This window comes from Capra hircus, chromosome 11 (assembly GCF_001704415.2).
Source record: "Capra hircus breed San Clemente chromosome 11, ASM170441v1, whole genome shotgun sequence".
Lineage (NCBI taxonomy): Eukaryota > Metazoa > Chordata > Mammalia > Artiodactyla > Bovidae > Capra > Capra hircus.
The window spans coordinates 92822009-92959532 of NC_030818.1; the positions used below are offsets into that span (position 1 = coordinate 92822009).

The 137524-nt window shown below is 43.7% G+C and overlaps 7 protein-coding genes, 1 non-coding gene and 1 pseudogene across 8 annotated transcripts; 2 read left to right on the forward strand and 7 right to left on the reverse strand.

The window, feature by feature from the left end:
• Positions 3732-28319, forward strand: PTGS1 (prostaglandin-endoperoxide synthase 1). Its single transcript, XM_005687044.3, has 11 exons — positions 3732-3827; positions 3921-4010; positions 10356-10472; positions 10901-11041; positions 11398-11541; positions 14150-14331; positions 14443-14526; positions 16442-16688; positions 19028-19314; positions 25442-25589; positions 27194-28319. The coding sequence occupies exons 1-11, from the start codon at positions 3821-3823 to the stop codon at positions 27547-27549; spliced, it is 1803 nt and encodes a 600-aa protein (XP_005687101.2). The 5' UTR covers positions 3732-3820; the 3' UTR covers positions 27550-28319.
• TRNAS-GGA lies at positions 26196-26267 on the reverse strand. The gene has a single exon. It is a non-coding gene; the product is annotated as a tRNA-Ser (tRNA).
• Positions 41801-43134, forward strand: LOC102191344 (annotated as a pseudogene).
• On the reverse strand, positions 50285-51214 carry LOC102191625 (olfactory receptor 1L1-like). Its single transcript, XM_013967759.2, has one exon. It carries the CDS (start codon positions 51212-51214, stop codon positions 50285-50287), a length of 930 nt encoding a protein of 309 aa, XP_013823213.2.
• On the reverse strand, positions 76769-77716 carry LOC102168271 (olfactory receptor 1L8-like). Its single transcript, XM_018054729.1, has one exon. It carries the CDS (start codon positions 77714-77716, stop codon positions 76769-76771), a length of 948 nt encoding a protein of 315 aa, XP_017910218.1.
• Positions 90351-91295, reverse strand: LOC102168550 (olfactory receptor 1L8-like). Its single transcript, XM_005687101.2, has one exon. It carries the CDS (start codon positions 91293-91295, stop codon positions 90351-90353), a length of 945 nt encoding a protein of 314 aa, XP_005687158.2.
• On the reverse strand, positions 99237-100269 carry LOC102168836 (olfactory receptor 1L8-like). The gene has a single exon (XM_005687102.2). The coding sequence runs from the start codon at positions 100202-100204 to the stop codon at positions 99260-99262; it is 945 nt and encodes a 314-aa protein (XP_005687159.2). The 5' UTR covers positions 100205-100269; the 3' UTR covers positions 99237-99259.
• LOC102169111 (olfactory receptor 1L8-like) lies at positions 121127-122056 on the reverse strand. The gene has a single exon (XM_005687103.2). It carries the CDS (start codon positions 122054-122056, stop codon positions 121127-121129), a length of 930 nt encoding a protein of 309 aa, XP_005687160.2.
• LOC102169392 (olfactory receptor 1L8-like) lies at positions 130896-131869 on the reverse strand. The gene has a single exon (XM_018054730.1). It carries the CDS (start codon positions 131838-131840, stop codon positions 130896-130898), a length of 945 nt encoding a protein of 314 aa, XP_017910219.1. The 5' UTR covers positions 131841-131869.

A 137524-nucleotide genomic window follows, 5' to 3' on the forward strand; every position in this document is an offset into this window, starting at 1 on the left:
AATGTTAGGGAGAGCAGATCATGAATTCCTGCAGGTAACGAAGGTTCCTGCTGGAGGCTGGTCATGCCTATAATATTGCTCAGAATCACGCACGTCATCGTGTCTTGTCTTCACAGTAACTCTTTGTTGTTCAGTTACTGAATTGTGTCTGACTGTGACCTCATTGACTGCAGCACACCAGGCTTTCCTGTCCTCCTTTATAGGAATAAACTTTCTCCTACAGTTTACTCAAATTCATGTCCATTGAGTCGGCGATGCTATCTAACCATCTCATCCTCTGTCATCCCCTTCTCCTCCTGCCTTTGATCTTTCCCAGCATCAGGGTCTTTTCCAATGAGTTGGCTCTTTGCATCAGGTGGCCAAAGTATTGGAGCTTCAGCATCAGTCCTTCCAATGAATATTCAGGGTTGACTTCCTTTGGGACTGATTGGTTTGATCGCCTTGCAGTCCAAGGGGCTCTCAAGAGTCTTCCAGCACCACAATTCGAAAGCATCAATTCTTTGAGGGTCAGCCTTCTTTATGGTCCAACTCTCACATCCATACATGACTACTGGAAAAACCAAAGCTTTGACTATATGGACCTTTGTTGGCAAAGTGACATCTCTGCTTTTTAATGTGGCCAGGCTGTCTAGGTTTGTTTTTCCTTCCAAGGAGCAAGAGTCTTGTAAGGTACAATAACCCTTACAAGAATGGAATTATGAACTCCATTTTACAGATGGGGAAACTGACACCCAAGAAGGGCAGTTGTCTGCCTCAGGTCACCCTGAAATCTCGTGAGGAATGGGGACGGGGATCTGAAGAGATGTTGGGTTGATTCCAGAGCTTTCCCACCTGACTGAGGAGCTGACTCCGGAGGTGGGGCTGGGCGGGGCTGGGCCCCTGAGTGATTCAGGTAAGAGTCAGCTCTGGATTTCCAAATAGTGGGTGGGACTCATCTGGGGTGAGACCCCTCCAGGAGCTTTAAAATCCTGGTCGTCACTAGGGATTCTAGTAGAGTCTCCAGGAAGAGTGTGTGATCGGGGTGGAGCCTGGGGTGGGGCTAAGCAGAGGGAAACCCCACCCCATGTCCGAGGTGGGGAATAGGGAAAGAGGTTTTTGCCACCTGAGCTGGGAGGGTCTCAGGGCCTGGGGTGGAGCTGGGCCTGTGAGGCTGTTGAGGGTGCCCGCCGTGGGCTCAGCTGGGAGAGTCAGAGAAACTGAGGCAACAACACTTGCGGTCGTTGTCACAGTAGACAGATGGGGTGGCAGTCACCTCGATGAGGCTAGCCCTGGACCCTTACTCATTCACAGAAGGTCCATATTTTTTCACAGATTCAACCGCTCAGACGCTCATTCATAAACCTGCTTTGGTGGACGCCTTCTCTGCCCCAGGTCTTGTGTTTAGCCCTGGGGATATGAGCGTGATCAAGATGCCCGCAGCCTAATAAGGGGCAGAAAGGGCCCACACGAGCCAGCGTGCTGCCTGCTCTGACCAGAGGCTGCCCTGGAGAGTCCTCAGAGGACAGAAAGACGAGGAGGTGTGTCCGAAGACGCTTCCCTGGGGACACAGAGCCGGTCCTTGCACAGCGAACAGACGTTCACCATCATGAGGGTTAAGGAAACCCCCGAGATGTGGAGGTTACAGGCTGTGGAGTAAAAGAGCTATGGCCTTTCCAGGGCTGGGGTGAGGACTGTCTGGGACATCCCCTTCCCCCACCCCGTGTCTAGCTGCCTGCAGGCTCTGCTACAGACATGCATGAAACACAGCGAGTCCAGATTTGGATGTGAACGCCACCTATGAGAGCCGCTCCCCAGCCCTGGTTCCCTCCCTGGGTGTTATCACCAGCATCATGCCGGGAACCTAGGCATTCTCCTTCACATCTCTCTTTCCCTGAAGCTCCGGTGCCAATCAATCACCATGCTCTTGCCGCCTTCTCTCTCATCTTCCTCGCCTCCTCACCCCCTTTCAGTGTGGTCCTGTCCCTGGGGGGCTGCTTGGGCACCTATCTGCCATCCTGCCTATGGTGTCTCCTTCACTGCATCCTTCTCAAGACCTCCAGCTCTGGTCACACAGCCTGGCCACAGTGAGGGCAGAATCCTTCCACGCCTCTTCTCAGAAACCATCTACTTTACATCGTTCAAATGGGGAACCAGAGGCCCGGAGAGGTGCCGACACTTGTCTGAGGTCAAACCGGGGGAAGAGAACTTGAACTTGGATCTCTGACTCCCAGGTTCTTTCTCTCAGTGCTAGGGCCACACAAGTGCTGTTCCTCTGAGTTCCGGAGGGTGGCTTGGGAGTGAGGAGTCAACAGGAGGTACAGGCCGGGGAACTGGCTGTGCCCCTGGCCTGAAGGGAGGGAGGACCTGAGTGGAGATGGGGCTTCATCCAAGCTCTTCTTTCTTCATCACAGAAACCACCCCCCCCTTTTCTTTGGGCAACTGGACCCCCAAATCTCACCCTAATCCCATTCCTCTGGCTGATAGCCCAAGTTTCATGTCTCCTCGCCCCCTCTGGGTAGTTACTGGGGGCTCTGGATCTGGGTGGGGGACCCAGATGCCTCAGCACCCCAGGGCCCCAGGCCCTCTACTGGCTCCACTCCCTCTGGCATTTGCCCTGGCATTTGCTTGCTCTGTCTCTCTGGGGCAGCTGGCTTTTGTCCCACTGGAGCAAGGGAACAGCTCGGGTGGCCTCTGCAGCAGGCCTCACTTCTCCCATGCTTCTCTCTCCGCACCCAGAGATGTCTGGGAGCCTGCATACAGACCTTTGAGCCCTCCCTCCTGGCCTTCTGGGATCTGGGGCTCACAGGATGGCTGGGTATGGTGGGGAAACTGAGGGAGAAAACCTGTGGACATGGGGACCAGGAGACTCTGTGAGACCCAGGGTGCAGCCCCCTCTTCTAAGATTGGTTCCCCCAGCTACAAAAAAGAGGAGCTGGATGCTGGGACTCTGTAAAGTAGGCAGTGGGTGTGCTACTGGTGGAGTGTCCACCCTGGAGCCTGAGTCAGGAGATCTTTGAAAAGAATGCTTCCTGGTCACGGGTCACCTTCTCTGTGATATGCACTGCATCAGGAAGTTTGTGTCCATGACCTCATGGAAACTTAAAACCGTCCTCTGGGTTGAGTTTTATTGTAATAGCATCCTTGGCTTAGAAACGAGAATACTGGGGACCAGAGAGGTTAAGTACCCGGTCCAAGGTGGCTCAGTTAGTAAGCTGTAGCATCTCGATTCGAATTAGGTCTCCTGGACTTGCAACCTGTGCTCTTCCTTCTGGCGGTAGAGGTTCAGGCAGTGGCAGGTGGCCTTGGAGGGCAGGCTTTCAGCCCGTGGGGATCTGGGGGTAGTGCATTTCTCATCCAGGACGTTACCTGAAGACCAGCCGAGACTGCTCTTTTTCCAGCCTCCTTCCACTTGGGGTGGGGGTAGGTGAAGGGTATGTGGTTCTCAGCAGCATTTTCTAGTTTGAGATACCCCCAGCTCTGCCCTGAAGCCCCAGGTGGTCTCAGCACTGCACGTCACATCTGGACCTCAGTTTCCTATCTTACCAAATGGACACAATTCTGGGGCTACTGGGTTTTAAAAGCTCAAGTGTCTCAAAGATCGCGGGTGAAAAACCCACCTTAGTGGCCTGGCCTGTCACAGAATAATTAATAAAATGTCTTGGCTGGAGGCAGAGCCAAGGAAGTAAGTGGGAGGCGGCGGAGGTGACAGCTGGCTGGAGAGGTGGAGCCAGGGAATGGGTAGGGAGGGGGCGGGCCCGAGGGGCCGGAGCTCCCGGGCAGAGTTAGAGACGCACTCCAGGAGCCTGGGTCTGCCTCCAGCGCGCAACGGCCACCCTGCAGCATGAGCCGTAAGTCCGGCCCCGGTGCCACCGTTTTCCTCTGTGGCCTCCCCGTGGGGCTTTGAATGTCAGGCTCAGCCCTTCAACTCTCTCCCTTCGCAGGGCAGAGTATCTCGCTCCGATTCCCGCTGCTTCTCCTGCTGCTGTCGCCATCCCCCGTCTTCTCAGCGGACCCCGGGGCGCCCGCGCCAGGTAGGCAGCCTCTTTCCTGTCCCCGAAGAGCCCCGGTCCTGCGTCCCTGGCCCGGCACCCCACGTCCCCCTCTCCCCTCCCGCCCGCCCAGCTTCCCCTTTCAGCTCGCGGTGCCTGGGAGGGGGGAGGGGGCTGTCTGTCGGTGGGATGGGGGCTCTCTGCAGACCCCCGGGGATGTGGCCTGGGCTAGGTCCCCACGGGGTTCTTTTTGCGGGGGAAAGGGCAGACTGGGATCTTGGGCGGCGTTGGGAAAAGGGACCGCGTCTCTCCAGGCCCCCTCACCTGTTCTGGGACCCCAGCGGTCCTAGCCGACTCGGTCCCCAACAATCCTCGCTTTTTCCCCTGCGGGCCCCTTTCGGAGGAAGCCGCAGGCGCCAGGGGAAAGCAGGCTGGCGCGTTTTCTTTTAGCCTCTAACTTTCCAGGACCTGTCCAGATTCCCAGCCCCGGAGGAGATGATCTCCCTGGGTGAGGACCCCGGGTACACCCGCCATTCCGGAGAGAGCGGAGGGGGAAACACACGTACAGGGCTGAGCTGCTTCCTCTGGGGACCGAATCTTCACCGGGGAGGCCCCCACCGCCCGATGAGTTAAGGGAGGCTCAGGTTGGGGCCATAGCACCCTCAAGCTCACCCAGAACACGGTGGACTCAGGGCTGGAACTTTCTAGGCGTTTTGCAGCGTCTTTCTGCAGAGTCCTCCCTGCCCTCATCTCTCCCTGCCAATGGACCCGGTTTCTTCACCCCAAAGATGACCGGGAAAGTCTGATCCTGGAGAATCCCCTGCCTGACACCATGCATGTGCGAGGTTCCAGGTGGGGAATGCAGCTCTTCCTTCCCATAGCCTCCCTCCCCACGCAGTTTCTGTGTGTGTGTGTGCCCGCGCGCGCGCACACGCACATGCAAGGTCTGGACAGAGCTTCACCAAACTATGTGAAACCTCCCCAGGGTCTCCATTTCTCATCTGCAAAATAGGGGCAGGAGGGGATGGGGAGTGATCTGAGCCTTCTGTTGTGATGCTCAGAGGAGAAAGAATTCGGTACTCAGAGGAGAGGGGAAGAACATCTCTGTGGACTGGGAATCAGACCAGGCTTCCTGGAGGAGGGGGTTTGAGTGCGGGGCATCTGGGGAAGCCAAGGAAAGGGTGCTTTAGGCAAGAGTTTGGGCATGTGTAGAGGTCTAGTTTATCGGAAGACGAGGAAGAAGACTCCTGGGGCCAGCACTTTACAGTTTACAAAACCTAGCTGTGGGCATCTCTGTTGTTGTTGTTCATAGCAGCCCTGCCAGGGAGACGTTAGTCCCATTCTACAGAAGGGAACTCTGAGGCCCAGAGAGGGGTGAGCCATTTGAGTCTGCTGACATCAGAGGCAGAGCTGACCCGGTAGCAGAGGCAGGGCTGACCACGCCATCCTACTGGCCTGTTGCGTTAGCCCCTAGACCAGCCCGGCAGTTCCTCTGAGGCCCCATTCAGCCCCATCCAGGCCCCCAGGGCCCCAAGGCTCACCTTTCCTGTCCTCCTGTGTCTGTTCACCAGTGCTTAGTGAGCCATGGTTGTACCCTTTTGCTTTTAGCCTTTTCTGCTTATCTTTATATTGTAAGTGTTTAAACAGAATTGTGTTTTTCACGCCACAAACATTCCCAGGGGATTGCTTTCTGCCAGGCCTTGGCTGGAGCCTGGAGGCTGAGCTGGGAGGAGCTCGCAGGCCGATGGAGGAGACAGAAATGCCCACAGACTGCCATTAAGGGGGTCATGGCCATGACTGAGGGAAGCTCAGGGGTGTGTGGGGCTCAGGGGTGAGGAGTTGCAGGAGGCTTCTTGGAGGTGATGACATTTGACCTGGACCCTAGAGGAGGTGGCGAGTGGGAGGTAAAACGGTGAGGTTTTACCCTCAAACTCTGGAAGGGCTTTTCCAGGCAGAAGCCAGGGTGTGAGCAGAAGCCTAAAGGTCTGAGTGGTGGGAGCGGACAGGCGCAGGAAGCCATAGGACAGAGGCAGGTGTTGGCGGACATGGGCCTTTGGATGCAGAGTGAGAAGTGGGCCTTGGGTCTCAGGATATCCCCCTGGGAGCAGGGGAGTGAGACGGAGTGGATGACTTGGAGGTGAGACTGGATGCCATGAAGGAGGCTGCTGCAAGACAGGATGGAAGACAGGTTGTGGGTGGGCTGAAGGCTTCGCTGTCTTCCCATCGCCAAGTCTCTGGGTGAACTGAGGTCCAAAGTGCCCGGACACTTAGGAGAGGCATCTGCCCTGAAAAGCCAAACCCTGTGTCTAGTCCCCAGAGTGGCAGCAAAGGCTGATCCCCCAGGAGATGAGGGCTTACCTGGGGGCAGGTGGCGGGGAGGATGCTGCTTCTGCCTCTCTTGTGATGGGAGGTGGAGTCCGGCTCAGAGGACAGGGCTGTGCTGGGGTATCCTCGATGCTCAAGTTCATCCCTTCCAGCTCCTGGACTTGGCTGAGTGCCCCCTCCTTGGCTAGGGATGGGGCATGACCTAACCGGAGCTCTGTGCCAGGCAGAGCAGCCTGAGGCCAGCTAACCCTGACACATGGGGCAGGCTTCCTGCAGCCTGCCTCCTCCTATCTGCAGCACCAGCTGGGGCTGTGGGTTGGGAGGGGGCTTCCCTTCCAGCTGGGCTCTTCCGGCTGCCGGGGCCTGGTGCGGTGGTCCCTGGCCACTGGCTGCTGCCCTCGCTGCATGTAGGGGCTGGGGCCCATGTCTGGGCTGCTCAGGGCTCTTTCTTTCTCTTTGGCTGCCAACCCCCTGGAACTTCTCTAAATATTATTCTTATGGAATTTCAGTACAGCCTCTTTAATGGGCCCTCTTGCTGCCTGGTGCCTCTGCCTCCTGAGAACTTGGTGTTCCCTCAGTCTGCCTGGAATCCTGACTTCTGGGCTGGGGAACGCTTCCTTGCTGAATCCTCAGAAAGTTCTGAAACCAGGCGGCCCCAGACTGTCCTCATTGGTGGGAATGTGTGTGCTATGAGCTTGCTGATCAGCCCCACCTCTGGGGTGGCTTAAAGACTCAGAGCAAGCTGCCCAGTTCTCTGCTGATGGGGGGCGGGGATCACGTTGATGCAAGGAATCGAGATGTTTGGAGATAAGTTGGCTTTATCCAGAGTTGAGAAGAAGAGAGAAAGAGAGGGAGGTTTCCTTAGAGCCTGTCTGTCCCCTCTCCTTCCTGGAAAACACTGAAAAATGAGGCCCACAGGACACAAGGTATCTGCCCAAGGACACACTGTGAAGAGCAGGCACTCTCCCATGTATCTTCATCCAGCACCTGCTTGGTGCTCGGCCCTGTGCTGGGTGTGGGGACTCCAGACACTTTACACTCAGTGTCGGCATCTCCCCAGGTCTCTCTCTTGATGATTTATTGTACAGCATGTCCTTCACTGGACACATGAAAGCATGTGGGATTTAAGTTAGACTGAAGGAAAGCCTTCCTTTGTGACTAGTTCCCAGCGCTCTAGTGTGGCAGCGGATGGTGATTCCTCTGGAGTCCTGGTTTCATTCATTCAGGATTTTCAGGTCCACCTTGAAGGAAAGGTAACAGACCTGCCTCACCTGGGGTCATCCCCAGCCTGTGAAGCAAGGAGACTCGCCCTCCCTGTATCCCTTCCCCAAATCCTGGCCTGGGCACCTCCAGGAGGAGGAAAGGAGGGGAAGGGAAGCAAGTTCAAGTCTTGCCTCTTGCGACTTTGAAGCAGTGGGGCTTGGACAAGCCTCCTCATCTGTGGTGGTGGCGGGGGGTGGGGGTCGGGGGGTCACCCATCCCCAGGAGCAGATAAGTGAGGTGGATACACAAGGTTGGAGGGTCAGCAAGAGGCCTGACTTCCGGCCTGTCATGACAGTCCAGCTGTGGTCAGCTTGGAAGAGGGCGGAAAGTGACACCCATTCTCTTTGCCCACCCTGAAGCCCTGGGGCCCCCAGCGACAGCTGCAGTCCTTGTTGAGGGGGTTCTTTTCCTGCCCTGGGGCCACTGGTGTTTATGGAAAGATCTTGGAGGAGGAGGAGGGAGGGAAAGTTGGGCAGCCAGTCCAGGGGGGAGGGGCCTCTCCTGGCAGGAGAGGAATTCCCTGGGCAGGAGCTTCTGAGTCTGGGGGGCACGGCTCTGCTGCTGCTGGGCCCCTGGCAGGAAGCTCTCAGGCAAGACTTCAGAACCAGCTGTGTGTGTGTTTGGGGGTGGGAGTTGAAGAAGTGGATAGGGAGATGAGAGAGTCTCTTTGACCAAGCTTGGAGTAGCCGGTCTCCTCACTTCATTTTAAATTCCACAAACATTTGTTAAGCTCTGGCCACAGCATCTGGATTTCCTGGATGGCTGGATCTCTCCAGGACCTGGGGTTGAGTCCCAGCTGTGCGCACGGCCTCTGGGAGAGGGGAGAAAGCCCAGGAAAGCCCTTTCTCTTGGAGGCTTGTGGTGGAGCAGAGCAGGTTGGGTTGGGACCTGGGGCCAGGGAGAGTGGAGTATGAATGTTTGGGGAGGCTTTCTGGTGCATGCGCAGTGGGCTGGGTCGGGTAGATTAGAAGGGAATTTACTTGGGAGGAACCGCAGCCTGGGTCAGGGAGGAACAGAGCTTTTGGCTTTGGGGTTGCGAGATGGGCTGCCCCAGGAACAACTGGAAGGACTTCTTGAGTTGGGTTTGGGATCCCTACTGGCGGAAGGATGGGGAAACAGCCCAGAAAGGGCTGGGCCTCAGTTCCTGTACCAGCCAAGCGCTAGGATGATCTGCACACCAGGGTTGGGAGCTGGGCAGTGGGAGGCATGGCAGAACAGTAGGCTGTTTTGAATAGGAGGGAGAGATAAGTTCAGGATCTCTGAACCTGCTGCAGGGCTGACCCAGAGCTCCTTGGCGTTTCTGGGCCTGTGGCTATGGGAGGGGGAGGTGGGTCCTACCAGGCCCCTGCCTTGGGTTCCCCCTGAACCTGCCTGTTCGCCTGTGTTGGTCTGATAAGGTCTCTTTGTCCAGACTTCTTCCGATCGGTTCCTTCCTTTTACACTCTGCAGGGGCCACAGAGATGCTATTGTGGGGCCATGGGGAGTTTCCAGGGCTTAAGCAAAACTATTTGCATGATTCTGTGACGTGAGGAGACCTAAACCAGAGGGTTGTGCCCTCTGATCCCAGCATCCCGAGGTGACTTCTTGGGCTCCTCATGCCCGTTGCTGCCCTCTTGACCCCCTATAATCAGATGCACAAAGAATTGGAGTTCCCGGTCACGTTGGCTCTGAGCCCAGAGAAGGAAACACGTTTGCAGGAGGGACCTGGCATTTTCTGTGTAAGGCTAGGGAAGGAGCCGCTGCCAGGAGCTGGGTGCCCTGGGTCTGCAGGAGGCCTGACTCTGTTCCATGGTCTTGGCCAAGTCGCCACCTCTCCCTGAGCCTCTGTGTTTCTCGCTGAGCCCTGAATGAGCACCAAACGAGCTCCAAGAGGTCTCTGACCTGGCTATTGAACGGTCACTGAAGCTGTGGTCGGGGAGACCCGGATTAGACACAAGCAGGGACTTCCTGGAGGTCCATTCTCCAGGGGGTTGGGGGAGGGGTGATGCCAGAGCTCCACTCGCCCTCTGGGGAGAGTTTTCTGGCCCCATGTCTCCTGTTCCCATGGTCTCTGACCTCCCTCAAGGTCCTAGAGTCCAGACCCCACCCTGATGTGGGCCAGGGCTGGATGCATCAGGAACAGGAGCTGCGACTCTCCTCAAAGCCATTCCCTGTCCATGGAGTTTTGGGAAATGTCTTTCCTTGGACTTGACTGCTGAGTCCATGAGGGTGGGGGTGGAAGGGAAAGGATGGGCAAGTCGTCTGGTACTACTTGCTGGGTGACCCATCTGGGCTTCCCCTTGTCTGGCCTCAATTTCCCCATCTGTTGGGACACCTGCTCTTCCTTCCCTTCTGCAAAAATAGAGGGATGGTGGGCGACCTCACCTAGTATCCAGGTGCCCAGAGGCTAGGGGCTGACCTGAGAATCCCAATCCCTGTCCCTTTTCTGAACCCCATAAATTCTGCCCTTGGCTCTGACTTGGCAGAAAGTGAATGTTCTAGAAGCCTGTGGCCACAGCATTTATCAGCTGTGTGCCTAGCCTTCAGTGTCCCAGCCCAAGGCCTAGATGTGTCTGCACCACTTTGGTGGCAGCTGGGAGGGAAGGGGGACTTCCTTTGGTGGCCTGACGTGGGCAAGACTGAAAACCCAGAGCGAGGTCTGGAAACAGAAGGGCCAGGGGCTTTCTGTTCATAGCTGTGGGGACAGAGTGGGCCCTGAGGGGAACACAGACGCTGGGTAAGTTGGAACAGAGCTGTGACTGGACTCCATGCCTCTGGCCCCAACGAGAGGGGTCCCTGATCTCTGTTTCTGCCCCACAGTGAACCCCTGCTGTTACTATCCATGCCAGCACCAGGGGATCTGTGTTCGCTTCGGCCTTGACCGCTACCAATGTGACTGTACCCGCACGGGCTATTCCGGCCCCAACTGCACCATCCGTGAGCAGAGCCTCCAGCCCCTACTCCTTCTCCCCTGGGCTCGTCCTCCAAAGACCCCCACTTCCTACCCTTGTCTCTGGCCACGGCCCTCTTTCCTTGCCTACTTTTGACCTCTGACACTGCCCCTGACCTGGCTCCAGCGCAAGCCCTTACTCTTGACACATCTCACTCCCTGCTTATGGGCTCTGTAGTGAGTCTTCACTGCCCAGCTCTGGCCTTACTGGCCTCCAACCCTGGTCCTGTCTCCTGACCCCCGTCTGCTTCTGGCTCTGTCATGTGTCAACATTCCCAAGGTCCTATGGTTTATCCCTGACTCCTAAATTCCACCCTTGTCCATACTGGATCCTGTCTCCAGTTCCCACCTTCCCCTCTGGCTGCTTCCCGTCTTGCTAGGAGGCCCCGTCTGAGTGGCTCCCCTGCCCCCACAGCTGAGATATGGACCTGGCTCCGGACGACTTTGCGGCCCAGCCCCTCTTTCATCCACTTTCTGCTGACGCACGGGCGCTGGCTTTGGGATTTTGTCAATGCCACCTTCATCCGGGACACGCTCATGCGTCTGGTACTCACAGGTGGGTGGCGGGGGGTGGGGCAGGGTCCCTCTAATCTAGGGGAGCAAGAAATCCTGCCACTTGCTGCAATTCTTGGCATCTGACCAGGGCAGTGGTTGGGGGTAAAGGGAGGGGTTGGGTGCCAAGTTAAAAAAAAAAGAACCCAGGGAATTCCCTGACCGTCCAATGAGTAGGACCCTGTGCTTTGACTGTCGAGGGCGCTGGTTCAATCCCTGGTCAGAGAACTAAGATCCCACAAGCTGCTGTGCAGGGTAGCTAAAAACAAACAAATAAGAAAACAGCCCAAGGGAAGGTGGGGAAGAGGGGTGTAACTGGAGGCAGGAATCCCTTGTCACCATCATTTTCGCCCTCTGCAGTGCGTTCCAACCTTATCCCCAGCCCTCCCACCTACAACATAGCGCACGATTACATCAGCTGGGAGTCCTTCTCCAATGTGAGTTATTATACTCGCATTCTGCCCTCCGTGCCCCGAGACTGTCCCACGCCCATGGGCACCAAAGGTAATGGTGATGGGGTGAGGGGGCTGAGGCTGGGGTGGGTCACAGGAGATGCTCCGTTCCCTTTGGGAAAAAGCAAGCAGAAGAGTAATGGCTGACCCATTTCACAGGTGCACCAAGGCAAGACATGCATAACCAGAACCAGGGATGAGGACGGGGCTGGGGAAAGAGGACAGAAAGAGGTTGTGGGAGGGTCTTGTCTGAGGTCAGTGGCAGAGTCGAACTGATGCTCCCGTATTTCCAGGGTGCCTCTTCACCCAAACTTTGTCCACTAAGTGGGTGGGATCCTGCTGCGAAGAGGGTGACTTAAAAGTTGGAATGGAGAAAAGAAAGAGTAGTGAGCTTTTTACTGGGTGCCAACTCTGAGTTTGGTTCATTACTAATGTGAACAGTCTTACGTGATTCATCAGCGCAGTTTTACACATAAAATCAAAGTTTTTCTTCAGTTGTTCAAGAACCTACTTGGTCTCATCGGCAGGAGTCTTCCTCCCAAGACCTTCTTCCTTATCCACTCCTGATTGTCCCCAAACAGGACAGGGTTTACTCAATTTAGAGCCATCAGTTCAGGTTCAAGTACACAAAGGGCGAAAGAGATGTTAATCCACCGCTGCTGCTGCCTCAGTTCCCACCACATGGTGTCGCTGCTGAGCACTGGTCCCGTGCAGCCCCAGATGCTGTGTGCTTTTGCAGGTTTAGAACCTTGCATATGCATCAGTGTCCTTATTTGGGTCTCAAGGGCACTACTCCGATAGTTTTTACTATCCATATAGCTACTATTCCCAAAGCATGATCATTCTGGCAGGAGGGCTGGGTCTCTCAGAGCTTCTGGACTCTGCCAACACCACTGGCACCCGTCCTGTGTTGTGAGTTGCTCAGTCATGCCTGACTGTTTGTGGCCCCATGCACTGCAGCATGCCAGGCCTCCCTCTTCGTTACTATCTCCCAGAGTTTGCTCAAACTCATGTCCATTGAAGCGATGATGCTCAGCGGTAATCTGAGTGATAGATCCAGGTTACCGTGTGCAGACTATTCCCTCTAACTTCCCTCTGGGTGAGTTCCCTTTGAGGTACTTGATGACCTTTCCTGCTACAGGAAATCAGTCAGTCATTTCAATCTAAAGAGTTATTCTAGTGACATTGGGCCTCATAGACGTATTGTGAAAGATGATTGCCTTTTCTGCAAGGCAGTCTTGGGTACCAAGTCATCTGACATTGACTTACTTAAGAAAGGCTTCTTAATGCTTGTCCTCATGGTGAGAGACACATGCTTCAAGGTGACTTGTCTTTACCCCAGACATAGAATGTTCTGCTGCTGCTGCTGCTGCTAAGTTGCTTCAGTCGTGTCCGACTCTGTGCGACCCCATAGATGGCAGCCCACTTGGCTCCTCTCTCCCTGGGATTCTCCAGGCAGGAATACTGGAGTGGGTTGCCATTTCCTTCTCCAATGCATGAAAGTGAAAAGTGAAAGTGAAGTCAGTTGTGCCCGACTCTTAGCGACCCCATGGACTGCAGCCTACCAGGCTCCTCCATCCATGGGATTTTCCAGGCAAGAGTACTGGAGTTTTAAAACAGATTGGCAAACTCCAGCCCGAAGGCCAAATCCACCCCACCCCCTATTTTGCAAATAAAGCCTGGTTGAAACATAGTCATGTTCCTTAGGTATTATCTGCCTTCCTGCAGCACCAGCAAATCTGAGTAGATGTAACAGAGACCATACGTCAACAAAGCCTCAAATATTGACTATCTGGACTTGTACGGAAAAGTTTTCTGACTTTTGATTTAAGAGATTCCATCTCACTGGTTTTCTATTATGCTTACACGGGCACTCCTCAAATCCATTGCATAAGAGAGGTATCATTTGCCCTATTTTATAGATGAAGAAATTGAGGCTCAGAAAGATGGAATGACTTCTCTATGTTCACACACTTAATAAACGGCACAACCCATTTCGAACACAGCAACCTTGTTCCAGGGTTGGGGGAGTCCAAGTTTTTGTTGTTGTTGTTGTTTTCCCTTTTTCTTTTTGGAAGTGGGGAAGGGTGAGCTTGTACAAAGCAGCAAACATACACAAAAGTTGAGAGAAAAGGATAATGAAGTCCTATGCATCCATCTCCAGATTTCAAGATTTGTCCACAATTTGCCAATGTTACTTCATCTATCCCCTTCACCTTATTTTCTTCTTAATTGGAGAATAGTTTCTTTACAATGTTGCATTGGTTCTGCCATACAGCACCATAAATCAGCCATAAATATACATACGTCTCCTCCCTCTTGAACCTCCCTACTCCCCCACCCCATCCCACCCCTCTAGGATGTCACAGACTAGCGGGTTGAGCTCCCTGTGTTATATAGCAACTTCCCACTAGCTATCTGTTTTACATACAGTAATGTATATATTTCAGTTTTAAAAGCATATTCCAAACATCCTTCCATTTCCTAGGGTCTTTTGGTAGAGAAGGTGCAAGGGGCAGTCTGGTGGGAGGGAGGTGGTCCTTTGGGGTCCCCTCTGGGGTTCCTGTGTGAATCAGTTTGGTCTGGCGAGCCCAGAAAGCTCTGGGGCACAAAGACCCAGACAGGAAGCAGCTACTGCTCTTTCCTACCTCCCCAATCAGGGAAGAAGCAATTGCCAGATGCGGAGTTCCTGAGCCGTCGCTTCCTGCTCAGGAGGAAGTTCATCCCCGACCCTCAAGGCACCAACCTCATGTTTGCCTTCTTTGCCCAACACTTCACCCATCAGTTCTTTAAAACTTCCGGCAAGATGGGTCCTGGCTTCACCAAGGCGCTGGGCCACGGGGTGAGTACCTAGGAGGGGCTCTGGACGTCTCTGGGCCGCACAGGGCGCAGGTAGGCTGTTGCTGGTGGGGCAGGACCCAGGGATCTGAGTAGACTCTGTCTCTGTCTTTAGGTAGACCTCGGCCACATTTATGGAGACAATCTGGAACGTCAGTATCAGCTGCGGCTCTTTAAGGATGGGAAGCTCAAGTACCAGGTAGCACTGGGCCTGGGGCTAGGGTCTTGGGAAGGGCCTTCCACGGTCTCGTCTGGCAGAGGGTATTGGTGGGGGCCCTTGGTGGTGTCCTATGGCAGAAGCTGTAGGTGCCTGGGAGAAGAAGCGACAATAAACCCTGGGAGAAGGTGCCAGGCAAGAGAAGCAGACAAGGAGCAGACGTGGGCTCTCGTGTTCTCTTGGGAGCTGGATTTTGGGGCTCCATAGAAAATGGACAGTTCCAGTCTGCGTTTATTCATTTAATCATTCCCCAATATTAATTGGGCACCGTGGTGTGCCGGGCAGGTGAGCAGTGGCCGTGGTAGTCGTAAGCCCTGCCCTCAAGCCCACAGACACAAACCCTAGGGTACTAGTGCCATGAGGACTTTTTGTCTGAACTCGCACTGTCCAGGAATGTGAGGGCCACATAGGTGATTATCTCTTGCACGCCTCAGATCTACTGCATAAGCTAGGTACCATTTGCCCACTTTTATAGATGTGAGCCACATCCAGGTTATTAAAATTTTTCTAGTGGCCACATTAAAAATGTAAAAAGCAACAAGCAATATTGATTTTAACAATATATTTTGAATTTAACCCAATATATCCAGGATATCCTCATTTCAACATGTAATCAACACAAAAATTGTCAATGAAATATCTCACTATTTGTGCTAAATCTTCACATTCTGACCCATATCTTACAGCACATCTCAATTCGGGTGCCAAGTTTTCATTGGCAATTCTGATCAGCATTTAGATTTTATAAAATTTGCAGTTGAGAAAGTAGATTCCCATGTCCAAGTTGTTCTAAACATAAAGACTTTCTGATACCTGGGGTCTCGATTTAAAAATGTAAATCTGAAGTGAATGAAATTAAAAATTGAGCTTTTTATTCACATCAGCCACATTTCTAGTCCTCAGTAGCTGCACGTGGCTAGTGGCTTCCACGCTGGACCATGCGAATCGAAACAAACAAAAACCAAGATGGAAAGTTCACTGCTGAATCTTTCGAGCTAAGAACAGTATCTGGCGTATAGTAGGTCCTCTATGTTTATTTACTGAGTGAATGAGGAAACTGCCATATAATTAATTATACCTGTGATAGCTGCCACAAGGAGAAGCCAGGAGAGTGTGCAGAGGCTGGGGAAGGCTTCCTTAGGAATTATGAATAAACCAAGAGTTGCATGAAGGATAAGGAGGCAAGGAGGCCAAGAAGGGCCCAGGGCTGTCCAGATTCTCAGGTATCAAGGCTGGAGAGGGGCAGTCGCTTGAGTGACTCTGAGGCAGTGAAACAAGGGAGATGCTGCTGGACATCTGATGAGCGTGGGTCATATTAAGGATTTCTGATTTCTGCCAAGAGCAGAGAGAAGACTTGGAAGGTTTTTTAAGCCAGGGTGTGATGCTCGATTTGGATGTTTTAAAGCAAGGGTCCCCTACCTTTTTGGTACTAGGGACCAGTTTCAGGGAAGACTATTTTCCCATGGACAGGTGGGAGAAGGGATGGTTTCAGGATGATGTGAGTGCCTTATATTTACTCTACACTTTATTTCTATTATTATTACGTCAGCTCCACCTCAGCTCATCAGGCATTAGATCGTGGAGGTTGGGGACCCCTCTTTTAAAGCACTGCTCTGGCTGCAGAGCTGAGAAGGACGTCTAGAGGATAGAGTCACGTACAAGGGGAGTCAGGGTGGAAGATGAGGGTGGCTTGGAAGAGCATGGTGGCCATGGGGAGAGAGAAAGGGACTCATGTTAGGAGAGCTTTAGGAGATAGAATCCACAGGCCTTGGTTAGGAAGGCCGGACAGCTGCCCTGTGTGTTATGGGCAGCTATCAGTAGGACTGGGCGGATGTCAGCTGTGCAGGTGCCGGCGCTCGGCCCCCTCCCCAGGTTACCAGGTGACTCCATCCCGCAGATGCTCAATGGAGAGGTGTACCCGCCATCGGTGGAAGAGGCGCCTGTGCTGATGCACTACCCCCGGGGCATCCCGCCCCAGAGCCAGATGGCTGTGGGCCAGGAGGTGTTTGGGCTGCTTCCTGGGCTCATGCTCTACGCCACGATCTGGCTGCGTGAGCACAACCGCGTGTGTGACCTGCTGAAGGCTGAGCACCCCACCTGGGGCGACGAGCAGCTCTTCCAGACAGCCCGCCTCATCCTCATCGGTGAGGCCTCCCCCCAGTCCTGCCCTGGAAAGTCACCCCCTCTGTCCTGAGAAGCGGAAAGTGGAGGGTTTGGGGACAGTGAGATTAGAATCCTGAGCAGGACCCTTCCCCTAGGTGAGCCTCACTTTCCAAATCTGTACAATGGGAATAATGATGCTTTTTTTTTTTTGGCCACGCAGTGTGGCAGGTGGGATCTTAGTTTCCAGACCAGGGATTGAACCCACACCCCCTGCATTGGAAGGCAGAGTCTTCACCACTGAGCTGATGGGGGGGTCCTGGGAATTATAATGATTTTAAGGATTAGTTGATATGATGAATGGGAAAGTAATAGGCACATAACAGGCCTTCAGAAAATGGGGTGCTGTGATAGCTGATTATTCAGTGGGTGGCTGGCAACAAATCTGATCAGCCACCTTGTCTCAGTTTCCCCATTGTACTGCATCCAGGAGCACTTGGGGGCATCCTCAGCAAGCACAGGTCAAAACCCAGCTTGCCTAGGCTTCAGAATCCTTGGGTTTCCTGCCCCGCATGCATCTGCCTTCCTGAAGGTTGGTAGCTTCTTGGTGACTCACGGACAAGATATTTTTGTGTCCCCTACGGGGGCGAGTCTGTAGCCTAAAATGTCAGATGGTTTCCTGCGTGGGAGCTTGGCCGCTAACACTCCTGTCCAGACCGTATTCGCTCTGAGTCACCAGTGAGTCCTTGCCTCTGCCTCTGGGCATCTCTGGGCATGGCTGTTCCCAGTTTTAGTACCCAAGTCAATGGAACCTGGAAAAGCCACGCATCAGGCATAGGAATGACCTAAAGAACGAGAAGGGGCTGGCTCAGAAGTCCCAGGATTGCAGAGACTTTGACCAGAGAGGGCAAGTCTGTGTCTGCAGGCTGCCCAGCACACCGACTGGTGACGAAGCTGTGGCCAAAGGCAGGACTCCACAGGTAGGGTACCTCTAGAGCTTCATTCAACCCTCCCCAACAGCCTTATGACTCAGCTGCGATTATCCTTGTTATGAAAGTTAGGATGCAGAGAGAGTAGGTGAATTCTCCAAGGCCTTTCAGCGGAGAGAGACTTGAACCAGATCTGGCTGCCACCAGACTTCATGCTGCTTCGACTATGTCATGCAGGGAGTACTTTCCTGTGTGGGGAGGGGGTGCGAGCCTTAGTCTGATCTTTCGTGACACATGAGTGTGGGGAGGGGATTCCTACTTCTACATGTGTGGACCCTCCCTATTCTGCCAGGCCCTGTGCCAGGCAGTACAGATGTGTTCATTGTGTACTCCTCCTGGTGACCCTGTGAATGTTATACTGATGTCATTATTTTTTTAAATTTCCTTTGTGAACATGTTTTACTTATTTTCTTATTTATTTATTGTCTGGCTGCATCAGGCAGCATGTGGGAATCTTAGTTCTACCCCCGGTGCCCCGCCACCCCACCAGCAATCAAACTTGCTCCCCCTGCAGGGGAAGCGTGGAGTCTTAACTTACTGGCCTGCCAAGGAAGTCCCTATACTGATGTTACTATAATACACATTTTATAGATGAGGAATTTAGAGTAAGTCACACAGCTCCAGCCCAGGTGGCTGGAAGTGGTGACATCAAGGTTTAGACCCGAGTCTGCTGCTGGCAATTCCAATGGCTCCAGCTCAGTTTGCTAAAAGTCCATTTGTCTAGTGGCTCATTGGCCAAAATGTGGTTTTTAATTGCTAGTTCACCAGTTTTCATTTTGCTACGGAAGATTTGTTTTGTGTCTTCCCTGGCTCTTTGCTCTGAGCTGGTTCCTGAGAGGGCAGAGGAAAATTACTCGTAAGAATTCGATACATAAGAAGATATGGGGATTATACTTGGGATGAGATTCACTTAGGTCTGCCATGTCCCTAGTTTGTAGCTGTAGACTTAGAATGGTCTCTTGGGAGCTCCCATCGCCCTCCCTCCTCAGGCCTGCTGAGATTCCCTCACTAAGTTAATCTCCACCGGCCCATCTTTTGTGGCCTCACTAAGCCTCTTTTAATGGGATGGTGGCCACCATGGGTCACAAAACCCATTCTCAGATACTTCCTCTCCATGTCATGCTCAGCCAGGCCTGTGACCTCCCCATGAAACATGGGACTAGCGGGTGGCTCCTGTCTTGGGACAGGCTCCTGTCTTATCCAGCCTGAGAGAGAAGGTTCCATTTTCACAACCAGTGACAAAAAGACAAGGTGAAAGTGGCCCAACAAAGTCAAACAACCTTAGCCACGAGAAAGAAGTCAAACCAAGTCCTTTGCATGAACCAGCCCGCTTCCCAAGCCCGATGGCTGACTCCCTGCGCTCTGCTGACCCCGTGCCCCGTCCTTCGCCCCAGGGGAGACCATCAAGATTGTGATAGAGGAGTACGTGCAGCAGCTGAGCGGCTACTTCCTGCGGCTCAAGTTCGACCCAGAGCTGCTGTTCGGGGCCCAGTTCCAGTACCGCAACCGCATCGCCATGGAGTTCAACCAGCTGTACCACTGGCACCCGCTCATGCCCGACTCCTTCCGGGTGGGCCCCCAGGACTACAGCTACGAGCAGTTTCTGTTCAACACCTCCATGCTGGTGGACTACGGGGTCGAGGCCCTGGTGGACGCCTTTTCTCGCCAGCCTGCGGGCCGGGTGAGCCTCAGGGGAGCACTGGGGAGGGCAGCTGGGCTATGGGATCCAAAGCCCAGTTTTCCGTAAAAGGGAGGGAGTGTCACCCCTCCAGGGTGGTGGTGGGGCTCGTTCCTTCATTCATTCTCTTGCTCTTTCATTCATTCAATGGTGCCAGCCATTACTCCAGGCGCTGGAGGCACAGTGGTGAACAAGGTCAGCGTAGTTCTCGGGTCCTTGTATTTTTTTTGGCACATGCCACCTTAGTGGCTCAAATAGTAAAAAGAATCTGCCTGCAGTGCAGAAGACCTGAGTTTGATCCCTGGGTTGGGAAGATCTCCTGGAGAAGGGAATGGCAACCTACTCCAGTATCCTTGCCTGGAGAATCCCATGGACAGAAGAGCCTGGCAGGCTATAGTTCATGGAATCACAGCGGAGTGACTAACACTCACACTCATTTACCCTAGAAAGGGCTTCTCCGGTGGCTCAGTGGTAAAGAATCCACCTGCCTATACAGGATACTTGGGTTTGATCCCCAGGTCAGGAATATCCCCTGGAGAAGAAAATGGCAACCCATTCTAGTATTCTTGCCTGGGAAATCCCAGGGACAGAGGAGCCTGGTGGGCTATAGTCCCTGGAGTCGCAGCAGAGTGTTAGCGTGTAAATAACAGGATACCCTAGAAAGGAGCAGCAGTTGTGTGATGACTAGCATCGTTAGAGCACTTACTATAGATTAGGTGCTGTGCCAAGGTCTTTCCTGATGTTCTCAGAATTCTAAGAGCAGGTTAAGAATCACATTATAGAAGCCTGCATGCTCTGGGAACTTGGAGGCCCAGACTTCAGGCCCAGAGTTGGGGGTTGTGGATAAGGAAGTGATAGTTGAGCAGGGATTCAAAGGATGGATAGGGGTCTCCCAGGGCAAGAAGTAGCATTTGTGATCTGGGGTCATTGTGTTAGGATGGAGGGGGTGGCATAGCAAAGGCCCAGGAGTCAGAGAGCATGGCAGTTTGAGGACCAAGAAGACATTCAGGGTATGGTGATGTATGCAGAAGTGCCTACACAGAGGAGATCTTTATTAACTTGTAGGCCTTTGTTTTGGGCTGAAGCCTCCCTTGCCCCAAATTCACATGTTGAAGTCTTCACTTCAAAGACCTCAGCATGTAACTGTGTCCGGAGGCAGGGTCTTTAAAGAGCTGATTAGGGTAAATGGGGTCATTGGGTGGGTCCTGCTATGACTGGTGTCCTTATAAGAAGAGGAGATTAGGATATAGGTGTACACAAAGGGAAAGCAAAAGGAGAAGATGGCCATCTCTAAGCCACGGAGAGGCCTGAGGATGAGACCAACCCTGCTGACACCTTGGTCTTGGACTTCTAGCCTCCAGAACTGTGGGGAAACATATTTCCAGTTTTTTGCTCTTTTGCTTTTAAAGTAATTTATTTATGTATTTTTGGCTGCGCTGGGTTTTTGTTGCTGTGCGGGCTGACTCTGGTTGAAGTATGCAGGCTTCTCGCTGTGGTGGCTTCTCTTGTTGGGGAGCACAGACCCTGGTGCGTGGGCTTCAGTAGTGGGAGCTTGAGGGCTCAGAAGTCTTAGCTTGTGGTCTCCAGGGAACAGGCTCAGTAGTCATAGCACACGGACTTTGTTGCTCTAAGGCACGTGAGATCTTCCCAGACCTGGGATCGAACCCGTGTCCCCAGCATTGACTGCCACTGCCCACCCCCCCGACCAGGAAAGTCCTATTGGTTTTTATTTTAAGTTTTTGTTCATTTATTATCTGTTTGTTTGGCTGTGATGCCTGGTGTGTGGGATCCTAGTTCCCTGACCAGGGATAGAACCCATGTCCCCCACAGTGGAAGCATGGAGTCCCAACCACTGGACCACTAGGCTGGCCTCTGTTTCTATTTGTTTAAGCCATCCAGTCTGTGGCACTTTGTTATGGCAGCCCGAGCAAGCTATTAGTCCTACCCCTGGGATGTTCAACCAGCTCCAGCCTCAATCTTCCCTTCCCTTTGTTTGGGCGCTCCCATCTCCTCCAACCTGTGGCTCTGTCTTCCTTATCCCTGAGCCCTTCCATAAAGGTGTGGCACCATGTGGGGCTGGGTTTCCTCCTGGTAATTTGACTGCAATTAGCATAGGCTGCCACCAATGGGGTTCAGGTCTCTGTTCTTTGTGGGGGCACAGAAAGGAGCAGAGACAGTCGCTTGTGTGGGGGGCTGTATGGTTTCCAAAGACTTTTCAAGCAGTGACCCTGGTGATGTGTGTAAAGAGCCCTGCTGTTTCCTGACACCAGCAGAAGGACCAGCATATCAAAGGTTCTTAGGATACCTCAGGATATTAAAGAGGGTGTGAGAAGTGATAAAACAGGGCTTCCCCCGAGAATTCCCACACATGGTCGCACGACAGGGTTACCGTGACCAACACTGTGATAGCTGCTTTGCATTCATCTCGATTCCACCACAGCTATATCAGATAGATGCTTCCACCTTCCTCATTTTTGCATAGGAGGTAACAGACTTAGCATAAGTAATTTGCCTATGGTTTTTGTTGCCCAGGGCTACAAAAGGACCACAAACCAAGGGGCTTTAAGCTGCAGACATTTATTCTTTTCCTTTTTTATTTTTCTTTTTTGGAGGTTTAAAATATCACCTTTATTACTGATTAAGCTGATTCTAGAAAACTTAAATAATCTATGCTGACAAGCAGGCTTTTAAATACTAAACCCTCAAATTAGACAAATTTGGCTACCACAACATGGAGGCATCGAAACAAGGAAAATATCTCCCAACCTCCTCCTCGTCCCCCAGAATAAGGAGTATGAGAGGAAGCATACTCCTTGGTGTCAACTGAGTTCAAGAGCAGTAGCGAGGATTGCTTGTACAATGCACGCCTAGTTACTGCTCTAAAATTCACCAGTGATACTACGTCACTCCTCCTCTTCTGATAAGCAGTGAGTGGGAGAGGTTGGAAAAAGATGCTAAGACTGTTAGGCTACTGGGGTTTCCTCCATAAACAAAGTAGTGAAGTGAAGTCATTAGTTGCTCAATCGTGTCTGACTCTGTGTGACCCTAGGGACTGGGTTTCCCTGGTGGCTTAGCGGTAAAGAATCCAGTTGTAATTCAGGAGACCCGGTTCTATCCCTGGGTCAGGAAGATCCCTGGGAGGAGGGCATGGCAATCCACTCTGGTACTCTTGCCTGGAGAATCCCTTGGACAGAGGTGCCTGGCAGGCTATAGTCCATGGGGTGGCAAAGAGTCTGACACGACTGAGCATGCTTGCACGCACACATGGGCTGTAGCCCGCCGGGATCCTCTGTCCATGGAATTCTCCAGGCAAGAGTACTGGAGTGGGTAGCCATTCCTTTTTCTAGGGATCTTCTTCCAGGGATTGAACCTGGGTCTCCCACACTTGCAAGCAGATTCTTTACCATCTGAGCCAGAAACATCCAGAAAATGAAAGAAATATTCCCAGCTGACACCTGAGAATTAATACCTGTTATTCATTGATCCACCCAAACCTCCATTAAGCATTTATTACACATTACTAATATCTAGGCCATTAAAAGAGATTCATCTTTAAACATTTCTCTAGAAAGCCCTTAGAGTTAACTCCCACAAATAGTAATCATAAGTTTTTTCTTTCTAGTTTTGGAGGCTAGAAATCCAACATCAAGGTATGGGCAGGGTCATACTCTTGCTGAAGTCTCCAGGGGAGAATTGGTCCTTGCCTTTCTCTCGGCTTCTGGTGCTGATGGACAATGCTTGGGGTTCCTTGGCTGGGAGAAGCATCACTATAACGTGGAGTCCTCCTTGTGTCTCTGTTTCCTCTTTTTATCAGGACACCAGTTGTTGGATTAGGGCCCACCCTAATGGAGTATGACCTTGATCACATCTGTGTCCATATAAGGTCACATTCACAAGTGCAGAGGGGTTGGGACGTCAATGTATCTTTTGGGGACACACCCAAGTCAACACACAATAGCCTCCCAGTTCAGCTGAGATTGGCACCAGCTTCTGTTGGCTTTATCTCAGGGTGTATACTTTCAGCCAAATATGCTTTTCCTCTTTCTTACCCAATTGTCTTTGTTTTATCCAAACTGAACACTTTCTTGAGCATTATTATTAAATCATCTAGAGCAATAGAACTTTCTTTAGACTTATGCTCCTTAACAGTTATGAATCAGATTTTTCTGGAATCCTTTTTTTTTTCTTCTTTTGGGCTGTGTTGCTTGGCTTCTCAGGTAGTACTAGTGGTAAAGAATCCACCTGCCAGTGCTGGAGCCATAAGATATGTGGGTTTGATCCCTGGATCAGGAAGATCCTGTGGAGCAGAGCATGGCAACCCACACCAATATTCTTGCCTGGAGAATCCCATGGGCAGAAGAGCCTGGCGGGCTACAGTCCAAGGGGTCCCAAAGATTGAGACAGGACTGAAGTGACTTAGTATGCAAGCATGGCTGTGGAATCTTAGTTCCTTGACCAGGGATGGAACCTGGACCCTGGGAAGTGAAAGTGCTAACCGCTGGACCATCAGGGAATTCCCTTTGAAGCACCTTCTTTATCTCATCAGATTACCTAGGCTTTGAACCCCATTTCTGTCCCTTCACAAGATATTGTCCCTTGGTCTTGGAGTAAAGCTCTGTTTACTTGAACTAAATGTGCTTATATATTACACTTTTCAAGGTGAGATTTTAGTTTTTGCCTGGGAAATCCCGCCTGGAAAATCCCATGGGTGGAGGAGCCTGGTAGGCTGCAGTCCATGGGGTCGTTAAGAGACTGAACGACTTCACTTTGACTTTTCACTTTCATGCATTGGAGAAGGAAATGGCAACCCACTCCAGTATTCTTGCCTGGAGAATCCCAGGGACAGAGGAGCCTAGTGGGCTGCCGTCTATGGGGTCGCACAGAGTCGGACACGACTGAAGTGATTTAGCAGCTGCTAACTCACAACAATTCCTTCCCCAGGAGGCTTGGCAAAAAGAAGGAGGAGCAGATGGGGTCACCTGCAGTCCTGTGCGCGACTTTTTCTGGTCTGGATGAAGTGACTTGAGGCCCTGTGTTCCTACCTCCTAGCTCAGTTTCTCTGTTTTAGTGGCAGCCGGTTATTAGGGGTTCACTTTTTAATGCTAGACACTCAGTAACTTTTGTTTAATCTCAATTCTGTGCTACAGAGAGTGGAAAACAATAGCAATAGGTTCTTCAGTATGCGTTCCTGCTGAGTCGCTGCAGTCGTGTCCGACTCCGCTGGACACTATGGGCTATAGCCCACCAGCCCCCTCAGTCCATGGAATTCTCCAGGCAAGAGTACCAGAGTGGGTTGCCATGCCCTCCTTCAGGAGATCTTCCTGACCCAGGGCTTGAACCCGCATCTCTTATGTCTCCTGCATTGGCAGGCAGATTCTTTACCGCTGGCACCACCTGGGAAACCCCGGGTTCCTCAGCAAGATCCATTAAAAGACTGTCTTTGTTCTGTGATCAGAACTGATTTGGGGAATGACAGACACATCAGTTCTGCCAGGTAGAGTTTAAAAAATATCCCAGGAAAGTCATAAAGTTTTGGCCCCTCAAACTAGTGTTTGTCCATGCATTGGTTTATATCACTTAAAAGCTCAGAAACCTTTCTGCCTTTTATTTCCAGATCTGAAATGCCAGTCCCCTCTGCTTGAGCTCTTGACTGTGGCCATATTGGCCATCTCCTCTGCAGAATCCTAGTTGTTGTATCTAATACCTCCAGAACCTTCCTTAACAGGATGTTGGAGGTCCTCACCTAAATTCAAACAGCTGGGGAACCATGTGTCCAGTGAGTGACTAGAGAAGTCCTTCTGGCCCACTCCACAGTCTAAAGATGAGGAAGCTGCTGGGACTTCCATGGTTAAGACTCTAAGTTCCCAGTGCAGGGGTGTGTGGGTTCCATCCCTAATCGGGGAATTAACATCCTGCTTGCCACTCCATGTGGCCAAAAATACAAATATAAATAACTAAATAAGGTGAGGAAGCTGAGAAGTGTAGCCATGCAGATCTAGGCAGGGCTCACAGCTTGGTGCTTGCTAGATGGAGCCCTACTTTCTACTCAGGAAGGATTCCTGACCTGCAGCTCTTCTCCAGGACAACATGGCTTGGCTCTCAGACCACCACTGTGTTTATCTCTTGGCAGATTGGTGGGGGTAGGAACATAGACCACCACATCCTGCACGTGGCCGTGGATGTCATCAAGGAATCGCGGGAGCTGAGGCTGCAGCCCTTCAATGAGTACCGCAAGAGGTTTGGCATGAAGCCCTACACCTCTTTCCAGGAGCTCACAGGTGAGCAGCTGCTTCCTGACCACGATTCCTGCCCTCCAGGGGCTCATGCTGACGTGAAGGAGACCTTGAGGAAACAGAACGGGATGATCCATGGTCCCATGTGGCCAGCCCCGTGACCGTGGGACTTGAGGGGCATGGGAGCATGGTGCCAGGGCTGGTGAGTGTTGCAGATGACTCAGCCTGGGGAGAGAAGGTGGGTTCTCACCTGGGTTTGAAGGATGAAGAGGGATTTTGCAGTGAAGAAGAGAGGGAAGAGCTTTCTAGGTGGAGGAACAGAAAGTACAAAAACACAGGGGTTAAAAAGAATGAGCCTTGAAAAGATCCTGGCCTATTCAGGAAAACAGTCCTAGGTGTGGCTGGAGCAAGAGGCTTGTGAGGGCAGAGGGTGGAGTTGGTGATAGGAGGCTGGCTCATACCGTGTGGAATCTTGGATTCTATGCTAAGATTTTGAGTTTTATTCTGTCTGAAGTGAAGTGAAGTGAAGTCGCTCAGTAGTGTCTGACTCCTTGCGACCCCGTGGACTGTAGTCTACCAGGCTCCTCCTTCCATGGGATTCACCAGGCAAGAGTACTGGAGTGGGTTGCCATTTTCCTTCTCCAGGGGATCGTCCCGACCCAGGAATCGAACCTGGGCCTCCTGCATTCCAGGCAGATGCTTTAACCTCTGAGCCACCAGGGACTCTGTCTAGTGGTTCCTAAATCCCATTTATGGATCAGCTTCCTAAAACTCACTTAGAAAACTAATTGAAAATACCAAATCTGAGATGTCTCTTCTAGAGATTCTGATTCAGCAGGCCTAGATTTAGCACACAGGTGGTGCCCAAGTATATATATGTGTGTGTGTATATATAGATACGTATATAGACACAATAGTATGCATACATGTATACATATGTGTGTATATATAAAACACAAATATGTATATAACACTCACATATATAACATATGTATTATATTTTTTATATATATAAATATTTGTTGTTGCTCAAGATACCCAGTTGTTGGGAAGGCAAGTTCAGAAACTCTTGTCACAGATGATGAGGGGCCACTGAAAGGCTATGGCCAGGGTGTGACCTGACCCCTGACGTGTACTGGTGCCCCATGGAGGGTGGACTTGAGGAAACGGGTAGTGGTGCTCCACATCTGTTTCCCATAACAGTCCAGAGAGACAGACAGAATGCTGTCGCTAAATCTTTATGTGAACTTGGACAAGTGTGAACTTGAAGCTCCAGTGGCATGCAAGGTCCTGGGCCAGGATAAGGCCTTGAAACCTGCCCGTGAAGGAAACCAGATGGGGAGATTCTCTCTGTTGTAAGGATCAGGTCGTCAGGGCACAGAGATATGGAGTGAGTTGTTTCAAGGTACACACTGTCTGGTTGCAGACCCAGGCCCTTGACTCCATCTGCGGTAGCAAATTCCTTCCCTCCAGGCAGCCCTGGAGCAGGGTCAGTCAGCCAGGTCAGATTTTAGGTCACTTGCTCATTTGCTCAAGTTGATCTTCTGAAGCCCCTTCTTCTCCCTGGAATAGGGTGGACCTAGAATGTTCCCTCCTGAACCTTAATGGATGGCATCATAATTCTGACTCTGGCTTCCCCCCGCTTGCAGGTGAGAAGGAGATGGCAGCTGAGTTGGAGGAGCTGTATGGAGACATCGATGCTTTGGAATTCTACCCGGGGCTACTTCTTGAGAAGTGCCATCCTAACTCCATCTTTGGGGAGAGTATGATAGAAATGGGGGCTCCTTTCTCCCTTAAGGGCCTCTTAGGAAACCCCATCTGTTCTCCAGAGTACTGGAAGGCGAGCACATTTGGTGGTGAGGTGGGCTTCAACCTTGTCAAGACGGCCACGCTAAAGAAGCTGGTTTGCCTCAACACCAAGACTTGTCCCTATGTTTCCTTCCACGTGCCAGACCCCCGTCAGGAGGACAGGCCTGGGGTGGAGCGGCCACCCACAGAGCTCTGAAGAGGCCGGGCAACAGCATTCTGGATGGTAGAGCTTCCTGCTTGCCGTTCCAGAATGCCAGGGGGTGGATTGTCTTTGATGTTGGGTTTCTGATTTGGTGTCGAGAGCATCAGTGTGGACGTTTAGAACTCTAGGTCTCTCACCCATGGTCTGGAATACTGTTTCTTGTTTGTTGTTCTAGAATGCTGAATTCCTGGTAAACCATTGAGAATGTTAGGAGTGGTTATCCCTTCAGCATGCCAGAACACTGGGTTCCTGGGTGACCACCTAGAATGTCAGATTTCTAGTTGATCTGGAATTTAGGCACTCTGAAATATGGGACTCCTGATGGAATCATCTGGAAAGTGAGGGGGTTCTTATTTTGCATTCTAGAATTCTGGGTGGCCCTCCAGAATGTCGACTTTCTGACTGGTTATCCAGAATGTTGTGCTCCTAGTTGCTGATCCAGAACAGTGGCTGGCATTCTAGATCAGTCCTGATCCGAATGTCTAGAGTGTTGAGAATTCATTTTCCTGTTCAGTGAGACAGCCACGGAGCAGGAGGATCTCATGTCCTACAAGAACGCATTGCCTGGATCTGTGCCTGCATGGATAGGGCAAGGAAGTGGGGTGTTCGTCTTCTCAGTGGGACCCCAGATGAGACCTTGGATATGGAGAGAACAGGTGGCTTTCTCCAGGCCATTGGTTGGAAGCCACCAGAGCTCTTTCCTCATCCAGGTCTCAACTCACGGCAGCTGTTTTTCATGAAGTTAATAAAATGCTTTTTCCAAATTGCCTGCTATCTGTGTCTCTTTTGATCCCATCCCCAGAAGCAGGGATAATACAGAAGAGACCTTTCTCCTGACCACAGGCTCCATGTGCTGGAGGTTTGCAGGAGATTTTCCTCTGGATCCCCAGGGCCTGTCACTGTCTAGATCTTTCATCACTGATGTTTCATCCTGCCCCTCCCACCCCCACCCTTCTGACATGGGCTGCTGCTGCTGTTGCTGCTAAGTTGCTTCAGTCGGGTCCGACTCTGTGCGACCCCATAGACGGCAGCCCACTAGACTCCTCTGTCCCTGGGATTCTCTAGGCAAGAATACTGGAGTGGGTTGCCATTTCCTTCTCCAATGCATGGAAGTGAAAGTGAAGTCATTCAGTCATGCCTGACTCTTCGCGACCCCATGGACTGCAGCCTGCCAGGCTCTGTCCAAGGGATTTTCCAGGCAAGAGTACTGGAGTGGGTTGCAATTGCCTTCTCCGGACATGGGTTAGGCATTGCCTTTTCCAGGCTGCTCTCCTGAAATACACAACTTCCCAGCCCCAGGAAATGTGGCATTCAGTTCCCACAATCTGATTAGAGCAACTTCCTCTCTTACTGAGCATGCAACAGAGCTGAAAGGCATTTGGGGAGGAGAGCATTCACTCTGTGCCAGTTTCACATATTTCATTTGTTGGTTATTTTCAACCCAACAGTGTGAAGTTGGTGGTATGATCCCTGTTTCTAGACCAAGGAAACAGGGACTTCCCTGGTGACCCAGTGGTTGAGACTCTGCACTTCAATGCTAGGGTGTGAGTTCCATTCCTGGTTGGAGAATTAAGATCTCACATGTCACCTGGCCAAAAAACAAAACAAAAGCATTTTAAAAAGTGAAAAACAAAAAACAAGGAGATGGAGACTTAGGGTGGTTAAGTGACATGCCCTCAACATGCCAGAGCCAGATTGCGACCCAGGTCTGGTTGAATCTAAAGCTGTGCTCATTCCCCCATCCGGCTTCCTCTTGCTTCCTGGTTTGACTCACTTCCAGGCCTGATCTTGCTTGTCTGGCTCAGGGTCAAGGGCAGAGGTGGGCTATATCCTCCACCTTACTTGCAGAGTATTTGTTCAGTCAGAACTGTTTATATTCCTAATTGCATGCTAGTTACTGTCTCAGACTTGGGGCTAGAGCAGTGAGTGATCAATAGATAAGGCTGTGCAATATGTCATTGTAGTTTATTTCATACACTGTACAGAACACGGAATGTAGCCACTATTTTATAGTAACTTTAGATGGAGTATGGTGACTCAGATGGTAAAGCATCTGCCTCCAATGTGGGAGACCTGGGTTTGATCCCTGGGTTGGGAAGATCCCCTGGAGAAGGAATTGGCAACCCACTCCAGTATTCTTGCCTGGAGAATCCCATGGATGGAGGATCCTGGTAGGCTACAGTCCATGGGATCACAAAGAGTCGGACATGACTGAGTGACTTCCCTTTCACTTTAAATGGAGTATAATCTATGAAAATATTGAATCACTATGTTGTACACCTGAAATATAGTAGATCAACTCTACCTCAATAATAAAATAATTTTAAAATGTCTCTTATAAAGTTTGAAGTCTTAAGAAATGACAGGCTTCAGCCTGCATGGAGCTCACATTCCAGCGAGGGCAAAGCAGACAATAAAGAGGAAAACAAAGAAAGGAGAGAACTCAGGTGAGTGTGATCTCCCTTCTAACTCACACTGCCCTACCCTGCTTGACTCTGGAGCCCTCAGGCTCTGCCCAGCCACACAGACCCCAATGGCCAGCAACGAGGGAGGAGAGGTCAGAGGGATGAGGTAAGAGGTTGGAAAAGCTTCTTCATGCTCCCATTTTGGGTTTAGAGTTCCTTATGAGAAATGATGACAGAAACAGTGCAGGAAAGTGGGGTCCAGGCTGAGGGTCCCTGGCTGGGTCTATTGTCTTGTGGTCCAAAAAGTCCTTGTCTCTCCTAAGCTGACTGGGGACTGCTTCCATCATTTCTCCCTGGTCCTGTTGAAGTAAGAGAATGCAATCCTTGCCTGCTCCCCCAGCTGCTCTGATGTGGAAGGACCCCTCGGGTGCTGTACGCGGGCATGGCAGAGCTGTGTCTTGTCCTTCCTGGACCTGTATCTATTTTCTCTCTTCTGCTAATACTTTGACTTTGCTGAGAATCCTTCCCTCTGTGTTAATTTCAGCCTTGGTGGTTCCGTCCAGGGTCCTTTCCTGGCCAAGAGGTGGGCCTGTGAATCCATCCTGGTGGATGAAACACCCTCTTATACACCAGCCCCTGTGTAGAGGTGCATGGAGACTGAGAAGACTGGGCCTTCCCCCCCCAGCTGGGCTCTCTCTCCTCTCTCTCTCTTTGCTTTTGGCTGTGCCAAGCATCATGTGGGATCTTAGTTCCCTGACCAGGGATTGAACCAGCGCCCCATGCATCTCCACATTGGGAGCATGGAGTTTTAATCACTGGACTGCCCCAGAAGTCTCCACAGCTGGGCTCTGAAAACACTGTCCATTTGTTCTTGCTTTCAACATCTCCAGGGAAGCCTGGATTGCTGACCTTCGCAAAATGTTAGCTATTCCTTCCATCCTGGGGGGCTGGTCCATAAAATCCTCTGTCACTTAAATTGGTCAGAGTTGGGAGTCTGCTGCTTGTAACCAAACATTATTAGCTGCTGACAGATGCAGTAGGATGGCTCTGGAAGGAATTGAATCAGCAGAGACACAATCAGTCTGGAGATTTAGAAAAAGCAGCCTCGGGTAGGGTGGATGGCAGAGTAGAGCAGAAAGGACCATAGGGAGACAGAACGTAATGAGGCTGTGGCTGTGGTCCAGCTGAGACAGGATGGCAGCTGGGTGCCAGGTGAAGGGCTGTGGCGATGGGAGGATGGGATAGATCCCAGAGATAGTCTTTTTTTGAATAAAGGTTCCTAGATTAGGGGGACTTTGTTTTGTATGGACAACTGTGTGTGGAACTTTTGTAAACAGAAACTCTGTCAAACTTACCAAGAAGACTTCTTAAGAATGAAGGATCTTTGCAACACTGTTTACAATATCTAGGACATGGAAGCAACCTAGATGTCCATCAGCAGATGAACGGATAAGGAAGTTGTGGTACATGTACATAATGGAATATTACTCAGCTATGAAAAAGAATGCATTTGAGTCAGTTCTAATGAGGTGGATGAAACTGGAGCCTATTATATAGAGTGAAGTAAGTCAGAAAGAGAAACACCAATGCAGTATATTAACACATATATATGGAATTTAGAAAGATGGTTATGATGACCCTATATGCAAGGCGGCAAAAGAGACACAGATGTGAAGAACAGACTTGGGACTCTGTGGGAGAAGGCGAGGGTGGGATGATTTGAGAGAATAGCACTGAAACATATATATTACCATATGTAAAATAGACGATCAGTGCAAATTTGATGCATGAAGCAGGGCACTCAAATCTAGTGCTCTGAGACAACCCAGAGGGATGGGGTAGGGAGGGGGGTTCAGCATGGGGGGACACATGGGTACCGGTGGTTGATTCAGGTCAGTGTATGGCAAAAATCACCACAGTATTGTAAAGTAATTAGCCTCCACAATTAAAATAAATAAATTAAAAAAAAAAGAATGAAGGATCTTTAAATGTACATCCATGTCTGATTCATGTCAATGTATGGCAAAAACCAATACAATATTGTAATTAGCCTCCAATTAAATAAATTTGAAAAAATTTTCTATTGGAGTATAGCCAATTAATAATTTTGTAATAGTTTCAGGTAGACATTAAAGGGACTCAGCCATGCAAGTACATGTATCCATCCTCCCCCAAACTCCACTCTCATCCAGGCTTCCACATAACATTGAGCAGAGTTCTTTGTGCTATACCAAAGTCCTTGTTGGTTATGCATTTTAAATATAGTGTGTACATGTTCATCCCAAACTTTCTATCTTTTTCCCCTGTCCTTCCCTGCTGGCAACCACAAGTTCACTCTCTAAAAGTGAATCTTCTTCTGTTTTGTAAATAAGTTCATTTGTATCATTTCTTTTTAGATTCCACATATAAGGGATGTCATTTGATATTTCTCCTAGGAGTTGTTGTTTAGTCGCTAAATTGTGCCCAACTCTTGCGACCCTACGGACTGTAGTCCTCCAGGCTTCTCTGTCCATGGGATTTCCAAGGCAAGAATACTGGAGTGGGTTACCATTTCCTCCTCCAGGGGATCCTCTTGATTCAGGAATTGAACCCACATCTCCTGCATTGCAGGCAGATTCTTTACTGTTGAGCCACCAGGGAAGCCCTCCTAAGAGTGAAGATCTTAATGTTCATAATTTGAGTGCTCATTCCTGGAATTTTGATTTGATGGGTGTGATGATTCATCTTCTGTGTCAACTTGGCTGGGCTACAATTATTTAATCAAACACTAATCTGGGTGTGGCTGCCCAAGGCATTTTGCAGACTACTTAATACTGCAATCAGTTGATTTTAAGAAAGGAGATGACTCTTGATAATGTAGCTGGGCCTCATCTAGTCTGAAAAGCCTTAAGAACAAACGCTGATGCTTCCAAGAGAACATATATGTCTGTAACTGAATTGTATATATAATGCGTATATGTAGTATATATGTAACAGAATAATTTTGCTGTATACCTGAAACTAATGTAACATTTTAAATACACTCTACTAAAAATAAAATTAGTAGTAGAGTAGATTTAAAATTTTAAATTGGTTTAAAAATAGTAGTAGAGTGGATTTAAAATATTATATTAATTTCTGGTTTACAACAAAGTGATTTAGTTACATATATAAGACATATACATATTATATGTATATATTCTTTTCCAGATTCATTTCCATTATAAGTTAATACAAGACTTTGAATATAATTCCTTGTGCTATATGGTAGGTCCTAAGTTGTTTACCTATTTTATATATAGTAGTGTGTATCAGTTAATCCCAAACTCCTAAATTCTGCTTCAAGAGAACAATATCAACTCCTATCTGAGTTTCCTGCCTGCTGGCCTGCCCTATGGATTTTATTCTGCCCTTCTGGGTTTTGGGCTTCCCAGGTGACTCAGCTGTAAAGAATCTGCCTGCCAATGCAGGGGTCACAGGCTACAGGAGTTCGATCCCTGGGTGGGGAAGATACCCTAGAGGAGGAAATGGTAACACATTCCAGTATTCTTGCCTGGAGAATTCAATGGACAGAGGATCCTGGTGGGCTACAGTCCATGAGGTCCCAAAGAGTCAGACATGCCTGAGTGACTGAGCACGCTGTGGATGTTAGACTTTCCAACCCTGACAATGGTGGGAGCCAATACCCCAAAATAAAGTCACTTGTATCTCTGTATTTATGTCTAATCATCTCTATATATCTATCTCCCGCATATACATATATATATTTATATAATTTCTATATATCTATCTCTCCCATGTACATACATACATATATACATACATACAGAAGTACATTTATACATACATACGTATGTAAATATATGTCCTATTTTGCTAAGAGCCCTGAGTGGATCACCCACTGTAACATTCAGGGTTCTCCAAAGAAGTAGAACAAATGGGTTCCTCTAGCCCATTTCAGCAGGAAGGAGTTTATTAAGGGACATTGTGTAGCTCATGGAAACAGCTACAGGACCAGAGAATGAGGCTCAGCGGCTTCACACCCAGAAACAGCAGCTGCCGCCCCAGAGAAGACACCTCTGCTGCTGCCACGGGACACAGACATCTCCGGCTGCGCCTCTGTTGGCCAAACCCCACCACTGCTGCCCCTGAAGGCTGGCTGCTGCTACCCATCCTTGCAAGAAAATGCATTCATTCTGCACAGTGCCTGCTTGCCCACTTTTCTCTACTTCAAATTCAAGTTACTTTTACTTCACGTCTGATTGTTAGAGCCTGCCTCACAAGCCTGCACTCTGGCTCCAAGAGGAGGTGGGAAAGTGAGCTTTCTGGCTTGGACATTGGGAAGGAGGGACCCATAATGCGGCATCGTCTCTATCCATGGGAGGGTGTCCAAAGGGGCTGGCAAGCAGAGGTAGTCCACCTTGGTGGATCTGAGTTTTTAAGTTCTGTTTTGCCCCTGAGAACACTGCAAAGAACATCACAACTGTTGACCTGACCACAGCTCAACGTTATTGCCAGCCAAGAACTTATCAAGTGAAATCACAGAAGTGCAGATCAGAGATATAGCACACAGTATACAGAACACTACTGGGATACAGAATGTACCCTTTTGTGTCTGACATTTTTGCTCAGCATATCGGTTGACATCCATGTTGTTGTGTGGATCAGCCATCTGATATTTGTTATTGCTATGTAAATATTTAATGTACACCACAGTTGACTTAATCTTTTCTGGTCAATTGTCCATAGACAGTTTGGTTGTTTCTTTCTTTTAAAAAAAATTATTGTGAATAATGCTGCCTCTAGGGCAGATTTTAACCCTTAAACAAGGACTCTCTTTTAAAAAGTCATCTTTTAAACTAAAAGGATAAAAGAAAGAAAGAAAATTTAAAAATAAAGAAAAATAAACTAAAATAAAAATGTCATCTTTTCACAGACGTAGAGAATGGACGTGTGAACGCAGGAGTGAAGGGGAGAGTGGGACAAATTGGGTTGACACACAGACGCAACCAGGTGTAAAGTAGATAGCTAGTGGGAAGCTGCTGTGTAGCACAAGGAGCTCAGCTTGGTGCTCTGTGATAAACTAGAGGGGTGGGATGAGGGTGGGAGGGAAGCTCAAGAGGAAGGGGATATACATATATGTACAGCTGATTCATTTTGTTGTACAACAGACACTAACACAACATTGTAAAGCAATTATACTCCACAAAAATAAACAAATAAAAAAGTCACCTTTCAAACACATTTATTATGGGAAATGGTTCCTGTTCTCTATTTAAAATCCCCTGCTGTTCCTTCTTTTGCTTTGTGACCTGATGGAAAGACCCAGTGGATTCAAAGTGTGACATGCACCATTGGATGAGGGGAAAGGGAATTAAATATTTATTAAGAGCCTACTCTGTGGCATGTAATTTACCCGTCAATTTCATTAACTCTTACCAACAGCCTGTGAGTAGATTTTCCTGTTTCATAAAGGTGAAACTAAGATGCAGAAAAATCAGGTTACTTGTCCAGAGTGGTACAGCTACAAAGTTGTGGGAGGCAGCTATGTAATTCCAACGTGTGGTCAGTTTCCACCACATGCCCTAAGGCTCAAGACCTCCAGAACCAGAGACTCAGCAGGGATGGGCAAGGGGGGCGGGGGCGGGAAGAAGGGTGGAGGGTGCGGTGATGTGGTGGGCATTGGTGATGGTGATATACTTCCAGATGATTCTGTTGATGAGCCTCAGATGGAGACCGTGCACCCTAATGGGCTGCCTCTTGGTCATTCATTTCCTCTTTAGATGACTGACGTTTTTCTCTTTCCTCTCCTTGTGACTCACTTTTTCCAGGCTTGCTATCTTCTTTCTGATCTGTGACTTGCACTCTGCACGCCGTGATAATGTTCACCAAAAAGCTGTCCCCACAAACCTCCCATCTGCTGCTAACTTCCCCTCCCCGCCTCCCTTCTGGCCACTTTGGGTGAAGCTCCAACCTGGAGTACCCCCTTCCCTCATCACAGGGATACTCGAGTGCCTGCTCTTGTCTTAGTTCTCAGTTTTCATCTCTTTAGGGAGGGACTCAGGACAGATCCTGGTTTCTGCCTCCTCCCCACTCACCCTGTGAGGTAGGGAGGTGGGAGATATAGCAGGGCTTTTCTTGTTTGTTTCTTTTGAACATAAAGTTGACCACTTTAACCATTTTAAAGTATACTATTGAGTGGGATTTAGTGCATCCACTATGGTGCAGTACTTAGTTCCAGAACATTTTCAGCATTCCAAAAGGAAACCCTGCACCCCCTGAATAGTCATTCTCCATTTCCTACTCTTCCCCTACCCCCCAGCTGTTCATCTGCTCCCTGTGTGATAGCGTTGTATTGTGCTAATCTCATCATAGACAATATCTTATTAATTATCATGACAGCAGCTCTGGGAAATTGGGGTTCCTCCTTGTATTTCCAGATTAGATGACTGAGGCTCAGAAAAGAGAGGCTTCTGTGAAGTCATAAAGCCTGTAAATGGCAGAACCAGGAAGAGAAGCCATGGCCAAGTGCTGTGTCCAAGCTGTGCTCACCGATGACCCAGATCTAAGAGGCCTTTCCTGTGATGAACATGGCATACGTCTGAGTGGCGCCTAAGCTCCATATTCTTTCCATTCTGAAGGTCAGTGGTCACAAAAAAAATGCAGTTAGCACATGTTCAACTGATTTAGGCTTTTGGAATTTTCCAGGATCTGGGATGCTGGCTTGAGGGAAGTAGCTTGGTGGCAAGATCCCAGATAATGTGACCCAAGACACTGTCGGTCGCCTTTTCAAATCTTGGAACCGCACGCGAGGCAGCAGAATAAGCAGCAATGGAGTGATTCCAAATGTGGCCCAGGCTGAGGGGAGTCCCATGAAGGGAAGACTCTAACGAGTACCAGATGCCTAGGCCTGTGTGCTCGTCATCTGGACTCTTTCTTCAAGAGCTTGAGCTCCTGGTTCCCAGACCGTGTAGACTGACTTCCCTTGTGGTTCCAGAAATGGAAGAAGCAATTGCAGTCTCCTTTTGCACAGAGATTTAATAGAAAAGTTACAATCGATATGTCATCAACATTTTCTTGGACAATGTTGCTATTAAGGCTAATAGAAAACCTCCTTGCTATTAAGGCTAATCTTTTCTGAACACTTCAGCCTACCTCCTACCAAACAGATTAAAAATGCATCCATATGCCTCAGCTAATATACTTTCCATATGTGCAGTCTACATGTATTTTGAGGTGGGTTTTAGTTCACTTCTTGTTCATAATGAGTCAGTAAGCTGTGTCCAACTCTTGGCCACCCCAACGGTGCTCCAGCACCTTTGTAAATAATTAAGCCACTCCATGTGGGTGGGTCTATTTCTGGACTCTGCTATGTTTCACTGATTTGTTTATCCTATGACAAGACCACACTGACTTTTAGCTTTATAGTAAGTTGTTGGTTTTTTTTTTTTTTTTCAGTTGGGATATAATTGCTCTATGGACTTCCCAGGTGGTGCAGTGGTAAAGAATCCACCTGCCAATACAGGAAATACAAGAGACAGTTTCCATCCCTGGGTTGGGAAGATCCGCTGGAGGAGGAAATGGCAACCCACTCCAGTATTCTTGCCTGAAAAATTCCATGGACAGAGGAAACTGGCAGACTATAGTCCATGGCATCACAAAAAGTGGGACGTGACTGAGACTGAGCCAAAGGGTGATAATTGCTTTACAATGTTGCATTAGTTTCCGCCGAATAATGAAGTGGATCAGCTATATATATGTATACACATGCCCTTCTTCTTCGACCTCCCTCCTACCCTCCCATCGCACCCATCTAGGTCACCACAGAGCACTGAACTGAGCTCCCTGTGCAGGAGCCTACTAGCTAGCTAGTTTACACATGACAGGGTGCACGCATCAGTGTAAGTCTTGAAATTGTTCACTGCAATTCTCCAACTTTCTTTTCCTTTTTAAGATTAGCTTATTAGTTATATATTTTAAACTATTCTCTTAGTGCTTACCTTAGACATTATAATGTATATCATTTACTTATTAAAGTCCCATATCTATAATTTTTTTTTTTTACCATGTCCTGGTAAATTCAAGAACTCTAGAATATTTGAACTCCATTTCCCTTCATCTTGACTTTTATGCTATAGTGGTAATATATTTTAATTCAAAATGTATTTTAAACTTCATAAGACACCCTTACTTTTGGTTAAACAGGCAATATTCACTTTTAATGAATATAATTCATTAATATTCATTTACCTGTATTTTTGCTCTTTACGCAATGCTTTATTTTTTTCTGCATTTTGTGCTTCCCTCTGGGGTCATTTTCCTTCACCCCTTAGTGTGTCCTTTTGTGAGACTTCTAGTAATATAAGATTATGCTTTTTTTTTTTCACCAATTACTCACTGTCTTCTGAATGCTCAGTAGCTACACCCTCAATGGCTTTAAATGGGAGAGTCTCCTGAATTTTTGTTTTGACTATTCACATTTGTATTTGTATTTACAAGCACGTCAACATCAGATAGCACTACTTTAGTCGTTTCAGGTTGATGTGAAATGAAGTCAGACTTTGTAAACTATGTGATTTGGTCCTATGCCAGGTGTGCTGTGCATAATACAATTTCTTGGTAGTTGGAATAAAGTGGTGGGAGAAATGAGTCATCCCACAGCATACAATAATATGTTATGCTCACTATGCCATTGAAGAGTCACTTCATGTTATGAAATATAATTTAGTTTCAGCAAAATGATATAATGCATAACATTAAATTAATGCTGTTAATTTATTAGTTTTGCTGTTTATTATTAGTTTTTAAAATTACCAAATGTGTTTATTTATTTGAATTAAGTAATTGGTTTTTGCATGTTTTCATTCTTCTTAATTGTAATCTCCAAAAGGTGGGGATGAGACCTCATCTTGTATAAGTACGTTAGCCTAAGACATTTATTTATACACAGCTCTATTATTATTTATGTTTAAGTAGCATCATAATATGGGCTTCCCTGATGGCTCAGTGATAAAGAATCTGCCTGCCAACGCAGGAGATGCAGGAGACTCGGGTTTGATCCCTGGGTCAGGAAGATCTCATGAAGAAGGAAATGGCAACCCACTCCAGCATTCTTGCTGGAAAATTCTAAGGACAGAGGAGCCTGGTGGGCTACAGCCCATGGGGTGGCAAAGAGTCAGACATGACTTAGTGACTAAACAACATTAACAACAAATTCCTATAGGTTCTATTTTTTGTCTCCTATTCCCCCACCACAAACATCTCTACTCTTTTTTGTTTTCCTTTTCCCATGAGTGTTACTACCAGTCTCTGTTCTGGTCTGTCTTTTTAGCCCATCCACCAAGAACTTCCCTCTAGTTTATTCTTGCACAGCATCCCAATTACCCAGATCAGTGTGGTACTTGCAATGACAATCCAATACTAAAAGCACAATAGAGAGAGTTATTAATCCCATTTGGACCCAAGGATAAGAAGAATGCTCAGAGAAAGCCATAGAGGTGATGTCAGGCCTCAAGGGAAGGTAACTAGGCATTAATTAAGTGGAAAGGGCTTCCCTGGTGGTACAGATGATAAAGAATCCACCTGCAATGTGGGAGACCTGGGTTCAATCCCTGGGTTGGGAAGATCTCCTGGAGGAGGGCATGGCAACCTATTTCAGTATACTTCCCTGGAGAATCCCCATGGACAGAGGTACCTGGCAAGCTATAGTCCACGAGGTCAAAAAGAGTTGGACACGACTGAGTGACTAAGCACACACAACTAAGTGGAAAAGAGGCAAAGATATTACAATCCCATATGAAAACATGGAGGTGTGTAAAAAGAAGTGTTTGGGGAATGCAGCATAGTTCAGAATTTGATATACGGTATTGATGGTCAGTTGGGCATCCCAGGTGGTGCTAGTGGTAAAGAACCCACCAGCCAGTGCAGGAAATGCAAGAGATGGGGATTCAATCCCTGGGTCGGGAAGATGCCCTGGAGGAGGGCAAAGAAACCCACTCCAGTATTCTTGTCTGGAGAATCCCATGGACAGTGGAGCCTGGAGGGCTACAGTCGATGACGTCACAAAGAGTCAGACAGGACTGAAGCAACTTGGGGCACACACACATGGATGGTGAATGCATAGCTGACTTGCTGCAATCTCCTCCCATTCCATATCCGTGGCAGACATAGCTCAACGATCACAGAGCATTTTCCTCACTGGGACTGAGCAGAGGCCTTGAACCATTCTCAAATGAACATACTAGGCAGCTACTCTTAATTAAGTGGTAGTGGCATAAGAGGTGAAACCTATTTGTTGTTCTGGGGATGAGAGAATGAGATGTCATGAGGAGTAATTGAGGCTGGGGAGTTAGTTAGCCAGGAACCAGGCTGGGAAATTGCTTTTGATGATGGAATCGGTGATTATAATCTCTTGGGGAAAGAGAAAAGTTTCTGTGCTTCGAGTGTGAAATATCAGAAAAGTCTCAGTATTCTGGGAACTGCCTCTCTGGGCCTGCTCTAGTCTCTGACCTTGTTAACAAGGCCCGGGAGAAATTCTGTTTGCGAATTCCCTAGCTACCCTGCTTTGGTCCTAATTAGCCACTCAGGGAAGTTTGTGGTTTAATTAAGAAACATCTATAGTTAAAAGTTCGGCTTCTCCTAACTGAGCGGTGATTAGGAATTAAGCAGGGTTTCTCCATGGAAACGTAGCCTTTGGCCATCACCAACTCAAAGCACCGCAGGGACAGAGGTCCTTTCTCAGCCTCATCTATCTGCCTCACTTCCCGATCAGATAAGTTGGGCCTATCTGGGTCTGCTCTGGAATCACACTTGGAACTGAGGCACCAGGTTGGAGGATGGGTCTGGCATGGCTGTAGACATCCCTTGTAATTTCCTTTGTGTTGAAGGAGACCTACAATTATAAGACAGGATTGGTGAAAGCCCTGAGGCAGACGTGTGTCCGGTGTGTGTGAGGAATAATAAAAGGGCAAATGGACTGGACTGAACGAGCAGAAAGAGGCAGGAGATGAGTCCAAACTGATCAGAGAACCAGTTCATGTAGGACCCTGTAGACCATCTGTCAGTATTTTGTTGTCAATGCATTTTCTTTTTACTTAAGAAACGTTTCTCTAGCCCAAGGCCTAAAATATGACTCTCTTTATTTTCTACAATGTTATTTTTAAGATGAAGTCTTATTGCACATAAAGTACAATTTATATACAATAAAATTTATTCATGTTAAGTATTTTGTTAATGAGTTTTGACAATTGTCTTCTGTTTTGTAGCAATTACTATCAAGACGGAGAACATTTTCAGCACCCTGGACATTTCTCTTGCCCCTCTAGTAATTTTTCTTCTCCCCCTCCCAGCTCCAGGCAAACACTGATCTGATTTCCTGTCTCCCCCACCTCCAGAAAAAATGTCATATAAATAGGATCACACAGTATGTAGCTTTGTAGTTTGTTTATTTAGCTTCTTTCACTTTGCATACTGCTTTTGAGTTTCATCCAAGTTGTTGTATCATCATAGTTCTTGCCTTTTTAGTTCAGTATCATTTCCTGTGTAGATACACCATTATTTGTTGATCCACCCAGCAGTTCCTAGACTGTCTTAGATTTTGGCTAGTATGAATAAAGATGCTACAAAATACTGGCATACATTTCTTTGTGTAAGCACAATTTTCATTTCTTTTGGAGTATCTAGGAGTGGGATTTCTGGGTTACATGATAGGGGTATGTTAAACCTTTTAAGAAACTGTCAAATCATTTTAAGCAACTGTTCCATTTTTGCAATGAATGAGATTTCCAGATGCTCAGGACTTGGATTGTCAGTCTTTAAAATTTCCTCTCCGGGCCGCGCCAAGCTAGCCCTCAGGCAGCACCATGAGCAACCTGAAGCCTGACGGCGAGCACAGCACTGGCATGGCGTGGGCTCCGGCGGCACCCTGGAGGAGGAGGAGGTCAGGACACTGTGGGTCAGTGGGTTCCCTGTGGACATTAAACCCAGACAACTCGACCTGGTCTTCAGGCCTTTCAAGGGGTATGAATCATCCCTGATCACGCTCAGATCAAGACAGCCTGTTTGTTTTGTGGCCTTTGACTGTTGGGCAGGAGCAGCCGCCGCCAAGAATGCACTGAATGGTATTTGCTTTGATGCTGAAAACCCGCAGTCTTTGAGGCTAGAGTTTGCCAAAGCCAACACCAAGATGGCCAAGAACAAGCTAAAGTGAAAGTCACTCAGTCGTGTCCGACTCTTTGCGACCCCATGGACTTCTCCAGGCCAGAATACTGGAGTGGGTAGCCGTTCCCTTTTCCAGGGGATCTTCCTAACCTAGGGATCGGACCCAGGTCTCTGGCATTGCAGGCGGATCTTTTACCAGCAGAACCACAAGGGAAGACGACGAGCTAAAGAGAAGAACAAGTGAATGGCTACACCAAATCCTACCACTGCCCGCCCCACCCTTGGAGCACACTTCATCTCAGGGGACACCTATAACCCAATGGGGGCCGCTCCGATCCCCGCATCCCCAGAGGCCTGGGCCCCCTACCCTCTGTACACTATGGAGCTGATCCCAGCTATCTCACATACTGCCCGTTCAACTACCCAGCCGCCACCACTGCTGCTGCGCTCTGCATGCTCAGGTGCGTTGGTTCAGTTCAGCTCAGTTCAATTGCTCAATTGCGTCCAACTTTTTGTGACCCCATGGACTGCAGCACTCCAGGCTTCCCTGTCTATCCCAACTCCTGGAGCTGCCTCAAACTCACATCCATTGAGTCGGTGGTGCCATCCAAACATCTCATCCTCTGTCATCCCCTTCTCCTCTCGCCTTGAGTCTTTCCCAGCATCAGGGTCTTTTCCCAATGAGTCAGTTCTTCGCATCAAGTGGCCAAAATATTGGAGCTTCAGCTTCAGGATCAGTCCTTCCAGTGAATATTCAAGACTGATTACCTTTAGGATGGACTGGTTGAATCTCCTTGCAGTCCAAGAGACTCTCAAGAGTCTTCTCCAACACCACAGATCAGAAGCACCAGGTGTGCTGGTACACTTCCTCTGATACCACCCAGCCAGGATGGAAATAGCGGCACTTCTGTTGGCTCTTTACCCTTGTCACCACAGCTCGAGGCCCCCGCCCCACAGGGGAGGAAGCCACTCTGAGTGCCCCGTGCCCCCAGGTGGCCCTGCAGAGCTGCTGCCCTCCAAAAACTGCGAATTTTAAGCCTGACTCAGTGAACTCTTTTTCTTCCTCTCTTCCTCCTCAGCCCTGTCCTGCCCCACAGCCTGTCTCCAAGGCCTCAGGGCTGGATTCAGGGCCTTTCTTGCTGGAGTCAGGGCTCCTTGGGGACTGAGCAAGTCCCAACCTCCCAAATCTGCTTCGGTAACCCCACCTCAAGATACTGAGGCATTTAGTTTTGAATGTTTTCTGGCATGAATTAAGACACTTAAAACTATGTGTACATGAGTGTACAGTTTGTTTTCACACTGCTTCACCATGGCAACAAGGCCTGGCCACTAAGGGCTCATCATCATTCTGGGTCCCTCTCCCTACCCATCTGCCCTGCACCCACCTGGCTTCATCAAGGACCAAGCCCTGTAGCCAGTTCCACTCGGTGGCTGGCACTCCACCACCACCACCCCCCCACTCACTTCCAGGCTGAACAGGAAGGACCACCCAGCCAAGACAGAGCGTTTTCCTGGTCATTTCAAATCAGGGGGCTCTGCTTCCTCCTCCTCAGATGGGCCAACAACCATTAAGAAAATCCTTTCTCTGCTCACTTTGCTTACCTCTCCCCAGTGTACCCTGGCACATCCCACCCCCGCCATGGCTCCTCAGTCTTTCCAAACTTTGAAACCAACCAAAAAAGTGAAACTATTTTTGTACCCTGTGTAACAAAATGTTTATGCAACGTGAAAGAGGAGAGTGAAAAGGCTGGCTTAAAGCTCAACATTAAAAAAACTAAGATCATGGCATCCTGTCCCGTCATCACTTCATGGCAAATAGATGGGGAAACAATGGAAACAGTGATGGACTTTATTTTTTTGGGCTCCAAAATCACTGCAGATATGAAAGTAAAAGACCCTTGCTGCTTGCTATGACCAACCTAAGTTTGAAAGTGAAAGTTGAGTCGCTCAGTAGTGTCTGACTCTTTATAACCCCATGGAATGTAGACTACTAGGCTCCTCCATCCACAGGATTTTCCAGGCAGGAGTACTGGAGTGGGGTGCCATTTCCTTCATGACCAACCTAGACAGCATATTAAAAAGCAGAGACATTACTTTGCTGACAAGGGTCCATCTAGTCAAAGCTATGGTTTTTCCAATAGTCATATATGGATGTGAGAGTTGGACTATAAGGAAAGTTGAGTGCCAAAGAACTGATGCTTTTGAACTGTGGTGTTGGAGAAGACTCTTGAGAGTCCCTTGGACTGCAAGGAGATCAAACCAGTCAATCCTAAAGGAAATCAGTCTTGAATATTCATTGGGAGGACTGATGCTGAAGCTGAAGCTCCAATACTTTGGCCACCTGATGCCAAGAACTAACTTATTGGGAAAAGACCCCAATGCTGGGAAGGATTAAAGGCAGGAGGAGAAGGGGATGACAGAGGATGAGATGTTTGGATGGCATCACTGACTCAATGGATGTGAGTTTGAGGCAGCTCCGGGAGTTGGCGATGGACAGGAAATTCTGACGGTGCTGCAGTCCATGTGGTCACAAAGAGTCGGACACGACAGTGACTGAATTGAACTGAACTGAACTGAAAGCTTCGTGTGTGTGTGCAATTAATTATTGAAGAACCCTTGTCAGCCTTGTCAGATAAGTTTAACGTTTTCTTTTGAGGCATGAAGAAGAAAAGGGTTTCCTTTCTTCAGCAGTGAGCCTTAGCATTTTCTTAGTTTAAGAAAAATGAAGGAAAAATTGTGCAATTTTTTGTTTTGTGAGCACATCAATGCTTTGCTGTTGGCTGCAGCTGTGGCTGTCTTGCCATTTTCAGACTTAGAAGATGAAATGGCTCTTATAATTGCTGATCTTGTGAGAATGTGAAACTGGATAATATATGAAACACAAAATAAAAGAAATCATCCAAAGTAAAAATGAAAAAAAAACAATAGCACACCGTCGATTATTGTAGCTTAGTAAGTCTTGAAGCTAGGTAGTGAGAGTCCTCTCCTTCTTATTTTTTCTCAAATTTATTTTGATTCTTCTAGATTCTTTGGCATTTTCATATAAATTTTAGAATAATTTTGTTAATTTCTGTAAAAAAAACTGGTAGAATTAAAGTAACTTTTGGTTTTTAACATTTCTGTCTTATTTTGGTATCCCTTATGGGGAAGTAAATTTAAAAAAAAACTATACTTCTGCTACCCAGAAATGACCATTGTTTTTCCAGCTTGGTGGGTTTTCTTCTCTGACTTAAAAATTATTTATCTTTATAGTAGATCTTACTTCTGAAGAGTTTAAGGCAGCTAGGAGGAACATATAAGCTACAAGATGGGTAAACTGAAAATAAGGTTAGACAAGCACAAAAGAAGGAATAAACAAGGGTGGGGACATAAAATTGAGCCAGGAATGACTCTGAAAATGCAGATGGTAATGACCCTTGTTACGGGCGAGCCTTAGATTTGGCTCCAAGCTTTCTGATCAGTCACAGAATTCACAACCAAAGATAAAAATAAACAGTCACTTAGATGAAATACTAACATCTGTGTTCTAAGAACAGACACAATGCATGAGCTTTCTTTTAATCAGCTTCAGTTAGAGGCTTTTGGAAATCACGTTGGTACATCAAAATTAATATTCGTAATGGTTTGGAGGCAAAAATCACACTGTCTAGATGGCACTAGTGGTAAAGACTCCACCTGCCAATGCAGAAGACACGAGAATTGTGGGTTCAATCCCTGGGCCGAGAAGACCCCCTGGAGTAGGAAATGGCAAGTATTCTTGCCTGGTAAATCCCATGGACAGGGGAGCCTGCTGGGCTACAGTCAATGGAGTTGCAAAGAGTTGGACATGACTGAGTGGCTGAGCACACAGATGTTTATATCTCCATTGCGTTGGTCTGCGTTGACAATATACTGGATATCAGATCCGTGAGAAAGTATGGATGTTATACACATCATTTGGGCAATCGGCAATCTTCTCCAGATAATTTTCCCTTTAGTTAACCTTTTGATAAACATCAAGTGTCAGTGAGCTCTACTATGGAGAACAGTGTGGAGATTCCTTAAAAAACTGGAAATAGAACTGCCATACGACCCAGCAATCCCACTGCTGGGCATACACACCGAGGAAACCAGAATTGGAAGAGACATGTGTACCCCAATGTTCATTGCAGCACTGTTTATAATAGCCAGGACATGGAAGCAACCTAGATGTCCATCAGCAGATGAATGGATAAGAAAGCTGTGGTACATATACACAATGAAGTATTACTCAGCCATTAAAAAGAATACGTTTGAATCAGTTCTAATGAGGTGGATGAAACTGGAGCCTATTATACAGAGTGAAGTAAGCCAAAAAGAAAAACACCAATACAGTATACTAATGCATATATATGGAATTTAGAGAGATGGGAATGATAACCCTGTATGCAAGACAGCAAAAGAGACACAGATGTATAGAACAGTCTTTTGGACTCTGTGGGAGAGGGAGAGGGTGGGATGATTTGGGAGAATGGCATTGAAACATGTATATTATCCTATGTGAAACGAATCGCCAGTCCAGGTTTGATGCATGATACAGGATGCTTGGGGCCGGTGCACTGGGATGACCCAGAGGGATGGTATGGGGAGGGAAGTGGGAGGGGGGTTCAGGATGGGGACACGTGTGCACCTGTGGCGGATTCATGTGGTGGCTTCTCTTGTTGAGCGCGTGCTCTAGGCCTGCGGGCTTCAGTAGCTGTGCACAGTGGCTCAGCAGTTTCACTCGTGGGCTCTAAAACACAGGCTCAGTAGCAGCGGCTCATGGGCTTAGCTGCTCCAAGGCATGCGGAATCTCCCCGGACCAGGGATTGAACTCGCGTTTCCTGCACTGGCAGGTGGATTCTTGACCACTGAGCCACCAGGGAAATCCCCGAGGGTTTTCTGTCTTTCTCGGTGGGAGGAAATGAATAGGTGAAATAGAGAGCATTTCTAAGGCAGTGAAACTAGCCTATTACATACCTCATAGAGCTCAGATTGTCATCTCACGACACTGTATTCAATGTGAATGTTGAAAAATGAGGGCAATTGTTCTCCAAGTGACCAAACCAAATTACACCCCTTTGTGCGCTGTCATAGACCTTCACTGTTGCCTACACTCACCGGTGTTCAGAATTGCCAGAAATATTTTTTTTCTTGTTCATCTGCTGTGTGTAAAATAATATCTCACCCTGGCTGTAAGTTTTCCTAATCACTCCTGAGGGTGAGCACAAACCATCTTTTTATAAACAATCTTTCTAAATGATGATGTTTTCTTTCTTCTGAAAGAGTGGATATGGCATGTAATTTGACTACTCTGATGAGTCTAAACGCCCATCTTTCTTCAGAGCATAATGGAGGGTGGTCTTCAGGTGTGTAGCACTTGAAACCAGTGGCTCCAGGGGAGGCTGGGCAGAGAAGGAAAAAGCGGATCTAAGAGAAGAATCATAACGGAGGCAGTGGGTTTGGGAAGGCAAATGGGAGGACGGTAGAGCTGCCCACTAGGCTGCTGACAGGCTACTTTTCTACTGCAGCCGCAACTGATGGCACAATAGTAAAGAATTGAGAGTAAAGAACCTGCCTGCCAGCGCAGGAGATGCAAGATGAAGGTTCGATCCCTGGATGGGGAAGATCCCTTGGAGGAGGAAATGACTACTCACTCCAATATTCTTGCCTGGAAAATTCCATGGACAGAGGAGCCTGGCGGGCTGCTGTCCATGGGGTCACAAAAGAGTCAGACACGTTTGAGAAACTGATCGCACATGTACAGGGGCAATTAAAGTGGAGTTCTAGCTACTGAGTTCTGATACTTTCTATCTTCTGTGTCTTGCAGAGCCCTTTGTTTTATCCAGGTAGCTATAGAAGTCCTGGTGTAGAGTTGTCATACGTAAATGCAGTTCCAGTACATGGTGTAAAGCCAGTTGCCTCAGATCATCTGAGAAGCTTATGAAAAATCCCTGAGCCTCTCCTCTGCAGATTCTTTTAAAAAAATTTTGTTACCTAATTTTATTAAAAAAAAGTGTTTATCTGACTGCACTGGGTCTTAGTTGCAGCATGCAGGATCTTCAGTTGCAGCATATGGGATCTAGTTCCCTCACCAGGAATGGAACCCAGGCCCCCTGTAACGGGAGTCCAGAGTCTTAGCCACTGGACCACCAGGGAATTCCTTCCTCTGTAGATTCTGATTCACCTAGTCTAGAATGGGACATAGAAGGCTACATCTCCCCATTTCCCAGATTTTTCTGAGTATTTTCCCAGAACTCACCTCAGAGAATCCGGAGCTGATGCTTGTGTTTTTGCTGCCAGACTCTGATGTGGCCAGAAGCTTTTGCAGACATCCCAATCTGCCCAGAAGGAAGAAAACACTGCTGTACCCTGCTCCATTTTGTCAGGCATAGACATAGAGTCTTCCTCAGGTGGCCAGAGTACAGTAAGTTCAGGTCAGTTCAGTCGCTCAGTCATGTCTGACTCTTTGCGACCCCATGAACTGCAGCACGCCAGGCCTCCCTGTCCATCGCCAATTCCCAGAGTCCACAACAAACCCATGTCCATTGAGTCGGTGATGCCATCCAACCATCTCATCCTCTGTCGTCCCCTTCTCCTTCTGCCCTTAATCTTTCTCAGCATCAGGGTCTTTTCAAATGAGTCAGCTCTTCACATCAGGTGGCCAAAGTATTGGAGTTTCAGCCTCAGCATCAGTCCTTCCAAGGAACACCCAGGACTGATTTCCTTTAGGATGGACTGGTTGGATCTCTTTGCAGTCCAAGGGACTCTCAAGAGTCTTCTCCAACACCACAGTTCAAAAGCATCAGTTCTTCAGCGCTCAGCTTTCTTTATAGTCCAACTCCCACATCCATACATGACCACTGGAAAAACCATAGGCTTGACTAGAAGGACCTTTGTTGACAAAGTAATGTCTCTAGTTTTTAATATGCTCTCCAGGTTGGTCATAACTTTCCTTCCAAGGAGCAAGCGTCTTTTAATTTCATAAGGCTATATCTGTTGACAAACCTAGACAGCATATTAAAAAGCAGACATCACTCTTCTGACACAGGTCCATCTAGTCAGAGCTATGATTTTTCCAGTAGTCACCTACAGATATGAGAGCTGGACCTTAAAGAAGGCTGACCATCAAAGGATTGATGCTTTCAACTGTGATGCAGGAGAAGACTCTTGAGAGTCCCTTGGACTGCAAGGAGATCAAACCAGTTAATTCTAAAGGAAATCAGTCCTGAATAATCATTGGAAGGACTGATGTTGAAGCAGAAGCTCCAAAACTTTGGCCACCTGATGGGAAGAGCTGAATTATTGGAAATGACATTGATGTTGGGAAGGATTGAAGGCAGGAGGAGAAGGGGATGACAGTGGATGAGATGGTTGGATGGCATCACTGACTCAGAGGACATGAGTTTGAGCCAACTCTGGGAGATAGAGAAGGACAGGGAGGACTGGCATGCTGCAGTCCATGGGGTTGCAAAGAGTCGGACATGACTGAGAGACTGAGCAATAACAAATGCCTATTGATAATATTTTATCGAAGAATTACACAATAGAAAAGAAAACTACACCATAGAAACTGCTTTCAAGTATAGCAATAGGCCCTAACTTCTCCTAAGAAATCATCAGGCCAGCTGCTAGCCTGTCTCCAAGTGGACAAAGGCATTTCCTGTCCCTAGACATGGAGGTCTTCTCAACACCTATCACAGTCAGAGCTCAAGGGCTTCTCAAGAGCCCTGAAAAGAGAAGGGTTTCCCCTTATCTGTTTCTAGGTTCCAGATCCTCATGTAATCAGCCATTCTGTGCCCATGACAGGTAGAATAAGGAGATATTTGGTCAAGAGAAATTAATGCAGGATATTTATTTTCAGCTGCACTTGAAAGGAGTGAATGACAAAAGAGAATGGGAGGGGAGATGAGGACTGGGTATGAAGACTCTGGCCAGTTGAGGGGCTGCAATAAGATGGCTTTGATTGGTGGATATATATATATATATATGAATATATTGTATACTTATATAATTATACTATAAATAAGACTGTATATTCTAGTCTCAACAGTCATCTACACCATTTTTAATGGACTCTTGGCTTAGGAGTGCTAACCTTCAGTAGCTTGATGTACACACCAAGAACCATCAGAAGTGAGGGGCCTCAGGAGAAGTGTTACCCCTGAGCATGCCCACAGGAGTGCTGCCTAGGACATCCTCCTGCTCATCAGCTTCCTCAGGCCTCTCTTCACATCTTTGTTCCTCAGGCTGTAGATAAAAGGGTTCAGCATGGAAGACAGAATGGTGTAGATGACCGTTGCCACTCGGTCCTTGATGGTGTCGGTAGACAGGGGTCGGAAATAAACATAAATAATGCTTCCATAAAAGAGGGTCACCATGGTGACATGGGAACCACAGGTAGAGAAAGCTTTATGTTTCCCAGCAGCTGAAGGGATCTTAAGAACAACAGTGAGGATTTGTAGGTAAGAGATGATAACACATATGAAAGGGCTCACCAGGGTTACCAGTCCTTCGGTGTTAATTACAATTTCATTGACAAACGTGGAGGAGCAGGACAGTTTCAGTAGAGGGTTGATGTCGCAGAGGAAGTGGTGGATGATATTGGAGTCACAAAAGAGAAGACAATTTATCAGGAGAACCAGTAAGAGGGAATGGAGGTGAGCGATGGAGCAGAAAGTCACCAGCAGGACACAGCGGCGGCGGCTCATGGTGGTGACATAGTGGAAGGGGTCACAGATGGCCACATAGCGGTCAATGGCCATGGCTGCCAGGAGGTAACTCTCTGTGCTGGCAAAAGCCAAGAAGAAATACATCTGGGTCATACACTCAGCATAGGAGATGGACTTCTGCTTTGACAGAAAGTTCACCAGCATCTTGGGAACTATGGTGGTTGTGTAGCAAACATCGACAAAGGATAAAATGCTAAGGAAAAAATACATGGGGGTCTGGAGCTGAGTGTCAGAGCGGATGGCCAGGATGATAAGCACGTTTCCCGCTATGGTGACTACGTACGTGATGAAGAAGAGGGCAAAGAGTGGCTTCTGGTCCTCGGGCCGGGAGAAGAGTCCCAGGAGGATGAACTCGGAGACACTGCTGGTTTGGTTAACTCTCTCCATGGCCCTGCATAGGCCAATACATGTATTCAAATATGTAGTAAAAAAATATATTTTAATTCAACAAATTTCAACTCATTCCTCTCTTTCCTAGGATTCCTATAAAAAGTCCATGATTTTGTCATCCTTTCCACAATCCACCAAAGTAAGTTGAACAATAAAATTGAACCTGTGTTAAGTGGAAGGACATCAGAGAGTGAATTTCCTTTCAGAAAGAATCCCAGATAGACTTCAGCAATGCACAATTCTTATTTCCCTACACATATTTATTAGATTTGCTGAAATTCATCTCTCTACCATCCTTGCAAACAAAACAAAACAAATAAACAAAAAACAAAACAGTAAATCAGGTAAATAAGATAACTGCTGCCATAGGCACACAGTGTCAATAGTCACCCTTTCAGAGCCAATATTTTAATTTAAACCTGGTTTGAGGAAGAAAAAGAAATGAACTTTTTGGTCAGCCTAATATTTGAACCTATGCATTAGAACATTCAGAAACATTGAGGATTTATGGTCTCACAATTATTCAGTATCACTGTTTTAAACACTCACTAGGAACCCAACACTGAGATTAAAAAGATGAGTGATTCTCAGTTCCTATTCTTAAGGTGGTTATAGTCTGGCAGGAAAGACAAACTTTTACACAAATAACGGCCACAAAATTCTACAGGTATGGTGATAGACTTATTGAGAAGCAGCGAGCATCATGTGGTGTCTTTGAGAAGAGCGTGTATTTTGAAATCGGCTCCTTCACTTTCTGGCTGTGTGGCTTTGGGCTGATTACCTAACATCTCTGTTTCCTGGTGTCCTTCTCTGTAATCTGGGATAGTAAATACCTCCCTTCTCGGCTTCCTCTTCTGCTCCACCATTGTCTTCACGTCTTCCTTTACTTCCTGCCCAAATCCTCTCCTTTGTCAGGTGTCCCTGGATGCTCTTGAAACCAGTTATTTTGTACTTCTCTGCAAAACCTCATAGCTTTCATATTTTTCATTGTTTGACCGTGCTTCACCCAAGTTTATGAGACTTGGTGGGAGAAACATTTATTTGTGTTTTCTATGATTTGAAAATGAATGCACAATTAAGAGAAACAATAGTCATGCTTAAGACCTAAGCTTCCCTGGTGGCTTAGATGGTAAAGCGTCTGCCCGCAATGCAGGAGACCAGGGTTCGATTCCTGGGTTGGGAAGATCCCTGGAGAAGGAAATGGCAATCCACTCCAGCACTCTTGCCTAGAGAATCCCATGGATGGAGGAGCCTGATAGGCTACAGTCCATGGGGTCACGAAGAGTTTGATACAACTGAGCAACTTCACTTTCACTTTCAAGACCTATTAAGCTTTACTGTGTATTAGGCAGTGAGCTAAATGCTTTATGTATATTACAGACAACAACTCTCTAACCTGGTTCTCAGCAACAGTCCCTTTCAATAGACGAGAACATTGAGGTTAGATGTTGAGCGCTTTCCTCAAGATCACACAACCTAGAAGGGCCAGAGCCTAGATCCCAGACAGGATAGTCTTAAGCACAAAATGCTTTCATAAAGCTTCAGAAGTTTATGCTAGAAGCAAACGTGCAGGGGAGTTGTTTTCCACTGTGGAATTTTCCACCGTTAACATCTCTATTCCAATGACGACAGGCTTGCAAAATCAGTGTTGCGTGTAGTCTCTTACTGTAACTGCTAGAGACAGGACCTCTCCCAAGCCTTGTGTGGACTGGGAGCTGTGGTTCTGTGCAGCTGTGCCAGGGTGGAGGGAAACATTCAGGAGACAGAGCCAGGAGACGTGGGTTCAGATCTGGGCTCCACCGTCTACTCACAATGTGTCTGGCAAACTCCCTTCATCACTCTGAGTTTCACTTTCCTAATCCTTAAGATAAAACTGCTCTCAAGAGAAAAAGGAGGAACATGGGTGTGAAAACCACAAACGTGGTATATATCAGCAGGATGACTGGGAAATGTCTGATAAAGAAGAAAGTAGTATCAGGGGAAGGCGAGGTGGAGCTAGATGGAATGCAGACACAGGAAGGGAGTTTGGCTCTGAGAACAGACCAGGCTGAGTCTAGAAGCATAGTAGATGGATGTTACTGGAATCAGTGATTTTCCTATTTTATTCCATTCCGTGTAGTACCCACCAGCATGGGCTTTGTTTCTTTAAGGATCTCCGTGGTTTCTCCTGCTAGGTATCTCTCGAATCTTGCAACTCTTCTTCTCCCTGGTCAGCACTCTGTTGAAAGCCATCATTTCCCATTCAGATTGTTGCAGCCTCATCTAAACGATGTATTTGGTTCCCCTGTCGTCTCTTGACAGCCCCTCCCCAATCATTCTCTGCCCTGCAGCCACAATGATCTTTTAACAATAAATGTGATCACCTAACTTTTGAGGTTGAAGTCTGCTTCCTAGGGCTACTGTAACGAGGTATCACATCAGAGAGATGTGGTTGGAAAACTCTCCAGAGTGGAGCTCTGGTATCACCCTTGGCCCAGAATCCTTATAGAATGGGCCTCCAGGGAGTCCCTCCTGTTATCTTACCTGGGTCTCCCCAACACAGCTTCAGTGATTATCCAACAGTAAGTTCAGAGACTCTTTGGAGCTTGCTTGGTGCTCATTCAGGGTCCAATGAGGGACATGAAGTCTCAGGGAGAGGTGGCAACTTGGCCAAGACCCTGGAACCGAGTCGGACCTCCTGCAAACCCAGGGCACCCGGCACCTGGTACTGGCCCCTTCCCAAGTTTTACGCAGAAAATGCCAGGTCCCTGCTGCAAACATGCTTCCTTCTCTGGGCTCACAGCCAATGTGACAGGAAGCTGACTCTTCATGCATCTGATTATAGGGGGTCAAGAGTGCAGCACCAGGCATGAGGAGCCGGAGAAGTCACCTCAGATTGCTGGGATCAGAGGGCATGACCTTCTGGTTTAGATCTCCTCAGGTCACAGAATCATGCAAATAGTGTTGCATAAGGCCTGACTTAAAACCATCAAAACGCCTTTTCTCATGGTTCCGGAGGCTAGAAGTACAAAGTCAAGCTTGTGGCAGGCTTCGTTCCTTCTGCAGATGCTTAGGGAGAGTCTGCTCCAGGCCTCTTGCCCAGCTTCTGGTGGATACGGGCAATCCTTCATACTCCTTGACTGGGAGAGGCCTCACTTCGGTCTCTGCCTCTGTCTTCACATGGCCATCTTTTGCTCCGTTTCTTTACACGGCCCTCTCCCTCTCTGTGCCTGTGTCCAGAATTCCTTCTAAGAAAGATACCAGCCTCTACGGCCCACCTGACTCCACTGTAACCTCATCTTAACTTGATTATATGTACAAAGACCCTACTGTCAAGTTAGGTCTCATTCTGTTTCCATACCAAATCCTATCTGAAAACAGTGTACTTAAGAATCTTCAGTTTCTGTTAGAGACATAATTGACATAATTCCTTTTTAGGAATGAAGGAAAATACTCCCATTTTTGAACCATCCTTTTATGTCAGTTCTACACAATTGCCTGTTACTTTACACATATTTTAAAAGATATAATTTTGTAAATATTTAATATTCTGCGAATTTGATTTTGAATTGTAAATGTCAAATATCCTGCTATTATACTTTGTTAAAAAGGAAACAGCATACATTTTAAGGATATTTTTATGAATAAATTTAAGGCACTGAATTTAAAAAAATTAGGTCACTTTCTGGAGTTTTTGGTGAATATAAATTCGGTGGTGGGGGGACACTACTCAAGCCCCTCTTCATTTAATATGAATTGAGCTCCTATTCCCCTCCAGTCCCATCACATTCCTGTTTCCCCAGGGACTTCCTCCTGGTCTTCAAACACATTCCTATCTGGATGGTCCTTGCCCCTCGCCCTGCATGCTTTTCCTCTCTATTGTCCTTTGGGTATCAACTCAGCTGATACTTTTTCTGGGTCAAGTCACCCTGTTTTATGCTCTCATGGAACTCCTTTCCCTTCCTTTACGGCACACATCACAGTCTGTAATTATTCATTTATTTCTGTGAGTGGTGTTTGTCTTGACCAAACACGGGAATCCAGTTTCCTTTCCCTCACTGTTCTATCCCCAGAGTTTAGCACAGTGTTTGTGGAGGAAATGAAGCCACACCTGGCACTGAGGCTGGGGCACCACGAGATGAAAGTCAGAGTTGGGTGTTACGATGAAGAAGGTGATGATGCCTTGTGTCCTCAAGTTGCTTGTCTGTGTAGAACTTGTGTCTGTGATTCCTGATGGGCTGGTTGACTAGACTTGGCTCTGGCAACGTGTTTACCTGAGCTACAAACCCAGCCCAGACACTGCTCTTGATTCTGCATTTTCTCTCATTTCCCACATCCCACCGATGATCACATCCTAGCAATGTTGCCTGCCCACCTCTCTTGGTCTCTGCCAGCACTGCTCAAGTGGAGACCTTCATCATCTCCAGCTTCCAAAATAGCCTCCTTGCAGCCATACTTGTCTTTCGATTTCCTGCACTGTAGGCAGGTCAGTTTTTCTAAAGTGCAAATTTGAATAACTCGCTATATTAGTTTTCTGGGGCTGTTCAAACAAAGTACCATGCATTGAGAGGCGTAAACAATGGAAATGTACTGTCTCACAGTTGTCGGGACTGAAAGTCCACAAAGGGTCAGCATGGTTGGTTCCTTCTGAGGGCTGTGAGGAAGTGTCTATTCCATGCCTCTGCACTTGACTTATAGATGGGGTCTTCTCCCTGTGTCTCTTCTCATCCTCTTCCATTTTGCATGTATGTTTCTGTGTCCAAATTTCCCCTTTTAATGAGGATGCCAGTCATGTTGGATTAGGATCCACCCTGATAACCTCACTTTAACTTGATTATCTCTGAAAAGGCCCTACCTCCAGAGGACTTCCCTGGTGGTCCAGTGGTTAAGAATCTGCCTTCCAAGGTAGGGGATGCAAGTTTGATCCCTGATCAGGGAACCAAGATCCCACATGCCACCAACTACAGAGCCCATGTGCTCTCAAGCCCCCAAGCCACCACTAGAGAAAAGCCCATTCACTGCCACAAAGATCCCATGAGCTGCAACTAAGACCAGATGCAGGCATAAATAAATAAATATTAAAAAAATAATTTCAGAATCTTAAAGATCCTGTTTATGAATAAGGTCACAATCTGAGGTTCTTGGGATTAGAGCTCCAATATATCTTTTTCTGGGGGGGCCACAATTCAACTCATAATAGTCACTTTTCTACTGCAGAGGACTCCTTGTTGCTAAATTGCTTCAGTCGTGTCCAACTCTTTGTGACCCTATGAACTGTAGCCCACCAGACTCCTCTGTCCATAGGATTCTTCAGGGAAGAATAGTGGGGTGGGTTGCCATTCCTTCTTCAGGGGATCTTCCTGACTCAGGGATCGAACCGGCATCTCTTATGTCTCCTGAACTGGCATTGACAGGCAGGTTCTTTACCACTGGCGCTAACTGGGAAGCCCCCAGCCTCCCTGTTACCCACAGACTAAAGGCCAACTCCTTCCTGAGCTTACAGTGCATCCTATGATGTGTCTCTTGCTGGGTTCTGCATCTCATCTCTTGCCTCCCTCTCTATTCTCTTTCATGCCAGCATTTCTTGCTTCTTCTCGCCTTGGGGACTTACTGTTCCATCTGTTTGAAATGTTCCCCGTGCCTTGTTTATTAGCCCTGGTGGCTGGTGGTCGCTCAGAATGGATACCCCATCCCTTCTGAAGCCTGGCCTGCCCTTCTTCCTGGATGGGCACCTCACCGAGGTGTGCTTGGCACACATAGCACACACATAGCACAGAACTGAATCTCAGTACTTACAAGGCTGTCTTCCCTACTTAAGCTGCACAAGAATGAGGATTGTGTCTGGTTCTTCGTTACACCACCCACGCTGGCGCCGTGCCTGGGACATAAAAATCCCTTGATAAATATTTATAAAATGAAAGCATGCCTGGATGGTCATTTAGGAGTTTCAACAGATGGAAGGAAGAGTTGCGGCAGATCTCAAGTCGCAATCTTAAGAGCAGCATTCCATTTCATTCACCGCATGCGGTTGGGGCAGAGCCCAGGCAGGAATAGCTCGAGCCTGCGCTCCTGGAAGGTGCCTCTTGATTTCTCATTGCTTCAACTTTAAAGCACACACAGTGGAGCTCTGAGCCAGAGAAACTCTTAGAGATTGTGTAGTCTAATTTGTGGGTGCTCAGTTGCCAAATCCTGTCTGGCTCTTTGTGATCCCGTGGGCTGTAGCCTGCCAGGATCCTCTGTCCATGGGAATTCCCAGGCAAGAATACTGGAGTGGGTTTCCATTTCCTTCTCCAGGGGATCTTCCTGACCCAGGGATCAAACCTGCATCTCTTGCATTGGCAGGTGGGTTCTCTATCACTGAGCCACCAGGGAAGACTGTAGTCCAATTTGCTTGCCTTAAAGAAGGGGGAAATGAAGGCATGGGGGGTGGGAGGACCTTATTATCATCACACTTTAATTGTTAGAACCAGGACTGCAACACAGGCACCTTGGCTTCTCCCTGAAGCTTAGGTTATGCTTTGCCTGTTATGGATGCAGAGAGGCTAAGAGCTCGGGCTCTGGCCCCCTTTCTAGGTCTGGGGTCCTGTCCTCATCAGGTAAATGGTCTAGGGCAAGTTACTTAACCTCTCTGGGGCACAGTTTCTCCACCCTTAAAGTGGGGATAATGGGAGGCCCTGTCTCCTAGAGTGGCTGGGAGGACTCAGAAAACTAACGTCAAAGCACAACACCTAGCGTCAGCACCTCCACCCCCAAAGTTAGCTACTTATACTACGAGGCAGAGAAAAATATTTTGATCAGGTAAGCAACCAGTCATGGTTGAATGTTGGAGGTCTGCCTGGTCTGCAGTTAGGTAACCAAACATGAAAACCAGAGGCTTACTCACAGGGGTCACTCATTCCTTTGTGTACACATAGATAGCACTCGATTTCACTGGGTTAGTTTTGACAATAACACAAGGATGACATTTTCCTGATTCACTGACATCAAACCATTCAAGTTTTTTGACAGGGTTTGATTCATGGCCATTTTGGGACTCACTGATTTCAGATGGCGCACAGGGAGGAAGGCGTGCCCGGTCAGTGTGGATTGTTTAGTCCTGGTTGTTTCCGGAGTCCAGATATTTTCTCTCCCACAGCTGTCTCTCCAGATGTGGAGGACTTTTCCATGCCATGTTGGCAAGTTTATTCAGAACCCACACTCCAGCTGAAGGTCCCTGCCTCCTTACCCTCCTCCCCAACCCCTGTTAAAGGAAACCACTGAGAACGTAGTCAATAAGAGTGATGGGTTTCCCGACACTGTTTCAAATCCTTTCTCTTTCCCCACCTCTGGTGCCCAGCTCCATCCTGACTCTTCTTTTCAGAAGACAGAGCTTCCCAGAATCATTGAGCTGAGGATCCTCCCAGCCCATAATAGTTTAGAATCCTTTTGCCTGGCCTCTTTGGAGCTCCTTATCTCAGACAGAGAAGGTGCTTTCTCTTCCTGCTAGACCCCAGGGAACTCTGCTGTATGCCTTCTCCAAGTTTTGGCAGCAAAACACAGCCCAAGGGGGATGGAGAATGTCAGGTGCCTCCCGCTTAGTGTTGAGAATATTCTCAGAGCCTCCTTGGATTCATGTTCATGTCTCACGGGTGTGACTCAGCTGCCCCACTTATTGACCACTAGGACTGAGGAACAATGGTCGGTATTCTGGAAAATAGGGATTTTTTTTAAAGATAGGGGATAGAGTTATATGTTGTTGTTGTTCAGCTGCTCAGTCATGTCCAACTATTTGCGACCCCATGGACTGCAGCATGCCAGGCGTCTCTGTCCTGCACCATCTCCCGGGGTTTGCTCAAACTCGTGTCCATTGAGTTGATGATGTTATCCAACCATCTCATCCTCTGTCACCCCCTTCTCAGCCTGACCTCAATCTTTTCCAGCATCAGGGTCTTCTCCAATGAGTCGGCTATTCACATCCGGTGGCCAAAGTATTGGAGCTTTAGTTTCAGCATCAGTCCTTCCAATGAATATTCAGGGTTGATTTCCTTTAGGATTGACTGGTTTGATCTCCTTTCTGTCCAAGGGACTCTCAAGAGTCTTCTCCAGCACCACAGATTGAAGGCACCAATTCTTTGATACTCAGCCTTTTTTATAGTTCAGCTCTCACATCTGTACACGACTACTGAAAAAAACATAGATTTGACTATACCTCTGGACCTTTGGAGGCAAAGTAATGTCTCTGCTTTTTAATATGCAGTCTAGGTTTGTCATTGTTTTTCTTCCAAGAAGCAAGCATCTTTCAATTTCATGGTTGCAGTCACTGTCCACAGTGATTTTGGGGCCCCCAAAATAAAGTTTGTCACTGTTTCCATTGCTTCCCCATCTACTTGCCATGAAGTAACATGGGAGAACAATAAGCTTCAGGTGATGAAAAAGCATGTGATGTGTGTGTTTGTGTGTGTCTGTGTGTGTGTGTGCTAAATGCTAATCCACAGACAAGTGATGAAGGTAGGATAGAATTCCAGATTGGTTTATGAAGTACCATCAGCTTCTTTGCGTTCTAGACATCTTGATGTCAGGTGCCCCTCAGAGTGAATTTTCAGTATGGAGTTACAATAATGTTTTGTATGATTTATAAATTGGGATGGCTCTTAGCAGTTTCAGTTTCAACTGCAGTATTGGCCAAACAGCTCTTTCCAGTTAGCTGTTAGCTGATGTGGAATCACTGGTCTCTAGGGAATACCTCTGGCTCCTGAGCTAAGAAGGATGTAGGCCTGGTCCTTTGAATTCTGGGAAGCATCCTCAAGAGCTTCTGTACATATCACAGGAGCTGGGGTCTTGTTCAGGAGAGAGACCTGACTTTCCGTTCATTTACATCTTGGGGTCACTAAGTCATACTTTGAAATTCCCCAGGTTCACAAGAAAAGAAACTAACCAAGTATGTGTCTGGCTGGATTTCTTCCTCCAAATCCTCTTTTCTTTCTTTTTTTTTTTCACTTGCTCTTTCCTTTTTCTTCCTTTTATTTTTTTTCCCACTGTATTTACTTCTAAAAAGAATGGGATTGTTTAGAAAGGTAGAGACAGCAAGCAAAAACATAAAAAATAACAGAGGGACAAGAAGGAAGAAAAGTAAAAGTGTAGGATGGGACTCTCCTGTTGGTCCCGTTGTTGAGACTTCCACTGTAGGGGATGCAGGTTTGATCCCAGTCTGTGAGCTAATATCCCGCGTGCCTCGTGGCCAAAAATCCAAAACATAAAACAGAAGCAATACTGTAACAAATTTGAAAAATACTTAAAAAATGGTCCACATAAACAAATCTTCAAAAAAAAGCAAAGTGTAAGAAAAAGATCAACCCTGAATATTCATTGGAAGGACTGATGCTGAAGCCGAAGTTCCAATACTTTGGCCACCTGATGCGAAGAGCCTACTCATTGGAAAAGACCCTGATGCTGGGAAAGAATAAAGGCAGGAGGAGAAGGGGGCGACAGAGGATGAGATGGTTGGTTGGATGGCATCAGTGAGTATGAGTTTGAGAAAACAGTGATGGACAGGCAAGCCTGGTGTGCTGCAGTCCATGGGGTCGCAAAGAGTCGGACATGACTGAATGACTGAACAAGTGTAAAATAAATGTACAAACTCAAAAAGAAGTTCTGATAACTTTGTTACAAGTTCAGTTGACTCTAAACTCACGAATGACCAACGTGAAGAAGGTGAGAAGATGATTTAAATGATTCTTAGTATCTAAGAGATAAAAACAAGCAGATTATTTTGGACATGCATTACCAATTCTGGCTCTGTGATTTATGAGAACTGTGTCCCATGGATTTTCATGAAGCGATTACTGTGCAACACAAAGCTAAGCCTTTTCAACAAGATCCTTAGAGGAAGCATTCTTCTCAATTCTTCTAAAGGTCCTCAGTGGGACCTAGGGGGCAATTTGCCAAGATCTAATTTAGTGGCAGTGATCCTAAGGGGGTCCATAGTATTTGCAGGTATTCTGCCCTCTGATGGTCTGGCTTATTTCAACATTAGTCTTTACTTATGGGCAGTGGTTCTCAATTTAGGAATGCCTCTGACTCTCCAAGAAAATTGTTAGTTGGGCTACACAAGACCATGTGCCCTCCGACATGGCATGTGCCTTTTGTATATATGTAGAAATGTGCTTCCTCCTCTCTCCCTCCGGGATGGTGTACATTATTGTCATCAGATACTCGCAATGATCCTTGGCCTAAAATAGATTTAGCCATCTATGCAGAGGGCTGAAGCCCTCCATGAATATAACTTATCTTCATGAGGTATTTGTCCTTTATTTAGCTGCACCAGATCTTAGTTGCAGCATGGGGATCTTCATTTTTCACTGCACCAAGTGGAATCTTTAATTTCCGCACACAGGCTCCTCAGTTCCCTGACCAGAAATCAAATCTGGGTCCACTGCATTGCAAGGCGAATTTTTAATCCCTGGACTACTAGGGAAGTCCCTCTGTTAGGTTTTAATAACTGTGTTAGTGGTGATGAGTCCTCTATTAGCAAGTGTGCAGAGGGCCACTCCTATGCAGGTCTGTGAAAGTGTGTTCAGTCACGTCCAGCTCTTTGCAATTCCATAGCACCAGGCTCCTCTGTCTACGGAAATTTTGGGGCAACAATACTGAAGTGGGTTGCCATTTCCTACTCCAGGGGATCTTCCCAATTTTAGGATTTCGATCCAACATCTCTTGCATCTCCTGAATTGGCAAGTGGATTCTTTACCACTAGCCCCACTTAGAAAGTCCTGCATGTCTAGTAGTTCAATTCAGTTCCGTTCAGTCACTCAGTCGTGTCTGACTCTTTGCGACCCCATGAATCACAGCACGCCAGGCCTCCCTGTCCATTACCATCTCCCGGAGTTCACTCAGACTCACGTCCATCGGGTCCATGATGCCATCCAGCCATCTCATCCTCGGTCGTCGCCTTCTCCTCCTGCCCCCAATCCCTCCCAGCATCAGAGTCTTTTCCAATGAGTCAACTCTTCGCATGAGGTGGCCAAAGTACTGGAGCTTCAGCTTTAGCATCATTCCTTCCAAAGAAATCCCAGGGTTGATCTTCAGAATGGACTGGTTGGATCTCCTTGCAGTCCAAGGGACTCTCAAGAGTCTTCTCCAACACCACAGTTCAAAAGCATCAATTCTTCGGCACTCAGCCTTCTTCACAGTCCAACTCTCACATCCATACATGACTACTGGAAAAACCATAGCCTTGACTAGCTGGACCTTAGTCAGTAAAGTAATGTCTCTGATTTTGAATATGCTATCTAGGTTGATCATAACTTTTCTTCCAAGGAGTAAGTGTCTTTTAATTTCATGGCTGCAGTCACCATCTGCGGTGATTTTGGAGCCCCCCAAAATAAAGTCTGACACTAAAGGGTTGGGCAGTTAGCTTTCACTGTCCCTGGTGGCGCTAGTGGTAAAAAAACCTGCCTGCCAATGCAGGAGATATAAGAGACTTGGGCTCCATTCCTGGATTGGGAAGATCCTCAGGAGAAGGGCATGGCAACCCACTTCAGTTTTCTTTCCTGGAGAATCCCATAGACAGAAGAGCCTGATGGGCTACAGTCCATAGGGTCACAAAGAGTCAGACACGACTGAAATGACTTGGCACACCCATGCACATGGCCTTAGCGCACACGTCAGTCATGAAAGGATATGGCTGAGATCTTGCTGGGGAGACTGAGGAGTTGTCGGGAAGATCCCCTGGAGAAGGAAATGGCAACCCACTCCAGTATTCTTGACTGGAAAATTCCATGGACAGAAGAGCCAGGCAGGCTACAGTCCATAGTGTTGCACAGAGTCAGACACAACTGAAGCGACTTAGCAGAATGAGGATGGGGCCTTTGCTCATTCTAGTTAATGATATTGGTATCCTGTGGAATGGGACAATACACTCTTACCTGCTTAGGAAGTTAGTTTTGCTTGGATGTGAGTCTGTAAAGTTCCCCTGATATATCCAAACGTCCTATAGAGGAGAAATCTGGTGTCTGTTCTAACACAATACTCAAGGCCACTAATTTTTCATGCCAGAGAGCAGGGCCATGATCATTTAAGCCTGGAACTTCCCTTCTGTAGTTCCGTGTTTAAATTTCCGAAGTAGTGTATGCTTATTGCCAAATATTCAAATAATTCAGATGTTTAGTTAGTAAAAATGGAAGTCTTCACCTCCCTGTTCCAAAGAACTCTTCCATTTGTGTACAAAGTAGAAGCACAAATGAAACTATGCTGTTTATATTCTGTAACTTCTTCCTCCCACAGAATATTGTTTCAGTTCCTATAGGCAACACTGATGTCAAGAATGTTGACCAACTGGCACACTAATGTGGCTCAGATGGTAAAGAATCTGCCTGCAATGTGGGAGACCCAGGTTTGATCCCTGGGTTGAGAAGATCCCCTGGAAAAGGGAATGGTTACCCATTCCAGGATTCTTGCCTGGAGAATGCCATGGATAGAGGAGCCCAGTGGGCTACAGTCCATGGGGTCACACCAAGTAGGACATGACCGAGAGACTAAAACTTTCACTTCCTTCTATACTAATGTAAATTAATTTATAAATTAAAAAAATAGATTTCTATTTAGTGTCTAAAACTAAACTGTAAACACCAAGGGTCCGTAAACTATGGCCTGCTATGAAAACAGGCCCACCACCCATTTTTGTTATATAATACATTTACATTATTTAAATAAAAAGTTTTATTGAACATAATACACTCACCCACTACATATCATCTATGACTGTTTCTGCACTATGACAGGGAAGTGAATAGCTGTGACCGAGATTGTATGGCCTGCAAAACATTTACTATCTGGGGCCTTCTCAAAACATTTGCTGAACTCTGCCAAATATTATAGAACTGCTTAACAAACAAAAGTAAATCATTAAAAGCTGAAAGCCAAGTAGCTTGTCAAATCATTTCAATACTTTCAAAATAATTTATTGGTTTATACATAGTTTATGGATTGATTTAGAAATATTTTGTGGAAGTGTGATACACATATAGAAAATTATACAAGTCCCAAGAGATTTGAGTAATCACAAGATGAAAACAGGGACTTAACCATGGCTGAACTCTTACTAGCATCTCAGAAGTCCCCCTTCCCCGTGGCCTCCTTTATCATAGATTAATTGCCCATGTAAGTGTGGCTTTAATTCTGGGCTTCTGTTCTGCCCCACTGAATAATTTTTGTGTGAGTACCATACTATTTTGATTACTGTTGCACTGCAGTATAATTTAAAATGGGAGAGTGTGTTACCTCTAGTTTTATTCTTCTTTTTCAACATGGCTTTTGCTATTTAGAATCTTTTGTGTCTCTGAACAAAGTTTAAAACCTTTTATTCTAGTTCTGTGAAAAATGCCTGTGGTATTTTGATAGAGATTGCATTGGATCTAAAGATTGTCCTGGGTAGTATGGTCATTTTAACAACATCAATTTTTGCAATCCACGTGCATGGTACATCTTCCCATTTGTTTATACCTTCATAAATAAATTTATGTATTTATTTATTTATGTCTTCAATTTCTTTCATAAGTGTTTTACAGTTTTCAGAATATGTCTTTTAACTATTTGATTTGATTTATTCCTAGATATTTTATTCTTTTTGATACAATTATAAACAGGATTGTTTTCTTAATTTATCTTTCTGATATTTCATTTTTAGTATATGAAAATGTAACAAATTTCTGTACATAATGTTGTATTTTGCAACTTTAATGAATTCATTTATTAATTCTAATAGTTTTTTGACAGTATCTTTAGGATTTTCTATATATACCATTATGTCATCTGCAAATTTTTTCCTTTCTAATCTGGATTCATTTTATTTTATTTTTTTGTCTTCTGACTGCTGTGGCTGACTTCCAATATTATGCTGACTAAAAGAGGCAAGAGTGGGCATCCTTGTCTTGTTCCTGATCTTGAAGGAAACGCCTTCAACTTTTCATCATTGAGTCTTATATTAGCTGTGGGTTTGCTCTGTATGGCTTTTAATATGTTGAGGTATATTCCCTTAATACTGACTTACTTGCGATTTATTTTTTAAATTTATCTTATTTTTGGCTATGCTAGGTCTTCATGGATTCCCCAGGCTTTTCTCTAGTTGTGCAAGCGGGGCTATTCTTTCATTCCTGTGCATGCACAGGCTTCTCATCGCCATCATTTCTCTTGTTGTGGAACATGGGCTCTAGGGCATGTGAGCTTCAGGAACAGAGTTGCTGGGGTTTAGCCCCAGTGGATCCAGGGTAATTCGAAGGGGAGACAGAGTAGGCATCCTAGGAAAAAGCTTATTTAATTACAGATATAAAGAGAGATTAGAAAGGAATAGTGTAGTAGTAAAATTAGTGGAGAAAAAGAGGCTGAATAACTTGGTTTACGTGGCGTACCAATAAAACTCCAAGACAAGGAACTTGCACCACCTACATAGGCCACAGGAGTCTTTCCACTCTCCCAAAGGAGAGGAGGCACTGAGGCCTCCTCAGTTAGATCTTAGAAGCCCAGGCAAAATTAGCAGGCTTGGTGAGTACCCATGCTCCAGATGGGAATTCAGCCAGAAAAAAGGAGAACAAGAAAGAAACAACACGGGGGAATCAGTCTTTCCAGAAACTGATCTGTTTTCTTTATTTTCAGGTTTGCTTATATACTTTTTGTTATACATAGGGATGAATACAGAGTTACGTGGGGTCAGCAGACCTGACCTTTATCAAAATCAGGTGCTTCATATAAAAGTATACAAAGGTCTTAGGGGTTTTAGATCATCTTATGGCCATGAGGCCTGCTGACATTTTATGGCCCTTTCTGATAATGGTTAGTCAACCAGAAAACTTATTTTTTCCAGGGGTGATTTTTTCTTAAACCAGGTGCCACCCTCTGAAGGCACCAGATAAATTTGCATTCCTATAGGGTGAGGGTGTAGCAGGTTACAATCAAGAAAAAGAATTTACTTAGCCTAAGGTTTAACATGATTAATCTTAAAGGTTAATACTTATTTCTCCTATATGTTAATTATATTCATTATAAGGGTAGGGAATATGGAGATTTAGCAGCAAATATTGGCTCAACAAATGAAAAACCCTTCACCAATATAATTTCTAATCAACCCACTATACTATACTAATAATTTTGTAACTTCTCAAAAGAATCTGTATATAGAAAATTTAAAGCATCTCATGCCTCTCATGGTTGGGAGGCTGTAAACAATCACACGTGGCCAGACGAACCTGCTCAGGCAGGCTAGAGAACCTTCAGAGGAGTTTGTAAGTTGAAACACTCTTGTCACGTCCAGGAATTTTTATTGACTGGAGCTGCAAGTTAACTCCTTCTCCGAGAGAGGTGGTGGGGGGTCAGCCCCTCGTAAAGTCAGAGGTATAGGTGAGAGCATAAAACAGTAAAGTAGGCACTCTGGTTTTGGGGGTAGATGCTCGGGAACAGGGGGTCTCCTGAGGCTCGATCTCACCTTTGTGTAATGCCGAGCCTCCTTCCTCATGACCTTTGCCATGGGCGGAGTTCCTCACTCTGGCTCCCGGCTCAGAGTCTCAGTAGTTGCAGCTCCCAGGCTCTAGAGTGCATGTTCAATAGTTGTGGCACACGGCATGTGGGATCTTCCTGAATCAGGGATTGAACTCGTGTCTCCTGCATTGGCAGGTGGATTCTTTACCACTGAGCTTCCAAGGAAACCTTAGAGTTTTTAAAAATTAAAAACAGATGTGGAAATTTGTAAATAATTTTTATACATCTACTGAGATGATTGTAAGGTTTTTATTCTTCATTTTGTTAATGTGATGAGTCAGTTTAACAAATCTGTGGGTATTAAACCATCCTTGTATCCCTGGGATGATTGCTACTTGTCTGTGTGACTGTGACTCACTTATCTGATGGCTGTGGACCCACTGGAGTGTGAGATAGCCTTCTTGCACAGTTGACTGTAGCCCAGGGGCTAGGGGCTGGTGTCTGCCTGCTGGTGGATGGGGCCGGGTTTCTGTGCAGCTGTCTGCCTGGCATGGATTGGGCCTGGGGGAAAGTGGGGCTTGGGACTGGTCTGGCCTTTAGTGTGTGCAGCCAAGCACTGGGCACTAATAGAAGGAGAATTCCAAGATGGTATTTGCCAGTAGTGCAGGTGTTATTATAGAACAAGCTCAAAAATGGCTGCCACTATGATCTCCATCCCTAAGGGGAGTCCCGGTTGTCCCTTGCCTCTCTAGAAGTCACTCCAAGATCAATGCGGATCTGAACCAGGCCACTTTCAAACTACTTCCTTTGTACCGGATTTGCATCATGTGAGATTTTGTAGATGCTCATTAAGAGTAGGATGTCTCTTTTTAGTATTAATACAGTCTAGCTCTTCTAAATATGGTCCTGCTGGTTTTCAAAGCTGCATATTCTAGGAGCCCATCTTCCTAGTGCAGGACCTCCAGCTGGGCAGCCTGCTGTGAAGCTCAGACACCTTGCTCTTGGGGGATGATCTCTGCAATTGTGGTATGCCTCTAATTTGCAGATTGCTGACATGGGTGGCGCTCGTGGTAAAGAACACATCTGCCAAAGCAGGAGACATAAGAGATGCCAGTTCCATCCCTGGGCCGGGAAGATTCCCTGGAGGAGGGCTTGGTAATCTACCCCAGTATTATTGCCAGGAGAATCCCATGGACAGAGGCACCTGGAGGGCTACAGTCCATAGGGTGCACAGAGTTGGACACAACTGAAGCGACTTAGTATGCACCCATGCACGACCTGGCTGGATGGGTCCTAACTGCACTGCATCTCCACTCTTTCTACCTGTCTCATTGTGGTTCCTCCTTTATGTCTTTAGTTGTGATAAATCTTTTCTGCTAGTCCTCAGGTCATTCTCATAGATATTTGCTCTGTGGGCTCAATTGCTAAACTGTGTTCAATTCTTTGCAACCCCAGGTACTGTAGCATACTAGGCTCCTCTGTCCATGGGATTTCCCAAGCAAGAATACTTGAATGGGCTGTCATTTCCTCCTCCAGGTTTTTTCTCAGTTCCAGGAATTGAGCCCATGACTCTTGCATCTTCTGCATTTGTAGTAGGATTATTTACCACTGTGCTACCTGGGAAGCTCATTTGCTCTGTAAGTAGCTGTAATTTTAGTGTGTCCATGGGAGGAGGTGCATTCAGGGTTTGCCTCCTCTGCCACCTTGGCCGCCTCTCTGCAACAATTTCATACCTATGTTTCTTCCATTTTCATTAATTTTTATAACTTAGTCTAAAATTCTTTACTATGCTGTGTAGCTGTGGCAGAGAGAATAAATCATTTGCACATACATATAATATACATTGGAGAAGGCAATGGTACCCCACTCCAGTACTCCTGCCTGGAAAATCCCATGGATGGAGGAGCCTGGAAGGCTGCAGTCCATGGGGTTGCTAGGAGTTGGACATGACTGAATGACTTCACTTTCACTTTTCACTTTCATGCATTGGAGAAGGAAATGGCAACCCACTCCATTGTTCTTGCCAGGAGAATCCCAGGGACAGGGGAGCCTGGTGGGCTGCTGTTTATGGGATCACACAGAGTTGGACACGACTGAAGTGACTTAGCAGCAGCAGCAGCATAATATACACTGGTTGCTATAACAAGGCTAATTTTCTAAACTTTCCTAGAAAAATACTGTTTGCTCATATATCTGTTATTTCTCATAACTGGTATAATTTCTAAAAGTCATGGCTCAGTAAACTCTAGGTTGCATCTATTCTTTAGGCATAATTATATTTCATCCACCAAAGAACAAATTTTATATTCACTCAGGGTCTAGGTATCATTTTGGAGCCCTGCCCATCTGTCCCCCATAGGGATATCCCAAAGTTGATCTGTAACCTGTTCAAATTCTACCAATTGTATTATAAAGAGTCAATTACACTTTTTAACACTGCAGTTCTGATGGAGATTTAGCAAATGTCAGGCTTACCGGTAAAATCTTGCCTTGGTTTACCCTGTTCATAGGGTTCTCACAAATAAACTTCTTCTTGCCTAAGCCGTAGCATAACTAACCACTACTGTTTAAATATATCAGATACTATTGCTATCAAATGGCAGTTGTTCCTTCCTGGCTGAGGGTATGTGTTCTTTCCCACGGTTATGAACAAGCAAGATACGGACTCAGTTTAGCAAATGCATGGTCTATTCAAATATTACTTCATCATATTTCTGAGCCAATTGCCAAGTTAGTCAGTTTCCTGGAGAGGAAACTGGACTCCCTCTAGTGACCAACAGACTATAATGGTGAGTCTCCAAGAAAGTGTTTCTACTTAAGTCAACACACTTAACCAAGTTCCCAACTTCCTATGTCCCTCTTAGTTCTCTGGGCCAATGTTATATGATCACAAGCATCGTTGCCATAGTATTCGTGGCATGAAACTAGTTCAAGTATACTACGTGCACTAAAGGGCTTCCCACGTGGCACTAGCGGTAAAGAACCTGCTTACCGCTACAGGTAGCCGTAAGAGACACAGGTTCGATCTCTGGGTTGGAAAGATCCCCTGGAGAAGTGCCAGGGTCCAGCCCCGGTGGATCCAGGGTAATTCGAAGGGGAGATGGAGTAGGTGCCCTAGGAAAAAGCTTATTTAATTAAAAGTATAAAGAGAGATTAGAAAAGGATAGTGTAGTAGGAAATATTAGTGGAGAAAAAGAGGCTGAATAACTTGGTTTACATGGGATACCAATAAAATTCCAAGACAAGGAATCTGCACTATCCACGTTGGGCCACTGGTGCCACTTGAATATCGGAAGGTGCCCCTCCTTGGGCTCCTTCTCACGTGGAACTTAAAAGCTGGGGCAAGTAAGTAGACGTGGTGAGCACCCACACTCCAGATGGGAATTCAGCCAGAAAAATGGGGAGCAAGAAAGAAACGACACAGGGGAATCAGTCTTTCCAGAAACTGATCTGATTTCTTTATTTTTTAGGTTTGCTTATATACCTTTTGTTACACATAGAGACAAATGGAAATTTTAAAGTCATGCGGGGGTCAGCAGTCCGGACCTTTATCAAAATCAGGTGCTTCACATAAATGTATAAAAAAAAAAGGTCTTAGGGGTTTTACATCATCTTCTGGCCATGAGGCCTGCTGACATTTTATGATCCTTTCTTTCTGATAACCAAAAAACTTATTTTTTTCCAAGGGTGTTTTTTCTTAAACCAGGCGCCACCCTCTGAAGGTACCAGATAAAGTTGCATTCCTATAGGGTGAGGGTGTAGTGGGTTACAACTAAGAAAGGAATTTATTTAACCTAAGGTTAACATGGTTAATCTTAAAGGTTAATACTTATTTCTCCTATATGCTAGTTATATTCATTATAAGGGCAGGGAATACGGAGATTTAGCAGCAAACATCAGCCCAACAAATGAAAACCTTCACCAATGTTTCCCTTAAGATCTATTTAGTCTTAAGATAGTGATAAAGTTACATTTTTACATAGCAAGGACACAGTGACTTATAACAAAGTACAGTGATGTATAACAAAAGAGAAAATTCATTAACTCAAAGAGCCTAGTATTGCTAACATCAAAAACTACTTTATTTCCTTTTCTATATTCCAAATACATTGATTAATATATTCCCAGGTGCCTAAGGATATGGAGGCCTGGCGGCAATCATTGACTCAACAATGAGAAAAGCCCTCTGCTAATTAAGACTTTCAAAATACTCCAAACTCTGTGCTGTTTATGGTTGAGAGGTTTTCACACAAGCTAGTCTGTCAGCAGAGAGGTTTGACCTGAGACACCCTTGTCACACCCAGGGCAGGGAATTAGCAGCAATTATTGGCACAACAAATGAAAAACCCTTCACCAATATAATTCCTAACCAATCCACTATACTAATAATTTCTAACTTCCCTAAAGAATTTGCCTTTAGTAAGTCTAAAACATCTCGTGCCTCTCACGGTTGGGAGGCTGTAAACAATCACATGTGGCCGGACAAACCTGTACAGGCGGGCTAGATAACCTTCAGAGGAGTTCGTAATTTGAAACACTCTTGTCACGCCCAGGAATTTTAATCGACTTGGAGCTGTAAGTTAACTCATTCTCTGAGAGAGGTAATGGGGGTCAGCCCCTCGTAAAGTCAGAGGTATAGGTGAGAGCATAAAACAGTAAAGGAGGCAGACCCTGGTTTTGGGGGTAGATGCTCGGGAACAGGGGGTTTCCTAGAGGCTTGATCTCGCCTTTGCGTATGCTGAAGCCTCCTTCCTCATTACCTTTGCCGTGGGCGGAGTTCCTCAAGCTGGCTCCCAGCAGAGAAGGACATGGCAACCCACTCCAGCACTCTTGACTGGAGAATCCCATGGACAGAGGAGCCTGGAGGGCTACAGTCCATGGGGTTGCAAAGAGTCAGACACGACTGAAGTGACTTAGCATGCACACACACACATGCTCCAAAATGGTGTTGAGTTCCTCAGGGGATTGTCAGGTGAGCATCTTCACTTAAATGTGATTTAGTTCAAATAACTCAAAGCCTGCCCCGAAATCTTTTTTTTCTGAAGTTCCAGAGTGAAGTAATCGATGTGTGACAACTCTGTCATGTCAACTTTCCACTCTTAGACATCACTGTGACCCTTGAATTTCTGCCAGCATAGTCTTCCATCCACAATCATATCTGGGACAGTTAAAAGAGAAAATTCAATTTGCAGAAGATGGCAACGTGTCTCTTTTACACTCAGGTATCTGCCTTAACCAAGGTTTCCCTGGTGGCTCAGAGGGTAAAGTGTCTGTCCGCAATGCAGGACACACGAGTTCGATCCCTGGGTCAGGAAGATTCCCTGGAGAAGGAAATGGCAACCCACTCCAGTACTCTTGCCTGGAAAATCTCATGGACCGAGAAGCCTGCTAGGCTGCAGTCCATGGGGTTGCAAAAAGTCAGACAAGACTGAGTGACTTCAATTATCCTGATTACAGAAATATAATGTTTGATCCCTGGGTCAGTCAGGACGATTCCTTGGAAATGGAAATGGCAACCCATTCCAGCCTGGGAAGTCCCCTGGACAGAGGAGTCTGGCGGACTACAGTCCCTGAGGTAAAAAAGAGTCCACACAACGGAGCAACTAAACGGCAACAGCAAGGAACTCATTAATGTCTTCTCCCCAAATTGTATATATAAGTTCTCAGGAAATTGTTGTAATGTGACCTAGTTCCAATTCTTTTCAGTAGAGAATAAATCCTGGAGCATCTTGTTTTGGTCCTGACCCAGTACCATGTATGAGAGAAACAGCTGAGAATATTACTGTCTTGCTGTGAGATAGTTTCTTATGAAAATACCTTTCCTGCTATTATTTCCCTTTATGTGATCTCTTTTCAGCGCTCATGCTGCTGCTACTGCTAAGTCACTTCAGTCGTGTCCGACTGTGTGCGATCCCAGAGATGGCAGCCTACCAGGCTCTTCTGTCCTTGGGATTCTCCAGGCAAGAACACCGGAGTGAGTTGCCATTTCCTTCTCCAATGCATGAGAGTGAAAAGTGAAAGTGAAGTTGCTCAGTCGTGTCTGACTTCGCGATCCCATAGTCCTCCCATTTTTCCCAATCTGTCAAACCTGATTGAGTTTGTTTGGCATCAATGGCTCAGCTATACTGCCCTCTCGGAGAAGGCAATGGCACCCCACTCCAGTACTCTTGCCTGGAAAATCCCATTGATGGAGGAGCCTGGTAGGCTACAGTCCATGGGGTCGCTAAGAGTCAGACACGACTGAGCGACTTCACTTTCTCTTTTCACCTTCATGCATTGGAGAAGGAAATGGCAACCCACTCTGGTGTTCTTGCCTGGAGAATCCCAGGAATGGGGGAGCCTGGTGGGCTGCCTTCAATGGGGTCGCACAGAGTCGGACACGACTGAAGAGACTTAGCAGCAGCAGCATACTGCCCTCTAGAGGCATTTAGCAGCATGTCTTTTCATATATGGGCTTCCCTGATGGCTCAGAGGTTAAAGTGTCTGCCTACAATGTGGGAGACCCAGGTTCGATCCCTGGGTTGGGAAGATCCCCTGGAGAAGGAAATGGTAACCCACTCCAGCATTCTTGCCTGGAGAATCCCATGGACAGAGAAGCCTGGTAGGCTATAGTCCACCGGGTAGCAAAGAGTCGGACACGGCTGAGCGACTTCACCTTCACCTTTTCATATATGGTATTGGCCATTAGAATATCTTTTATCGTGAAATGAGTGTTCACATTTGTGGCCATCTGAACAAACTGAGTATGTGTCTACTTATGATTCATGTGAGTTCTCTGTATATTCTGGTATGTCTCTAGTCAGGAACATGAGTTGTGAATATTTTTTCCTTTTTCATTTTCTTAAGGTGTCTTTTGATGAAAATTTAAATTAATAAATCCAATTTAATACTTTCTTTGTGTGATTAGTCCTTTTTGTTTCTTGATCAAGGAATCTTCACTTATCTAAAGATCACAAATATTTTAAAAATATATTTTTCTGTTTTCTTCAAGAAATTTTATAACTTCATTCCCTGCATTTAGGTCTACGAGCCCCTCTGAATTAATTTTTGTGTGTGGTATAGAGTAAGGGGTCAAGGCTTAACTGTTTCCTGTGTGCACATCCAGTTACTCTGTGCCTCATCTTCTCCACAGCAAATGGCACTGGCACTCTGCCAACAATGAAATGATTGTATAAATAAAGATTTGTTTCTGAGTTCTCTATTTTGTTATAGGATAGCGCGAGTCGCTCAGTCGTGTCTGACTCTTTGTGGCTCCATGGATTCTACAATCCATGGAATTCTCCAGGCCAGAATACTGGAGTGGGTAGCCTTTCCATTCTCCAGGGGATTTTCCCAACCCAGGGATTGAACTCAGGCCTCCCGCATTGTGGGCAGATTCTTTACCAGCTGAGCCACAAGGGAAGCCTGAGAATACCGGAGTGGGTAGCCTATCCCTTCTCCAGCGGATCTTCCTGACTCAGGAATCTAACCGAGGTCTCCCATGTTGCAGGAGGATTCTTACCAACTGAGCTATCAGGGAAGCCCTGATATTCTCTATTCTGTTACATTGATATAGTTATAGGTTCTTATAAAAATACGCATACAAATAACTTTAACTTTGTAGTTGGTTTGGTAATGTGCGTCCTCCAACTTTGTGGTTTTTTCAAGATTGCCTTGACTGTTCAAGGACATTTTCAGTTCAGTTCAGTTCAGTTCAGTCTCTCAGTCATGTCCGACTCTTTGTGACCCCTTGAACCGCAGCACACCAAGCCTCCCTGTCCATCACCAACTCCCAGAGTCCACCAAAACCCATGTCCATCGAGTCGGTGATGCCATCTAACCATCTCATCTTCTGTCATCCCCTTCTCTTCCTGTCCTCAATCTTTCCCAGCATCAGGGTCTTTTCAAATGAGTCAGCTCTTTGCATCAGGTGGCCAAAGTATTGGAGTTTCAGCTTCAACATCAGTCCTTCCAATGAGCACCCAGGACTGATCTCCTTTAGGATGGACTGGTTGGATCTCCTTGCAGTCCAAGGGACTCTCAAGAGTCTTCTCCAACACCACAGTTCAAAAGCATCAATTCTTTGGGGCTCAGCTTTCTTTATAACCCAACTTGCACATCCATACATGACCACTGGAAAAACCATAGACGTGACTAGACAGACTTTTTTTGGCAAAGTTCCATTTAAATTTTAGAATTGGCTTGTCTGTTTCCGTGGACAATAACCAAGATTCTTTGCCTAGGCTTTGAGTAAATGAGTGAAATCAAGGTATTCACTCATAAGGTCTAAGTAGAGGCAACACGGTCAGTCGGATGTAGGGTGTAGACTATGCTTCGGTGAGAAGATCATGAAGGACACATTAGAATGACCTCTTGCTTCTCACCAAAAACACCTGATGGCAGGACAACAGTGAGATACATCCTCAAAGTTTCAGTAGTTTTGGTGCTGAGAACGCTGTATCCTATCAAATGATCATTCAAGTCTAAGAGCCAAACAATGATGTTTTTCTAATTGCAACACCCAGAAAGTTTCCCTTCAGCTGAATCTTACAAAGAATGTCTTTCACCATTGCATTGGTCATCTGATTGATTAGTAGTCTTAAATTCCACAAGCTACAAATATTCATTTGAACAAATTCAGACATTACCAATGTGAATCAAGAAGTGGGAATTCTCTCCCTCTCTGTCTCCCCCCACTCTTCCATTCTTACTCCAGTGACTGTACACACATATGTATTCATATAATTGTTATTACTTTTTGCCTATTCTCTGCAGCACACAGGATCTTCTTTCCCCAACCAGGGATTAAACTCAAGCTGCCTGCAGTGGGATCATGGAGTCCCAACCACTGGACTGCCACAGAAGTCCCACGTTCATATAATTTTTTAAACCATAATGGGTTAATGCCTTTACACTTTGTTCTACAGCTTAATTTTTCTACTTAATTTCTTTCCAAAAAGTAATAGAGATCTGTTTGATTCTTTCAAGTTGTTGAATATGGTTACATTCTATGTAATTGATCATAATTACTTTTTTCCTGTTATTGGGATTTTAGCTTTTTTGCTAGTTTTTATCTCTTAAACTGAGACTCATTTTAAAAAAATCCTCAATATTGTATGTACATTTATGATAATATTTTTATAAGTCAGACTTTTAAGAGTGGGAATTTCTAAAATAAAATATTAAATCACATATTTTTATACACACAACTTTATGGACAGATGGAAGTAACAAAGTTTCCAAAATCCCCATTGTGGAATGGATAATTTTCACGTTATCATTGTTGCATTTGTTCCTTCTGTCCATTAGCATTTTTTATTGTTTGGTTAAAAAAAAATTGGAAAAAAACTCATTGGAAAAGACCCTGATGCTGAGAAAGATTGAAGGTGGGAGGAGAAGGGGATGACAGAGGATGAGATGGTTGGATAGCATCACTGACTCAAAGGACATGAGTTTGAGCAAGCTCTGGGAGTTGGTGATGGACAGGGAAGCCTGGCATACTGCAGTCCATGGGGTTGCAAAGAGTTGGACATGACTGAGTGACTGAACTGAACTGAACTGAAAAAAATAAAATGGATTTGAAAAGAAATAAAGCCATAGCAATATAATAAAGGAAGGGTAGATAAGAAAAGAATAATAATGAAAACAATTTTTAAGCAAGAAAAAATTTTTAAAAAGAAAAATAAGGAACTATAAAGATTCTCAGATTGTGGAAATTAGCTAAAAGGTACACCTCCTCTTCTTCCCTCTCTATTCATTCTTTCCTCTTTCAAACATTGTCAAGGACACTCAACAGCAAATAAATTAAGCAATTATTTTTAGCAATATACAGAAATGTGAAAGATTTTTGAGGATAATTCTCAACAAAAGAAAAATCTGTTAGGAAATATCTGTGGGAAAAGGCTTAATTTAAAGCAACATTTGGAAGAGAGGAAAGTGATGAATCTTCGAGAAATAGTGGTGAAGAGCATCATGACTGTAGCCAGAGGCAGAGCCAATCGATGGACCATCATCATCAATGGATTTTAAGTGTCCACAATAGCCTTGTCTCCCATGGGTTGAAGATGCTAACCCCCAGCAGCTTGATTGTTTCCCAAGAATCACAGAAACCAGATTCCAGTGGAGCAGATTCCACATGTGTATTCATCAAGAGGTTGCTGCCTGGAGATGCCTCCTGCCCACCAGCTTCCTCAGACCCTGTTTCAGGTCTTTGTTTCTTAAGCTGTAGATAAAAGGATTGAGCATGGAGGATAAAATTGTGTGAACAATTGTTGCCATGTGGTCCCGGACAGTGTAGGTGGACACAGGCTGTAAATAGACATAGAAGATGCTTCCATAAAAGAGTGTTACCACAGTGAGGTGCGAACCACATGTAGAGAAGGCTTTGCGTTTTCCTGCAGCTGAGGGAATTTTGAGAACCGCAAGGAGGATTCGTATATAAGAGAAAACAATGCATAGAAAGGGGGTCACCAGAAAAGCAGATGCTTCTGTCATCAACACAACTTCATTGACAAATGTGGGAGAGCAAGACAATTTTATCAGAGGGCTGAGGTCGCAGAGAAAATGATGGATAATATTGGAGTCACAGAAGATGAGCTGATTCAACAGAAGTACATGTAGGAGTGAGTGGAAGTGAGGCAATGAGCAGGAGAAGGCCACCAGCAGGACACAGCGGCGGTGGCTCATGATGGTGACATAGTGGAAGGGATCACAGATGGCCACATAGCGGTCAAAGGCCATGACTACAAGAAGACAGCTGTCAATGTTGCCCAAGGCATATATAAAATACATCTGGGTCAAACATCCAGCATAGGAGATGGTCTTCTTCTCCAACAGGAAGTCGACTAGCATCTTGGGGACAATGGTTGTTGTATAGCAAATGTCAGTGAAAGACAGGACACTCAGGAAGAAATACAGGGGGGTGTGCAGTTGGGGGTCAGAGTGGATGGCCAGGATGATGAGCAGGTTCCCTGCTATGGTGACCAGGTATATGATGAGGAAGAGAATAAAGAGTGGCTTCTGGTCCTCAGGCCGGGAGGAGAGTCCCAGGAGGATGAACTCAGTGACACTGCTGGTTTGGTTGAGTCTTTCCATTGACTCAGGTCTAGTTATACCCAAGACATTTCATTATTTATTATGCTCTGATTCCATAGCCCAAGTCATGATACCCAGCAAGTCTTTGTTTCCTCTATTTGGTCAGCCTTAAGAGCTGTGCAGGGAAAGATTGCCAACCTCCTGGTCCTTGATGTGGTCCTCCCTTCCCAAATCCATGGGCATCGTAAGTGCCTTATGTTGCAAGCTGGAGGGACAAAAGAAGAGTTCTCCTTTAAAAATCATCACAGGTGAACCTCTCTGATTCAAGTTCCTTAGTTTCTATTCTGGGAAAAGCATTGTTTTCCCTCTGGAAACACAGTAATAAAGCAAGAAATCTTGGTCCTTCTCTAGTTCATGTTGCAATTTTGGTTATTAACAAGTAGAATATATAATATGATATCAGGTGGGGAGAGGTTTATTTAAAAAAAAATAGAGCAGTATAACAGATGAAGGTGACTGGAAAGTTGAGATGGAAGTATTTTTGACAGGGAAGTCACAGAACCATCATTCCTTATCAAATCTAAGAGAAATACTGAATGCAGTTCAACTGTGTTTATTCTCTTGCCTGGGCACAGAATGAGAACTTCATTCTCATTTGCTCATGGGATGCTATCGTCCTCAGACTGTGCAATCTGGGAAACGTGGACTACAAATGTTAGTGGGAATTTGGTGAATTAGTTGGATCGGATGCTGCAGGTTGTAGATGTGAGGAACTCCCATGCTGGTGACTAGAAGAAAGGAGGAAGGTTTTGGAACTGAGAATCAGGAAGAATATTCTAAAAGCACAAGGTGTGTTAATCAGGCTGAGAATAGGATCGTCTTCTTTTCCTTTTACTGATGGGGTTTTCTTTCATCAAAATATATGAAATAGAGGATCTTGAGGTCAAACTGGAAGGACTTAAAACCAAGTGCCACACGGAACTTTTACTTGGACCTTATAATGTCTCAAATCCACGAGATATTTGAAAGTATAGGAGAGGAATAGAATAAGATGCTAAACTAGGTTGAAGTAGCCAAGTGAGTGGCCAGCACTGAAGCTCACCTCCACGTCCAGATGCTTTTCTTCCCTTCCCAGGCCCTTCAGGAGCTGATCTGCACCACATCTGTTCATCAGGTCAAGTCTGCGTCTCAGCCAAAGCTCAGCTTCCTCGTGTGTCTCCCATGAGCTTCTGGGCTGAGTGACAAGGAGAGAAGCAGGGATGGAGGAGCAGCTGATCTGCTTCTCCAAAGGGATAACACGTTTCCTTTCCCTGACCTCAACACCTGGGCTCGCTGCTGCTCTCCCAGCTCCAGATCTCAGAAGGCAGAGATGCTCTGACTCAAGTGGGAGGGCTCTTCTGATTGAGGAAGCCCAGCCAGCTTCTCATGAGTCTGAGGTCTGCTCTACTGGCCTCTGGGGCACTTGTTAGGCTGAGGGAGTTGAGGTGTGATGACCTCTCAGGGGAATTTGTCCCTGGAGAGGGAGTAGAGAGCAGGTAGAGAAAGCAGTAATCACAGCCAGCACTGCTGACTCCAAGGGGACAGGGGACCCCTGAGGCTTCCTGTTTAGATGATGGGACTAATCTCAGAGCTTCTGACCCTCACTATGACATGTTAGGGTCATGCTTCAGTTTCCCCAACTATGGGTTATCAAGGGTAGAAACACATTTATCTGGGTGAATATTTTAATTTTGGGGGATTCAGATGTGGATCCAAGTGTAGTCTAGATCCATTCAGGTTATAGATCAATATGGGGAGGTAGCAGTTTTCAAGGAATTCAATGGGAGAACAATGGTGTGTATTTTCCCAGTGTCTGTGGAGGCACGTGGATTAGAATTTTTAATGTGTGGGATTAGGTTAATATTAGTGTTTATTTAGGCCTTCCCAGGTGATGCTAGTGGTAAAGAACTCACCTGCCAGTGCAGAAGATGTAAGAGACTTGAGTTAGATCCCTGGATTGGGAAGATTCCCTGGAGGAGGGCACAGCTATCCACTCCAGTATTCTTGCCTGGAGAATCCTATGGACAGAGGAACCTGGGGGGCTGTGGTCCAAAGGGTCGCAAAGAGTCGGACATAACTTGGCAGGCACAGTGTATATTTAAAGCACAGGGTCAGGCAAAATTTATTCTTGTAATTAGCTAAGACTTCCCCTGTAGTTCGGATGGTAAAGAATCTGCCTGCAATGCAGGAGACCCAGGTTTGATCCCTGGGTTGGGAAGATCCCCTGGAGAAGGAAATGGCAACCCACTCCAGTATCCTTGCCTGGAAAATCTCATGGACAGAGGAGCCTGGTGGGCTGCAGTCCATAGGGTCGCAAAGAGTCGGGCACAACTGAGCGACTGACACTTACATACTTACTTTCAGACAAAATGTATTTCAAGGTTCAGTCTCAGAGCAGTATTTTGAGGTTAAGTGTTGAGGAAACAGATACCATTTATTAGCATGCTGGCCTGGCCACTTTGTAGTTAGTTGCTTTTTAGAAGTTACTTAGCCTCTATGAGTCTCAGTGTCTTCATCTTAAAATGAGCATAACAGCTCTTTCTGACACCAAAACGTGAGATACAATTTCTTTTAGAGTATCTTGTTGTTTAGTCACTAAGTCATGTCCAGCTCCGCGACCCCATGGACTGCAGCACACCAGACTTCTTAGTCCTTCACTATCTCACTATCTTACTCAAATCCATATCCATTGAGTTGGTGATGCCATCCAACCATCTCATCCTCTGCCACCCTCTTCTCCTCCTGCCTTCAATCTTTTCCAGCATCAGGGTCTTTCCTAATAAATCAGCTCTTCACATCAGGTGGGCAAAGTACTGGAGCTGCAGTATCAGTCCTTTCAATGAATATTCAGGGTGATTTCCTTTGGAATTGACTGGTTTGATCTCCTTGCTGTCTAAGGGACTCGCAAGGGTCTTCTCTAGCACCCCAAGTTGAAAGCGTTCATTCTTTAGCGTTCAACTTTATGGTCCAACTCTCACATCTATACATGACTACTGGAATAACCATAGCTTTGACTATATGACCTTTTGTTGGCAAAATGATGTCTTTGCTTTTTAATATGCTGTCTAGGTTTGTCATATCTTTCCTTCCAGGGGGCAAGTGTTCTTTAATTTTATGGCTGCAGTCACTGTCTGCAGTGATTTTGGATGCCAGAAAAGTAAAATCTGTTACTGCTTCCAAAAATTCACCCTTTCCTGCCCATTTTAGTACACTGATTCCTAAGATGTCAGTGTTCATCGTTGCCAACTCCTCTTTGACCACGTCCAATTTACCTTGATTAATGGACCTGACATTCCAGGTTCCTATGCAATTTTGCTGTTTATAGCATTGGACTTTTACCACCAGACACATCCACAACTGAGCATTGTTTCCACTTTGGCCCAGCCATGTCATTCTTTCTGGAGCTATTAGTAGTTACCCTCTGCTCTTCCCCAATAGCATATTGGACAGCTTCCAACCTGGTGGGCTTATCTTTTGGTACCATATCTTTTTGCCTTTTCATACTGTTTATGGGGTTTCTTGAAGCATGCATACTGGAGTGGTTTGCCATTCCCTTTTTAGTGGACCATGTTTTGTCAGAACTCTCCACTATGACCCCTCTGTCTTGGGTGGACCTAATTGCTTGGCTCATAGCTTCACTGGATTACTCAAGCCCCTTCACCATGACAAGGCTGTGATCCATGAAGGGGTTTTGAGTTTTATACTGGAAATATTGTGTGTTATTGTAAACATCATCCACAACATTATAGGAAATGTGAAACATTTTGCTGCTGATCAGAATAAAGCACTGTCTCACACAAAACATCTGTGTCTTCTTCTTTAGATCTGAATTTAATTAAAGAATTTCAGTCTATATATTAAGAATAAGTACTATAGAGACAGAAAGCCCTGGGCTTCAGTCCTGCCTCTTGCGCTTACTCTTATGTGGTTTTCGTGTTGCTGTTGTTTCCATTCATTCATCTAATAAGTAGCTCTTAATCAATTTCCAGCTTTACTGAGATGATTGACATAACATTGTGTAAGCTTATGGTATACAACACAATGAATTTATAGACATATTTATTGCACAGTGATTTCGACGGTAATGTTAGTTAACAGCATATCCATAAACCCACATAGTTAAAACGTATTCATTTGTTTCAGTGAGAACTTTTAAATCTTCTCCCTCAGTAACTGTCTTAAAAAAATTTTTTTTTAAAATTGAGGTATAGCTGATGTACAATAGCATGTAAGTTTCAGGTGTACAACATAGTACCTCAATTATTCTGCTATTGATTCCTCCTAGAGTATTTTTAATTTCAGTAATTGTTTTGCTCAACACTGTTTATGCTGTATTTCTTCTAGGTCCTACTTAACTTGTTAAATAATTCTTGCATTTTCTCCACTTTATTTTTGAGATTTTGGATCATTTTTACTATCATCACTCTGTATTCTTTTACCAGTAGTTTCCTTTTTCCTCTTCGTTTTTTTTGGCCTTGAGGGTTTTTACCTTGTTCCTTCATCTGCACAATATTTCTGCCTTTCAATTTTGTGAAAGAAGACATTTTTTCCCCTTTTAAAAATAATTAATTGATTCTTTTTAATTGGAGGTTAATTACATTACAGTATTGTGGTGGTTTTTGCCAGACACTGGTATGAATCAGCCACAGGTTCACATGTGCCCCCGGTCCTGAAGCCTCTCCCACCCCCTCCCCACCCCATTCCTCTGGGTTGTCTCAGAGCACCAGCTCTGAGGGCCCTGCTCCATGCATCGGACTTGCACTGGTTATCTATTTTACATATGGTAATATCCATGTTTCAGTGCTATTGTCTCAAATCATCCCATCCTTGCGTTCTCCCACATAGTCCCCGAAGTCTGTTCTTTACATCTGTGTCTTTTTTGCTGCCTTGCATATAGGGTTGTCATTACCATCTTTCTAAATTCCATATATATGCATTAATATAATGTATTCATGTTTCTCTTTCTGACTTACTTCACTCTGTATAATATGATCCAGGTTCATCCACCTCATTCAGTTCAGTTCAATTCAGTGTCTCAGTTGTGTCTGACTCTGCATCCCCATGAACTGCAGCATGCCAGGGCTCCCTGTCCATCACCGACTCTGGGAGTTTACCCAAACTCATGTCCATTGAGTTGGTGATGTCATCCAACCATCTCAAACTCTGTCATTCCCTTCTCCTTCCACCTTCAATCTTTCCCAGCATCATGGTCTTTTCAAGTGAGTCAGCTCTTCACATCAGGTGGCCAAAGCATTGAGTTTCAGCTTCAGCATCAGTCCTTCCAATGAACATTCAGGACCGATTTCCTTTAGGAAGGACTGGTTGGATCTCCTTGCAACCCAAGGGACTCTCAAGAGTCTTCTCCAACACCACAGTTCAAAAGCATCAGTTCTTCGGTGCTCAGCTTTCTTTATAGTCCAGCTCTCACACCTATACATGACTACTGGAAAAACCATAGCCTTGACAAGAAGGACCTTTGTTGGCAAAGTAATGTCTCTGCTTTTTAATATGCTGTCTAGGTTGGTCATAAATTTCCTTCCAAGGAGTAAGTGTCTTTTAATTTAATGGCTGAAATCACCATCTGCCGTGATTTTGGAACCCAGAAAAATAAAATCAGCCACTGTTTCCCCATCTATTTGTCATGAAGTGATGGGACCGGATGCCATGATCTTTGTTTTCTGAATGTTGAGCTTTAAGCCAACTTTTTCACTCTCCTCTTTCACTTTCATCAAAAGGCTCTTTAGTTCTTCTTCACTTTTTGCCATAAGGGTGGTGTCATCTGCATATCTGAGGTTATTGATATTTCTCCCAGAAATCTTGATTCCAGCTTGTGCTTTTTCCAGCCCAGCATTTCTCATGATGTACTCTGCATAGAAGTTAAATAAGCAGGATGACAATATACAGCCTTGACGTACTCCTTTTCCTATTTGACGTACTCCTTTTCCTATTTCCTATCTGTTGTTCCATGTCCAGTTCTAACTGTTGCTTCCTGACCTGCACACAGATTTCTCAAGAAGCAGGTCAGGTGGTCTGGTGTTCCCATCTCTTTCAGAATTTTCCACAGTTTCTTGTGATCCACACAGTCAAAGGCTTTGGCATAGTCAATAAAGCAGAAACAGATGTTTTTCTGGAACTCTCTCGCTTTTTCGATGATCCAGCTGATGTTGGCAATTTGATCTCTGTTTTCTCTGAGTTTTCTAAAACCAGCTTGAACATCAGGAAGTTCACGGTTCATGTATTGCTGAAGCCTGGCTTGGAGAATTTTGAGCATTACTTTACTAGCATGTGAGATGAGTGCAGTTGTGCAGTATTTTGAGCATTCTTTGGCATTGCCTTTCTTTGGAATTGGAATGAAAACTGACCTTTTCCAGTCCTGTGGCCACTGCTGAGTTTTCCAAATTTGCTGGCAGCACTTTCACAGCACCATCTTTTAGGATTTGAAATAACTCAACTGGAATTCCATCACCTCCACTAGCTTTGTTCATAGTGATGCTTCCTAAGGCCCACCTGATTTCACATTCCAGAATGTCTGGCTCTAGGTGAGTGATCACAGCATCATGATTATCTGGGTCATGAAGATCTTTTTTGTATGGTTCTTCTGTTCATTCTTGCCACCTCTTCTTAATATCTTCTGCTTCTGTTAGGTCCATACCATTTGTGATCCATGCCATTCCACCTCATTAGAACTGACTCAAATGTTATTCCTTTTTATAGCTGAATAATATTCCATGGTGTATATGCACCACAACTCTCTTATCCATTCATCTGCTGATAGACATCTAGGTTGCTTCCATGTCCTAGCTATTGTAAACAGTGCTGCAATGAACACTGGGGTACATGTGTCTGAGAGAAGACAATTTGATTGAAGAAAACTCATCTCAAAATGTTGCTGAAAAAATTAAGATGACATGAAACAACCTTGCTCATTTTCCAGCAAAGTCTCTTCATTTCTGCCCTTTTTCCCTTAGCACTTCAGTATGCAAAAGTTTTGCCCAACCATGCCTTTTGAATAAGATTTCCTTTCTGAGGTAGTGGGACCAAGTTTTATGCTGTCCTACAAAAATCACTGCAGATGGTGATTGCAGCCATGAAATTAAAAGATGCTTACTCCTTGGAAGAAAAGTTATGACCAATCTAGACAACATATTCAAAAGCAGACATTACTTTGCCGACTAAGGTCCATCTAGTCAAGGCTATGGTTTTTCCTGTGGTCATGTACGGATGTGAGAGTTGGACTGTGAAGAAGGCTGAGTGCCGAAGAATTGATGCTTTTGAACTGTGGTATTGGAGAAGACTCTTGAGAGCCCCTTGGGCTGCAAGGAGATCTAACCAGTCCATTGTGAAGGAGATCAGCCCTGGGATTTCTTTGGAAGGAATGATGCTAAAGCTGAAACTCCAGTACTTTGGCCACCTCATGCGAAGTGTTGACTCATTGGAAAAGACTCTGATGCTGGGAGGGATTGAGGGCAGGAGGAGAAGGGGATAACAGAGGATGAGATGGCTGGATGGCATCACTGAGTTGATGGACATGAGTCTGAGTGAACTCTGGGAGTTGGTGATGGACAGGGAGGCCTGGCGTGCTGCGATTCATGGGGTTGCAAAGAGTCGGACACGACTGAGCGACTGAACTGAACTGAACCTGGGGAGGAATCTTCCTGAGCCCAGCGTTTTCCCCATGTGTCATTCACTAGCTATCTTGCTTTGTAAACATAGTCATTCACAATTTTTAATGGTTATCCTCCATTTATAGTTATAAAATATTGGGTATAATACCTGTCTGAACAATATATCTTGTAGGTTATTTTTTTCCTACATAGTGGTTTTGTTTCTCTTAATTCTCTACACCTGTCTTAGTCCTCACCCACTCTCTCCTTGCTGCTAACCTATAGATTATTTGTAACTGTGAGTCTGTTTCTCTTTTTGTTATTTTCAATAATTTGTTTTATTTTTTATAATCACATATAAGTGATATCATACAGTATTTGTCTTTCTCTGAGTGCGTTCTTTTCCTTAGGGAAAATTGTTTTATTTAGCTTTCTTTTTTTATTCAGTGAAAGATTCTTTTGAGTCTATAGTGCTTTACAAATTTCAAAAGTTTCATGTACATGATTTCGTATAATTCCATAATAACCCTTTAAAAATCTTCATCTCTATACTTCTCCTCCCCATTTCTCTCTCTGCACTGGTAGCTACTAGTTCTTTTGGGATATCTGTAAGTGTGTTTCTTTTTTGCTTTTTTCAATAGTTTGTTGATTCTTTAGATTTCACATATGAGTGATATCATACAGCATTATAAATTTACTGAATTCATTTATTAGTTCTAACAGGTTTTTCGTAGTTTCATTAGGATTTTCTACATATTGTGTCTTGTCATCTGCAAACAGTGACAGTTTTACTTCTTTTGCAATTTGAATTCCTTTTATTTCTTTTTCTTTTCTGACTGCTGTGGGTAGGACCTTCCAATACTATGTTGAATAAATGTGGGAAGACTGGGCATCCTTACATCAAGATCCATTACATTTTGTTTGGAATCTTCAAGGAAATGTTTTCTGCTTTTCATCACTGAGTGTGTGATTGTCTGTCAGTTTGCCACTGTTGCTGTTGTTCAGTTGCTACGTTGTGTCTGACTCTTTGCGATTCCATAAACTGCAGTGTGCCAGGCTTCCCTGTTCTTCACTCAGAGTTTGCTCATACTCGTGCCCGTTGTGTAGATGATGCCATCCAACCATCTCATCCTCTGTCACCCTCGTCTCCTCCTGCCCTTAATGTTTCCCAATATATGGCTTTTATTATGTTGAGGTATGTTCCCTCGATACTGATCTTGTTTATAGTTTTTTAAGTGGAAACAGTGTCAGACTTTATTTTTGGGGGCTCCAAAATCACTGCAGATGGTGATTGCAGCCATGAAATTAAAAAATGCTTACTCCTTGGAAGGAAAGTTATGATCAACCTAGATAGCATATTCAAAAGCAGAGACATTACTTTGCCAACAAAGGTCCATCTAGTCAAGGCTATGGTTTTTCCAGTGGTCATGTATGGATGTGAGAGTTGGACTGTGAAGAAAACTGAGCACAAAAGAATTGATGCCTTTGAACTTTTTTTTGCTCATAATTAGAATAGTATATATATATATTTTTTTTAATTTTTCTTTTTATATAAATTTATTTATTTTAATTGGAGGCTAATTACTTTACAATATTGTATTGGTTTTGCCATACATCAACATGAATCTGCCACAGGTATACACGTGTTCCGCATCCTGAATCCCCTTCCCTCCTCCCTCCCTGTACCATCCCTCTGGGTCATCCCAGTGCAACAGCCCCAAGCATCCAGTATGATGCATCGAACCTGGACTGGCGATTCATTTTATATGTGATATTATACATGTTTCAATGCCATTCTCCCAAATCATTCCAACCTCTTCCTCTCCCACAGAGCCCACAAGAGAGACTCTTGAGAGTCCCTTCGATGCAAGGAGATTCAACCAGTCCATTCTGAAGGAAATCAGTCCTGGGTGTTCATTGGAAGGACTGATGCTGAAGCTGAAACTCCAATACTTCGGCCACCTCATGTGAAGAGGTGACTCATTGCAAAAGACTCTGATGCTGGGAGGGGTTGGGGGCAGGAGGAGAAGGGGATGACAGAGCATGAGATGGCTGGATGGCATCACCGACTCGTTGGACATGAGTTTGAGTGAACTCCAGGAGTTGGTGATGGACAGGGAGGCCTGGCGTACTGCGATTCATGGGGGTCACAAAGAGTCAGACACGACTGAGATACTGAACTGAACTGAATCATAAATGAATGAAGACTTTTGTCAGAAGCTTTTTTTGGATCTATTGAGATGTTCATATGGTTCTTATGCTTTATATTTAATATGAGACATAGTATATGTGTATAACCAGTTGCTCCAACTTAACGTACTCAATGGGTCCTACTCTCCTCTTTAAATTATGTTACCACTTTGCCCAAAATGAAATGATTATATTAATAAAGATTTATTTCTAGGCCTTCTATTTTTTACATTGCTGTATATATATTTTCCTATACAAATGTTACACATACTAATTACTTCACCTTTGTAGTACATCTTGAAATTTTTAATGTGTGTTCTCCAACTTTGTGATTTTTGTTCAGGATTTTATGGGCTTCCTTGGTGGCTCAGATGGTAAGAGTCTGCCTGCAATGCAGGAGATCCAAGTTCGAGACGCTGGTCAGCAAGGTCCCCTGGAGAAGAAAGCCCCATTCCAGTGTTCTTGCCTGGAAAATCCCAAGGATGGAGGAGACTGGCGGTTATAGTCCATGGGGTTGCAAAGAGTCGGACACGACTGAGTGAGTAACACTTCATGGCTGATCCAGGCCATTCTCGTTTCCATTCAGTTTTAGAATTGACTTATTTCCAAAGACAATGACCTTTACACACATTTGGTGTATACTGTGTGGACTCGAATCTGCTCCCCTAAAGCCAAAACAGTGGCACCATGGCTATATTTGGTATAGTGTATCTATAAACTGTGGTTAGGGGAGGTGATCCAGAGAAGGCAATGGCACCCCACTCCAGTACTATTGCCTGGAAAATCCCATGGATGGATGAGCCTGGTAGGCTGCAGTCCATGGGGTTGCTAAGAGTTGGATACGACTGAGCAACTTCACTTTCACTTCTCACTTTCATGCGTTGGAGAAGGAAATGGCAACCCACTCCAGTGTTCTTGCCTGGAGAATCCCAGAGGATGAGGGAGCCTGGTGGGCTGCCATCTATGGGGTCGTACAGAGTCGGACACGACTGAAGCGACTTAGCAGCAGCAGCAGCAGGGGAGGCACATTAGAAAAATCTTTGTTTTTCACCAAAAACACTTCATGCCTTAGAACAGTGAAATATGTCTTTAAAGTATCAGAAGTTTTGGTACCAAGAATAGTATATTCTATGAAATTGTGATTTAAATGAAGGAGCCATGCAACGATGTTTTTCAGATTTGCAAGAAAGTTTTTTTCCAGCTGGTATCTTACAAAGAAAGTCTTTCATCATTGCCTAGGTCATGTAATTTATTAATACTTTTAAATCCCATGTGTTATAAATGTGTATTTGAAGAAGTTCAGACATTAAAAATATGTACCAAGAAGTGGAATTTCTCTCCTGCTCAGTCCTTGCCTCCTTTCACATTTCCATTTTTATTTCAGTGACTATACAAATATATATCATATAATTTAAAAAACTATAGTGGATTCATCCTTATATACTTTGTTATACTTAATTTTTTCTACTTAATGACATTTCAAGAACATAATAGAGATGTTTCATTTTTGCAGCCTTTTGAAAATTGTTATATTTTACATTAAAAAACACAATTTTCTTATTTCCTATTAGTAGAGTTTTAGGTTTTTGCCAATTTTTATCTCTTATAAACTGAGACTGACTAAATAAAATCTCAGTATTCAGTATACACTTATGATAATATTCCTTCAGTTAGACATTTGAGTGCTGAAGTCTCTAGAATACAGTCTTAAATCATATTTTAAACATACAGCTTTAGGGATAGATAGAGACAAGAAAGATTTCAACACCCCACTATGGAATGGATATTTCAAAGTCACCACCCTTGATTCTTGTTCTTTCAGGCTATTAACATTTTCAATTGTCTGTTAAAAAAAAAGAAATGGAAACTAAGCTACAGCAATGTAATGAAGGAAGGATAAAAAGATGAGAATTCTAAACTTGAAAACTTAGTATTTAAAAAAGAAGAAGTTTTGAAGGAGAAAAATAAGGGGTTATAAAAGTCCTCATGCTTGGGGCTGGTGCACGGGGATGACCCAGAGAGATGTTATGGAGAGGGAGGTGGGAGGGGGTTTCATGTTTGGGAATGCATGTACACCCATGGAGGATTCATGTCAATGTATGGCAAAACCAATACAGTATTGTAAAGTAAAATAAAGTAAAAATAAAAATTAAAAAAATAATAAAAATAAATTTTATTTAAAAAAAGTCCTCAAATGAGAAAATTAGCTGAAATGCATACCTCCATCCTCTTCTCCTTTCCCTCTTCTCCTTTCATTCTCCTTCTTTTAAACATTTTCAAACACAGTCAACAGCTACAAATTAAGAAATTATTTGTTTTAGCAGTATACTGAATTTGAAGGATTTTGGAGATAATTCTTAATAAAAGAGAGAAACTAGTTCCGGAAATCTATGTGGGAAAAATGAATGTTAATCGCTGTGTCCGATTCTTTGTAACCCCATGCACAGTAGCCCACCAGGCTCTTCTGTTCATGGAATTCTCCAGGCAAGAATGCTGGAGTGGGTTGTCATTTCCTTCTCCAGGGGATCTTCCTGACTTAGGGATTGAACCCGAGTCTCTTGCATTGCAGGCAGATTCTCTATTGTTTGAGCCACCTGCCCAGTGTGGGAAAAGGATTAGGTTAAAGCAGCATTTGAAAGAGGCAAGGTGATGACTCTTTGTAGAAAAGAGGAGAAATAGTTGGGGGAAGGATCATGATTTAATTACAGGCAGAGCCAATTAACAGGCCATCAGCAAAGTATGTAAATGCCCACAATACCTTGCCCTACGTGGGTTAAAAGTGCTAATCTCCAAGAGCTTGCTTGATCACCAAGAGCCAGTAGAAACCAGATTCAGATGGGGAAGATTCCTTTGTGTGTACATCAAGAGGGTGCTGCCTGGGGTTTCCTCCTACCCAACAGCTTCCTCAGACCCTGTTTCAGGTCTTTGTTTCTTAGGCTGTAGATAAAAGGATTGAGCATGGAGGACAGAACTGTGTAGACAATTGTTGCCATGTGGTCCTTGACAGTGTAGGTGGACACAGGCTGTAAATAGACATAGAAGATGCTTCCATAAAAGAGTGTTACCACAGTGAGGTGCGAACCGCACGTGGAGAAGGCTTTGCGTTTTCCTGCAGCTGAGGGAATTTTAAGAACTGCAATGAGGATTTGTATATAAGAGAAAGTAATGCATAGGAAAGGGGTCACTAAAATAAAAGATCCTTCTATCAATATCACAATTTCGTTGACAAATGTGGGGGAGCAGGACAATTTTATCAGAGGGCTGAGGTCGCAGAGAAAGTTATGGATAATATTAGAGTCACAGAAGGTGAGCTGATTCAGCAGAAGTGTGTGTAGGAGTGAGTGGAAATGAGGCAATGAGCAGGAGATGGCTACCATCAGGACACAGCGGTGGTAGCTCATGGTGGTGACATAGTGGAAGGGGTCACAGATGGCCACATAGCGGTCAAAGGCCATGACTGCCAGAAGGCAGCTGTCAGTGTTGCCCAGAGCATATATGAAATACATCTGGGTCAGACACCCAGCATAGGAGATGGTCTTATGTGACAGGAAGTTCACCAGCATCCTGGGGACAATGGTTGTTGTGAAGCAAACGTCAGTGAAAGACAGGACACTCAAGAAGAAATACATGGGGGTGTGCAGTTGGGGGTCAGAGCGGATGGCCAGGATGATGAGCAGGTTCCCTGTAATGGTGACCAGGTACATGATGAGGAAGAGGCTGAAGAGTGGCTTCTGGTCCTCAGGCCGTGAGGAGAGTCCCAGGAGGATGAACTCAGAAACACTGCTGCTTTGGTTGAGTCTTTCCATTGACTCGGGTCTATTAATAGTTATATACAAGAAGGTTTATTATCTCACATGCTCCAATTCCGTATCCCAAATCATGAGAACCCAGCAGGTCGTTGTTCCCTCTATTTGGTCACCATTAGCCACTCTGCAGGGAAAACATGTTACCCTTATTGTTCTTGATGTGGTCCTTCCTCCCCAAATCCATGGGCTTGATAATAGCCTTATAGTGCAAGCTGGAGGGACAGAAGAAGAGTTTTACTTTAAAAAATATTGAGGTGAACCTCTTTCATTCTAGTTCCTTAATTCCTATTCTGGAAAATTCCTACATCCTTTTTGGGAACATAGCAATAAAACAGAGAGATGTTTCTTTTGAGTTATTCATTTTGTAGTTTGGGAGACAGATCATCAGCAGAGTAGGTCATATTATATCATGTAGGGATACATTTTTTAATAAAATACAAGAAGATGGAGGTGACTGGGGAGTAGAGGGTATTTTAAATGTTGAAGGCACAGGACCCTCATTCCTTATTAAAGCAATTTCAGTTGGTATACTAGGTCTTGGGTGTAAATAACCATTTTTCAAAATAACCAACAGAGCTAATCTCAAAGGAATGTTGAATCCAGCACAATAGTGATTTTTCCTCTTGTCTGCACACAGAATGAGAGGCTCTCCCTCCTTAGCTCATGGGATATGAGCATCAGTCTATGCAGGTCTTCCCTCTTTTGTAAATCCATTTTCTTTTTTTTCCACCTCCTGTTGTAAATCACATTTGTATAGTATGGATATCCATTTTTGACTCTTCAATTTTTTTCCTTAAAATTCCTCTTTCATATGTTTATCCAAAAATATCTGTGAGAAACATGTCTACATACATGTTTTTTTGGTCATATCTGGTCACCCAGCAATGGACATTAAAATGGCCTCTGCTTCTTACTACTGCAAAAGTTCTATAAAGAGAGATCGTGCATCTACAAAGTGCTCTAACAAAGTGCTTTAAATCAAGATTTAAGAGTCAGCATATCCCCCTATATCTTGTGAATAGACATATCCCTTGGGGATTTTGATACATTTTGAGATGTTTGGGTATTTATACATTCTTGGCTACAGTAAAAATCTCAACATATATACTTTCATATCATATATGACATGAAACACACATATCATCAAAGTGTTTAAAATAATTTCTTTAGAGGCAGCATATCCTTTCAGACATTTTGAATGCACATTGGTATAAAAGTACATTGATATATTATCACATTAATAGAAAAAATAAGTGCTTACATTTTAGTTTTAAGTTACCCCAAACATTTTTAAACCTCAGTTATTTCATGTGTGATATTGAGCAAAAACATCTACATTCTCATGAGGGGTTAGTGAGATAGCACATTTCAAATACCTCAAGACAAGCATTTTATGAACACTCAGAAGAAGCTGCTGATACGCATCTATCCCCCTGTCACCCTCCCTCATCTTCTATTTCTAGAAGGTCTCAAAATCAACTCATTCACATGTGTAAAATATCACATCCTGCACTGCCAAATTTTCACGCTAATTTCAAGATTTTATGATTTTGTAAGATTTTACAGAAGAAAGGAAAAGACCCTGATGCTGGGACAGATTGAGGGCAGGATGAGAAGCGGGTGACAGAGGATGAGATGGTTGGATGGCATCACTGACTCAATGGACATGAGTTTGAGCAAACTCAGGGAGACAGTGATGGACAGGGAAGCCTGGTGTGCTATAGTCCACAGGATCACGAAGAGTCAAACATGACTTAGTGACTGAACAACAGCAATGGAAGAAATATTTGTTTTGTTTCAATGCATTGAGCTTTCAGTTAATCAGTAATTAAAGTTAATTATAATAAACCAATATTTGTTGAAAATTTATTATATGTCAAGCTTATGACATTCATCCCACTAAATTCCATAATAAGGAATTGGGAAGCATGTGTTGTGAAATGGGAGAATGAGGCTTATAGAGGTGAAGCAATTTGCTCAAGGTCACTAAGGAATTGAATCACAATCAGGATTTGGACACAGTCTGATTTCTGACTCACTCTAAGCTCTTGCTTTCAAGCATTGTGCTACCCCTTCCCTAATTTTGGTATATTTATCGTCTGTCACAACCAATCACATGCATTATTTTCCTCACGTTGACAATTTCCTAACATGAAATATGTCTCTATCACCCTTAATTGACAAGCTTTCTTCTCCCATGTTCTGAATCTATCCTTGTAGTTGCAACAGAGGTGATCTAGCTATTTTTGTTGCTGAGATGGTAGAATTTGAGTATTTGAATACTCACAATTAACTGACCAAAATCATGGGCTTTTATAACTGGGATGTGTCTGGAGTGTGGAGTTGTGGCCATGCAGTACCCTGAAGACAAAAAATGGGATTTGATTTGTCCTGCATCATCTGCTCACAAGCTGGTTCTTGATATTTTAAGGATAACAAGGGAGACACCATGTCTGCAAAGCAGTTTATTACACTCAAATCAATATTCAAAGATGAGTCATTTGTGAAAGGGCTGCCTGGGGGAATGTGGAATACAAAAATTAGTGGCAATTTGGTGAATTATTTAAATTGGATGCTCCAGGTCATAGATGTGAAGAACACCCAGGCTAGAAAAAAGGAGGAAGGTTTTGGATCTGAGAACCTGGGAGAATAGTTCTAAAAGCACAGGGTGAGTGGATCAGAATAGGAATACAACAGTTTTTTTTTTTTTTTTTCTCTCTTCTTTTCTGCGGAAGCATTTTGCTTTCACCAAAACTTATGTTATAGGTAGCCTAGAAGTCCAACTGGATGGACTTAAAACCAAATGCCACATGGAAGTTCTACTTGGACTTTATGACTTCTCAATCCATAAAATATTTGAAAGTATCCAAAGAGAAAAGAGTAAGGCACTAAGCTGGGTTAGAGTCGCCCAGTGGGTGGCCCGTTTCCTGAAGCTCACCTGCATGTCCAGATGCTTTTCTTTCATTCCCAACCTCTGCAGAAGCTGATCTGCACCTTGTCTATTCATCAGGTCATAGTTTGCTTCTCAGCCAAAGCTCAGCTTCCTCGTGTGTCTCCCATGAAATGCGAGAGGCTCTGACTCGAGTAAGAAGACTCTCCTGATTATGGAAGCCTAGCCAGCTTCTCATGAGTTTGGAGTCTGCTCTGCTAGCTTCTGGGGTGCTTGTTAGGTTGAGGAAGTTGTGATGCGATGACTTCTCAAGGGATTTCATCCTGGGATCTCTGTAGGCAGAGAAGGCACAAAGGGAATCAGAGCTAGCCCAGCTGACTTCAAGGGGATAGGGGACCCGTGAGGCTTCCTGTTTAGCTGTTGGGACTAATCTCAGAGCTAATGAACCTCAGTGCACCATCTCAAGGTCAGGCTTCAACTGTATTTTATCAAGGCTAGAAAAATATTCATGTGGGTGAATATTTTCATTTTATTAAAAATAGGTGTGGACCAAGGTGTATTCTAGAACCAGACAGGTCATACATAAATGAATATACAGAGTTTTCCAACTTTAAGGGGGTCAATTGGTGGAGATCAATGGTGTGTATGTGCTTTCCAGTATCTGGGGAGGCATGTGGATTAGATTTTTTAAGTGTGGGATTAAGCTAATGTGAATTTACTTATGTTTAAAATCACAGAGTCAGGCAAGTGTTGTCATATTTAGCAAAGGAGCTTTGAAAAACATGTATGTATTTAAGAGTTTAGGCTCAAATCAGTGATTTGAAGTTGTTTTGAGGGAAAGGAGATACTTATTAGAATGCTGACCTACTCATTTAGGGGTTGCTTTTAACAAGAGACTTAGCCTCTATGAGCCTCAGTTTCTTCATCTGAAAAAGCAGAATAGCAGTTCTTTCTGGCACTAAAACCAGAAATAAAATTTTCTTTTGAGCTTTATATAGATAATATTGTATATTTTGTTAAAAATCATCCACAAATATAGGAAAAACAACGCATTCTGCTACTGCCCTCAGGGTAAATCACTGTCTCACATAAAACATCTGCGTCTTCTTCCTTACCTTTGAGTTGAGTGTGAAGTGAAGTGAAGTGAAGTCACTCAGTTGTGTCCATAGACTCAGTCTTTGCGACCCATAGACTGTAGCATACCAGGCTCCTCTGTCCATGGGATTTTCCAGGCAAAAGTACTGGAGTGGATTGCCATTTCCTTCTCCAGGGGATCTTTCCAACCCAGGGCTCGAACCCAGGCCTCCTGCATTGTAGACAGATGCTTTACCGTCTGAGCCACCAGGGAAGTCATTTTAATCTACTTACCAAGAGTAAATACTACTGAGGCAGAAACCCCTGGGTTTGAGTCCTGCCTCCTGCACTTACTCTTCATGTGGCCTTCATCTTTCTCTTGTTTCCATTCATTCACCCAACAAATATTTAATTATTATTTTCCAGCTTTATTGAGATGATTTACATATAGCATTGTGTAAGTTAAAGGTATATGATACAGTTGTTTGAGATGTATTTATTAAGCACAGTAATTACCACAATAATGTTAGTTAACACATCCATAACCTCACATAGTTACAACTTATTTGTTTTGGTGAGAACATTTTTTCTTGCACAGCCTGGTAAATTTTCTTATTTTCCTTAGAAAAAAATTTTTTATTAGAGTATATTTGATTTACAATATTTCATTAGTCAGATGTAAGCCAAATAAATCAGTTATGCATATACATATATCCACTCTGTTTTAGATTCTTGTTCCATATAGGCCATTACAGTGTGCTGAGTAGAGTTCTATGTACCACTTGTGGGAACTTTTGAATTTGTCCTCTCAGCAACTGTCTTTCTTTAAAAGAAATTTAAAAACTGAGGTATACTTGATGTGCAATGTGTTAAGTTCCAAGTATACAATGTAGTGATTCTCATTTTTAAAGACTGTACCCCATTTATACTTATTATAATATAAACTATTGGGTATATTATCTGTGCTGAACAATACATGCTTGTATAAATAGGTCACTTGTTTTACACATGGTGGTTTGTACCTCTTAAACCTCTATCCCTATTTTGCCCCTTTTCTGCTCTGCCTCACTGTTAACATAGAGTTTGTTCTCTATATCTGCTTTTTTTTTTTTGCTATCTTCAATAGTTTCTTTTATTTCTACATTCTACATATAAGTGATATCATACAGTATTTGTCTTTCTCTGTTTTCTTTTTCTTAGGGGAAAATTGTTTTACTTAGTTTTCCTTTGTTTATTCAATGAAAGAGTCTTTCAATTCTATAGTGTTTTACAATTTTCTAAAGTTTCACATACACGATTTCATATAACCCCACAATTACCCTTTTAAAAATTCCTTTCTCCTATATTCCCCTGCATGGATCACAGCCTTGTCATTGCAAAGGGTTTTGTGTGACTCAAAAAATTATTAAAGAGATGGGAATACCAGGCCACCTTACCTGTCTCCTGAGAAATTTGAAAGCAGGTCAAGAAGCAACAGGTAGAACCAGACATGGAACAGTAGACTGGTTCCAAGCTGGGAAAGGAGTATATCAAAGCTGTATACTGTCACCTTGCTTATTCAATTTACATGCAGAGCCCATCATACGAAATGCCAGGCTGAGGGGGGTTCATGTTTGGGAGCTCATGTACACCCGTGGTGGATTCATGTCAATGTATGCCAAAACCAATACAGTATTGTAAAGTAAAATAAAGTAAAAATAAAAATTAAAAAAAAATAAAGCTGAAACTCCAGTACTTTGGCCACCTCAAAAAAAAAAAATTGGCGGGAGAAACGTCAACAACCTCAGCTATGGAGATAATACCACTCTAATGGCAGAAGGTGAAGAGGAGCTAAAGAGCCTCTTGATGAAGGTGAAAGAGGAGAATGAAAAAGCTGGCTTGAAACTCAACATTCAAAAAGCTAAGATCTTGGCATCCGATCCCAACACTTCATGGCAAATAGGAGGGGGAAAAGTGGAAGCAGTGATGGACTTTATTTTCCTGGGCTCCAAAATCACTGAGGATGGTGACTGCAGCCATGAAATTAAAAGATGCTTGCTCTTTGGAAGGAAAGTTACCTCAAACCTAGACAGCCTATTAAAAAACAGAGATGTAACTTTGTTGACACAGGTCTGTATAGTCAAAGCTATGATTTTTCCAGTAGTCAGGTATGAATGTGAGAACTGGACCATAAAGAAGGCTGAGTGCCGAAGAATTGATGCTTTCACCTTGTGGTGCTGGAGAAGACTCTTGAGAGTCCCTTGGATAGCAAGGAGATCAAAGCAGTCAATCCTAAAGGAAATCAACACTGAATATTCATTGAAAGGATTGCTGAAGCTGAAGCTCCAAAACTTTGGCCACCTGATGCAAAGAGCTGACTCATTGGAAAAGACCCTGATGCTGGGAAAGATTGAAGGCAAAAGGAGAAAGGAGTGACAGAGGAGGGTTAGATAGCCTCACCGACTCAAGAGACATGAATTTGAACAAACTCCAGGAAATAGTGGAGGCCAGAGGAGCCTGGCGTGCTGCAGTCCATGGGATCGAAAAGAGTTGGACATGACTCAGTGACTGAACAACAACAAAAGGGAGGTGATGACATTAGAATGACCTCTTGATTCTCACTGAAAACACTTGATACAGTAGAACAATCAGATATGTCCTTAATGTTCCAGAAGTTTTGATACCTAGAATGCTGTATCCTATCAAATTATGATTCAAGTGAAAGAGCCAAACAATGATGTTTTTCATATTTGCAAGCACCTAAAAAGTTTCTATTCAGCTGGTATTTTACAAACAGTCTTTCACCATTGTGTTGGTCATTTGATTTATTAATAAATTTCAATTCCATGAGCTATAAATATTTATTTATACAGTTTCAGATGAATGTGTATAGAGAAGTGCAATTTCTCTCCCTCTGTGTCCCTCCCTACCCTTACACTTCCATTCTTATTCCAGTGACTATATAGATATATAACATTATTTTGAAAACTAAAATGAATTCGTACTTTCATACTCAGGTCTACTTAAGATTTCTATTTAATGACATTTCAAGAAAATAACAGAGATCTGCATGGTATTTTCTGCTTGCTGCATATTGTTATATTTGATAATTAATCACAATTAGTTTCTCCAGTCCTTATTGATAGGGTTTAAGGTTTTTACCAAATTTTTATCTGTTATAAAATTGATTGACTAAAGTAAATCATCTGGAATCAATATACACTTATGATATTAATAATAAACCTGCAAGTTGGACTCAAGAGTTGGAGTTTCTAAAATACAGTTTAAATCATATATTTTAAACATGTAGGTTTAAGGATAGACAGAAGAAAGAAATGTTTCAATATTCACACTATGCAATGGATAATTTTATGTTATCATTCATGATTCTCATTCTTTCTGGCCATTAGCATTTGGCAGTTGTGTACTAAAAAAATAAGAAACTGAAAAGATATAAAACCACAGAAATATAGTAAATCAGGAGAAAGATAAGAGAACAGTAAAAGTGAAAACTTAATGTGTAAGCCAAGAAAAAGTTTTGGAAGAGAAAATTAAGGTGTTATAAAAAATCCTGACATTGAGATAATTAAGTAAAATATACTCCATCTTCTCCTTTTCCTTTTCTCCATTCATTATCTCCTCTTTCAAACATTTTCAAAGACAATCAGCAGCTATAAATTAAGTAATTAGTTTTAGCAATTTACTGAAATTGAAGAATTTTGGAGGAAAATTCTTGATAAAAGACAGAAAATAGTCCAGGAAATATCTTCTAGAAAAGGCTTATCTCAAAGCAGTAATTCTAAAATGCAATGTGATGAATCTTCATAGAAAAGAGAAGAAATGGTGAGGGGGTGTATCATGCTTTAAGCTGAAGCAGAGCTAATTTATGGGTCTTCATCAATGAATGTAATTGACCACAATGTCTATTCTCACATGGGTTAAAAATGCTCACCTCCTTTGCTTGATCACCAAAAGCCAGTAGAAACCAGATTCAAATGGAGAAGATTCCCTTATGTGTTCATCAAGGGGGTGCTGCCTGAGGTTTCCTCCTGCCCAACAGCTTCCTCAGACCCTGTTTCAGGTCTTTGTTTCTTAGGCTGTAGATAAAAGGATTGAGCATGGAGGACAGAACTGTGTAGACAATTGTTGCCATGTGGTCCCTGACAGTGTAGGTGGACACAGGTTGTAAATAGACATAGAAGATGCTTCCATAAAAGAGTGTTACCACAGTGAGGTGCGAACCACATGTGGAGAAGGCTTTGCATTTCCCAGAAGTTGAGGGAATTTTGAGAATTGCAATGAGGATTCGTATATAAGAGAAAGTAATGAATAGAAAGGGGGTCACCAAAAGAACAGGTCCTTCTGTCATTATCACAATTTCATTGATTAATGTGGGGGAGCAGGACAATTTCATCAGAGGGCTGATGTCACAGAGAAAATGATGGATAACTTTAGAGTCACAGAAGGTGAGCTGATTCAGCAGAAGTACATGTAGGAGTGAGTGGAAGTGAGGCAATGAGCAGGAGAAGGCCACCAGCAGGACACAGCGGCGGTAGCTCATGGTGGTGACATAGTGGAAGGGGTCACAGATGGCCACATAGCGGTCAAAGGCCATGACTGCCAGAAGGCAGCTGTCAGTGTTGCCCAGAGCATATATGAAATACATCTGGGTCAGACACCCAGCATAGGAGATGGTCTTATGTGACAGGAAGTTCACCAGCATCCTGGGGACAATGGTTGTTGTGAAGCAAATGTCAGTGAAAGATAGGACACTCAAGAAGAAATACATGGGGGTGTGCAGTTGGGGGTCAGAGTGGACAGCAAGGATGATGAGCAGGTTCCCTGTTACGGTGACCAGGTATATAATGAGGAAGAGGTTGAAGAGTGGCTTCTGGTCCTCAGGCCGTGAGGAGAGTCCCAGGAGGATGAACTCAGAAACACTGCTGGTTTGGTTGAGTCTTTCCATTGGCTTGGGTCTGGTTAAATACAAGGTATTCTGTTATTTCACATGCTACCATTCTATAGCCCAAATCATGATAGGTCTTTGTTTCCTCTATTTGGTCATCATTACCAGCTATTCAGGCAAAGCTTGCCACTCTCATGGTTCTTGATGTGGCCCTCCCTTCCCAAACCCATGGGCATCATATGCAGGATACAGGATGCTCGGGGCTGGTGCACTGGGATGACCCAGAGGGTTGGTACACGGAGGGAGGTGGGAGGTGGGTTCGGGATGGGGAACATGTGTTCACCCGTGGCAGATTCATGTTGATGTATGGCAAAACCAATACAATATTGTAAAGTAATTAAGCACAAGCTGGAATCAAGATTGCTGGGAGAAATATCAATCACCTCAGATATGCAGATGACACCACCCTTATGGCAGAAAGTGAAGAGGAGCTAAAAAGCCTCTTGATGAAAGTGAAAGAGGAAAGTGAAAAAGTTGGCTTAAAGCTCAACATTCAGAAAATGAAGATCATGGCATCTGGTCCCATCACTTCATGGGAAATAGATGGGGAAACATTAGAAACAGTGTCAGACTTTATTTTTTTGGGCTCCAAAATCACTGCAGATGGTGACTGCAGCCATGAAATTATAAGACGCTTACTCCTTGGAAGAAAAGTTACGACCAACCTAGATAGTATATTCAAAAGCAGAGACATTACTTTGCTGACTAAGGTCTGTCTAGTCAAGGCTATGGTTTTTCCTGTGGTCATGTATGGATGTGAGAGTTGGACTGTGAAGAAGGCTGAGCGCCAAAGAATTGATGCTTTTGAACTGTGGTGTTGGAGAAGACTCTTGAGGGTCCCTTGGGCTGCAAGGAGATCCAACCAGTCCATTCTGAAGGAGATCAACCCTGGGATTTCTTTGGAAAGAATGATGCTAAAGCTGAAGCTCCAGTACTTTGGCCACCTCATGCGAAGAGTTGACTCATTGGAAAAGACTCTGATGCTGGGAGGGATTGGGGGCAGGAGAAGAAGGGGACGACCGAGGATGAGATGGCTGGATGGCATCATGGACTCGATGGACGTAAGTCTGAGTGAACTCTGGGAGATGGTGATGGACAGGGAGGCCTGGCGTGCTGCGATTCATGGGGTCGCAAAGAGTTGGACATGACTGAGCGACTGAACTGAACTGAACTGAACTGAATTAGCCTCCAAAAAAAAAAAAAAGTTGGTGGGACTGAATAAGAGCTTTCCCTTAAAAGTCATCAGAGGTGGACCTCTCTGATTCAAGTTCCTTAGATCCCAATCTGGAGAAAGCACTGTTTCCCTCCTGGGAACATAGCAATTCAACTGAGAAATCTTGCCTTTTGTGCCATTCATGTTGTAGTTTGGGTGACAGGTCATCAACAAACAGAATATGTAATATTATATTATGAAAAACTCTATATCTGCAGAGTGTTTTAAAAAAGTGTTTTATGTCAACTTCTTAGAGTCAGCATACTCACCCCTGCCTTTTCTATAGACACATTCCATAAGAATTCAATCATTTTTAGATATTGGTTATTTATAGATGCTTGGTTACCATAAGGATCTCTACAGTGAACATACTGTATCAAGAAAGTGTTTAAAATCAATTTTTTAGAGGCAGCATACTCTCATACATTTTGAACACGCATTGGTATACTGTGCGTGCATGCTCAGTCACTTCAGTAGTGTCTGACTCTTTGAGACACTATAGACTATAGCCTGCCAGGCTCCTCCATCTGTAGGGTTCTGCAGGCAAGAATATTGGAGTGGGTTGCCATTTCTTTCTCTGTTGGCATAGTATGTTGATGCATTAATATATTACTTCATTGAACAAATAGATACTTACACTTTAGTTGTAAGCTACTGAACAGTTTTTAAACCTCAGTTACTTCATATGTAATACTGGACACAAATATCTACAGTCTCATGAAGGTTTAGTGAGAGAAGGCACTAAAACACTTGGAACAAAGACAAGCATATTGTAAACATCCACGAGAAGATGTTGATACTCATCAATCCCTGTGTCATCATTCCTTAGGTGCTATTTCCACATGTTCTCATAATCAGTTAATTCACATGTATAAAATACCACATTCTTCATTGTTGAATTGTCAGGCTAATTTCAGGATTTTCCAGGATTTTATAGAAGAACACCTTGCTTATGCCTTGAGCTTTGAGTGAATTAGTAGAGTTAATAATAATATCCAATTATTTATTGAAAAGTTATTACATGCCACACTTATGCTAAGCACCTCACTACATCCCCCAAAAAGAGGGATTGAGAGGCATGTGTTTTTATCAGGAGACTGAGGCTTATGGAGGTGAAGTGGTTTGCCCAAGGTCATGAAGGAAGTGAGTAGGAATCAGGATTTGAATCCTACTCTGATTTCAGACATGCTCTAGGCTCATGCTCCCAAATGTTATGCTACCCTCCTCTAGTTTTGGTATACTCATTATCTGTCACAATTTGGCACATGCACTGTTTTCCTCATTTTGAAAATTTCCTACATGAATTATCCTTCTACCCTTTTAAACTGACAAGTCTTTCTTCCTCCATGTTCTTATAGTCACAAGAGAGTTGACCTACCTTTCTGTGTTGAAGAGATGGTGGAATTTGACAATTGGAATATCCTTGCTTGATTAAAGGGCCCAAATGAGGCAGAAATAATTAGCCATGCTTGACTGGGGTGTGCCTGGTGTGTGGAGCTGTGAATGTGCTGTGGACAGTGCCCTGAAGACAAAAAGTATGGATTTGATTTATCTTGCATCATTTGCTCACAAGTTGATTGATTCCTGATGTTTTATGAATAGTCAGGGAGTATCACATGCATAAGGAGGTTTATCACACACAGATCAGTATTCAAAAATGAGTCACTTGTGAAAGGTCTGCCTGGAGAATGTGGAATATTAAAAATCAGTGGTGATCTGGTGAATTAACGAGATTGGAGCCTCCAGGTTGTAGATGTGAGGAACACCCAGGCTGATGACTAGAAAGAGAGGAAGGTTTGGGATCTGAGAATCAGGAAGATTAGCTCTAAAAGGACAGGGTGTATGAATGATGCTGGGAATACAATTCTTTCTTTCCTCTTATTTCTATTGAGGGATTTTGCTTCCACCAAAACATATGGTATAGGTGTCTAGAAGTCCAACTGGATGGATTTAAAACCAAGTGACATATGGGAATGTTACTTGGACCTTATGACTTCTCAATCTATGAAATATTTGAAAGTATCAGGGAGAAAAGAGTAATATATCAAGCTGAGTTGGAGTAGCAAAGTGAGTGGCCAGCTTCTGAAGCTCACCTCCATGTCAAGATGCTTTTCTTTCCTTTCCAGCCACTCCAGAAATTGAACCACGTCTGTTCATCAGGTCAAATCTGCTTCTCAGCCAAAGTTCAGCTTCTGTATGTGTCTTCCACATGCAGACTGGGCTGATTGACAAGGAGAGAAGCAGGGATGGAGGAGGAGCCTACATACTACTCCAAAGGGATAACACATTCCCCTTTCCTGACCTCAACCCCCATTTCTTCCCTAACACCTGGTCCCTAGCATGATACTGTTCCTCCCAGCTCCAGATATCAGAAGGCAGAGATGCTCTGGCTCAAGTGGGAGGACTCTCCTGATTGTGGAAGCCCAGCCAGCTTCTCATGAGTCTGAGATCTGCTCTGCTGGTCTCTGGGGGCACTTATTAGGCTGAGGGAGTTGTGATGTGAGGACCTCTCAGAGGAGTTTGTCCTTGAATCTCTGTAGGCAGAGAAAGCAAATGGGAATCACAGCCAGCACTGCTGACTCCAGGGGAACAGGGGACCCCTGAGGCTTCCTGTTAAGAAAGCACTGATCTCAGAGTTTCTGAACCTCAGTACATCATCTCAACACTATGCTTCAGTTTCCCCAACTATGGGCTATTGTGAGTGGACAAATATTTATATGGGTGAGTACTTTTATTTGGGGGGATTCAGACATGGACCAAGGTGTAGTCTAGATCTGAAAGATCTTAAGTCAATATGAGAACATTGTACTTTTCAGGGGATTCAGTTGAGGGAGATGAATGGTGTGTATGTGCTTGCCAGTGTCTGGGGAGGCATGTGGCTTAGATTTTTTCTGTGTGGGATTAGGTTAATATGGGGGTATTGGGTGCAGGGCGAGAAGGGGACAACAGAGGATGAGATGGCTGGATGACATCACTGACTCGATGGACTCGAGTCTGTGTGAACTCCGGGAGTTGGTGATGGACAGGGAGGCCTGGCGTGCTGCGATTCATGGGTTCGCAAAGAGTCAAACATGACTGAGTGACTGAACTGAACTGAACTGAACTGAATGTATTTTTAATGCACAGGGTCAGGCAAAATTTATTGTCATATTTAACAAAGGAGGTTTGGAAAAAATGTATGTATTTCAGAGTTCATGTGGTATGCATACAAAATAGAATATTACTCAGCCAGAAAAAATGAAATCTTGCCTCTGGCAACAACATGGATGGACCTAGAACAGTGTTTTGAGGTTAAGTTCTTTCTTTAAATTTTTTAAAATTGAGGTATGGTTGATATACAACATTATGTAAGTTCGGGTATCCAACATAGTGAATCGCAGTTTTTAAAGGTTATACTCTGTTTATAGTTATTATAAAATATTGAGTATATTTTCTGTGCTGAACAATATGTCCTTGTAGGTTATTTATTTCCTACATAGTGGTTTGTACCTCTTAATTCTCTACCCTTATCTTGTCTCTTCCCTCTCTCTTCACCTACTGCTAATCTATAGTTTGGTGTATGTATCTATGAGTCTGTCTTTTTAAAATTTTCAGTAGTTTGTCTTTTAATAATATATATATAAGTGATATCATATAGTATTTGTCTCTTTTTTTAGGGGAAATTGTTTCATTTAGTGTTTTGTTTTTATTCAATGAAATATTCTTTAAATTCTATAGTAGTTTACAACTTTAAAAAGTTTCACGTACACAATTTCATATAATCCCACAGTAACCCTTTTTAACAAGTTCCCTATCCCTGTGTTTCCCCTCCCCTTCTCCTTCTCCCTGCTGGTAACTATTAGTTCTTTTTGTATAGCTGTGAGTCTGTAACCATTTTTTCCATGCAAAGTTATTATAATACTATTGACCTTATTCTTAAGATGTACATTGCTACTGCTAGGTCGCTTCAGTTGTGTCTGACTCTGTGCGACCCCATAGATGGCAGCCCACCAGGTTCCCCCATCCCTGGGATTCTCCAGGCAAGAATACTGGAGTGGGTTGGCATTTCCTTCTCCAAGATATTTATTTATAACTGGAAGTTTGTATTTTTTAGTTCCCTTCAACTATACCCTCTCCCTTCCAAAGTCCATCTCCTCTGGCTACCACCCGTCTCTTCTCTGTACATGTGAGACTTAATGTTTTGTTTTGCTTGTTTTGTTTTTTAGATTCTACATTGAAATGAGATCATATGATATTTTTCTTTCTCTGTATGATTATTTCACTTAGAATTATACCCTCTATGTTCATCCATGTTGTTGCAAATGGCAAGATCTCATTTTTTTCTGGCTGAGTAATATTCTATTTTGTATGCACACCACATTGTTTTAAAATCTATTTATCTACTGATGGATACTTAATTAGCTTTCATACTTTCTCTATGGTAAACAATGCTTCAGTGAACGTTAGGGTGCACTTTTTTTTTTTTTTCCGATTAGTGTGTTTGTTTTCCTCAAGTAAATGCTCAGAAGTGAAATTGCTGGATCATGTGGCAGTTCTATTTTTAACTCTTTGAGTTCCTTCCAGTATAATTTTCCACCCAATTTAAATCTGTTGTAGTTAAAAGACCAATTAGATTCCAACATGTAGGGTGGAGGACCGCAAGTCTCTCTTGTACTCAGGTGCCTGCTTTAACCAAGGTGTCATCCTGGTCATAGAAACATAAAGGAGCAGTTGCTCGCTGACAGTCACAGTATGTCACTGATGTTCAAAGGCAGGTAGCCTCTCTTAGTGCTACAGCAAATGTAACAGCAATATGTGTCTAAAGTGATAATCCTAACTTACTATTGTCTAGGCAGGTCTTTGAGAAACTCATTGATATCTTCTCTCTAAATTGTATACAAAATGTCTCAGGAAATTATTATAGTTTGGCTTTGGCCCAGTACTTCATCTCTTGGAAAAATGAACCCTGGAAACATCCTGTATTGGCCCTGACTCAGCACTATACGTAAGAGAGGCAGTTAAAAAAACTACACTCTTGCTTTGAGGTAGTTTTGTAAGAAAGGAATATTGAATCCCTTTCCTGCCTTTATTTTTCATTAGGTGATCTCACTTCGGCTTCCTTAGTTCTTCCACTTTTTCCGATTACTACCTGTCCTAAAACTAAGATCATGGTATCCAGTTCCATCACTTCATGGCAAATAAATGGGGGAAACAATGGAAACAGTGATAGACTTTAATTTGGGGGGCTCCAAAATTACTGCTTCTGGTGACTGCAGCCATGAAATTAAAAGACACTTGCTCCTTGAAAGAAAAACTATGACCAACCTAAACAGCATATTAAAAAGAAGATACTTACTTTGTCGACAAAGGTCCATCTAGTCAAAGCTATGGTTTTCCCAGTAGTCATGAATGGATGTGAGAGTTGGACTATAAAGAAACCTGAGCAGCAAAGAATTGATGATTTTGAACTGTGGTATTGGAGAAGACTCTTAAGAGTCCCTTGGACTGCAAGGAGTTCAAACCAGTCAATCCTAAAGGAGTAGACAGCATATTAAAAAGCAGAGATATTACTTTGCCAGCAAAGGTCCATTTAGTCAGAGCTATGATTTTCCCAGTAGTCATTTATGGATGTGAGAGTTGGACTATAAAGAAAGCTGAGCATCAAAGAATTGATGCTTTTGAACTCTGGTATTGGAGAAGACTCTTGAGTGTCCCTTGGACAGCAAGGAGATCCAACCAGTCCATCCTAAAGGAAATCAGTCCTGAATATACATTGGAAGGTCTGATGCTGAAGCTGAAACTCCAATCCTGTGGCCAACTGATGTGAAGAACTGACACATTGGAAAAGGCCCTGATACTGGGAAAGACTGAAGGCAGGAGGAGAAGGGGATGACAGAAGTTGAGATGGTTGGATGGCATCACTGACTCAATGGACATGAGTTTGAGCAAGCTCCAGGAGTTGGTGATGGACAGGGAAGCCTGGCTTGCTGCAGTCCATGGGGTCGCAAAGAGTTGGACACGACTGAGTGACTGAACAGAACTGAGTCTGTCCAAACCCAGACTGCACTTCTCTGGATAATCAGCTCTGGTTCAGCTCTACTGCCTTCTATAGGCATGCAGAAAGATGAGCTCTCCAGAGCTGCTTTTTTTGTCCATTTGTAGGAAGAAGTGCAACACCAGTGGCTCAGATGGTAAAGAATCTGCCTGCAATGCAGGACACCTGAGCTTGATCCCTGGGTTGAGGAGATTCCTGGAGAAAGGAGTGGCTACCCACTCCAGTATTCTTGCCTGGAGAATCCCATGGACAGAAGAACCAGGTGGGCTACAGTCCATGGGATCACAAAGACTTCGACTTGACTGAGTGATTTCAAACCAGAAGACCTGAAAGAAGTAGAAAGACAAAGAATGATGGGATTATCTCTAAATAGAGGGACTGAGGCATTACCCATGGTCAGTCTTAATTTGGCCCAGCTAAAGGAAATCATGCTCCAGAACATTTGCCTTTCGAAGTAGGCATAGTCAAAATTTGTTGTTGTTCAGTTGCTAAGTCCTGTCTGACTCTTGGAGACCCCATGGCCTGTAGCATACCAGGCTCCTCTGTTCTTTATTATCTCCTGTAGTTTGCTCAAATTCATGTTCATTGAGTCAGTGATGCTAACTTCATCCTCCGCTGACTGCTTCTCCTCTTGCCCTCAATCTTTCCCAGCATCAGGGCCTTTTTCAACGAGTCAGCTCTTCACATCAGGTAGCCAGAGTATTGGAGCTTCAGCTTCAGCACCAGTCCTTCCAATGAATATTCAGAATTGATTTCTTTTAGGATCGACTGGTTTGATCTCCTTGCTGTCCAAGGGACTCTCAAGAGTCTTCTCCAAAAGCATCAATTCTTTGGTGTTCAGCCTTCTTTATGGTCCAACTCTCACATCCATATGTGACTGCTGGAAAAAACCATAGCTTTGACTATACAGACCTTTGTAGACAAACTGGTTAGACTTTTTTAAAAAAAAATTTTATTATTATTATTATTATTTTTTACTTTACAATATTGTATTGGTTTTGCCATACATCAACATGAATCTGCAATGGGTGTACACATGTTCTTAATCCTGAATCCCCCTCCCACCTACATCCTCATACCATCCCTCTGGGTCATCCCAGTGCACCAGCCCCAAGCATCCAGTATCATGCATTGAACCTGGACTGGCGATTTGTTTCATATAAGATATTATACATGTTTCAATGCCATTCTCCCAAATCATCCCACCCTCTCCCTCTCCCACAGAGTCCAAAAGACTGTTCTATACATCTGTGTCTCTTTTGCATACAGGGTTATCGTTACCATCTTTCTAAATTCCATGTATATGCATTAGTATACTGTATTGGTGTTTTCTTTCTGGCTTTCTTCACTCTGTATTAATAGGCTTCAGTTTCATCCACCTCATTAGAATGGATTCAAATGTATTCTTTTTAATGGCTGAGTAATACTCCATTGTGTATATGTACCACAGCTTTCTTATCCATTCATCTGCTGATGGGCATCTAGGTTGTTTCCATATCCTGGCTATTATAAACAGTGCTGCAACAAACATTGGAGTACACCTTTCTCTTTCAATTCTGGTTTCCTCAGTATGTATGCCCAGCAGTGGGATTGTGGGATTGTTGGGTCATAAGGCAGTTCAATTTCCAGTTTTTTAAGGAATCTCTACACTGTTCTCCATAGTGGCTGTACTAGTTTGCTTTCCCACCAACTGTGTAAGAGTGCTCCCTTTTCTCTACACCCTCTTCAGCATTTATTGCTTGTAGACTTTTGGATCACAGCCATTCTGACTGGCGTGAAATGGTACCTCATTGTGGTTTTGATTTGCATTTCTCTGATAATGAGTGATGTTGAGCATCTTTTCTTGTGTTTGTTAGCCATCTGTATGTCTTCTTTGGAGATATGTCTATTTAGTTCTTTGGCCCATTTTTGGATTGGGTCGTTTATTTTTCTGGAATTGAGCTTCAGGAGTTGCTTGTATATTTTTGAGATTAGTTGTTTGCCGGGGTCCAGCCCCGGTGGATCCAAGGAATTTGAAGGTGGGGACGGAGTATTTTCCTTGGAAAAATACATATTTAATTACAGATATATAGAGAGATTAGAAATGGATAGTGTAATAGGAAGATTAGTGGAGAAAAAGAGGCTGAATAACTTGGATTACGTGGAATAGCATCCATGCTCCAGATGGGAATTCAGCCAGAAAAACGAGGAGCAAGAAAGAAACAACATGGGGGTATCAGTCTTTCCAGAAACTGATCCAATTTCTTTATTTTTGGGTTTGCGTATATACCTTTTGTTACACATAGGCATGAATACAGAGTCACACGGGGGTCAGCAGTCCTGACCTTTATCAAAATCAGGTGCTTCACATAAAAAGGGATTTTATGATCCTTTCTTTCTGGTAACTGAAAACTTATTTTTTCCAAGGGTGTTTTTTCTTAAACCAGGCACCACCCTCCAAATAAAGTTACATTCCTATAGGGTGAGGGTGTAGTGAGTTACAATCAAGAAAAGAATTTATTTAACACAAGGTTAACATGATTAATCTTAAAAGTTAATACTTATTTCTCCTATATGCTTAAAGGTTAATACTTATTTCTCCTGTATGTTCGTTATATTCATTATAAGGGCAGGGAATATGGAGATTTAGCAGCAAACATCAGCCCAACAAACAAAAATCCTTTCACCAATGTTCCCCTTAAGATCTATTTAGTCTTAAGATAGTGATAAAGTTACATTTTCACATAGCAAGGACACAGTGATTTATAACAAAGTACAGTGATCTATTACAAAAGAGAAAATTCATTAACTCAAAAAGTCTAGTAATGCTAACATCAAAAACTACTATATTTCCTTTTCTATATTCCAAATACATTGATTAATATATTCCCAGGTGCCTAAGGATATGGAGGCCTGGCGGCAATCATTGATTCAACAAGAAGAAAAAGCCCTATGCTAATTAAGACTCTCAAAATACTCCAAACCTCTCTGTTTATGGTTGAGAGGTAGTAAACAATCATGTGCGTAGTGGCAGCAGTATGGATAATCCTGTCACACAAGCTAGTCTGTCAGCAGAGAGGTTTGACCTGAGACATCCCTGTCCTACCCAGAGCAGGGAATTAGCAGCAATTATTGACACAACAAATGAAAAACCCTTCACCAATATAATTCCTAACCAACCCACTATACTAATAATTTCTAACTTCCCCAAAGAATTTGCCTTTAGTAAGTCTAAATCATTTCATGCCTCTCAGATTGGGAGGCTGTAAAGAGTCACATGTGGCCAGACATATACAGGTGGGCTAGATAACCTTCAGAGGAGTCCGTAAGCTGAAACACTCTTGTCACGCCCAGGAATTTTTATTGCCTTGGAGCTGCAAGTTAACTCCTTCTCCGAGAGAAATGGTGATGGGGGAGAGCCCCCCCGTAAAGTCAGAGGTGTAGGTGAGAGCATAAAACAGACTCTGGTTTTGGGGTTAGATGCTCTGGAACAGGGGGTTTCCTGAGGCTTGATCACGCCTTTGCGTATGCCAAGCCTCCTCCCTTATGACCTTTGCCATGGGTGGAGTTCCTCACACTGGCCCCTGGCAGTTGCTTGTCAGTTGCTTCATTTGCTATTATTTTCTCCCATTCTGAAGGCTGTCTTTTCACCTTGCTTAGAGTTTCCTTTGTTGTGCAGAAGCTTTGAATTTTAATTAGGTCCTATTTGTTTATTTTTGCTTTTATTTCCAGTATTCTGGGAGGTGGGTCATAGAGGATCCTGCTGTGATTTATGTTGGAGAGTGTTTTGCCTATGTTCTCCTCTAGGAGTTTTATAGTTTCTGGTCTTACATTTGGTCTTTTATCCATTTGAGTTTATTTTTGTGTATGGTGTTAGAAAGTGATCTAGTTTCATTCTTTTACAAGTGGTTGACCAGTTTTACCACTAACACTTGTTAAAGAGATTGTCTTTAATCCATTGTATATTCTTGCCTCCTTTGTCTAAGATAAGGTGTCCATCAGTTCAGTTCAGTTGTTCAGTCGTGTCTGACTCTTTGTGACCACATGAATCGCAGCACGCCAGGCCTCCCTGTTCATCACCAACTCCCGGAGTTCACTCAGAATCACGTCCATCGAGTCAGTGATGCCATCCAGCCATCTCATCCTCTGTCGTCCCCTTCTCCTCCTGCCCAGCATCAGAGTCTTTTCCAATGAGTCAACTCTTCGCATGAGGTGGCCAAAGTACTAGAGTTTCAGCTTTAGCATCATTCCTTCTAAAGAAATCCCAGGGCTGATCTCATAGGTGCATGGATTTATCTCTGGGCTTTCTATTTTGTTTCATTGATCTATATTCCTGTGTTTGTGCCAGTGCCATACTGTCTTGATGAATGTGGCTTTGTAGTAGAGCCTGAAGTCAGGCAGGTTGATTCCTCCAGTTCCATTCTTCTTTCTCAAGATTGCTTTGGCTATTCGAGGTTTTTTGTATTTCCATACAAATTGTGAAATTTTTGTTCTAGCTCTGTGAAAAATACCGCTGGTAGCTTGATAGGGATTGCATTGAATCTATAAATTGCTTTGGGTAGTATACTCATTTCCAATATATTGATTCTTCCAATCCATGAACATGGTATATTTCTCCATCTATTAGTGTCCTCTTTGATTTCTTTCATCAGTGTTTTATAGTTTTCTTTTCTTTTCTTTTTTTGGGGGGGTTTCATTGCTGGCTGGCTATTGTATATATTTTATTTTTATTTTTTTAATTTTAATTTTTACTTTACTTTATAGTACTGTATTGGTTTTGCCATACATTGACATGAATCCACCATGGGTGTACATGCGATCCCAAACATGAACCCCCCTCCCACCTCCCTCCCCACAACATCCCTCTGGGTCATCCCCGTGCACCAGCCCCAAGCATGCTGTATCCTGCATCGGACATAGACTGGTGATTTGATTCTTACATGATAGTATACATGTTTCAATGCCATTCTCCCAAATCATCCCACCCTCTCCCTCTCCCTCTGAATCCAAAAGTCCACTATACACATCTGTGTCTTTTTTGCTGTCTTGCATACAGGGTCATCATTGCCATCTTTCTAAATTACATATATATGCGTTAGTATACTGTATTGGTGTTTTTCTTTCTGGCTTACTTCACTCTGGATAATCGGCTCCAGTTTCATCCATCTCATCAGAACTGATTCAAATGAATTCTTTTTAACGGCTGAGTAATACTCCATTGTGTATATGTACCACAGCTTTCTTATCCATTCATCTGCTGATGGACATCTAGGTTGTTTCCATGTCCTGGCTATTATAAACAGTGCTGCGATCAACATTGGGCTACATGTGTCTCTTTCAATTCTGGTTTCCTCACTGTGTATGCCCAGCAGTGGGATTGCTGGGTCATATGGCAGTTCTATTTGCAATTTTTTAAGGAATCTCCGCACTGTTTTCCATAGTGGCTGTACTAGTTTGCATTCCCACCAACAGTGTAGGAGGGTTCCCTTTCTCCACACCCTCTCCAGCATTTATTGCTTGCAGATTTTTGGATCGCAGACATTCTGACTGGTGTGAAGTGGTACCTCATTGTGGTTTTGATTTGCATTTATAGTTTTCTATATATAGGTCTTTAGTTTCTTTAGGTAGATATATTCCTAAGTGTTTTATTCCTTTCTTTGCAACGGTGAATGGAATTGTTTCCTTAATTTCTTTTTCTACTTTCTCATTATTAGTGTATAGGAATGCAAGGGATTTCTGTATGTTTATTTTATATCCTGCAACTTTACTATATCCATTGATTAGCTCTAGTAATTTTCTGGTGGAGTCTTTAGGGTTTTCTATGTAGAGGATCATGCCATCTGCAAACAGTGAGAGTTTTACTTCTTCTTTTCCAATTTGGATTCCTTTTATTTCTTTTTCTGCTCTGATTGCTGTGGCCAAAACTTCCAGAACTATGTTGAATAGTAGTGGTGAAAGTGGGCACCCTTGTCTTGTTCTTGACTTTAGGGGAAATGCTTTCAACTTTTCACCATTGAGGATAATGTTTGCTGTGGGTTTGTCATATATATCTTTTATTATGTTGAGGTCTGTTCCTTCTATTCCTGCTTTCTGGAGAGTTTTATCATAAATGGATGTTGGATTTTGTCAAAGGCCTTCTCTGCATCTATTGAGATAATCATATGGCTTTTATTTTTCAATTTGTTAATGTGGTGAATTACATTGATTGATTTGCGGATATTGAAGAATCCTTGCATCCCTGGGATAAAGCCCACTTGGTCATGGTGTATGATCTTTTTAATGTGTTGTTGGATTCTGATTGCTAGAATTTTGTTAAGGATTTTTGTATCCATGTTCATCAGTGATATTGGCTTGTAGTTTTCTTTTTTTGTGGCATCTTTGTGAGGTTTTGGTATTAGGGTGATAGTGGCCTCATAGAATGAGTTTGGAAGTTTACCTTCCTCTGCAATTTTCTGGAAGAGTTTGAATAGGATAGGTGTTAGCTCTTCTCAAAATTTTTGGTAGAATTCAGCTGTGAAGCCGTCTGAACCTGGGCTTTTGTTTGCTGGAAGATTTCTGATCACAGTTTCAATTTCCGTGCTTGTGATGAGTCTGTTAAGATTTTCTATTTCTTCCTGGTTCAGTTTTGGAAAGTTGTACTTTTCTAAGAGTTTGTCCATTTCCTCCATGTTGTTCATTTTATTGGCATGTAATTGCTGATAGTAGTCTCTTATGATCCTTTGTATTTCTGTGTTGTCTGTTGTGATCTCTCCATTTTCATTTCTAATTTTATGGATTTGATTTTTCTCCCTTTGTTTCTTGATGAGTCTGGCTAATGGTTTGTCAATTTTATTTGTCCTTTCCAAGAACCAGCTTTTGGCTTTGTTGTTTTTGCTATGGTCTCTTTTGTGGGTTTTTTTTGCATTTATTTCTGCCCTAATTTTTAAGATTTCTTTCCTTCTACTAACCCTGGGGTTCTCCATTTCTTCCTTTTTTAGTTGCTTTAGGTGTAGAGTTAGGTTATTTATTTGACTTTTTTCTTGTTTCTTGAGGTATGCCTGTATTGAACTTTCCCCTTAGCACTGCTTTTACAGTGTCCCACAGGTTTTGGGTTGTTGTGTTTTCATTTCCATTTGTTTCTATGCATATTTTGAGTTCTTTTTTGATTTCTTCTGTGATTTGTTGGTTATTCAGAAGTGTGTTGTTCAGCCTCCATATGTTGGAATTTTTAATAGTTTTTGTCCTGTAATTGAGATCTAATCTTACTGCATTATGGTCAGAAAAGATGCTTGGAATGATTTCAATTTTTTTGAATTTACCAAGGCTAGATTTATGGCCCAGGATGTGATCTATCCTGGAGAAGGTTCTGTGTGCACTTGAGAAAAAGGTGAAATTCATTGTTTTGGGGTGAAATGTCCTATAGATATCAATTAGGTCTGACTGGTCTATTGTATCATTTAAAGTTTGTGTTTCTGTGTTAATTTTCTGTTTAGTTGATCTATCCATAGGTGTGAATGAGGTATTAAAGTCTCCCACTATTACTGTGTTATTGTTAATTTCCCCTTTCATACTTGTTAGCATTTGTCTTACATATTGCAGTGCTCCTATGTTGGTTGCATATATATTTATAATTGTTATATCTTCTTCTTGGATTGATCCTTTGATCATTATGTAGTGTCCTTCTTTGTCTCTTTTCACAGCCTTTGTTTTAAAGTCTCTTTTATCTGATATGCGTGTTGCTACTCCTGTTTTCTTTTGGTCTCTATTTGCATGGAATATCTTTTTCCAGCCCTTCACTTTCGGTCTGTATGTGTCCCTTGTTTTGAGGTGGGTCTCTTGTAGACAACATATATAGGGATCTTGTTTTTGTATCCATTCAGCCAGTCTTTGTCTTTTGGTTGGGGCATTCAACCCATTTATGTTTAAGGTAATTATTGATAAGTATGATCCCTTTTCCATTTACTTTATTATTTTGGGTTTGGGTTTATAAACCCTTTTTGTGTTTCCTGTATAATGAGTATCCTTTAGCATTTGTTGGAGAGCTGGTTTGGTGGTGCTGAATTCTCTCAGCTTTTGCTTGTCTGTAAAGCTTTTGATTTCTCCTTCATATTTGAATGAGATCCTTGCTGGGTACAGTAATCTGGGCTGTAGGTTATTTTCTTTCATCACTTTAAGTATGTCTTGCCATTCCCTCCTGGCCTGAAGAGTTTCTATTGAAAGATCAGCTGTTATCCTTATGGGAATCCCCTTGTGAGTTATTTGTTGTTTTTCCCTTGCTGCTTGTAATATTTGTTCTTTGTGTTTGATCTTTGTTAATTTGATTAATATGTGTCTTGGGGTATTTCACCTAGGGTTTATCCTGTTTGGGACTCTCTGGGTTTCTTGAACTTGGGTGATTATTTCCTTCCCCATTTTAGGGAAGTTTTCAACTATTATCTCCTCATGTATTTTCTCATGGTCTTTCTTTTTGTCTTCTTCTTCTGGGACTCCTATGATTTGAATGTTGGAGCGTTCAATATTGTCTGAGAGGTCTCTGAGATTGTCCTCGTTTCTTTTAATTCTTTTTTCTTTTCTCCTCTCTGTTTCATTTATTTCTACCATTCTATCTTCTACTTCACTAATCCTATCTTCTGCCTCCGTTATTCTACTATTTGTTGCTTCCAGAGTGTTTTTTTTAATCTCATTTATTGCATTATTCATTATATATTGACTCTTTTTTATTTCTTCTAGGTCCTTGTTAAACCTTTCTTGCATCTTCTCAATCCTTGTCTTCAGGCTATTTATCTGTGATTCCATTTTGATTTCAAGATTTTGGATCATTTTCACTATCATTATTCGGAATTCTTTCTCAGGTAGATTCCCTATCTCTTCGTCTTTTGTTTGGTTTGGTGGGCATTTATCCTGTTCCTTTACCTGCTGGGTATTTCTCTGCCTCTTCATCTTGTTTATATTGCTGTGTTTGGGGTGGCCTTTCCATATTCTGGCAGTTTGTGGAGTTCTCTTTATTGTGGAGTTTCCTCACTGTGGGTGGGGTTGTATCAGTGGCTTGTCAAGGTTTCTTGGTTAGGGAAGCTTGTGTAGGTGTTCTGGTGGGTGGAGCTGGATTTCTTCTCTCTGGAGTGCAGTGATGTGTCCAGTAATGAGTTATGAGATGTCAGTGGTTTTGGGGTAACTTTGGGCAGCCTGTATATTGAAGCTCAGGCTGTGTTCCTGTGTTGCTGGAGAATTTGTGTGGTATGTCTTGCTCTGGAACTTGTTGGCCCTTGGGTGGTGCTTGGTTTCACTGTAGGTATGGAGGCATTTGGTGAGCTCCTATCGTTTAATGTTCCCTGGAGTCAGGAGTTCTCTGATGTTCTCAGGATTTGGACTTAAGCCTCCTGCTTCTGGTTTTCAGTCTTATTTTTACAGTAGTCTCAAGACTTCTCCTTCTATACAGCACCATTGATAAAACATCTAGGTTAAAGATGAAAAGTTTCTCCACAATGAGGGACACCCAGAGAGGTTCACAGAGTTACATGGAGAAGAGACGAGGGAGGGGGAGTTAGAGGTGACACGAATGAGATGAGGTGGAATCAAAAGAGGAGAGAGCAAGCTAGCCAGTAATCATTTCCTCATGTGCACTCCCCAGTCTGGACCGCTTAGAAATGTTCACAGAGTTATACAGAGAAGAGAAGAGGGAGGAAGGAGACAGAGGTGGCCAGGAGGATAAAAGGGGGAAATGAAAAGGAGAGAGACAGATCCAGCCAGTAATCAGTTCCCTAAGTGTTCTCCACCATCTGGAACACACAGAGATTCACAGAGTTGGGTAGAGAAGAGAAGGGGGAGGGAGGAGACAGAGGCAACCTGGTGGAGAAAAAGGAGAGTCCAAAGGAGGAGAGAGCAGTCAAGCCAGTAATTTTGCTCTCAAGTAAAAATGGGTACTGAAGATTGGGTTTTTATAGGTACAAAATTGATAACAAATACCAAAAAGGAAAGATTAAAAATCTAGAGTAGAGGTTGGATTTTCAAAAATACAATATTAAAGAAAAAAAGAAGAAGAAGAAAAAAAGTCACAAAAATTATTAAAAAAATATATGAAGTTTGCTTTAAAAATAGGGTCTTTTTTTTTGGAAAAGTAATAGTAGGTTATAAAAATAAAAATTAAAGGAGTAATAGAGGACTTAAAAATTTTAAAAAGGTAAAAAAAAAAGAAGCAAAGAAAAAAAAGAATAATCGTAAAAATAGTAAAGATATATCTAGGACTTTCTCTGGTGTTGTTGTGGGCAGTGTGGGTTCAGCTCATTTTCAGATAGTTCCCTGGTCTGGCTTATATTTCTAAAGATCTATAGGCCCCTTCCTACGTAGTCAGTACTAATGACAGGGTTTTAATCTATTGCACCTGTCACTTCCAAGGTGGTTCCCTCTGTTTTAGCTTCTTCTGTTTGCTGGTCTCTTCAGTGTCTGATTTCTGCTCTGACACAAGGGGGGTGGTGGTGGGCACTTTTTTTAGGCTCACTTGTTCAGTCGCTCTGTGGGGAGTGAGGGATGCTGCAAACAAATGGCATGTGCTCTCAGTGCCTCAGCCACACTGGGCTTGCCCCCACTCATGGGACACACAGCTCAGGCTCTAGGTTGCTCTGCCAGGAACCATCTGAGGCCGGCCCTGAGCTGCATGCACCTCCCAGGTCTAAGCCACTCAGGCTCAGGCACTCAGGTAGTCCTCAGAGGCGCAGACTCAGCTGGGCCTGCGTTTTGTGCCCTTCCCAGGTCCGAGCAGCTCGGGTGTTTGGCGAGCGCAGTTGCTGCGACTTATCACCCCTCCCATGCCTGCTGCTCGGTTTTCTGGGTGTACAGCTGGCGCCCCTTCTCAGGCGGATGGTGACCGTCCAGGACCCCAAGAAGTCTCAGTTAGCAAAGAAGCCTGCCTGCAGTTTGGTAGCTAATGTCTCTCTGGGGCTGCGATTGCCCTTTCCCAGCCCTTCCGGCTCTGGCTGCCTGTCACCAGAGGTGGATGGTCTACAGCCGGCTAATTCTGTTCCATCCTTTGTTCTGTGCGTGGTCTTGGTGGTGTCTTATGTTAGAGCTTTTTGCGTGGTAGCTATCCCACAGTCTGGTATGCTAGCCCAAGTTAGTTCACTCTAGTTATATTTGGGGCATTCCAGCCCGATTCTTAAAAAGCAATGCAGCCCGCACCTCCCTGCCCAGCCCCCGCTTGCTAGTGGCGGATGCTGGTGTCTGCGCTGCTTCTCCGCTGGGGGAGTTACTGTTGGGCTTGTAATCTGTGGGTTTTAATTATTTATTTATTTTTCCTCCCTGTTATGTTGCCCTCTGCGCTTCCAAGGCTCGCCACAGACTCAGCAGTGAGAGTGTTTCCTGGTGTTTGGAAACTTCTCTCTTTTTAAGGCTCTCTTCCCAGAACGGAGCTCCCTCCCTACCTCTTTTGTCTCTTTTTCTGTCTTTTATATTTTTTCCTACCTCTTTTCGAGGACAATGGGCTGCTTTTCTGGGTGCCTGATATCTTCTGCCGGCATTCAGAAGTTGTTTTGTGGCATTTACTCAATGTTTAAATGTTCTTTTGATGAATTTGTGGGGGAGAAAGTGGTCTCCCCATCCTATTCCTCCGCCATCTTAGGACTACACCTGAATTTTTTTAAAATTTATTTATTTTAATTGGAGGTTAATTTCTTTACAGTGTTGCATTGGTTTTGCCATACATCAACATAAATCTGCCACGGGTGTACACGTGTTCCCCATCCTGAACCCCCCTCCCACCTCCCTCCCCGTACCATCCCTCTGTGTCATCCCAGTGCACCAGCCCCAAGCATCCTATATCCTGCATCAAACCTGGACTGGCGATTCGTTTCTTATATGATGTTATACATGCATGTTTCAATGCCATTCTCCCAAATCATCCCACCCTCTCCCTCTCCCACGGAGTCCCAAGAGTGTTCTATACATCTGTGTCTCTTTTGCTGTCTCGCATACAGGGTTATTGTTACCATATTTCTAAATTCCATATGTATGCATTAGTATACTGTATTGGTTTTTTCTTTCTGGCTTACTTCACTCTATATAATAGGCTCCAGTTTCATCCACCTCATTAGAACTGATTCAAATGTATTCTTTTTAATGGCTGAGTAATACTCCATTGTGTATATGATTGGAATTTAAATAGAATTCTCAGCAGCACTGTCTCCTTTGGTATGGACATGTAAATAGTACCCTTAACTTAAATCAATTGGATTCCCAAGACAAAGAGTAAACTGGTGAAAGTGTTAGTTGCTCAGTTGTGTCTGACTGTTTGCGACCCCATGGAACTGTAGCCCACCAGGCTCCTCTGTCCATGAAATTCTCCAGACAAGAATACAGGAGTGGGCTGCAATACCCTTCTCCAGAGATCTTCCCAGGATTGAACCTGGGTCTCCTGCATTGCAGGTAGATTCTTTACCGTCTGAGCCACCACATGAGACAAAGAGAAAATTGGTGAGTTGAAGGTAAATTTTGTGAGGTGAAGGGTAACATTACCCTTGACCCTCTCATTTCCTTGTATTCAGATGAAGCACACATTTGGCTGGTATTAATCTTTATTGTGCACCAGTGATGAATCATCCCCAAAGCCTTTGCTTATTATCTCCAGGTCCCCAGCTTTTTTTTTTTTTTCAATTGAGGAATACTTTTTATTTAGTAAAATGACAAATCTTATGTGTACAACTTTTTACTGATGACTTGGTCATCTATTTCTTGTTGATGACCATTTAATTTGTGTTTAGCTTTTCCTAATATAAAATACTATGAATATTTTTGAGTTTTTAATAAACATAAAGTACTTTTATGTTTATAAGAATTTCCATACTGCTTTCCAAAGTGATTGTGTAATTTTATATTTCCAGTCGCTGCCTCTAGGTCATGAGGTTATGGTAATTTTAAAATTTTTACTTAAAATTTTTTTGTATTATGTTTCTATACTAAAAAAAGACTTGGAATTTCTAGAAGAAATATTAAATTATATATTTTAAACATATAGTTGTAGGAAGAGATGGAGAAAAAAATGGTTTCAACATTCCTATTGTGGAATGGATAATTTCTTGGTTCTTGTTCTTTCTAGTCATTAGCAATTTTTAATTGTTTGGAAAAAACGAGGAAATTGAAAAGAAAGAAAGACATAGCAATATAATAAAGGGGGAATGGAAAAACGAAAAGAGAAAAAGTGAAAACTTAAGTTTTAAACAAAAAAATTTTGAAAGAAAAATGAGGAATTATGAAAATCTTCAAATTGAAAATCAGCTAAAATGTACTTTCTCCTTCTTCTCCTCCTGCCTCTCCTTTCTTCCTTTCCCTTTTCAAATGTTTACAAAGGCATCCAAGAGCTACAAATTAGGAAATTATTTTTAGCGATATGCTGAAATGTGAAGGATGTTGGTGGATAAGTCTTGAAAAGAGCTCAATTTGTTCAGGAAGTATCCGTGGGAAAAGGATTAGTTTAAAGCATCTCATTTGGAAGATTCAGTGTGATGACTTTTCATAGGAGAGAGGAAAAATAGAGAGGGAAAGTATCTTGATTAAGCAGAGGCAGAGCCAACTGAAGGATCATCATCATTGGATGTAATTACCCATAATGCCTCATCTCACATGGGTTAAAAAAGCTAACCTCCAAGAACTTACTTGTTTACCAAGAATCAGCAGAAACCAGATTCAAGTGGAGCAGAATCCACACGTGTGTTTCTCAAGAGGGTGCTGCCTATGGTTTCCTTCCAACCAACAGCTTTCTCAGGCCCTGCTTCAGGTCTTTGTTTCTCAGGCTGTAGATAAAGGGATTGAGGGTGGAAGTTAAAACTGTGTAGACAATTGTTGCCATGTGGTCCCTGACGGTATAGGTGGACACAGGCTGTAAATAGACATAGAAGATGCTTCCATAAAAGAGTGTTACCACAGTGAGGTGAGACCCACACGTGGAGAAGGCTTTCCGTTTCCCAGCAGCTGAGGGAATTTTGAGAACCGCAAGGAGGATTCGTATATAAGAAAAAGCAATGCATAGAAAGGGAGTCACCAAAAAAACAGATCCTTCTATCATCATCACAATTTCATTGACAAATGTGGAGGAGCAGGATAATTTCACCAGAGGGCTGAAGTCACAGAGGAAGTGGTGGATAATATTAGAGTCACAGAAAGTGACCTGATTCAGTAGAAGTGTATGTAGGAGTGAGTGGAAATGAGGCAATGAGCAGGAGAAGGCCACCAGCAGGACACAGCGGTGATGGCTCATGATGGTGACATAATGGAAGGGGTCACAGATGGCCACATAGCAGTCAAAGGCCATGACTACTAGAAGCCAACTGTCAGTGTTGCCCAAGGCATATATAAAATACATCTGGGTCAGACACCCAGCATAGGAGATGGTGTTATGTGACAGAAAGTTCACCAGCATCCTGGGGACAATGGTTGTTGTGAAGCAAACGTCAGTGAAAGACAGGACACTCAAGAAGAAATACATGGGGGTTTGGAGCTGAGAGTCAGAGTGGATGGCCAGGATGATGAGCAGGTTCCCTGTTATGGTGACCAGGTATAAGATGAGGAAGAGGATGAAGAGTGGCTTCTGGTCCTCAGGCCATGAGGAGAGTCCCAGGAGGATGAATTCAGAGACTCTGCTGGTTTGGTTGAGTCTTTCCATTGACTTGTGTATAGTTATATACAAGAAGGTTTGTTATTTGTCATGTTCCAATTCCACAGCCCAAATCATGATAACCCAGCAAGTCTTTGTTTCCTCTGTTTGGTCACTGTTAGTAGCTGTCCTGGGAAAGCTTGTCCAGCTTATGGTCATTGATGTGGTCTTCCCTTCCCAAATTCATGGGCATCATAAGGGCCTTGTATTGCAAGCTGGAGAGACAGAAGAAGAGTTTTCCTTTAGAAATTCCCAGAGGTGGCCCTCTCTGATTCAAGTTCCTTAGTTCCTATTCTGGGAAAAGTCCTATTTCCTTACTGGGAACATAGCAATAAAACTGAGAAATCTTTGCCTTTGTGTAGTTTATGTTGTACTTTGGGAGATAGATCATCAACAAACAAATACGTAACGTAGTATCAGGTATGGATAAATTTTGTTAAGCAAATAGAGCAACATAAGAGAATGGAGCTGACTGGGGAGTGGAGGTGGAGGTATTTTAGACAGGGAAGTCAGAGAGCCCTCATATTTTATTAAAACAAATTCTGTTGCATAATTCTAAAGGCTTTTTTTTTTGCACTGTTTTGGATATTTGTGAAAATAATCAACAGGGCAAATCTAGGGAGAATAGTAAATGTAGTTCAACAGTATTTTTTCCTCCTCTTGGCAGAGAATGAGAGGTTCATCCTTCTTAGTTCATGGGATGTTGTATATAATTTTTCCTTTCTTTAATTCCCCTGTCCTAAATCTCATGTGTACAGGATGGGCATCCTTTGTTGATTATTCAATTCATGTTTAAAAAATTCCTCTTTCATATGTTTATTCAAAAAATATATGAGAAACATGTTTATATACATTTTTTTCAATCATATCCAGTTGTCCAACAGTGGATATTGAAAAAGCCTGTTTCTTGGTACTGCAAAAAACTAGGTAATGAGAGATCTTACACTAGCAAAGTGCTTGAAATAAAATTTTTTAGAGTCAGCATGTCCACCCATGCCTTGTGAATAGACATATTCCATAGGGATTTTTAAGTATTTTGAGACGTTGGTTATATATTTTTGGTTACTGTAAAAATCTATACAATACACACTTACATTATCCCTCACGGTCAAATTGTCAGGCTAATTTCAGGTTTTTACAAGATTTTATGGAAGAAATATTTGTTTAGGCATTTAGCTTTGAGTGAATAATTATTACTTAAAGCTCAATGCATAACAAATATTTCTTCCATAAAATTTTGTAAAAATCTGAATACGTCCTGATAGCTCAGTGGGTAATGAATCCTCCTGCAATGCAGGAGACACAGGAGATGCAGGTTTGATCTGTAGTTTGGAAGATCCCCTGGAGAAGTAAATGGCAACCCCCTCCAGCACTCTTGCCTGAAAAATTCCATGGACAGAGCAACTTGGGGGGCTATAGTCCAAAGTGTGCAGAGTCAACACGGCTGAGTGACTAAGAGAGCAAATGAAGTCAATATTGTTATTAATCAATATTTATTGAAAGTTTTTTCAATATCATGCTTATGCTAAACATCTCACTAAACCCCACAACAAAGAATTCGGAGACGTGTGTCATCACCAGGTGCCTGAGTTTTATGGAGATGAACCAATTTGCCCAAGGTCACTAAAGGCAGTAAATAGCCATCAGGATTTGAACCCCACTCTGATTTCAGACTCACTCTAAGCGTATGCTCCCAGGCATTGTGCTAAATCTCTTCTAGTTTTGGTATATTAATTTTCTATTGCAATCAGGCAAGGTTCTGTTTTCTCATTTTGATAATTTCCTACATGAATTACCCTTTTATTCCCCTTAACTGACAATGCTTCTTCTCCCATACTCACTTGCAAGAGAGGTGAGTTATCTTTCTATGTTGTAGAGATGGTAGAATTTGAAAATATGAATATCCATGATTAACTGGCCATAATCAGGCAGAAATAATTGGCCATGCATGACTGGGATATGTCTGGTATGTGGAGCTGTGGCCCTGTGGTGGACACTGCCCTGGGTTGAAGACAAAAAGTAGGGGTTTGTTTTGTCCTGCATCACCTGCTCACAAGCTGGTTCCTGATGTTTTGTGAATAACAAGGGAGATACCTTGTTTTTGTCTGTAAAGCAGTTTATCACACACAAATCAATGTTAAAAAAATGAGTCATTTGTGAAAGGGCTGCTTGGGGAATGTTCAATACAACAATTAGTGGAGATTTGGTTGAATGGCATCACTGACTCAATAGACATGAGTTCGGGTTAACTCCGGGAGTTGGTGATGGATAGGGAGGCCTGGCGTGCTGCAGTCCATGGGGTTGCAAAGAGTCAGACACGACTGAGCGACTGAACCGAACTAACTGAACTGGTGAATGAATGGGGTTGAGTACTCCAGGCTGTAGATCTGAGGAACACTCAGGCTGATGACTAGAAAAAAGGAGGAAGGTTTTGGATCTGAGAATCAGGAAGAACATTCTAAAAGCACAGGGTGAGTGAATGAGGCTGGGGATTCCACAGTTTTGTCTCTATTCTACTTGTGGGCTCTGCTTCCATTAAAACATGTGGTATAGGGGACTTCTCTGGTGGTCCAGTGGCTAAGACTCCATGCTGCCAACATGGGGGCTTGGGTTTGATCATTGGTCAGGGAACTAGATCCCACATGACAAAATTAAGAATTCATACCCTACAGCTAGGAGTCCACATGCGGCAGCGAAGACCCGGTGCAGCCAACGTTTTAAAAAATGTGGTATAGATAGCCTAGAAGTCCAACTGGATGGATTTAAAACCAAATGGCATATGGAAATTTTACTTGGACCTTCTGACTTCTCAATCCATGAGTTATTTGAAAGTATCTTGGAGGAAAGAGTAAGATACCAAACTAGATTGGAGTAGCCAAGTGGGTGGCCAGTTTCCTGAAACTCACCTCCATGTCCAGATGCTTTTCTTCCCTTCCCAGGCCCTCCAGAAGCTGATCTGCACCACATCTGTTCATCAGGTCAAGTCTGCTTCTCAGCCAAAGCTCAGGTTCCTCATGTGTCTCCCATGAGCTTCTGGGCTGAGTGACAAGGAGAGAAGCCGGGATGGAGGAGCAGCTGATCTATTACTCCAAAGGGATAACACGTTTCCCTTCCCTGACCTCAACACCCACTTCTTTCCCACACCTGGTCCTAGGCTCACTGCCGCTCTCCCAACTCCAGATCTCAGAAGGCAGAGATGCTCTGACTCAAGTGGGAGGACTCTTCTGATTGAGGAAGCCCAGCCAGCTTCTCATGAGTCTGAGGTCTGCTCTACTGGCCTCTGGGGCACTTGTTAGGGAGTTGAGGTGTGAAGACCTCTCAGGGGAATTTGTCCCTAGACAGGGAGTAGAGAGCAGACAGAGAAAGCAGAATGGGAATCACTGTCAGCACGACTGACTCCAAGGGGACAGGGGACCCCTGAGGCTTCCAGTTTAGATGTTAGGACTAATCTCAGAGCTTCCAAACCTCACTGTGACATCTCAAGGGCATGCTTCAGTTTCCTTTACTGTGGGTTATCAAGAGTGGACAAATAATTATGTGGGTGAATACTTTTATTTTTGGAGACTTAGATGTGGACCAAGGTGTATTCTAGGTTTTGGGAGGTCATAAGTCAATGTGAAAAGGCTGCAGTTTTCAGGGGATTCCATGGGGGTAGATCAATGGTGTGTACACGCTTTCCACTGTCTGTCTGCATGTGGAGTAAATATTTTATAGGTGAGATTAGGTTAACATTAATGTCTATTTAAAGGGCAGGTTGCAGCAAAAGTTACTGTCACATTTAGTAAAGGAGCTTTGGAAAAAATGTATGTAATTCATAGTTTAGACTAAGAGCAGTGTTTTGAGGTTAAGTGTTGGTGAAAGGAGATATTTACTAGAATGTTGGCCTTGTCACTTAGCAGTTGCTTTTAATAAGCTTCTTAGCCTCTATGAGCTTCAGGTTCTTCATCTGAAAAATTAGTGTAACAATTTTGGCACCAAAACAAGAAATGAAATTTCCTTTTGAGTTCTATACTGAGAATATTGTATATTATGGTGAATAATCAGAGAAGGCAATGGCACCCCACTCCAGTATTCTTGCCTGGAAAATCCTATGGACGGAGGAGCCTGGTAGGCTGCAGTCCATGGGGTCGCTAAGAGTTGGATACGACTGAGTGACTTCACTTTCACTTTTCACTTTCATGCATTGGAGAAGGAAATGGCAACCCATTCCGGTGTTCTTGCCTGGGGAATCCCAGGGACGGGGGAGCCTGGTAGGCTACCATCTATGAGGTCGCACAGAGTCGGACACGACTGAAGTGACTTAGCATAGCATGGTGAATAATATCTACAACAATATCATAGGAAAAAAGACATATTCTGCTACCACCCTCAGAGTACCACTGCCTCACACAGAGCATGTATTTATTGAAGAATTATCAGTACAGTAATGATAGTTAACACATCCATATATTTACGTGGTTACAACTTATTAACTTGTTTTGGTGAGAACTTTTATATCTGCTCACCCAGAAATTAAAAAAAAATTTTTTTTTTCAAATTGCGGTATAGTTGAAGAGTTGACTCATTGGTAAAGACTCTGATGCTGGGAAGGATTGTGGGCAGGAGGAGAAGGGGATGACAGAGGATGAGATGGCTGGATGGCATCACGGACTCGATGAACATGAGCCTGAGTGAACTCTGGGAGTTGGTGATGGACAGGGAGGCCTGGCGTGCTGCGATTCATGGGGTAGCAAAGAGTCGGACACAACTGAGCAACTGAACTGAACTGAACTGAACTGATGTACAATATTATATAAATTTGGGTATCCAACACAGAGATTCATAATTTTTAAAGTCATATTCCATTTATAGTTACTATAAAATATTGGGTATACTCCATGTGCTGAACAATATGTCCTTGTAGGTTACTTATTTTATGCATAGTGATTGATAACTCTTAATTCTCTACCCCATCTTGCCTCTTCCCTCCCCTCTTCCCTACTGCTAACCTATAGTTTGTTCCATGTATCCATGAATCTGTGTCTTTTTTTTTAGTAGTTTGTTTTTCAGTAGTCTACATATAAGTATTATCAGATAGTACTTGTCTTTCTCTGTTTTATTTTTTTTAAGGGGAAATTGTTTTATTTAGATCCTTGTTTTTATTCAATGAAAGATTCTTTAAATTACATAGTGCCTTTACAATTTTGAAGTTTCACTTACATGATTTCATATAATTCCATAATAACCCTTAAGAAAATCCCTAAACCTCTATTACCCCTCCCCTCTTCCCTCTCACCACTGGTGGCCACTAGTTTGTTCTCTATATCTGTGAATCAGTCATCATCTGTCCTCACACAGAGTTATTACATTATTATTGACCAGACTTCTTATGATGCATGGTGCATCTCTGCAGCTTATTGATTTATAGCTGGAAGCTTGTATCTCTTAATCCCCTTCCACTTTCCCCCTCCCCTCCAAATCCCCTCTGGCTATCACCCATTTGTTCTCTGTATTTATGAATCTGTTTTCATTTTGTTTTGTTTTTTTTTTTTTAGATTCCATATTAAAGTGATATCATATGGTATTTTTCTTTCTTTGTGTGATTTATTTCGCTTAGTATAATATCCTCAAGTTCATCCATCTTGTTGCAAATGGCAAGATTTCATTTTTATGGCTTAGTAACATTCCATTTTATATGCATGCTACTGAAAGGTATGTGGGGTTTGGCTGCTCACCTCTCAAAAGTCAACAGACAGACCAGGTTGGTGGAAAGGAAAGTTGGCTTTATTTCAGGTGCCGGCCACTGCAGGGGAGGGTGGCCGACATCTGTCCAAAGGCTGACTTCCACCCCGCCCCCAACAAGCAGGGGGTGAGAGCTTTTACAGACGGAGTGGCGGCAGGGTGGGAGTGGGGTCCAGCTATGTATAGAAACAGCATAGTCATTTTCAAACAGGTCATCATTGATCTGACCAGCATCATCTTGGTTGATTAAGGTACAGTTAATAATCTTCAGTTTCAGGGTCCATATGTTCCCATTTCTTTTCAGCCGGTTCTCAGAATTGTGGCCCCTTAGGTCCTGGGTGCTGTCTGGTCATCAAGCAGTTAACTTCTCCACCTGGTATCCTAGTATCTATAAGACAGCTCACAGGATATGGCTCAGAATATTATCTACAGCTCTTGAGAAAGAACTAAAGGTCCTTGACTTTAGTTCATGCGTAATGACCACGTTATTATTATTTGGTCTCCTTTGACTGCTTTCCTTTGTTTCTGCAGTTCCTCTCTGATTAAACTTATTCTTTGATTAAACTTTACTGCAGACAAAAGGCAGGCAGAGGACATGGCGGTCGTTGGGGTGGGCACCACCCAACAGTAGCGTCCTGCTCTGTTTCATGCACACCACATCTTTGTTTAATCTATCCATCTACTGATGAGCACTTAGTTAGCTTTCTTTATTGTAAATAATGCTTCAGTGAACATCAGGGTGCATTTTTTTTTTGGATTAGTGTTTTTTGTTTTATTCAGGTAAATACCCAGAAGTGAAATTGCTGGATCATTTAGCAGTTCCATTTTTAACTTTTTAAATTCCTTCCAGTCTCTCTCATAATCAAGTACTTGCTTTAACCAGGGTGTTATTCTGGCTACAGAAACATAATGTAGCAGTTACTATCTGACAGTCACAGTATGTCACAGAGGTTCAAAGGCAGGCATCCTCCCAGTGCAACAGCAAACGTAATAATATGTGATTAAAGTGATAAGCCCAAATTACTATAGTTTAGGCAGGTCTTTAAGGAACTCATTGATATCATCTTCCTAAATTGTACATAAATTGTATATAAGATGTCTCAATGGACATGAGTTTTCCAGGAAGTAGTGAAGAACAGAGAAGCCTGGCATGCTGCAGGCCATGGGGTCTCAGAGTCGGACATGATTTAGCGACCAAACAACAACAAAATAAAAGGTCTCAGAAAATTGTTTTAGTGTGGGTTTGGTCCAATTCTTCCTCTCATGGAAAAATGAATTCTGGAACATCTCTTGTATTGGCCATGACTCAGCATGACACATGAGATAAACAGTTGAGAACACTAAACTCTTGCTTTGAGGTAATTTCTTAAGAAAGGAATATTGAATCCCATTCCTGCCTTTATTTTTCATTAGGTGATCTCTCTTTAACTGCGTTAGTTCTTCCACTTTTTCTGATTACTACCTGTTCTAACCCAAACTGGGCTTCTCTGGATAATCACCTCTGGTTCAACTCTACCGCCCTCTATACACATGCAGCAAGATGAGACTCTCCAGAGTGGCTTCTTTTGTCCCTTTCTGCTGAAGAATTGATGCTTTTCAACTGTGGTGCTGGAGAAGACTCTTGAGAGTCCCTTGGACAGCAAGGAGATCAAACCAGTCCATCCTAAAGGAAATCAACCCTGACTATTCATTGGAAGGACTAACACTGAAGCTGAAGCTCCAATATTTGGCCACCTGATGCAAAGACCTGACTCACTGGAAAAAACTGATGTTGGGAAAGATGGAGGGCAGGAGGAGAAGGGGGCGACAGAGGAAGAGAAGATTGGATGGAATCACCTACTCAGTGGACATGAGTTTGAGCAAACACCAGAAGACAGTGAAGAACAGGGAAGCCTGACATGCTGCAGGTCATGAGGTGGCAGAGTCGAACATGACTTAGCAACTGAACAACAACAATTACCAAATAAGTCACTATATAATCTGTCTGCTACTTGGAGTTTGCACTATTTTTATTATGATGGGGTGGAAAAGTTTTCTGCTTTGAAGATCAGACTCCTGTCTTTTTATGGATGCACAGTATTTTTTGAAACACAAATGTCTCCCATTCTGCATCTACTACAGCCCTTATACATTAAAACAATAATGCAATTAATCATAATTGATTTATTTCCTATCGATAAGATTTTATGTTTTGGCCTATTTTTACATCAAAAACTAAGATTCACTCAAATAAAATCTCTATACTCAACGGTTATGGCAATATTTCTGTGAGATTCTTAAGACTTGAAGTTTTTAGAATAAGTATTAAATTATATATTTTGAAACATACTTTACAATATTGTATTGGTGCAATTAACCTCCAATTAAAATAAATAAATTTACATTAAAAAATAAAATCCTTAAAGATGATGCTGTAATAAAAAACAACATACTTTAGTGATAGATTGAGGGAGGAAAGGTTTCAGCATTCCCCCTGTGGAATGGATAATTTCTTGATTCTTATTCTTTCTGGTCATTAGCAATTTCTAGTTGTTTGGTTAAAAATGATGAAATTGAAAAGAAATAAAGTCATAGCAATATAATAAGGGAGGAACAGAAAAACTAAGAGGAGAAAAAGTGAAAAAACTTAAGTTTTAAACAAGAAAATATTTTTGAATGAGAAAAATGAGGAATTATAAAAATGTTCAAAGTGAAAGTTAGCTAAAATGTACTCTTTCTCCTCCTCCTCTCCTTCCGTCTCCCCTTTCAAATGTTTGCAAAGGCATCCAACAGCTACAAATTAAGTAATTATTTTTAGCAATATACTGAAATGTGAAGGATTTTGGAGGATAAGTCTTGAAATGAGAAATTTGTTCAGGAAATATCTGTGGGAAAAAAGATTGGTTTAAAGCATCTCATCTGGAAGATGCAATGTGATGAGTCTTCATTGGAAAAAGGAGAAACAGTGAGGAAGAACATCATGATTTAAGCAGAAGCAAAGTCAAATAATAGGTCTTCATCAATGGATGTAATTGACCACAATGCCTATTCTCACATGGGTTAAAAATGTTAACCTCCAAGAGCTTGCTTGTTCACCAAGACCCAGTAGAAACCAGACTCACATGGGGAAGATTCCTTTGTGTGTTCATCAGGAGGGTGCTGCCTGAGGTTTCCTCCTGCCCAACAGCTTCCTCAGACCCTGTTTCAGGTCTTTGTTTCTTAAGCTGTAGATAAAAGGATTGAGCATGGAGGACAGAACTGTGTAGACAATTGTTGCCACGTGGTCCCTGACAGTGTAGGTGGACACAGGCTGTAAATAGACATAGAAGATGCTTCCATAAAAGAGTGTTACCACAGTGAGGTGAGACCCACAGGTGGAGAAGGCTTTGTGTTTCCTAGCAGCTGAGGGAATTTTGAGAACCGTGATGAGGATTCGTACGTAAGAAAAAGCAATACATAGAAAAGGAGTCACCAAAAAGGCAGATGCTTCTGTCATCAACACAATTTCATTGACAAATGTGGAGGAGCAGGATAATTTCATCAGAGGGCTGAGGTCACAGAGAAAATGATGGATAGTATTGGAGTCACAGAAAGTGAGGTGATTCAGTAGAAGTGTGTGTAGGAGGGAGTGGAAGTGAGGCAATGAGCAGGAGAAAGCCACCAGTAAGACACAGCGGCGGTGACTCATGATGGTGACATAGTGGAAGGGATCACAGATGGCCACATAGCGGTCAAAGGCCATGACTACTAGAAGCCAACTGTCAGTGTTGCCCAAGGCATATATAAAATACATCTGGGTAAGGCACCCAGCATAGGAGATGGTCTTATGTGACAGAAAGTTCACCAGCATCCTGGGGACAATGGTTGTTGTGAAGCAAATGTCAGTGAAAGACAGGAAACTCAAAAAGAAATACATGGGGGTGTGCAGTTGGGGGTCAGAGTGGATGGCCAGGATGATGAGCAGGTTCCCTGTTATGGTGACCAGATATATGATGAGGAAGAGGCTGAAGAGTGGCTTCTGGTCCTCAGGCCGTGAGGAGAGTCCCAGGAGGATGAATTCAGAGACACTACTTGTTTGGTTGAGTCTTTCCATTGACTTGGGTCTAAGTTATATGCAAGCTGTTTTGTTATTTCACATGCTCCAATTCCATTGTTCAAATCAGGAGAACCCAACAAGTCTTTATTTCCTCTTTTTCATTACCATTAGCAACTATACTTTCCCAAAGAATCTGTCTGCAATGCAGGGGACCTGGGTCAATCACTGGGTTGGGAAGATTCCCTGGAGAAGGGAATGGCTACCCACTCCAGTATTCTTGCCTGATGAATTCCATGGACAGAAAAGCCAGGCAGGCTATAGTCCATAGTGCCACTAACACTTTCACTTTCACAACAGGTGTGCAGGGAAAGCTTGTCATCCTCATGGTCCATGATGTGGTCTTAGCTTCCCAAATCCATGGGCATCATAAGGACCTTATATTGCAAGCTGTAGGGACAGAAGAAAAGTTTTCCCATAGAATCCATTAGAGTGGTCTTCTTTGATTCAAGCTGCTTAGTTCCTATTCTGGGAAAAACTCTATTTCCCTAATGGGAACATAGGAAAAAAATAATATTTGGTTTGTGTAGTTATGTTGTATTTTGGGAGATAGATCATGAACAAACAGAATATGTAACATTATATCAGGTGAAGAGAAGTTTTGTTAACAAAATAGGGTATTATAAGACAATGGAGATGGCTGGAGGGTGTGGATGGTGAAACACAGAAGTCACAGAACCATCATTCCTTCTAAAGCACATTCAGTTGTTATCCTATTGGATTTAACTTTGCATGTCTGGGAAACTGCTAAGGGTTTGCTGGGACAACCAACAGGGCAAGTCTAAGAAGAATGGTGAAGCTAGGTAACAATGTTCTATTTTCCTTGTTTGGGCACAGAATGGGAAGCTAATCCTCCTTACCTCATGGCATGATATCATTTTGCAAGATTTTATGGAAGGAATATTTATTCATGCATCTAGTGATTTGAGTGTATCAGTAGTTAAAGCAAAAACAACCAATGTTTACAAATACAAATACATATTCCCTATGAAACCTATGGTAAGCATTTGACTAAATCCCATGATAAGGAATTGTGAAGCATGCATTGTTTCAGGAAACTAAGGTTTACAGAGGTGAAGCAGTTTGCTCATGGTTACTAAGGAGTTGAATAGCAATCAGGTATCGAACACCAAGCTTATGCTCTTAAGCATTACATAGCTCTCCTCTAGTTTTGGTATATTTCTTGTCTATCACAATCAGGCACAAACACTGTTTTTCTCATTTTGACAGTTTCCTACATGAATTACCCTTCTATGTCTCTTAACTGACAATGTTTCTTTCTCCATGACCAGAATCCATCCTTGGAGTTGCAAAAGATATAGCCTGTCTTTCTGTGAAGTAGAGATGGAGGAAGTTGAAATTTTGAGTCTCCATGATAAACTGGCCAAAATCAGGTGGAAAAATTTGACTATGTGTGACAGCTGTGTGTCTAGTGAGTGGAGCTGGGGTCCTGGAGTGGACAGTGCCCTGGACTAAAGTTGAATTGTGGGAGTTTGATTTGTCCTTCATCACCTGTTCACAAACTCATTCTTGATGTTTAATGAATAGCAACTGAGATACTACGTCTGTAAAGCAGTGTATCACACACTGATCAATATTCAAAGATGAGGTATTTATGGAAGGATTGCCTGGGGAATGTGGAATACAAAAGTTAGTGGAGAGTTAGTGAATTAATGGGATTTGGTGCTGCAGGTCACGGATGTGAAGAACACACAGGTTGATGACTAGAAAAAAGGAGGAATATTTTGGATCTGAGAATCAGGAAGAATAGTTCTAAAAGCACAGGGTGAGTGGATCAGGCTGTGAATATGATGGGTTTTCTTTTCTTTCTCTGCTATTGGTGGGGTTTTACTTCCAATAAAACAAATGGTATAAATCGGTTAGAGATCAAACTGGTTGAACTAAAGACCAAATGCCACATGGACGTTCTCCTTGGACCTCATGATGTCTCAATCTATGAGATGTTTGAAAGTATCTGGGAGAAAAAAAGTAAGGTGCCAAAGTGGGTTGGAGTAGCCAAGTGGGTGGCCGGCTTCTGAAGCTCACCTCTATGTCCAGATGCTTTTCCTTCTTTCTCAGCCTCTCCAGAAGCTAGTGCGCACCATGCCCGTTCATCAAGTCGTGTCTGCTTCTCAGTCAAAGCTCAGCTTCCTCATGCGTCTCCCATGAAATTCAGGGCTGATTGACAAGGAGACAAGAAGGGATGGAGGAGGAGCTGATATGCTACTCCAAAGGGGTAACACGCTTTCCTTCCCTGACCTCAACCCCCACCCTTCTTTCTTAACGCCTGGTCCCTTGCTTGCTGCTGCTCTCCCAGCTCCAGATCTCAGAAGGCAGAGATGCTCTGACTCAAGTGGGAGGGCTCCCTTGATTGTGGCAGCACAGCCAGCTTCTCACGAGTCTGAGGTCTGCACTGTGGCCTCTGAGATGCTTATTAGGCTAAGGATGTTGTGGTGTGATGACCTCTCTAGGGGGTTTGTCTCCAAAGGGACAGAGGACCCCTGAGGCTTCCTGTTTAGATGTTGGGACTGATCTTTGATCTTCTTAATCTCTCTGTGACATCTCAAGGGCATGTTTCTGTTTTCCCAACTATGAGTTATGAGGGATGGACAGATATTTATGTAGGTGAAAACTTTAATTTGGGGGGATTCGAATGCCAACCAAGGGGTATTCTAGATCTGGGGAAGACAAGTCAAAATGAAGAGGTTGCATTTTTAGGATATTCAGTGAGGAGTAGTTCAATGGTATAAATGTGCTTTCTAGTGTCTGGGGAGACACATGGATTAGACATTTTTGTATGTGGGATTAGCAGCTGTCTTAAGTTTATATATGCTTAAATCACAAGGTCAGGCAATGGTTATTGTCATATAGCAAAGGAACTTTGGATCAAATAATGCATGTGTTTTCAGAATTTAGTCTCAGAGCTTTGGGGTTCAGCAATGAGGAAAATAGATACTTGTTAGAATGCTGATCTTGCCTTTTAGTAGTTGCTTTTGAGAAGTTACTTAGCCTCTATGAACCTCAAGTCCTTCCTCTGCTAAATGAAGATATAACTCTTCTTGGCACTGAAATCAGAGAGAAAATTTCCTTTTGGATTTTATACAGAGAATACTTGTGTGTTTTGGTGAATATCATTCACAGCAAGGATATAGGGAAAAAAGTACATTCTGCTACTGCACTCAGGATAAGCCAGTGCCTCATACAACACATGTGTGTCTTTTCCCTTACCTGTGAGTTTAATTTAAAAATTTTATCTACATATTAAGAGTAAATGCTATAGAGACAGAAAGTCCTGGGTTTGGGTCCTCCATCTTCTAATTACTATTCAGATGTCTGTCTTTCTTTCTATTAATTTAATCTCTTGACAAATACTATTTATTTACAGTTTATTGAGAAATAATGGACATAGAACATTGTTTAATGTGTACAACACAGTGATTTGACAGATGTATTTATTGCAAAATGATGACCACAATAAAGCTGGTTAACATATCCATAGTTTTGAGTTTTGTAGTGACAACTTTTAAAGTCTACTGTCATAACAATTTTCAAATGTACAGCACAGTCTTGTTAAAATAAACCTAGTCATGTTGCTGTATCTTTACTTGAACTATATAGATGATAGCAGATTGGTTCCTAAAGTGACTGTACCAATTTATATTGCTACTAACAACATAATTTTAGAATTAAAGATTTTAAAATTAAAAAAAGAAAAAAATTAAAAAAAGAAAAAAATTTTATATTGCTTCATATTTTCTTAAACTTTTCACATTTATCCTCAGAATTCTAATTTTTGTTATCTGTTGGTGTGCAATGGTTTCCCGTTGTGATTTAATTTGAATTTCTCTGATTATTAATGTAACACATCATATTTTCATATGATTATTGGTCATTTAGATTTTCTTCTCTTTTGTGACATGTTTATTTAATTTTTTTTCCTAGACCCTCATCTCCCTCAGCCCCCAGCTTTGCCTGTTTTTCTTACTGATTTCTAGGGGTCTTTATGTACTCTTAATCTGGATGTTTTAATTGGTTTTATGAATTTCAAATACCTTTTACTATTTTGTTATTTGTGTTTTTCTGCTATGATGTCTTTGATATTGACACAGTCTAATCTACAATTTTCTTTTATGGTTAGTGCTTACTTTCTGTTTCTTATTAAAGAAATATTTTTCTATCTTAAGGAGAAAAAGATATTCTCCTATATTACTTTCTAAACATTTTTAGTTTTTGGTTTTTATATGTAAGTTTGTAATTCATCAGGAGTAAATTTTTGCATATGGTGTGTGGTAAGAATCCAGTTTCATTTTTGCATGTGATTTTCCAACTGTCTTAAGCTGCATTCCAGAAAAAAATACGCCTCATTCGTGTCAAGTGTATACCAACAGGGGCAGGGTGTGTGTGTTTCTGGGCTCTCTGTTTTATAGCAGCTGTCTTGTTTGTCTAGTCTTTCATCAATATCCACATAGCCTGCATTACAATAGGTCTATAGTGGGTCTTGATATCTACCAGACTAGTGATTCTCAAAGTATTTTTATTAATCAGTATGTGGCATCACCTGAGGGCTTGTTAGAAATGAAAATTCTTGGACCTCACTCAGACTGACTCGAGCGCCATAGCCATAGCTCCATGGCCATGCCCAGTCTTGGAGAAAAATGTAAAGATCAGGATTTTCTCTTCCAAACCCAAAGTGTTGATAGCAAAAACCCTCTGTTGTATAGAAGTGTGATTGTTTCATGCATTAAGTGTTTCCTCCTTATCTAGCTCATCAAAATGAGAATTAGGACATTCAACAGAGGGTCCCATTGGTGATCCGACCTCTTTTATACCAGCTCTTCCCTATCATGATGCGATATTATTGCTATTTAAACAAAACAAAACTCAATGATGACAAACAACAGAGCAATAGATTTTACACTACTCTTAACAATTGGTGTTTATTTATTAAAAAAATATGTCCCTGTTTAAAAATTCCTATGTTAAAAATATGTGCAGACTTGAAAGCACACATTATTTCCTTCTAGTCTTTTGTATAACGGTGTGTGTGTTTTGTGTGTGTGTGTGTGTGTGTGTGTGTGTGTGTGTGTGTGTGTATGCTTTCTTACTGGGTATATAATCTCACCAGATGCACAAAAATATGCCCACCCACCCTCCCACCCACCCACCCACACACCCACACACACACACACACACACACACACACACAGATATAAATACTTTTTTTTTTTTTAAACCCTAACAGGTTTACTCATAGACATTTTCGTTTATATTCGTAATGGCTTTTCAGGTCAGTCCTAGAGATATGCCTCCTTATGTATACCTATTACAGATTATTTCTCTCTATGGAAAAATTGAACCACTATTTATCTATTTCTCTATTGATGGGCATTTAGAGTATTTTTAATTTTTCTAATTTTTTCTATTATGAAAAATGCAATCAGTGAATATCTGTATACATGTAGATTATGCACTTGATATAGCATTACTGAAGGCATGAGTCCAGAAACACAAATAATGGGACATAGGGAGTGGTCAGGAATTTTCAATCATGCAGCTTCTCACATAAAGACTAGGTTAGTCTTTTCTATGGGGTGCTCCTTAAATGAAGATTCACAGGCCCACGTGAGACCTATTGAATAATAGCTCCAGGAAGAACATAGAAGAGTAATAAATGATAAAATATT

Excerpts from the sequence above, each read along its gene's own strand:
- PTGS1 (XM_005687044.3), top strand. Across the intron at positions 10,473-10,900 it reads CGGCCCCAACTGCACCATCC|CTGAGATATGGACCTGGCTC; the intron begins GTGAGCAGAGCC and ends CTGCCCCCACAG. Across the intron at positions 11,542-14,149 it reads CACGCCCATGGGCACCAAAG|GGAAGAAGCAATTGCCAGAT; the intron begins GTAATGGTGATG and ends CTCCCCAATCAG.
- LOC102191625 (XM_013967759.2), bottom strand. The coding sequence starts at position 51,214 with ATGGAGAGAGTTAACCAAACCAGCAGTGTCTCCGAGTTCATCCTCCTG.
- LOC102168271 (XM_018054729.1), bottom strand. The coding sequence starts at position 77,716 with ATGGAAAGACTCAACCAAACCAGCAGTGTCACTGAGTTCATCCTCCTG.
- LOC102168550 (XM_005687101.2), bottom strand. The coding sequence starts at position 91,295 with ATGGAAAGACTCAACCAAAGCAGCAGTGTTTCTGAGTTCATCCTCCTG.
- LOC102168836 (XM_005687102.2), bottom strand. The coding sequence starts at position 100,204 with ATGGAAAGACTCAACCAAACCAGCAGTGTTTCTGAGTTCATCCTCCTG.
- LOC102169111 (XM_005687103.2), bottom strand. The coding sequence starts at position 122,056 with ATGGAAAGACTCAACCAAACCAGCAGAGTCTCTGAATTCATCCTCCTG.
- LOC102169392 (XM_018054730.1), bottom strand. The coding sequence starts at position 131,840 with ATGGAAAGACTCAACCAAACAAGTAGTGTCTCTGAATTCATCCTCCTG.